Here is a 104,443-nt window from a genome sequence, read left to right as displayed (position 1 = left end):
AGTTGGCACGTTGACAGACTGGAGGCCAGATATGTTTGCAAAATTGTGTGTAGGTCCCACACTTGTATTCAGAATTGAGGAACTGGAAGAAGAATAGCTGTTTCAGTGTAGTGCTGCACCCAACCTTATTAGCTCTGCTAAGTGTCAGTGCCTTCAACTTGTAAGGAGGACATTTTACTTTCGTCAGGGACATTCTTTGAGGATTTTTCATGGCCTGAGGTTGCAGGAGCTCAGTCGGTAGTGGGACAGATGTTTCTGTGCTATGTTCATCGTGCAGAGCAGACATACCGTAAGACACAGTACATTTTCCATGCTGACCAGAGAAGAAGTCTGAACATAATGTTCATTCTACTGACCTCAGCAGCTGCATCACTGCTCAGGGACCACTTGCTGTTTCTGTTGTTGCTCTGGATTTACTATTCTACAAATACATCCATAGACACTGCCTCCAAGATGCTGCTGATTTAGAGCTGCTTGTATGGTGGCTACTTATGGCTGAATTAATTTCACAGCCTTTCAAGTGTTATGTGATCCTTCTAAAATGTTATGGTAATCTGTTAAATAGAGCCGTACAGTTTGGACTCTGAACTTATTTTGTTAGATGCAATGGTTGTAAGTTTCCAATTAACTAAAAATTAAGCATTAACTGGAATACCTTAATTGAAAAAAATATTAAAACATTTTAATTAATTTTTACAATTAGAAATTAGCAAGTAAGTACTAGTAATTAGCTCCCATAAAGTTGTACCTTGTCTTTCTTTCTAAACATTTGTAATGCCTAGAGCCTTTCTTAAATCACTCAAGCGTGACAATTTCTTTCAGCCACATTAACTTTCTGTAGCAAGTGTTACTGAACTTGTTCAAGTATAATTTGCTTATGTTATGCCTTTTTGCTTACTCACATGACTAAAGTACTTTTCTCTCCACGCAGTAGCATTACTAAGTCCCCGGGTTACAGAGAAACATGCTAGGAATACAGATTATAGCTTTCATAATTTGTTTCTGTGGGCTAGGAGCTGCTATTGCTGCTACTGCATCAAATGAGTGGAAAGTCACTAGTCGAGCATCATCTGTTATCACTGCAACCTGGGTTTTCCAGGGTCTTTGGATGAACTGTGCCGGCAATGCACTGGGTGCTTTTCACTGCAGACCTCACCTTACTATCTTCAAAGTAGAAGGTAAGTAAGTGTAATTTAACTGGAACATATGGAGAGCTATGTGTATTGCAAAATGTGAGCCTGAGGAGAAAAAGATTATTTTGCCTTGTGCAAGAGATTATGATTAAAGCATTGTGATGAATATAAGTAAAGGATATTGTAGGCAGAATATCAGAAACAACTTTGTGGGAATGATATGTATTCCAAGAAAGACAGTAAGCTCTACTCTGTGGTTGGTAATATACGATAAGTATACTGGACAAAATTCCAGTAAATACACTATCAGTAACAAACCACTGTTAGCAGAGAGATGGACTAAACTGTCTTCCAGCTCTAATTTCCATGCAAAAATAAGCATCCTGCTTGCTGGATGGGGAGAGGAGGAAAGATAGCAAGGTCTGTGACAGCTATTGGTACTCTCTTTAGTATCTAAGGATAGCAAAGAACCGTGTCCACAAATACTATGCCAGTATTCACATGCTGGAAATTAAGTGCGCGTGTATATACTTGCTGTATCACAGGCTAATATTTTAACTTTAAAGATCAAAGGTGTGCTGTTTCAGAATGTCCATTTTAATGGAAAATGTTGGATTTGGAAGCCATCTATCAGAGCTTAAAAACAAATGGGGGCTTGTTGCCTTATATCAGGAACGGGTTTTCTCAGAGACAGGGACCAACTACAAGTCTACTATGCAATGTGTTTTTGCTCTGTGTGTAAAGCAATAAACAAAGGGGTTTGTTTTCCGTTTGTTTTTAAGCCTTGAGACAGTAGGCAAGATAGTGTTTTCTTACATAGAGTGAAACTCTATATAAGCACTCACGAGGGCAAGGACAGAGGGAGCGGGGCTGCTTTCTCCTGGATATGGGCAGCACACAAGCAAGATGGAGTCAGAAAAGTAGCATAGGAAAAAATGGCCTAAGACACCGGTATTTTAGGGAAGCAGAAAAGAAATCCAAGCTAGACAGAACCAATCTTCCAAAGCTTTTATGAGACCAGAAAGAAGCACAATTATAAGACAAAAACAGCCAGTGGCTGAGCGAGATATAAAACGTGCTGTTGTGTGATTGTTACCGTACTGCATAAACAGGGTCATACACACACCTCGCACACGCATGGAAATGCGAGGATGTTACAGATCCGTACCTTTTCTTGCCTCTCATGCCCCTGCCACATCAGACTGCATGCTGGGACATACAGATCAAGTCTTACACATAGAGAGCACTTTGAGATAAAACTCAGCTTTATTTTTGTACACATTTTACCACGTCTCGCTCCAAACCCTCACAAATCGCACGTGAGGGATGTGAATGGATAAGAATAGTTTTACTTCTTTTAAAGGTGTTCATCAAAAATTATTTAAAAGGCATAGAAACTCACACATACACTTTAAAAGTGAGTATTATATCTTTGCAAATCACCATTTATGCATTATTTCTGCCCAGATTTAAAGAAAAAAAACCTCTCTTCTTCTCAGGCACGTATGATCAGATTTGTTTAAAGCAATGTAAAGTACTTCAGTAACTAGAAACTACCATTATTGCTATTATTAGTTGTACAAAAGCTGCTTTCAGAATAATCAGCTGTAACCTATTTGCCATTTTGTATTTCTATTATTTTGATCACTGGCAGATTGAAACTTGAATAAACAAAATACACATTGTTACATATGCATCCTTTAAATATATATTAAGCATCTGAGTAAGATTTTGCTTATCTGCTGTTTAGCGTAACATAGAAAAGAAATTCCCAACAAATTTAAGTAGCACACTCGTGTTCAAGTGAGAGAGTAGCAAGCTGCTGTACTGACATTTAGGAAGTCTAATTTTAACCTGCCAGTGCACGCACCAGAAAGGGTAATGTTACATGTAGCATAAACACTATTGGGAAAGAGTGAGGTATTTTGTTTGGAAAACCTGCTAAACATAAACTCCTGGTAATCCAAGGAAAACAAGAGTTCAACAGGGAGAGAGCTTTGCACTCTCCCTCCGTCCTACATTGTAAAACAAAAAAATGCCTAGACTAAAGAAGTAATGAACTCTTATCTCTATCCTCAGAGCTTCAATGTATCATCATTATTGGCATACTGACGTCAGGGTGGGTTGGTAATATAACTTTTTCTTCTGCACATTAATGATTTTATGGAATCTATTTGCAATTTGTCCTATAGCCAAAGATAACTCTGTTACACAAGTTCCTCACTCCATTCCTACCTACCCATCTTTAGGTTCCTCCAAAAAAAGTATTAGCAGTAAATAACATGTCACTTCTACTCCAAAGCAGATACGTTTGATCATTAAAGTTTTGATTGCACTTTTGGGGGGATTTTGCAGGAGGGGCTTCTGGAGAGGCTTCTACATTAGCTCTATAAAGTTTTAAGATTTTTTTTTTTCCCCTATTTAAATCACAGTAAACAAAAACCAGACTCCAGAGGTCTTTCTCTGAGCAGGATTACCCTGCGGTCATTGGCACTATGTGGGTATATACCAGAACTGACTTTCAGCTAAAGGTCTAGCTGTGCTGATAGGAGCACAGCCAAAGCAGCGAGAGCTCAGCTTCTGCGACCCAGCCCACCTCCAGATCTTCAGGGTTTCATGTTTCTGGGAGTCTGGGTCAGCGTGACCACGCTGCTAACAGTACCCAGGCTAGCTGGACTGTTGCCAAATGTATATACGTACATTCACATGTACAGCCACAGCGTACTCTGCCGCCGTGACTGAGACATTCAGATGAAAGATCCTGGAGGAGTACAACGTATTTACTGTAGCACAAATAGTAATAGTGTTGTAGCTACAGACATTTAAGGCAGTGTTTGTGGAAGAACTAATATCTTCTATTAAATCAACTGCCTGGGGAGAAGTATGCAACAAAGTGATTCATGAGATCTGACACAAATACAGTGAGCTTTAAGCTAAATATTGTCTGGGAACATTGTCTCTTCAGTTAACTTGATTATGATTATCAGTGCACCAGATATACTCATGGAAATTTTATGATCAAAACCAAAGGACCATTACACACAGGCATAAATTCACACAGAAATGCCAGAAATTAAAACTAGCAGAGACACAATATTGTTTAACAAAACCACTAACCTATGATTAACCTCTCGGTCCATATCAGTAAGAAAGACCCACGAAGTACCTTCATAGGGTGAGCCTGGGAAATAAAGCTCCTGACTCCACTGGAGTCAGAGCTGTCATGGACTCCAGAAAGACACTGACTCTTTATAGCAGAGTTTCCACCCACCTTGTCTCCTGCTAACTCCTCAGTACTCCACAGGCAGTAGTTACCTCTCTGCTCATTCATCTCCTGTTTATCATTGTATTGGGTTTGCATGCCAAGGTTTTTGTAGCGGGGGGCTACAGAGGTGGCTTCTGTGAGAAGCTGCCAGAAGCTTCTCCCATGTCCAAAAGAGCCAATGCCAGCCGGCTCCAAGATGGACCCACCACTGGCCAAGGCTGAGCCCATCAGCCATGGTGGTAGTGTCTCTGGGGTAACGTATCTAAGAAAGGGGGGGAAAAAAGTCACCAGGAGCAATTGCAGCTGGAGAGAGGAATAAGACAATGTGAGAGGAACAACTTTGCAGACACCCAGGTCAGTGCAGAAGGAGGGGGAGGAGGTGCTCCAGGCACCAGAGCAGGGATTCCCCTGCAGCCCATGGAGGACCTCACACAAGAGAAGGTGGATGCCCCCGATGGAGGCTGTGACCCCGTGGGAAGCCCACACTGGAGCAAGCTCCTGGCAGGACCTGTGGCCCCATGGAGAGGGGAGCCCACGCCAGAGCAGGTTTGCTGGCAGGACTTGTGACCCCGTGGGGGACCCACACTGGAGCAGTCTGTTCCTAAAGGATTGCACCCCATGGAAGGGACCCTTCTTGGTGAAGAACTGCAGCCCGTGGGAAGGACTGACACGGAGGACTGTCTCATGGAGCGGCAGAGTCAACATATGATGAACTGCCCACCCTGCTGCGCTGCTTGAAGGGGAGGAGGTAGAGAAAATCAGGAGTCCAGTTAAGCCCAGGAAGAGGGGAGGGGGAAAGATTTGGCTTTTTTTTTCTCATTAACCTACTCTGATTTGATTGGCAAAAAAGTAAATTAATTTTTCCCCAAGTCGAGTCTATTTTGCCCGTGATGGTAATTGGTGAATGATCTCTCCCTGTCCTTATCTCGACCCAGGAGCCTTTTGTTATATTTTCTCTCCCCTGTCCAGCTGCGGAGGGGAGTGATAGAGTGGCTTTGGGGGGCACCTGGCCTCCAGCCAGGGTAAACCTGCCACAATCTTCCTGAATTCTTAGAATCCCAAAATTCTCCAGATTTGTCAAGAACTAGCTTTTAGTTTTCTAGCACTGCTTAGACACTTTATTTAAGTATTTTGCTTTTGGCAATGCTACAGAGAGCTGTTTTGTTCACATATGACGTGGTTTAGGCCCAGCCGGCAGCTGAGTGCCCCGCGGCCGCTCACTCACCCCTTCCCCGGCGGGACAAGGGAGGAGAACGGAAAAACAACGGCAAAGCCTCGAGGGTTGGGATAAGGGCAGGTTACTGGGACAGCAAGGGAGAGGGGAAAACAATCAACGACAGTGCTGGTAACAGACAGTAACAATGGGTGATAACAGAGAACGATTTTACCGAACCAACGACTGACCGACCGACCAGACACTCAGTCCGTCCCGGAGCCGCGCGGAAACCGCGCCGCCCCTCCCCTGCCCGCCTAGCCCCCTTTTACGGTGAGCATGACGTCACATGGTATGGAATAGCCCCTGGCCAGCTTGGCTCACCTGTCCTGGCTCCTTGGGAAATTAACTCTATCCTTGCCAGAACCAGGACAACATAAAATACAGAAGTGTAACTAACAAACTGAATTGTGCCTCTATCCATTTCCTATGACACTTCCCTAGTCTGTCAGGGCGGCTGCTAGGCTTCTTCAAACAATTAGTTCAGCATCTGACATGCTTAGCCTATGATACTGTCTCATGGCTCCCCTGCACTCTCTGGTTTTCCTTGCTGTGCATTCAGGGAGGTGAACCAGAACATAGAATTGTGCTTCCTTGAACCTTTGCTTGTTTGAGCCTCAGATCTTCTGCTGGCATCTCTTAGTCATGCCAGTGCCTGTTTTGATGGAGCCAGGTGGGGCGAATAGTGCTATCCTGATGGTAGCCAATATGGAAAGGATACTGCCCAGGCGCTCTAGGTCACGTTGGCAGACCGTTTCATGAAGCTGCCACTGTGATGCAGCTACAGGGTGGAAGGAAGCTGAAACAAGGCAACAACTATTGCAGCACCTGTACCCAGAACAGCCTCGCATAGTTGAACACCGTTCGAGTTCATCTGGGCGTGGAGAGGAATTCCAGCCGTGCGTTGGGGTGAACTTTCCCAGAAGGCTCAACCTAGAGCAGGAAAGGACTGACAGGAGAGTTTCCCTTGCTAGACAGAGACTTACTGCCAGGGAAAACACGCTAGCCATTTGCTTGCTGCCAGTTGACAGCGAGCCAGCCAGATAGCTGCGTGTCAGCCAAGTCCTGGCTTCTCCTGAGCCTGTAAGGAGGGAACTCAGTGCTAAAGCGGCGCACACCACTGCTCCGTACACAAGTGGGGTTACACGGGGGCAGGCTGAGTCAGGGCTGGAGCCTGAAAATGAGTTCCTGCTCCCCATTGCCTACCTGCTCCTCGTTGCCTGCCAGATCCCCACGCCCTGCCCACACCCTACCCGTTGCCCGCAGCCCGCCCCCTGCCCCCTCCCCATCCACTGCTTGCCCCCTGCCCGCTCCCCTCCCGCTCGCTGCCCGCTGCCCGCTGGGCTGCCTGCTCCTGCCCGCGGGAGGCAGGGGAGGCAGCGCGCTCCTCTCTCCATGGTGCTGCAGGCGCGGCCCCGGGGAAGCGCCGGCCGTGCCCGGGGGCGGGGGCCGCGCCGCCCGGGTGGCGGGAACAAGCCCCCCCTCGTCCTGGAAAGGCAGCGTACCTCGGGCCCGGCTTCCCCTGGGTGAGCGGGCACAGGAGAGGAGCGGTTTAACTGGACCCGGAACCACGGCAAAGCAGCAGCAGAGCGCGTTGTTGGGAGGTCAGAAGGGGAGAGGGCCAGGCCGTCAGCCGGGGGGCGGAATGGCCGCAGCCATCAGCAGGAAGGGAGAAATTCATCGATGAGGTTTTCTTCAGACTAATGGCCAGCCACAGAGGACTCTGCTGAGGGATACTCCAGGTAGTCAAAGGGACAGAGTCACAGGGGTCCGATATTGAGGCTACAGGATAACCGTCCCTAAGAGCTTTTCTGCAGCAAGCAAATCCTTCTGGGAAACATGCTAACTGAAGGGAGGTGGGGTTGATTAGTGTTTGATAGGCTAACCCCTCAGTTATGTTCTTCTGCCCAATGAGTAAAGTAGCCATTTGCTGATTCAGAAAAACAAAGTCAAAACAACATTGGCAAAGTTGCATCAATATAAAAAAGAAATATACACTAGGAGCAATAGTGCAAATTTGGGAATGGTAGCCGTGAGTCATGGCCAGAATTCCTCTCAGAGTTTTATGGCTTAATTCCAAAGTACTCTCCATTTCTCAGGAGGCAGAAGGGTCACTGTTTGGACTGATTGAAATGCTGATTCCAGCACTTTTGTGTATGCAGAGAAACAGGGTGTTAAATCTTGGCAATGAAAAGTTTTCTGCTCTCACAGTTTGTCTCTCCATTGTAGCAAGAGTCTTTCCAAGCTCACGTCCTCTGTTCTTACATTAGATGACTAGTTCTGCTCTGCACTCAAACAGGATAGCCTGAAATACATGTGTGGTCCCTAGAGGAAGCTGGTAATGCACTAGAGGTCATATGATGTCATGACAATATACAGCAAATGGTTTTGGAATCTGTTACATATTGTATTTTATTGCCCACCCTCTCCCATCCCTCCCTTCCCGCCCCCCCCCCCCAAAAAAAAAAAAAAAGTGAAAGAAGAAAGTAAATTAAACAGTTCAGCCTAGGTAGGGGTTAATCTGAGACATAACAGGTCTTATCAGGGTGGTTTCAAGTAAGAGAGGGAATTGATTCATATGCAGCAGAGCCATTCACAAAGCAGAGCACCATGTTTGACCTAGCAGCCCCTGGCAGAACAGATATGAACTGAAGGAGGGGGCTAGATCCCAAGCACCCAAAAGATTTTCCAGCAGCAGCTTTGCAGTAGAGCAAACCTCAGGGCTTTCATGGGTATGGTAGGTTCCAGAGGAAGCATCCAGAGCCCAGGAGTCCCTCAAGAGGCAGGACAACTCTATGGAACCTGGACTTTTGGATCTCAGAGCTGAAACATAGGTTAGAGATTTTGAAGTGGTTCACAAGGAATGCCAAATTTTGTTTTCTTTTCAAGCTCTTTGTTTCCAAGATTTTAATCTACAAGCTCTGAAAATTCATGAATCTAAACCACAATGAATCACTATTTACAGCTATTTACTATGAAGACTGTCTGGCTCTGGCCAATTACTTGAACCAGAATAGTCCAGAGCTATGGGGCAGAGTGGAAAGAGGTGTGCCTACTGGGGGATCTGCAGCCACAAAGATACACAAAAGGAGTCCAAGAACTGCAGGACTAGACTGCACAGGGCCAGCTGGAAAACACCGAGGGTAGAGACTTTCACAGCCAGCTGCCAGTTTTGTAGGAGAAGCTGATGGCAGGTTACAAAGGACAGACTCTGACACTGTTTTACAATCTGCAGGATTCCAGGAAAACATAAGACGTTGCAGACCAGCCCTCCTTTTTATCTCTTGTTTACACCTGACAATTTGACATCATCTCTCCAACCCTCTTGTGCTATAATCCTTCTGTCTTCCCACCTCTGTACAAGGGCAGACGTTATGGTGCTGAGATTTTTTTCAAGACCTGGACAAGAGTAATGCTGCTTGTGCTTCTCTTTAGTCATCCTTAGAGATATTTGCCTGGTGGACAGTCCCCTAGAGGCGGTCTTGATTTGCAGAAAATCAGTGACGAAATCTGGAAGGTGCAAAGTGCTGCCATTTGCTAGCACGGTTCCCATGCAGGTGGTGCAAGGATGGGAATGTGAAACTTGTTATTGGGGCATTTATAACAAAGCTCTTTCATCTTCTAATACTCACACCAGGATAGATTGTTATCTCTGCTTTGCTTTTGGCTTTCTTTGATTACTCCTACGTAGCAGCAGAGAGTGTACTGCAAAATGAATAGGACTCAGCAGTAATTGGTATGCAGCCAATGTCTTAAAATACCGCTGTTCAAACAGGTTTTGTACCCTGGTCTGCCTTGTGAGCACTGAGGTGGGTGAGGGGAGCTTCCCTGTAGTGTGCGCTGAGGAGCCTAAGGCCAATGTACCTCTTCTAATCGTTTTAGCAGTCATGCTACAACCAGAGGTTCGTTCAAAGCTACAGAGATACAATCCATTTCATTTTTTACAAGTCCCTGCAGCACGAGAGGAGAGGAGACCTGGCAAAAACAGCCACGGTAGGCAGATAGGTGAGAGAAGGAGACTGAAGTACAAATCATTAAAGCTGATGATTTTGGAATTCACGCTGCTGAGATTTAAGATTTTAAATCTTTAGCCTTCTAGCACATATGGCATTTTCAGGGAGTGGTGCAAGGGGGAGGAGAAAGGCTGAGCAGCAAATAGCTTGGGAATGGGTATGGGGGAATGAGTGTAGCCAATGATCGCGAGATGAGAAATTGTAGAAAAAAAATAATGTACATAAAAATCTCTGCTGTGGATGCCGTATGGAGTTGGCTGGGCAAGTGCGAGTTAAGTGCCAATTCGGTAGAGAAAACAAATTGCTACACAGACAATAGGTGTATTAAATCCCTCAATGCAGGTGTTATTCTGTGTCTCATGGTACTTACACACAGTTTTGCAATGTCAAGCAAGATGCCAGAGGAGTGCAGCCATTTTTAATAGACCTGTGCACACGGGATTCCTCTCCATATCCCACATGCATCAAGTCCAACAGTGTCTGGTTATCCCTATAAGCCTTCCCTGGAGCGGGTGCCATGGGACTCTCTGGTGGTTTAGAGGCTGATCAGCGTATCCTCTTAGGTGTTTCACTGACTCAAATGAAATCAAATGCTTGGAGCAGAGGTGTTACCAGGAGTGTTACTGAGGGCTTCAGATTCCCACTTTTTCAGGGTACTTACTTATTCCTTGACTCAGTCCTGGTGCCAGTATTGTGAGGGACGTCTGGCTGTGCCCAGCAGATGCCTGCAACCCACTCAATCTTCTCTCTACAGACCGGACATTGAAGCCCAGGGCTCCTGCACAGCTCTCCTCTCCGGGGATGCATTTCCTAACGCAGGAGAGAGCACATCAGCTCAGATGGCTGCGCCTTAAAGCAGGGCTCTGTTATGTGCAAGGGCACTTTCTTTTCCCACTCCATGCTTCTCAGTCCATGGCATCATTTGCCCAGCACAGCCATGCAGCCGTCCATGGACCTGCTGACCAAATGATCTTAGCATGGGGGCGAGCAGCCAGGGGTGCAGGAGGTGAGGCAGAGGCCTGGAAGATGGGCAGCTGAGAAGGGTCCCAAGCTGAACGTATGAGATGGACAGGCCTGGCAGCTTTTTCTGTTGAAGTGAAGAAGCAGCACCTTTCTTTTGATGGTATGCAGGATTTAATAATGGGTTTGTGTCATTAAAATCTTCCTGGATTTCATTGCTTTTCTTTTTTTAAAACACACATGTATTCAAAACAAAATTCAAGTCACAAAGCCAAGCATTCAAACGGTCATTAGTTTCACTGTTAATAATAAACCAGCAAAGTCTTTCTGTTCCAAGGGATGCTTTCTGTCGGAGAGAAATGAACAGACCGACATGAAACCAGGGTCAAAGGAAACAGAACAAGAGATGTTAGAGTCACTTGATGAAGTGGCATCGATAACCAACACCACTGAGGAGACATCTACCAGAATCTGTTAGTGTAGACCTGATGAACTGGCATTTAGCTAGCTGAGGTCACTCCAGAACAAGGATGGTGGCTAAATAAGATGGACCCATAGAACAAGATGACCTCATATCTACTTCATGCCAGGCACAGGACTGACAGGGGATGAGCAAATGTGCTGGCCTGGAGACAAAGCTGGAAAGCCAGATTCTTGTTCTGTCCCTACAGTGACCTTTTATGGGATGCTGGGAGACACTTTTGCCTGCCCAAATATTAAAAAATCTAGAACTTAAACTTTTATGGTCTCAATTTGGCAAAGCACTTATTGAAATTCAGGCATATGCAAAGTCTTCTGAGAACATTTCGTTCATCTCTCACCTTAAATACCTTGTACTGGTCACTCAGCCATTTGCCCTTTATATTTCTCAAAAAGGATCTGAAACATTTAAAAAAAAAACCAGAAGCATTAAAGACTTCTAAAGACCATGCCCAACTGTCTACCGATGTGATCATTTTACCACTATGTTTCTTTTTTACTGCGTTAACTTTTCTAAAGAAAACATATATTAGTCTGGAGGTCATTTACCAAGCTGTAGTAAAACACATCCTCAGGATTAACCTGCTTAAAGATAGAATTTTTAAATTCCACATCCTAAGCTAAGATTTATGTTGTACTATTGAACAGTTTTCCATAAATCAAGACTTCCATGTGGTAGATTTTAATACTGTACACCATCAACTGGATATGTCATTAATCTTATTTCATAAGATTATTTTAGGTTAGATTCCAGAATTCCCCTTCTAGCCCGCCCCCCCCCCCCCCCCCCCCCGTTTTCCCAAAAGTTAATTAGATATAGACTCTGTGGGTATGTGAAAGAGTACAATTACATAATGTGACAGTCAAAACGAGAAGCAAAACTGAATTCTTGAAGATTCTCACAAATTTGCTTTCACAATAACATACACTGGTTTTCTACCAGGTCCACTCTACCAATTTTTATACTTGCTATTATTTTTGTATTCAGCTATTATTTTTGTATACCAGTCAGAGACAAAGATGTGTCTTGGGCTCGTATTCAGGGCAATGCACACTGATTCATATTTCCAAAGGAAATGAGAGCTCAGAAGTTCTAAAATTCCACTGCAGATGGAAATCCGCCAGAATCTTCTGTTATTTGGAGACTGCCTCTTCCTTCTTCACAAATGAATTTCTAAACAATAACACAGAATGGCACATAAAAGCCTTTCTATTGATATTTCATCCTGTAAGCAGCAAAAGCAGAAACCAAATCCCAGCCACTAAGAAACAGTGAAAGTGACTCACTAACCATATCTCAGTACAGCATTTAATTGGGTGACCAGGAGAACAGGACTCTCCTGAGGTATAAACAGCTTCTCCTGTGCAAGCCCACCACAAACCCAAGCTGCTGCCCTAGGCTGGCGTCCCATCCCGAGCAAGGATCACACCACATACTGGGCCATGAGTCAGCCACCTTTTGTTAATAACACAAGCAGTTATCTCATGAAGTGGGGAAAAGAGGTAATTTAATTAACTAAATAATCATTAATGACATCTGGCTTTTCCATAGCATATTTTTAATGGAAACATTCCACCTTACAAAACAGATGAAACAATTATATTCCAGCAAACTCAATGCAATAGACAATTTTACTTTAATTTACACCACCTTTCAACACCTTCATGCCACAAGTAGTTTTACTTTACTCAGGGGCTATCACAAAACCTCCAATGTCATGTGTACTTAATAGTGTCCCTAGAAACTCAGCTTTTCACAGAAATTCATCATTTTCAAGTGTCAGTGACTCTTGTGCCTCTGTGTGCAGCACGGCTCAGGTCCCCTTCGAGCAGACCTATTTGCCTGGCTTAACGCAGGGCTGGCACCCAACGGGGTTTTTGACCCGCTTGAGTGCGTTCCCTTTCCGATTGAAGCTCCCTGCAGAGACGACCTTTCAGTGCAAAAGCCAAAGCTTCTTCAGCTTTCCTGACAAACTGGATGTCATCTTGCTAGGCTACAAAATCTCTGCATTGAGTGTCCCCAGAGGTAGGATTTGTTGAAATGGTGATGTGACCTGACCAAAAAGCCCCACCAGCTGAGAAGCCACCCAGTGTTCTAGTCAGAGCCCTGGACCTCGACTTTTAAAACAAGGGCACCCACTGCAGCCAGGGACTGGATGTGAGTGGAAGGCAGAAAATTTGTTTTCCTCCCTGCCAGGGATTCAGGTCAATTCCTGCTGAGTCAGAAAGACTCGCTGCCGTCCCAGCCAGCTGATAGCAGTCAGGGCTTCTTGCCCCACAGTCCCAGAGGCTGAGCAAGCACCACAGGCTGGCACTGCCCACCAAGCTCTGCTAGGAGGTCACTGCCTGTGGCACCGTGAACACGGCATGGACATCCTGCACATCCCCTGCCAACCCCACGGCCTTCATCTTCTTTGCTTTTCTCCCTCAGCCCTTTTCTCCCAAGGGCATCTCCAGCTCAGACCACCACAGGGCTCCTCTTGCGTTTCTGGCTGACACTGGAGTCCAACAGCATAGGCTGCAGAGGGTACATCACATTACTGCTGCCTCTGTGTAGGTTTGAGATGGATACGTCCTCTCAGGAGGCGCAGGGAGCTCAGCTGAGGTAGAAGGTGGGATAGTCAAAGGCAAAGAAATAATCTGCTGCTGGAAATGCATGTCCCTGAGGGAGCAGGAGGCCACATACAGTAGAGCCACCTTCCCCTAAAGCAAATGAGATGCAGTGTGGTTGGACATGCTGAGGTTCAGTGCAGGGGTATAGCAGGGAGACAAGGGGTTGTGCTTCTCCAGCTCTGTGCATCTCATCCGTTTTCCAGACTGTGGTACAGGACTCACTCTGGCAGTCAATGGCTTCTTGGGTCTCTGTGGCTAGGACATCCTGCACTGCCACAGCCATACTTTGGTGCAGACACCCCCAACCCATGGCTCAGCTAACGTCTTTCCAAGCTGTGAAATCCCTCTGCCCTGGCTGCTGGTGGTGGTCCCTCTCAAGGGGCTGTGCTTTGCACAGCTAGGGATAGAGGCAGGAGGAGAGACAGGCAGCTGAAGCCAGCATCCCTCCCCGCAGGCAGCAGTTACTGTCTGCGGGCAAACTCCTGCCCAGGCATGCGGTGTAGGGGTGCGGTGGGCTGCGAGGGGCATTTGCTGCACGCGGCGGTGAGTCCTTCCCCTTCCCCTTCCTCTCGGCACACACGGAGCAGAGCGCTGTGTGTGTTAACAGAAACAAGCATAAACATTTCCAGCCAAGGTACTTAACACAAGTCTGTTTGCCAAATGGCTTTACTGCCTTCTTTGGTTAAAGTTAAGAGAAATGTTGTTGCTCAAAGGAGAAAACAAGTGGAGGTGTTTTTCCCCCTCACCCTTCCTGTCTGCAAATCCAGGCATCTCTGGTCTGCAGTTCCTTATAAACAAAAGAAGGAGCTTTTGTGGAGCCTGTTGATAAGACATACTCCACGCCACCCCACATCCCACAGGTTTTTGTTAATATTTTAATGTATGCAATAATATGCAAATGTTTGAGTGCCTCCTAAGGTCACTCGCTAGTTGTGCTGCAGTGTGGGGATTGCTCGCTCTGGTTACTGCGGAGACCTAAGGACAAGCCCAGGGCAGAGTAAGGCACGACTGGTTGTCTGGGCCATCTGACAGGATTTTGCCCTTTATCAGCAAGATCTAAGTGTGCAAGACTCAGGCACGCCCCAGTGAAAGGAGACTAGGGGAGATAGGAATGGCTTTCTCTTGCACTCCTCTTTCCTGGGAACAGTTTGCAAGGAGACAAAATATTTGCAGTGAAGGAGGGCGAGTCTGGTGTACGACAGCTGGGGCATGGGGCAAGAAGGCAGCTCTTGACAAAACACATAGGCCACAGCCACCCAAAATTATCAGATAGCTTGACGGAAGCGGGTCTTTAGGAAAGCAGAAAGCGAGCTTGAGAGCTGCAAGGCTCTGCCTTGACCTGGTGGTGACAATTCAGCCACCACTTTCAGTACAAGATGGAATGGGCCCAAGTTCTCCGCAACCTCAGCGAAGGCTGACCGCTCAACTGGGAGAAAATAGATAATTTCAAAAAACTTCTAGCATTTTAACCAAAAGACAGAGTGGGAGCTCTTATTTAAGGAATCTGAGTGCTCTCAACCACCTGTTCTTTACTATTTTACCATCTTGGATCATTTCAAATGAAAATGTGTCCAGCAACAGAGTTCCATGTTGTGCCTGCTTGCTCACACAGCCTTGCAGCAAGATGGTTATAGTCCATAACACTGAAGGGAAAGCATTGCTGAGCAAGGGAGAGGAAGCAAAAAAAAAAAAATTTAAAAAAAAATCTATTTTAGGTGTGCAAGGCTCCTGAGTAGCTCTTCCAAAGAAGAAGGAATGATGAGGAAAAGTTTGTTTCCAAACAAGACTCATTTCTATTATGCATGAGTCATACAAAGTGATTTTTAGAGCCAGAGATTTTTTCGCTGGCATTGCTCACTTTTCTCAGTAAGCGAAAGAAAAAACATTACTTCAAGGTCTGAAGTTCACTGGGTTACATCTGCTTTCACTCAATTCTACCAACAGCAATATTTTCAAAATGGATTTATTTCTTTTTTTTCCCTTTTCTCTCAACATCTTTGCAGCCTTACTGTCTCCTTCATGCCACTAGCAGAGACAGGATCATAAATTAGTTCAGAGCTATGTCTGACCCGGTACTGTTGCTCAAATAATGTTAAGTTTTTACAATCTATCCCCTCCTTTGCCTCAAAATATCTACCTTCTCCTTTCTAAATAACTTACTGGAAACTCAACAGAAAAAAATTCCCACAAGCTTCTGGTCAGCTATTGGGTCTATGTAGATGGACCAGTTGGGAACAATCTAACATCCAGGATCGTCTCAGTTGGGATCAGACAATGCTTGACATATAGATTGTACTGTGCTGTAAAAAAAAAATAAATAAATATATATATATATATGTATAAAATCAAGTCTTTATAAAATATAGCTTGTCTGTAAGATGTGAGATGGCTTCTGCTTGGCCCAAGCAAAGCCTCTGGTGTGTCTGTCCAGTTTGGGTATTACACTTGAAGCAAGATGCAGAGCACTTGGAAAGAGCACAGAGATGAGAGCAACTAGAATCCCTCAAGTTTACAAAACATGACCTATGAGGAAAGACTGGAAGAGTTAAGACTGTTTAGTCTAAAGAAGAGTAGACCCACTGTAGGCACGAAAATAGCCTTCAAATATAGAAAAAGTGCCTGCAAACAGGAAGAGCATAATCAGTTCCCCATGCCCAGTGACGACACCACAGGAAATGGTAAGCCTGGATTACCACAAAGATTATTAGCAGTTTTAGCATTCTACCCTAAAAGCAACTGTCCTTTTTTGTCTGTCTATGGACAGCATACCTCTAACCCTTAGCTTAATTTTGTTACTCTGTGGTTGTTTTACTCTGTGATTGCCTGAATCAGCTCAGCCTTATACCCTGTGGTCAGTTCTAGCTGCCAGAAGCGAAATGTGCCCCTTGAAGTCCTTGTCTCTTCTCTCTCTGACTCCCCCTTGCAGCCTGCTTAGGTGGAAAGCTGTAATTCAGAAAATATTATTTTTAAAGTATCTAAGGCCCACTGGTTAGTAGCCTTTGGTCTATGAAGGTCTTTTAGTGGACTTTTGGTCTGCAAAGGTTGGTTGGTATTAAATCCTCTTGTGCTTTTTTATATACTTTTCCAACTTTTAATCTGAATTTGGAGTAGACATTTTGCTCTGTGCTTGCTGAGCACGTAGCTCTGCTCATTTGATGCCCACAATTTGGCTTGCATACTGCTGAGAGATCTACAGCCCTGAGCAAAGGCAGCACACTCACATTCATCCCATTTCACTTCTCTGCGATATTTTCACTGCCAAACAATATTCTCCTAAAATATCTGAAAAAATCTGAAAATAGAGGAGGCAGGCAGACAATATAGGCCAAAATGCTTGAAGTAGTCAAGCTGTATGTTATCTTCCTTGTATAAAATACAAACAGCATTTAGACGGGAATCTGAACAAAAGCCATCCAGTTAATGGCCAGCTCAGGGAAGAGTCAAGTGAGGCTGGCAGGGAGAGGCAATGCTTTGAATGAGTTTCATGTCCTCAGTAACAACTGAGATTTGCCATGAGATTGCAATCTAGGGTACAGAACAGAGAGTCACACATTAGTAATCTGGAATGGTGTGGGTCCCATATTTCTTCTTTCTTCCTACCTAGGAGGTGTTGTTCTGTTTCATCAGGCACCTGAAGTTGGGCACAGATGAGGTGCTAAAATTGCTGCACTGGATCTTAAGCATAGAATTAGGATTTATCCCAGACTACTTTAGACATCTGTGGTGTCAAATGCTGTGTGGGAGCTAGTCACTCCGTGATCCCCTGATAGTCAACAGGGACAGGAAGACAACTAGGAGACACCTACATCAAGTCAGAGGAGCAGTCTAGACTGTGCCAGCTGACAGTAAAGCAGATGGATGATTAGTGAAGGTATAGACATACCGGGTAGGATTCAAGTGAATCCCACCCTGACTCAGCAGATACCTACAGGTGAATCCTACCCTACCTCAGATCAATTGGATGTAATTTATACCCACAACTTTCAGTCCAAACCCATGTGCACATGGAGAGCAATTTCCTCCTTTCTTCCTGCAGCTAGTTTTCCCATATTTCACATCTTTCCCTTCTCCCAGTCTGTGCCTGAAGGGAACAACACTTTCACCCAAAGCTGCTGCAGGGGTAGAGCCCTGCGGCCCTTAAAATATCACCTCAGATTGAGGACCCTCTCTCCATCCCACATTATTCAGTCTTCATTGAATACACCTTTAGCTGACCAGGACTCAAACTGTCCTTGATGTGCAAAGCCCAGTCACTCCTTTTCAGACAGCCTGGATGCCCCAGTGAAATTCATGTTCTTCTTTAGCCATAGTGTGGTGATGGGCATGAGTACGGAAAACAAGTCTCTGATAGGCATTCACTGACAGTCTGAATCTCACTCACGCAAGAGATAACACTAGCTATTTCAAAAACTAAGCCTGCCATTTATTCTTTGGATCGAGCCTTTACAGAAAACATGCTCTGTGCGCGCACACGGGCACACAAAGTCAAGCTGTCCCTCATTTTCCTTGTGCAGAAATAACGCTATCCTTCTTGGAAGATGCTTCACTAATACCAGGCTGGTGGAGAAGTAGTTACAGTGGGCAAAAAGGCTAATCAAGAGGAAGGGCTGGTTAAGTTCAGTTGTTTAAGGTTATCTCATTGCCAGGCAGCTTTTGGGAATCAACAGACATTTTCATAAAGTATTTAATAGTGAGAATGCACTGAGACAACAGAAACCCTTTCCAAAGGAGCCCTTTGTTGAAATTTTGGCAGTGTATCTCTGGCTGGAGTCAAATAAATTAGTCATCAGATAAATCAGTCATGCCAGCTATGACAGTGATACCAAAATAAACAGAATGCTTTAGTCAAATCCATGATACAAAAGGATCAGCAAATCTTATTTAAAATTCCCCCATGTAATTGATGCATAATTAAGTTTCTAAACTTGAATGCAAGTGTGCTGTTCCAGAGTATGTGACGATGAAGATTGTATCTTTGAAAGTAAATGGGGATCTCCGGATGCGATTAAAAGTAATTTTTGAATTGCTGGTTCCAAGTTCCTACTGGCAAAATCTAAGAAATTCAAAGCCTGATTCATTCCTAAATTACTGCAGTTTTGATGCCAGGGAAACTCCAGAGATTTTGATGGAATTACACCAGACGCAGACTGAATCAGGCCCTCAGAACTTAGTCCTGTTAAAAATGTATTGTGAAATATTTTTGAAAGGAAATGTCAGGAGGAGTTTATAAAAATCGCATTCTACAACAAAACCAGCATAATACCAGCAACTTGACTGCCTTATCTCAAATATGTTGCCTTACGTAATCTACCTTACTAGGTCTAAAACACACAAACATCCTGAACTCTCTTAAATTTTTCTTGTCCTAAAATATAAACACAATAACAACAGTGATACCTTTACAATTATTCCAGTTATCCTTATGTTTAGCTCATATATTAATCATCATTTTCATATTAAATATTTTTTAAAAGTTACTTCTTTTACCAGTGTCCTTACCCCATAGCTTGGGATGCCTGTCAGTCTGGCAAAGGACCCCAGGAGGGGAGAAGTGGGGCATGAGAAAGAGACCACCGTTGTAGCGGTGTGACCAGGCGGCAGGCTGTGGGAGGGAAGAAGCACTGCTTTTAAATGGGCTGAGGAAGTTAAAAATGTTGTGAGGAAGCTTTTCTTATCTAGCCAGTGTTTGTTTCCTAATAGCTGCTATCTCAGACCAAAATATTACCCTTTGGGTGTCTAATGTCAGATAAGTAAGCAGGCTAACTGGCCTTGTGCGGTTTTCCAAGCCTCTGGAATCAAGTCTGGAAGGGATGCAGGGGCAGATTCTCCTTTAGCTGAAAGTGCATTTAGACAGATCAAGTCTCGCAACTTTGCTGTGAACTTCCTGCTGTCCTCCCATCACCTGCTTTCCTACATCAGTGCCAGCGCTCCCCTCCTGTGCAGCCACAGCCACCTCTGTCCTGCTCCGATCCTCCCTACGCCAAGTGCAGCTGATGATCGTGTCTTTTAGGCAAGGGGATGGCTCGTGTATGGATGACCTATACCCAAGTATTAAAGCAATTAATGCACTTCAGCTCAGGCTGATGATGGGATTCTTAACAGAAGCAGGACAGAGGGCTCTCTGAGAGGTAGGATTTCCCCTCCTTTCCATTACTGAGCATTTGTTTCCATGAGCTACCTCTCCCAAAACCTAAAAATGCTCCTCACTTACCAAGTCCCTTAGTAGGATATATCCTAAAGGTAACAGCCTTTGTCACATTTATTCACTAATGTCGTATTCCACATGCCTACACAGAAAGGACAGGCCATCATCTCTGTGCACAGCCACCAAATTCCACTGAAAAGAGAGTAGAAACAAGCTTCAGATGCTTCTTTGGTGGAATATCCTCAAAGCAGAGAAATTTCACATTTCCTCATGGAAACGTGGGAGCTTTGTCACGATTTGGCAATGTGGCCAATGGTAGTGCTAAAGTTTGACTGACATTACTTCCCTTTTACAGTAAATGTATACTATTGAATTCAATATCTAAGTTTTAATTCCAGCAATAATGTTGCGTTCTTTCTCTTGAAGGATCAGACTGAAGCCAATGCTGTATTCGCATTGGAAAGACTGTGCCACTTTCATTATTACCATAAACCACACAGCTTTTAGAAATGACAAGAACTAGAAGGAAAATATTGCTCCACAGGGTAAGCTTAGGGCATTTGTGAACCTGATTCTGCTTCACGAGATATTTTCACTGGTCTGTTGATGGTCAGCTATATTCACATATTTTGGGGATTACATCTCTCTCATGCAGTGCTCCACAAAGGAACCAGACACAGGCATTGTGCTCTGTTTGCACTTATCAGGAACTACTGAAACCAGAACAAAAGTTTATTATTTATTATTTTTATTGGCTTCTGGGAGTACTTCTTGTAATCAGCACTGTGCAAACACAGAACACAAAGGACAGCTCTGTCCCAAAGCATTTATAATATAGGGAGCAAACTTCAAAAGAAGCAGGTAGGTTTATGCCATAGAGAAGGAGGAAGAAGGAGGTGGAAGAAGATCATGCTTGTTTGATCACACTGCTTCACTAAAAGCGAAAGGAAAAAAATCCATTGGATTGGTGAGGTTCGTAGGCTTTTTGTCAGCCTGTTGCTCCGGGGCGCTGGGAGTTACTCCAGCAGTCACTGCTGCGTTTCCCAGCTTGGAATTGTTTCTGTCAGAATTGAGAAGGTACAGCACCCCAGCTCTCCTTTCGAAATGTTTTATAGTTTATAGTTCTTCGGCGTCTTGAAGAAAAGGATCAAAATGTCCAGTCAGACCGCACCCAGAAATGAGATGGGAGCCAGAACCATTTGCTGTAGCGTGACCGTCAGATAGGAAACCGCATCTGTGATGGCGGCAGCCGGGGGCTCGGCAGCAGCTGGTGGCTGGGGGGGCCCACCTGCTCTGCAGCGTCCACGGGACTTCGGAGGGCACCTTCCTCTGCTGGGCCGTGCAGGTGGCCAGCCCACCGACAGCAGAGTGTTAGAGATGGGAAACCCAGTTCAGTCCTCTCCAGCTCTTGAGTTTCACACAAAGCCTTAGTGCATCATAGGGCAAAACACAGTCGCTATGATGAGAGAGTGCTCTTGGATGGTTGATCGGCATTGGAGCTAGAGAACAAGCTTGTAAAAGAGGGACTAATTATGAAAGAGAGGAAAACTCAGCTCTGAAATCCCATGGCCACTTTCTCAAATTGTTTCATGATTTCTGAGTTGGTGATAGCACCGGAATACCTTTCTAGTATCAGTACAAGAAAGATTCAAATGGTGCCTCCACTCCTCACCTTAGACAAGTCATATTTTAAATTGATTTATCTGTTTTTCAAGGAAGAAATAATTTAAACACGTAAAGGGTTTGATTGTTTAGCTCCAGTCTATTTTACACAGATAATGCTTTTAAAGAGGGGGTTTGGACTAAAATAAATAGAGTTTCTTGAGAAGAGGACATCAGACAAAAGAGATTTCCTGGGAGAAAGATGTCTCTAACTTTTACTCTATTCAAACAACAAATATGAGGCTGAGAAGAATGTGTGTAGGGAACATTTATATAAATGGATACAGACTCACGTCTTGCTCATACAGATTTTCGGTAAGCACTACAGAGGCAAAAAGTTTCAGTGATGGAGATTCCCCATGCTGTCTCTGGAAAACGATTGAGGAGGTTGTCAGTTGATACAATCTAGGAAGAGATAAAGATAGTAGTCCTCATCAACAATGTGCTCTTAATTGCATAACTTGAAACCTTTATCCCATAAAACAATTTGGATTTTCCCCTTCAGTACAGTTCATGTATCTCACACTGTGCTCTTCATGTTTTATGTGTTGGGAGAAATTAATCTGCAAACATGGGAAGCAGGTTTCGATATAGACACCAGTCTGGTCCTAACCATCTGAGCAGGAATGAGTTGGCCACTTACCTGAGGTTCTGTGTTATACCTAAGAAACAGATGATTTCTTTAAGTTTATGTCTTGCTTTTGTGCCAATAATTCATTTATCATTGTCCATTAACATGTATACGACATAAGCTCTTATATAGCCAGTTACAGCTGAAACTAGGGTCCAAGAAACAACCATTAGAGGAAGAACTTTATGTCAAAGCATCAAGAATTGGCTTGGTGGCAGGATTAAAATTTTTCACGTGATCTTCTGGGATAAACATGTCTAAAAATTTGATTCTGTGATCCCCAAATTACTGTGCACACAGAAAAACAAATCTTTCTCACCTACAGACAACAAGGAGACAACAGGGTCACATTACCCAGGCACAGGTGTTTCTTCTTTCTCCAGTTCCTTGTGAACATGCTGGCATGTTCAGCTGGACTTTACTTGTAAGGAGGAGAGGTTTTACAGTGGATAATCCTTTTTGTTCTTGAAATGCCCAAGAATGTGAACCTTGTTGTTTGCCTTTTTTTTTCCCCGCCTAGGAATTTAACTCCTATTTCTAGAGATTCAAAAGTTCATCGGTAAAAACCTAAAATTGGTCTGTTAGGATGTTCAGTCCAATTGTGACTAAGACATGTAAGAGTATACAAACCCAGTAAGGTTTCCACAACATGTAAAACATTATTAAATGTTGTTTACACGTTTCATTTGAAATGCTGTCTTGCACAACCCTTGGATGTTAACATATGTGATTAAAGTTTAAACTTACACCCGGCACTCGTTAATCTGCTTATAGTTTCCCCCAGCCGTATCAGTGAAAAGGTATACACCAAAACTGATGCAATTAACCTGGGTTTATGTAAGTCTAGGACATGACATCTCATTTTAAAAGGGGCTAGGACCTCCTTTCGTAAGCCTAGGAACTCCAGAGGAGCCTTAGCTGGGAGCACCGTGGTGTGTAGGCTAAGGGCAGCACCTGCACTCAGAAAGGGCAGGGGCTGCTGGGGACCTAGGCGCATGTCTAAAAATAATCTTGTAAATAACGTGACAGAATTGGGAATACTTTAATTTACATACGCATAGCTTCAATAGCTCGCACTGTAGCTTGGCCAGAAATAGTAGAGTTCCTATTAGCTAAGCTAACAAAGGACAAAAAGTAGCAGGTTCAGCACAAATCCCTGCAGACCCCTTCTGAGGGCATCGCGGACAGAAAGCCACTGATGATCCAGCGGGTGTTTGGGGTCCTGCTTTAGGGTGATTTCAGCAAACTTCAGATTGTTTTCACTGAGTGGAAAAAACTCAAGGTATACAACATTTAAGTACACCTTCCTGCCCAGAAGGCCTTCTACTCTATCAGGAAAGAAATTAGATTGATTTGACATGGCTAATCTGTACTTTAGTTTCCCGAGATCTTGCAGTCTGTTCTTCCAAAATGCTGCCTCTCGCTCTCTCTGTGGATTCTTTGGATCTGCTTCCCTCTAAAGGCCATTCAGTGAATTACAGTAATGCCCTGAACGTCAATCAAGTCTTAACGTGAAATCAATTCTCAGATGTATTCCTTATCTGGAGAGGTGTTTGAGCTCTATGAAGGAGAGGAATAAATACTTTAAGGGTTACTTCTTGTTGTAAGACATCTTAAAAGAAATAATGTTTAAGTAAAAGAGATTTTATCAGCAAGCAGAAGTTTTCATGATAAAATTTATCTAAAACTGCGTCTCAAGCATACCTGCTTTTGAAGAAGTACCTTATTGTACAGAAAGATCAATGACAAAAGTGAACAGGCTTGTCCCAGGTGGAACCCGGGATCTGGCCATCCTTGGTCCCAGCCCTGTGCTTAGAGGAGTCAGTACTTCCCTCCAAACACGCTGGGGCATTTGACCTCTCAGGTGTAGCTGCAGTATTGTTGCAGTTTCATGTAAAGAACTTTCTGATGTAGTAGAGTTTGGGCAGACTGTGTCTTATCTCAAAAGGTGAGTTGCTCCTTCAGCTGAGAGGCTCAGATGTGCCATGAAATGGAGACCTCTGACTGAGGTGTTGGACTCCCACTGCACTCAGCGGATAAAGAGAAGCCCAAGCTGGAGCGGCATGCTGAGAAGTTGGTCATTTGGTCTGCTTGGTTAGGGAGAGAAAAAAAAAAGGAGGCGTTTAAAGTTTGCCTGTTTGTTATTTGGGCAGACCGTGAGAAATAGGATAATGTCTAAGCCTACTTGTAATCTGAGTAATAAACATTGTCAACCAGCATTTATGCTCAGCTTCTGCACTGTATAGACATCTCCAGAGGGGAAGGGATCAAATTTTAGGTAAATTGAGTACCACCCTCCAGTCCTCTCTGCAGGGGGGGCACAGGGCAGTTGTTACACTCATGAATTATATCGGATAAATTGGGGTCTGAGAGGAGGGCTCATCTAACTTAGAGAGAAGGGAACAACTGAAGTGTTCAAACATAGACCATCTTAAAAGCCCTTAAAATATCTGAGACTTTTCCACAGGCCTGACAAATATGATAGGGGAGACCCACATCCTGCAGTCAGGGCACTGGAGGATACATCAGGGCAATTAAAACAGCACTAGCCACATATGCCTATGAACTTGCATTGTTCCTTAGTTGTTTTGTCTACTGTAATTGCCCTCACCAGAGAAGGAATGGTCCTTTGGGATTGCCTCTTTCTCTCTCTGCAAACTATAAAAATCTGCATGAGAAATTTGGGGTAAATCTTTTAGCCAAAGCCAGCTGAGCTGCACCCTGGCCCCCTTGAAGGAAGCAGCAGTGGGGTTCCTTATTAGTGTTTTAGCCCCCTCCGGATGCAATGTAGTGACTCCAGGTGGCTCCCGGCTGTTTGGGGTTCTGTTCTCAGAGCCTGAAGTCTCCAGGTGCAGACTTGCCCAGGTTGCCACTGGGTCTTCACCAGACCCTTCATCATCCTCACCATCATTGTCCACACTATGTCATTTAGTTCATTTCCAGGATCTCTTTTGGAGATAACTAATTAATCTGACGAAAACATTAACTAGGATGTAATTCTAAGGACGGCAGGCTCCACAGAGTGGCTTTACCAATAGGCAACACTTTCTCCAACACATGCCAACATGCTATACTGGGATGTGAAAACCTTAAATTCAGTTTCATGATATAAAAACACTGAAAAAAACCTACCTTAAAATTCATAATTATGTCTTAGAGCCATCACTTAGGATCTGGAAGAGATCCAAACCAAACTATACATAATGAGATCCTGGATAATTTGCTTTAGCGGTAGCTAACAGGTGGATATAAGCCACCCTGCAAATTTGGCCTGAGAGCACCATCCAATCCCCAGAGTGCCTTTAGCTATGCAGAGGCGGCCCATAATTCTCACGCCTTTATGAAGGTAGCAAAGCTGTGCACGAAGGCAGTGTTCACAGCGGCCAGCCCAGCCGACCCCACAGCTCACAACAACGCTCTCTCAGTTGATGGCAAAGCTGTTGCTACTAGGGACCTGATGAAGGTGTTAGTCACAAAAGTGTTGCAAAGGAAATCCTCTGCAGATCATTACCCCCTTCAAGGCAGACAGAACAAATTCAAAATTAAGCCACCTTGATGATTTAGGTACTTTGAACTAGATCTGAATCCTGAGCTACTGTATCGTTTTATGCACCTCCTTTGTTCTTCAAGCTGATCCTGAATCCAGTTTCAGTGTTTCTTAAGATTGCTCATCTTTGCTTTATGCATCCATGCAGACTGCAATCTTCTGTGCTCTACTCCTGCTGTTAATGAGTACTGCCACATGCCTCGCACTTTCCAAGGTCAGCCCAAAAATATAAAGCCCATGCAAGCAGCAGAACGTTCAAACTTAGTAAATGAGAAATTGTTAAAATAGATGAGAGAGCAGATATTGCCGAAGGTGTTTTGGAATGACTACAAAACATTAAACATAACCAGTTTTGCAAGAACTGTGTCCAGAGTATCTGCAGAGTCCAAACCTCTGTGAGACACTTCTGTGAGAACAGAGAACAATATACAGTAAAATGAGATATCCTGAATACAGGTAAGTATTATTTACAGAAAACATGTTCTTCAGCAGGTGATGGGGGCACAAAGAGGTGTTAAAATGGGAAATGTTGTAAGATAAATCTTCTACCAAGAAGTTGTTTATAGAAAGAAGTTATATAAAACTACTAGGATTTTATCACTTATAGACCCAAAGCTGCCTACAACAGTAGCTCAGAGCAGTGGAATAATGAGATAAACAGGTTAGTAATTAGATTCATTAGCAAGCACTGTTCAGAGTATGGCTGGCTTGGGGGAAAACTGTTCTCAAAGATGTATGACAGACCTCAAGGTCACTGAAGATTAGCCGATCACGTATTTCTTGTCCACTTAAGTGTGCAGAAAGTGCAAATAACTAATCCTATCTCTCCCCAGTCAGGTAGATCACTATCCTGCAAACATAAAATAAAAGATACTACCTTCTTTCAAATACTGTATGGTTAGAGGTATCAGGCTGTCACAGCTGAAGAGGAAAATCCTCTAATGTCCAAAAAATGGATGTAAAGAGGACAATAAGAATTAAATAAGTAGTTTCCGCTCTCCCTGCTGTCAAGAGAAAGAAAGAGGCAACTCACCCCACCTATATCAGACAACTATTTTTGGATATGATGTCCCTCCCCTCTGTTGTCTCTGTGCTCCCTAGAGAAAGAGCCTAGAGAACTGGCATAAACTACCCCTTGAAATTTTAGTCTGCTCAAGCTTGGCTAGATGAGACACATCTTAACAGAGCAAGTTTCTTCAGCAGTGCTTCATCCTGGAGCAAGGATGACCACCTCTTGAAAGGGAGGTTTAGTTACCCATCTGTGACACTGGCAGATGGTCAGTGTCTGCTATTTGTAATGGTCATTTGGTACCTCTGCACCTTCCATAGCTGCCTGTGCAGATAATTTTATCTCCATAATCTGAAAGCACCAGCTGTAGAGTTTGTATGTTGTGTTGCCAGACAGTTTGCATCTCAGGAGGTGGACTACAAAAGAGCTGCAAAGCCTAATTTTAGCCAAGGTTTCCAGGGAGTAAATTGCCCTGTACTCAAGCCAGAAAAAAAAAAAAAAAAAAGGTCTGGTAAATTTGAGAAGAAAGTTCGTAGAGGCACAGTTTGGTTATTGTAGGAGCAGTTGGTACTAGATCAGTTACCCAAAGTATCACAAGTGCCTCATCTGAGAACTGCTGAAGCACTGCCAAGTCAGGGCCACCAAGACCCTTGGCCTTGGCTTTAGATAGCACAGGGCCACAAACATTATCCCACTAGTGGGGCTCCCCTCTATCACTTGTGTGTAAATAAAGGTTTAAATTTTCCTTACAGAAGTGCCTCCATGAAGTGCTCAAGGTTAGAGAAATGAATCTGTGACACTGCCCCAGATTTGAACTCCAGGCATTTAGTACATGCACCGGTCTGCAGCTTTGCCTTGTTCCCCCTGGTGCCTACAGAGACCACCCATTGAAGGGCTGAGCAGAAGGCAGGAGCGGCTCCACACACTAGTCCTGAGGTGCCCAAAAGGGGCCCAAGACAGCTAGTTAGTATTCAAGGATCACTTCAGCTCAGGAGTGATGCATCCCAACAAAGAAAAAGTCAGGCAAAACCACCAAGAGGCCCGCATGGATGAACAAGGAGCTCCTGGGCAAACTCAAACACAAAAAGGAAGCCCACAGAGGGTGGAAGCAAGGGCAGGTAGCCTGGGAGGAATACAGAGAAACTGTCTGAGCAGCCAGGGATCAGGTTAGGAAAGCCAAGCCCTGATAGAATTAAATCTGGCCAGGGATGTCAAGGACAACAAGAAAAGCTTCTATAGGTATGTCAGTGATAAAAGGAAGATGAGGGGAAATGTGGGCCCCCTCCAGAAGGAAATGGGAGACCTGGTTACCCAGGATATGCAGAAGGCTGAGGTACTCAACAAATTTCTTGCCTCAGTCCTCACCAGCAAGGGCTCTAGCCACACCATCCAAGTCACAGAAAGCACAGGCAGGCACTGGGAGAAGGAAGAACCGCCCACTGTAGGAGAAGATCACCTAAGGAACCTGAAGGTGCACAAGTCCATGGGACCTGATGAGACACATCCGCACGTCCTCAGGGAACTGGCGGGTGAAGTGGCTAAGCCACTGTCCATTATATTTGAGAAGTCATGGCAGTCTGGTGAAGTTCCCACTGACTGGAAAAGGGGAAACATAACTCCCATTTTTAAGAAGGGAAAAAAGGAAGGCTTGAGAGGTGGGCCCATGTGAACCGCATGAAGTTCAACAAGGCCAAGTGCAAGGTCCTGCACATGGGTGGAGACAATCCCAAGCACAATTACAGACTGGGTGGGGAATGGATTGAAAGCAGCCCTGAGGAGAAGGACTTGGGGGTGTTGATTGATAAAAAGCTGAACATAAGCCGGCAGTGTGCGCTTGCAGCCCAGAAAGCCAACTGTATCCTGGGCTGCATCAGAAGAAGCGTGGCCAGCAGGTCGAGGGAGGTGATCCTGCCCCTCTACTCCGTTCTCGTGAAACCCCACCTGGAGTACTGCATCCAGCTCTGGGGGCCCCAGTACAGGAGAGACATGGAGCTGTTGGAGGGAGTCCAGAGGAGGGCCACAAAGCTGATCAGAGGGCTGGAGCACCTCTCCTGTGAGGACAGGCTGAGAGAGTTGGGATTGTTCAGCCTGGAGAAGAGAAGGCTCTGGGGAGAACTTACAGCAGCCTTCCAGTACCTGAAGGAAAGCTGGTGAGGGACTGTTTATCGGGGAGTGTAGTGATAGGACAAGGGGTAATGGGTTTAAGCTGAAGGAGGGTCAACGTAGATTAGATGTTAGGAAGAGATTCTTCCCTGTGAGGGTGGTGAGGCACGGGAACAGGTTGCCCAGAGAAGCTGTGGATGTCCCCCCTCCCTGGAAGTGTTCAAGGCCAGGTTGTATGGGGCTTTGGGCAACGTGGTCTAGTGGAGGGTGTCCCTGCCTGCAGCAGGGGGGTTGGAACTAGATATCTTTGAGGTCCTTTCCAACCCAAACCATTCTATGATTCTATACAGATCACTTGGCACAGAATATGTTTGTCTCAAAATCTCCCATCAACTCCTCCCATTCCACACCAAAAAATGTAGCAGTCTCTTAACAAGTGGCAAGAACAGGTCCAGAGCTACTGCCAGTGGGCACCATAGAGGTATGTGGTAATCAGATCCCAATTCTGCAAGTGCCGAGTGGTAAAGCCCTCCCTCGCCTGCCATGGAGCTCCAGCAGGAGCTCCTCCCAGTACTAGGGACCAGATGGCAGCAGCCTGCCACGTCTTCCTTCCAGAGGTAGTGAATGACTTGATGAACGAGATCTACATGAATAGATACCTGGGGAGATGGCCATAATTCAACTGAGGGCAGTAAGAGGACATGCCAAGGCAAACACATTCCAGATGACTTGCAACACAGTGTGAAATTTCACCCTATCATAAATAACACAGTAAATGCAAATGTTGTATTTCCCAAGATATTGGTCAGACATCTCCTTTTCCCTAAGGAGCAGATAAAGAGGAAACATAGCATCCCTGCTTCTTACCCCTGAAAGGCAGATCAGAGGGATCCCTGCTGCAAGGATGACTTTGTTGCCCACTGATCCCACCTGCTGTCTGCCTGAGCGAAGGAAGATGCTTTAAAAGCTGTGTACTCTGGCAGCAGGGGTGCATGCAGACAGCAAATTACATAAATACCAGCAGCTCCTGGGAAGACAATGAACAAAGGTGTGTTCCTTCCCCTTTCCTCATGTGACCTTTTTGCTGTGTTCAATCCATCCGCAGTACGATACCTCGATTCCACTGTAATCTGAGGCCATACCCTTCCACACGCATAAAGGCCAACCCACTTGTTATGCTGAAAGCAGATTTTTTTGGTTGTGCCTATACTTTATTAGTCAATGACCAGGCTCATCCAACCACAGCTGGAGCAGGCATCATCTAAGAGGAGAGAAATCCTTCCCAAGTGTAACCACAGCGTCTGTCCACAGACAGGAGATGATGCAGACAGGCGCCAAAATGTGGGCAGTATGTGCAGTTTATCACCGGTCCAGAAAGTTGCTCTTCCGGAGGCGCACAGAAACAGTCACTCATTTCAACAGTGCTACCTCTTGAGTTGAGCAGTGCTTAGGCAGTGGGACTCACCTCACCAATTTTAGCAATCTGAAGGGGATGTCTAATGTAATTGTCTTACACTCCTTCTGCAATAAGTGAAAACAGACAGGCATCCCCAGAGGGCAGTATGTATGAGGTCAATGGGATAGATCACCCTCTGGAAGTGTCCATCCACTAGACATGGAACTTAGAGTCAGCAGCTTAGGCTAAATCCTAAACTTTAGACAGCTAAGCTGAGAGATAAATCCCATCCAAAGTGAGCAGGTCTCTCAGGCTCATGGCTCATAGGTGAGACCCGTGGTTTGTGTATTACAGATTCATCATAGCCCTATTATGTGGAGAGTAAGTCTTTCTTACAAAATGACCATATATCTCATTTTGCTGTGCCTTCCTAGCTCCATGCCAAAACACTCTTAAGTGCTGAGAGGAAAGCTGTCCAAACTCTTCTCATGCCCCTTTTCACACATTTCAAGTTTCAGACAATGAACCTACCACATAAGTGGGCAAACTGGTAGCTCTCTTTTCTGATAGCCAAAATTACCATTCTTCCCAGGGCGGACTTGGTAGGTCCAACGATTTCTTTTGCCTGCATTATCCGCCTGCCACGTTTCAGCTTGTTCAGGCAGATAAGGCATGTGATGTAGCCCTGAAAAGTGCCATTTCTACTTACAAGTGAAATAATAATTGCTGTTTGCTTTCCTGTGACTGGATATAGGATCTGATTATGAACTCAGAGCTGCATAAATCTTAACAGTGTAGAGGCTAATCGAGCGGTGTCGCTGTAAAACTGCCATAGTTGAGAGCATATTCAGACTTGTTGGGTCGTTTTCTGCTCTGGATTTTCCAGGTGAACAGGTACCAATAGACTTTAAAAAAAATAAATCTTTGTTTTCATTGAGCTTTGGTGTATTCACTTGGAAGTCATATTTCACAAGAGACCACAGTCTGGTTATTAACTTCATCAGCAGATAAATTCATAGTTCGGGAGCCAGATGTACTGGTACTTGTAAGCGATCAGAACTGAAGGAACAGTCAGCATCTAACAAATTGTTCATTGTGCCAAGTCTGCTCTAGGAAAAATGGAGAACTTCACTGTATAGACGTCTTATTTTTATATATTTTATTTCATCAATGTGCCAAACATTTTTTCCAGAAGAGGGCGCAAAATTTATCTCCAGCAATACGAAAGAACTACATTGCTTCCAGCCTGTATTTGTGCATGCTGAACTTCAGAATTTTCTATCTCCAGTTGTAAATATGAGATTTGACATTAAACAGTAAAACATCCCTCCTATGACATTTATAATATAGATGACTATATATGAATCTGCCAGTCTTGGTGCCTTTCATAGTCAGTAAAATGAAACAAACACTTCAAGGACACAGTTCATCTCATATCACCCTGTGTTTGATCAGCCAAGTAGCCTTCCAGACTCCTTTGACTATATTGCCTGGAGCTGCGATGACCACTGTGGAGCCCGGACATCTATCTAGTGTGTGGACACCTACAACGAGATGCCTAAATCTAGGTGTCTATAATCTGGAACTGAATCCTACACCTGGGGTAGGATTCACTTGACGTAGTTTAGATAGAGACAAGGGTGACATCCGGACTTTGAACATCTAAGAGAGAATCCCACCTCTTGCATTTGCCAGGTAATGCTCTGCAGTGATGGTCTGGCACAGGGCTGCCCATACTGTGCTTGTTGTCATATTATATCATATTCACTGTAAATTCAAGTGAACTTATGGAAAGTTCCAATTACTTTGTTTGTGGGGCTGTTATGAACGTTGCAATAGAGACCAGGATGAAGGGCCCCTTGCAGAGATGCTAAAGAAGTCATGATGAAAATGGCTGGCAAGAGAAGGGAGAGGAAGAGGAACATTGCTGTGGTTAGACCACACTGTTTCTGATGCCAGCTGCTGCACAGATCAATAGGTCCGTTTATTTATGTGTCATCAATCCCTGTTACCATTTCACACGGCCTTTGAAGTCAGTGCTTTTTAAACTTCACAGACTGGCAGATCTTGAGGAAGGGTTGAAAGCTTGAAGTAAGCCCTTCCTGCTAAGCCTTCCTCATAAGTGTTCACATGAAGATGAACAAGTGTGGATCATTATTCAAAATAATGAGTCATTTCAGAGATGTACATGCTGCGTAGATTGTATCACCTCCACTGGATATGATACAATCTTCAAACACAGTCCTTTTGTGATTTATGTATTCACAAAGACTTGCTTTCAGCTCGAAGATGTAACCCTGCCCCTTAAGCATATATACAGCAGTCATCACACAAAACCACTTCTGTTAGGGTGTCTCTGCATACTCAGGTGCAAAGCGAGTGTCACATTTCTAGCCATGGTCTAGCCAAACGGGGAGGTTATGCAGTGTGCCCTCCTGTTGTCTCAGCCTACAAAGGTGGGGAAGATTCTGCATTTCCCATCTCAAGATTGCTTCCCAGGCAAAAACGCATTTTAACCTTACCGCTGCTCCCAGCAAACAGGGATAGCTAATAATTATGTAGTAGTATTGTCTTAGTTTAAGAAGCAACAAAAATAAGTCTAAGAGAAATTCATGAGCATGCTAATATATAAGGCAAGGTCAACCCCTACTATCACAATTTAGAGATCCTTCCTGAAATGGATGTCAGAAAAGGTTTGGGAGCTGGAGAAACAGCATTCACAGCTGCTTCACACCTACATTAAAATACTCTGATATTAACATAATAACAAAGTAAATCCCTCACTGACTTGCCTCTTACAGTGTTGACCCTTCACTGTTTATAAAATAATAATAATAGAACCCACCAGGATCAGGCTCATAATGAAGAGAGAACCATTGGCAATTGGTTTTGTATATGAACTACTTAGTGAGGTGGTTGTGAGCAGAAATCATTCAAATGAGACTGAAAGTTGCTGGATGCACAGAGCAGAAATAATTGTGCAAATCAACAAGTGGCTGTTCTGAAGGAAGATGCTAGGCAGAGTAGGACTCCAGCAAATTTACATGAGCTGGCAACTTCATCCTTTTAATACAAAACCTGGCAAGCTCTACCGATGAGTAGAAATTACTCCAAAATTACACACACGAGGGAATGATTATATAGGGCCACCGTCAAGGCTCTGGATACTCCCAAGCTTACAAATACATTGGGACAGTAAAGCTAAAGTCACTGAAGGTGATGGGACCCTAAAGTGAAAAATACTGTGTTGCAACAGTCCGTAGCATGGCCACAGAAATGCTGAACGCTATCCTTATTGCCCACCTGAGTATCAGGAAGGGCTTGAGCTAACTTATCTAGCCAGGTGTGACTGCTGCCATAAAAGAAAAAAGTGAAATCGGCATCAAATGCTGGAAACCAGCAGGGAAAGAACCTCAGAAACACCTCTCCATTCAAGGCTACTGCAGCCCTACTGAAAACAAACGGAGATTACTCAAGTACCTTACTTCCCCATTACAAAAATCCCAGGTGCTGCACAAACAAACCGAGCCAGAATGTCACACCTCGTCGTAACCCGCTGTCTGAGCGGAGCTCATGAAAGGCAATGCCCTGCGATTCACAACTGGCTCGTGTGGGAAAACTTCTCCAATGGATTAAAAGCACTAAAGCAAATTCTTACTAGCAAGAACACAAATAGAGTAGAAGGGGGGACTAAAGAAGTATGAAAAGCAAAATCCTAATGAAATTAATGCCCTGATAGGCATTTTTAGGCCAGTGGGTTTTAAGGCAAAGCTACAAAGGAAGTATCTCTCCATTTTGCAAGTAAATCTAGATAATTCCTGATAAGACTAATGAATTGCTGTAATTATTACATGCTCATCCCACTTCTAGTAATGAAAAATCCTAGGGATATACAGGTGGTGGGTAGTAGTTTGTAGAAATATCTAATGCAGAAAAAAACCCTGTAAATAAAGAGAAGCTCTGTGATCAGACATGATTTGTGGTCCCTAGTTGTAGATTTCTGTAAGGAAAGGGAAAAGAACATTTTTATCTGCAAAGGAGGGTGTTGGGTTACTCTAGTTTCCTCTGTTTATCCTAAATCTTCCTTTCTCTTGCTATTTTATGAATTGGCTTCATCAGTTTGTAGTGGTAATGCTTACTCATTGAGCCATATAAGTGTTTAATTTTGCTAAGAAAAGATGAAAAAGTGATTGGTAGGGTTGTTGGCTAATAATGTAGCTCCTATATCAAGGAAATAGCAGTTTTGATAAGAGCTTGATCTCTCTTTCCTATTCTTAGACATAATATAAGGCAGGGATATAAAAAAGTCTTTGTATCACATTCTTTCAACATATACATATTCTTTCAACATTGTCATGGTTTTACCCCAGCTGGCAGCTGAGCACCACGCAGCCTCTCGTTCACTCCCTCTCCATCGGGATGGGAGAGAGAATTAGAAAAGTTAAAGTGAGAAAACTCGTGGGTTGAGATAAAGACAGTTTAATAGGTAAAGCAAAAGCCGCACGCACAAGTAAAGCAAAGCAAGGAATTCATTCCTCACTTCCCATGGGCAGGCAGGCGTTCAGCCATCTCCAGGAAAGCAGGGCTCTGTCACGCGTAACGGTTACTTGGGAAGACAAACACCATCGCTCCGAACGCCGCCGCCCCCCCTCTCTCTTCCCCCAAGCTCCTTATAAACTGAGCATGACGTCATATAGTGTGGAATACCCCTTTGGTCAGTTTGGGTCACCTGTCCTGTCTGTGTCCCCTCCCAACTTCTTCTGCACCCCCAGCCATCCCGCTGGCAGGGCAGTGCAAGAAGCAGAAAAGGCCTTGGCCCCATGTAAACACTGCTCAACAATAAGTCCCTAGAACAAAAACATCTCTATATTATCAATGCTGTCTCCAGCACAAATCCAAAACATATCCCCACACTAGCTACTATGAAGAAAATCAATCCTCTCAGCTGAAACCAGGACAAACAAATACATATATGAGTGTGCTTGTTTGCTTTGTTCTAAGATAGGAGAGATTTTGTGAAAGATCAGCGATTCGTATTTCAGTCCATTTGACAATCTGCAGAGCACATTCTGCTCTCAGGGATGCGCATCCTAGTCTAAAGGCTTTATTTTATTTACTCATGTATATTAATATATTCAATGATGCATGTGCCACATAAAGGGCTAGGGATAATTTCTCGGCATGATGAGCATGAGGCATGAATTGTTCCCCTAAGCACAGCTATAGGTTTTGATGTACTCAAGGGAGGGCTTCCTCCGCTGAGTTTAAAGTTCAGAAGTTCAAAGGCACTTCTCATTAGAAATTAACCATGACACTTTAAAAATGAGAAGTGAACGACCTATTCCACGCCTGAAGAACTTGGCAGGGGCCTTTCTCACAAGCCAATAGACACCAGTGTGCTGAGAAGTGTCTCGCAGAAGAGGGGTCGAGTTCAGGGGCAGCACAAACAGGAGAGTGACTTCTTACAGTCCTGTCTTGGAAAACACGACCCCTTGGCTTCTCCAAGCCTTGTTTGGAGAGCAAGGTCTGCAACATGAGCTGTAACAGGCTTTATTTACAGCTGCCTGTATTGCAGGGACTACGTGGTAGATATCTAGCTGAATATCCAGACGGACGCCCACCTGTGGGGCATCATTCCAGCTCTAGAGAGTTTGAGCAAATCTTTAACTTTCCTGTCCTTCTAGTGTGGCGTAGAAACCTCTAAGCTGACAGACGGAGGTAGCACGTTAATCACTGAAACGCAGCTGGGCAAAGAGCCTGTCAGCCACTAGGCGTGCGTCCAAGGATGCCGCTGCTCCTTGCCAAAAGCCAAGAAACACACCGGCACCCAGGAAGTTTGCTGGGCAACCGGGCAGTTTCTGCTTGTATGAGACGCTCACCTGTGGGGGTCACGTGTGGAGACGTGAGAGGGGCAGAGGGATGAGGGCTTAAAACTCAAGGATGCCCGTTTGCTGAGCCACTCATGCCGCTCATGGGATGAGAGCAGGCACACCATGCGTACGGCTAGGTGGGAGGCCTGGAAGAGCCCAGGACAATATTGGACTGGTGGAGTGGGTGAGCGGAGGCTGCTCAGTCAGCACTCCAGCAGTGAAGCATGCTAGAAAAATATGAGAAATAACTTTGTTGAACACAGGGGAGGATTGCACTTTCCCTTTGTTTTAACTGAATTTTAGACTTTTTTACTTTTCCTTTCTATACTTTAAACTCAATCCTCAAAACCCATCATTTCTTTCATTTCTCTGGTCACCCGGTGTAGAGCTGGAGCGTAACGCCTGCCCGAGGCCGGTGACCTTCGGCCAGCGTCCCCCCAGCAGCAGTGCCTTGAAACGGAGCCGCTGTGGGGCTCTGCAGGGAGAGCCGGAAGGCAGGCGAGAGGGACTTGTGCCTTGGGTCACGCTTAAGCAAACCTCAGCCTGTGGAGGTGTCCGGTGCTGGGGCTTCTGCTGCCAGAGCTGGAAAACATTTGTGGCAGAGGGGGATAAAACCTCCTGTAAAGCATGAGCAGCAAAAGGGCTTGGAGCAACCTCCAGGGCATGGCACCGGCTTGAACGAGGATCCCAGCTTGAGGTTAGCTCCTGTTTGGGATGGGAGGAAAACTGAAACTGGTTCAGGCATATGATCCCAAAATCAATATTTTCACAGCTCAGGGCACGTGACATGTCACTGGAAAGTGCCCGGCGAGGACAATGGCTGGCACAAGACTGCAGCTCCGTAAGGCTCTACTGCGCTCCGCCAATGACCAGCCTGCGCACGGGCGTCTATAAGCTGATGCCTACGCCTGAGGCAGTCCCTCTAGGTTTCCTTTACAGGCAAGAAAATTCCTCTCATAAATCGGCACATCTTCCAGGGATGCCCTGTATTTAATGGGACTGGAGGGGGGAGGGCAGGATTTAAGACTGGGAATTGAATTTCATGCATGATTATGTTTTGCATTTCATACTAAAGTGCAATATTTTGCATTAACAATATATCCAGCAGTAACACAAACACTTCCTCCAGCTGAATTTTAACATTTGTGTCAGGTTCTTTAATGGATGCAGCAAACCTGTAGCTTTTGCATGCCGAGTTATGTCCTAACTCTCTCTTACCAAATCAGGTTTTTCCCGTATGTACATAGAAAAGTTAACACTTCCCAGAATACCACATGAAAAAACCGCTCTGGGCCATCTTTCCAAATAAACCCTTAATCCTCAGACATCACCAAAAGTCATTTTTGTCAACAGTGCACCATCCCGTAGAAACACAAAGAGTAGTCACTACAATAAGCACTGGTGTCTCCAACCTCACTGTTTGGTATCCACTGGCATTTTTATTTTGTTGGTATTTGTCAAGCAATTTACAATCAAAACCCACCACTCTGTCACATGGAGACTTCTGCAATTTATGAATTTGCTGTTGGAAGGTTTTCTGATTCCTATCTACACGTAACACAGAAGATAAACACACCAGAAAGAAAGGGGAAAATAAAGAAACTAAATTTTCCCAGAGCTGGCACAAAGTAAACAGATTGCTTCATTATCCCATTTTCTCCCACTTTACAACTTTGCTTACTGGAAAAAAGTGCAGTGTGATATTTAAATCCACATAAAAGCCTTACTACCAAAATCAGACACATTGACCATGTGCACGAGGCATCATTCAGTGCCGCAAACTTTCCTTACAAACTGGGCTTAAGTCAAAACTGTTTAAGAATTTCTCCTTTTCTAAAAGTTGAAATGCATTTCTGACATGAAAAAAGACTTTACATAGTTTTAATGCTAAATTCTCAAAAGTGATTCTGCCCTTCTTCACCTGGCTTGCAGCTAAATGAATTAACTAGCTAAAATGAAGATCTGAATGAGCCACGGAAATAAATAGTCAGCTGAGAAAATACACTTGAACAAAGAGGAAAACAGAAAAACACAGTGCATACCTGAATCTCTATTATCAGTGGTAAACGCTTTATTTCTTTACAAGGGCAATGGCAAGGTAGAACTACTGCAATGTAATGAAAGAAAAATACTTTCAGTATGGGAACATAAAAGCATTAACATAACAGACAGAGCACATTGTGTCCTGCCCTTGGCGAAAGTCTAGTTGGCTACTCTGGACTGTGACCCAGCAAAAATCAGCAGTCCAAATGAATTTTCTCCCAGGTAATATACTGCTTCATTTACTACACGCAGTCGGCACTGGCAGACTGTTTTCTTGAGAGTCAGTGTGGGGGCAGGACATTTTGCTGAGGAATAGGAAGACCTCGTGCTGCACACAAAACTGCACACACAATGAGCCAAGCCACCGCTTGGTAGACTAAAAAGCTTCCCACTATGACCCACTCAATTTTTGACAAGGGTCTGGGAGGATGGGAAGATGGGGGAACCTGACCATGTCCCCCAGGACATGCATGCTCCCACTGGCATCTATGTTTTTAAGGGTTTTTTTTTTTCTCCTCAGATCTCATTACTGTCAGTTTTATTTGTGTTTCCTCAAGCTCAGCAAGTTTAAATTTTATTTTAAATCTGTCCTCTTCATCCAAGAGCTTCTGCCTCCTGCAGGGAGCCTCCCTTTTTGCTGGAGGGTTTTACCCACTTCGGTCAAATCAGTCTGGCTACCACTTCTGTTTCAAAGGCATACACCACTTCAGACACCAAATCAAACCAGTAAGATGAAAAGAAGCAGTATGGCTGATGGATTGAATGCACATTAATTTCAACCTCAGTTTATCAATTTTTTGAATCGGTATTGATCAAAAAAAAAGTCACGTATTATTTCCTTATTCCCTTTGTTTCTGAGTTGCTTGAGCATGTTGATCTAAGTCAGCTTCTAACTCCGCTTTGTCACCGTGACCTTTTTTGATCCCAGCCCATTTGCTCTCAGATTAAGTCACGCTACAGAAGCTGCTTTGCTCCAGGTTGTGGTTTTCATGTTCTCGGTTAAATGAAATCTTTCTATGCCACTGGTGTCTGATAAACAGTGGGGCTGAAGATGGTAAACCACAACACCCTCTTCCTCACACAACCCTTCTCTGAGTAAATACGGGGCTGCTGTGGGAATCGGGAAGAGGAGCCGGAGGAGGGCATGGGGAAGAGCTTCCTTGCAGATAGAGATACTGCTGGGAAGGTAAAAAGCAGACCCTCGCCTTCACCTCTCTCCCCTTACTGCCCAGCTGGAAACATGGACGAATTTATGCTGAGGGCTAGGCTGCACCGAAGCAGGGCTAGGTACAAAAATCACCACCCTTCGCCTATGCTCTCCCGCAGTTTATTTCTGCCTCCTCCTCTGCCTTTGCCCGCCAGTCACCTCACACCAGGTCACCTCCTCCACCGCTGCCTCCAGTTGCTGCTACCCCCCTTTAGCTGATGCACACGCTTGTCAGCTGTGCTTCTTGTACCCACTCAGGATGCAGAAGCAGCTTTTCAGAGGTTCCTCTCCTCATTCCCGCTCTGCTATCTTGGGAAGGGTATTACACTGGCAGAGCCAAAGGCCTCCATGCCATGCTCCCCACTTTGGGTTTTGTTTAGCCTATCCAGAGGCATCCTCAAAAAAAAAAAAAAAAAAAAAAAAGAAAAAGAAAAAAGATGACCATTGGAAAAATTTCCCTACATGTAAACAGCTGGAAAAGTAGTTAAATGTAGTGCTGATATGAACTGAAATACACAGATCTGTGAATGGAAAATTTCAGCACGTGGGCTAAATAATAGGGTGGCAGGGATCACATTCAATTGTGTTCTGTGCATAACATTTAATATGTAATCATTAGCGTACCGGTGCACCACTTAGACCTATAGAAAGCCAAATGCATCCCAGTGCTACTCTATTTGCTTCAGTGAACTAACAAAATTGTAGGGTAACAGAATAATTCAGGTTAGAAGGGACCTCCAGAGACCATCTAGTCCAAAACACATCTAACTAGATCGGCTTGTTCGGGGCTGTGTCCAGTTAAGTCCTGAGCACCTCCACGGAGGGAGGTCCCACAGCCTCTCTAGGCAGTGTGCTCCAGTGCTTGACCATCCTCACGGTAAACTATTTTTTCCTATTACCTAACAGGAATTTCCCATGCTCCAACTTGTGCCTCTTGTCCTGTTGCTGCGTTCCTCTCGGAGGGGCAGCTCCAGCTTCTCCGGTCCTCTGACTGGGAGCTACCCTGGTGCCCGTAAAAGATGACAGACTCCTCGTGCCCAGATCTCCCAAGTGCTCAGGAAAAGGCAGAGACCAGCTGTGGCACACAGGGGCAGAGGACGTGCTCGGTGGGAAAGCGTTCCCACTCCGGGAACACCAAGGTCCCAACCCTGACCTGTAGCTCGGCCACCGGTCAGGACTTAACGTCTTCATGGCTCACTGCAAGGATCGCTTCTGAACTCTGGCTGCTCTGCAAAGACATTTGCTCCTCTGCCTCCCACCTCGATTAAATAATTTTAAATTCCATTAGATACAGTATTCTTTTATTTGGCAAATTTTAAATCGCATTACATAGGGCTGTACATTCTAAAAATCAGTCCAAAAGTCTCCCTCCTTTCCACTGTGACCTACCTGGGTTTAGCAAAACTTAATGGGATGTGGAGGCAACTTCTGAACGCCAAAAGCTGCACCTGTGCTCTTGGCCAGGTGGAATGCACCTCCAGTAAAGCAGGAGATGCACTTCTTCACATTTCCTGCTCAGTTTGTTAAACAGGTTATATCTATTTTTAAAAGCATTGTATTACAAACTTTCAGGGAACAACACAGGCTTTTTTCAACAAAATTAAGCTGAGCTGAAAAAAAAAAAAAAAAAAAGAAATAATGCATTAATCTTGGTGTCAAGAAACAAAGTCTGTAATGTCCAAAAGTGCTGCACAGAATGGGAGAGAGAGGGGAAAGTTTATTGGCTCATGGAATGCAATTTTTCACTCCTTTAAAATGATCTGGGTTGTCACTTACTATTAATTTTTTACTTTTTGTTATGTAATGTATGAACCACATAGCTTAAAATCATTCTTGTCCTGGCAGTTTAGAAAAGACATGCAGTAATTTAATTTAATTCCATTTATGATAGCTTAAGAAAAACAATGGTGGTGATCCCAGTAAGCACTGGTGATTATTAACTGATGTTCCCACTCTGATGGGTGTTTTTTTAGGCAACACAGGAACATTCCTTTGTCTACTCTCCTTTGGAGAAGAAGATCTGGTTGCTCACTTTTTAGGTGGCACTTTTTGTGCTGCACAATGCAGAACACTGTGCGAGCCTCCTCATTTTACAGTTGTGGTAAGCTCCTCTAATGCATACGCCAATTTGAGGTGTATCCCCCAGATCTGTCACTGACAGCAGACCTGACCTTGCCCAGGTGATGACACTCTTACAAACCTGTCTATGTTCCCCGCATGTCTGCCTTATCTTTTCAACATTCAAATTTTCAGGGAAACCCAGCAAACAAGGAAGTTGTCCTTCAGCCTTAGAAAAATAAAGTTGGGTTGTTTTTTTCTTCTTTTGCACAAGTGCTGTAGGCACCCTGGAAATCATAACATGGTAGAGCCAGGAAAGAGTCTCAAGTTGCCCAACCTATGCATGGTAAAATTACAAGAAAAATTACTGCGGGACAAAGGCATGACGACCCTAGCCTGCTTATCCTGGCTGCAGAACAAATGCTGTTGTCATCTGGTGTTTAACTTATGAGGCAATAATGATTGCTTGTGATTTTGATCCTGCAAAAGCTAAAATAATATCCTGTATTTCAGACTTGACAGCAAACCCATTTCTGAAGGACTCTTCTGTACATAGTAATACAATAAACTTTTGTACATTAAAAAATCCAACTATTGAATAATATTCCATTCTGATTTGTAAAATATATGTAGCTTAAAAATTGTGGGAGTCAGGGGAGGTCCCTGCTGACTGGAAGCTAGCCAATGTTATTCCAATTTACCAGAGAGGAGTGAGGGAAGACCCAGGGAACTGCAGACCTGTGAGTCTAACCTCAGTTCCTGGAAAAAATATGCAGAAGAGTATATATATATATATATGTATGTATATATATAAAATACTGAGTACTGTTGAAAGGCATTTAAAGAACAATGCAATCATCAGGCACAGTCAACATGGGTTCACAAAAGGAAAGTCCTGTTTAACTAATTTGATATCCTTCTATGATAAGGTCACCTGCCTAGTGGATGAAGGGAAGGTGATGGATGTGTTTTTTCTGGATTTTAGTAAGGCTTTTGATACTGTCACTCACAGCATCCTTCTGGACAAGTTGCCCAACTGTGGGATGAGTGAGGTCATGGTGCTCTGTGTGAAGAACTGGCTGAAGGGCAGAGCTCCAAGGGTTGTTGTGAATGGGGCTACATCTGGCCAGCGACTGGTCACCAGCAGTGTTCCTCAGGGCTCAGTCCTAGGGCTAGTCCTGTTCAATATATTTCTCAACAATCTGGATGCAGGAGTTGAATACACCATCAGCAAGTTTGCTGATGATTCCAAACCGGGAGGTGCTGTTGACCCTCTTGAAGGACAGGATGCCTTGCAGAGGGATCTAGATAGATTGGAGCACTGGGCAGCGATTAATGGGCTTTTAACAAGTTGAAATGCCAGATTCTACACCTAGGATGGAGTAACACTGGGCACGGGTATAAACTGGGAGAGGAGTGGCTGGAGAGCAGCCCTGCAGAAAGGGATCTGGGGGTGCTGGTTGGCAGCAGCTCAACATGAGCCAGCAGCGTGTCCTGGCAGCCAAGAGGGCAAACCACATCCTGGGGGGCATCAAACATGGCGTAACCAGCTGGTCGAGTTGATTGTCCCGCTGTACTCAGCATTGGTGCGGCTTCATCTGGAGTGCTGCGTGCAGTTCTGGGACCCACAGTTTAAGAAGGATGTGAAGGTCCTTGAATGTGTCCAGAGGAGGGCAACAAAGCTGGTGGAAGGGCTGGAAGGCATGTCCTGTGAGGAGCAGCTGAGGACTTTGGGCTTGTCTAGTTTGCACAAAAGGAGGCTGAGGGGCGACCTCATTGCTCTCTACAGCTTCCTGAGGAGGGGACGTGGAGAGGGAGGTGCTGAGCTCTTCTCCCTGGTGTCCAGTGCCAGGACGTGTAGCAATGGAAAAAAAAGCTGCACCGGGGGAGGTTCAGACTGGACATTAGGAAGCATTTCTTTACGTCAAACCCTGGAAGAGGCTTCCTAAGAGAGCTGGTCGATGCCCCAAGCCTGTCTGTGTTTAAGAGGCATTTGGACAATGCCCTTAATGACATGCTTTACCTTTTGGTCAGCCCTGAAGTGGTCAGGCAGTTGGACTAGATGATTGTTGGAGGTCCCTTCCAACTGAAACAGTCTATTCTAAACGCTTCTTACTAATAATTCCCCCCTAAATGCTATTTTTATCCCCAAAAGCCAATGAGACTTGCCACAAAAAATGAATCACAAGGGTTGGTTTTCTTACAAAAAGGTGTGACCACCTTTCTTTCCCAGTCCAAGCAAATAATCCACACTCTTTCAAATGATCCAGCACAAAACTATGTAATGAACTGATCAATTTATGTACAGAAAAGAACAGGAATCAGTCCCACAGTGGTCTGAGGAACGTAAAAAAAATCCCAAGTCATAGCATGTCCCAAAACACAGGAACAAGAAACAAAGCAAAGGCCAAGTCTTTCACTCTACTACACAAATTAAAAATAGCTAAGAAAGCCAAGTAAGCAAAGCCTATGGTGGCAGGAAGACAGGTTGAAGGGAGTTACAGGCATGTCTTCATATGGATATCAAGTTCCTAGCACAGCAACGGGGAGAAAAAGGACATTGTTTTCTGGAAAACTGGAAGCTGGAAGAAGCATGACTTAAGCTCATGACAGAGGAACTTGCAGTTGCACAAGAGAGAGAAGCTGAACACTTATTAAGGAGGCAGATGCAACCTCAGAAGTGAATGTTTTCCAATGTCTAATCCCTGCAGATCCCAGCCAACTCAAAGAAAATGCCACAGGGGAAGAGTATCTCTTGCAGCTTCCCTTGCCCTTCAACCTGGGTTTACACTACCACAGATGAGATCAGAAGCTCAATGTCTCGCTTTGATTTTAGACGAGAAAGACGGTAACAACTGGACTAGTAACATGAAAGTCCCCAGAAGCAGCAGTGTCAGTAGCAGAAAAGAGGAGCCTTTCCCTGAAGCTGAAGTGAGCCTGGTCCTCACGTACTCTGAGGCCACTTTACATCATTCTGGCTAAAAAGGGGTTTACAAGGGAATGAACGTATAAATTAGCCCTGCTTGAAGGGCCCTTGCTGACAGGCAGAGAGTGGGTTTGAGGTGGAATTAACTTCACCTGTCCTAAGCCACCTACATGGGGTCCCTCTGAAGTCTCTGGCAGTAGACAGGTGCCTGTCAGAGAGACATAGATCCACACTGCGCATCACAGCCAAAGCCCAGCTCTGCTGAAAGCAGAGTGCTCTGGGACAGCAGAATTGGTTGTTGGAGACCACAGGCAGAGCCCACAGCAGCTTCAGCAGGGTTACCCACCTTCAGCAGGGTTACCCACCTTCCTTCAGCAGGGTTACCCACCCAGCCTGCCCTTCACAGTCCCTCTGGAAAGGGGTGCCTGTGCTTGTCAGGAAGCTCCTCTTCTTGCTCCTCTTCTTCCCAGGGCTCAGACTCAGACCCAGAAGTCCCCAGGCTGTGCTCTCATCCTTCAACACTTGCTCCATCCGCCTGGTTATAGTGTGGCAGCACACTGAAAACTGGCCAAGATTTGCCTAGACACCAATCTCTGGATTCAACAAGTTTTACACCAACCAAAGTGGCGTTATCAACAAAAGAATAGGTCAGCTCCTCGCATCAAAGAAACACTATGACCCAGACTTGGACTCATGTCTCTTTCCTCAGACTGGATTAGATCCCAGCTGGTAGCTGTTTGGATTGACCTAGCTTTCCACCACCAAAAGAAATCCAATCTGCAAGACCTCAAAGTGCTATGATGGAGGAAAATATTCAAAAAAACTTTTTTTTTTTTCCTCCTCTCTGCTCTTCTGCCCTACAATAAATAGATCATAACGTCATGTAGATGAGACTTGGATCTACAGTCATACCCCTGTTCCTTGACTCAGAAACACTTCTCTGTGTCCCAAAGTGAGCTCTGGCTACCGCCTAACACCATGGCAGAGTGTGGCTCACCCATATCCAGACTCCTTCCTCTTTCTTTTCCCTCCTGAGGAGAGGAGCTGAGTGGAGAGGTACGGAGAGGACACCTTGGCACAGAGGTTGAACGGGAGCTGTAGTATACCCCATGCCCAATGCTTCTGTGCAAACAAGCCTACTGCCTGCTTTCCCCTCTCCCTCTTCCCTGCCACTGCCTCTGTGTGTCACCTTCAAGCCGGAGGGTACGGGGGAGGCAGAGACCAGGCAGAGACTCATCACATCAGTAAAAGCGACTGTGGACCCCATTTTATCCTGCTGGGGTATTAACAGCTCAACAAACAGCCTGTTCCCATTGAACTCTGACACACATCCAAGGGTACACCTAACTCTAGCTGGGTTTTTTTTCCTTTCTTTTTTTTTTTTTTTAATGTCTACAAGGTTATTATATCCGGGTCTGTGTCCACACAGCAAAAACAGAGCATTCATCATAAGAATAATGATGTAAATGTGGCTTCTTATCCTCCAGTGATTGCCCATCTGGCAAAAAGGTTTAGAAAATCTAACAACAGTTTTGAAATAAATAGGAGGAAAGTAAAGACCGGCAGTGTACTTTCCACATCAATGGCAAATACACTATTGATGTGAAAAGTAAACAGCTCTGAACAAGAGGAGAAGCCGCAGTGGATAACTCTACCCCGTAAGTTGCAGGCTCGAATGCCAGTACACTAAGACTGCGATAGAAAAACCCAAGTTTATCACCTCACATTGCAAAACCAGCTATTAAAAGCTGTATTGTCTGTGGCCGGATAATAACAGGAGGCCAGCCGAAATTCAGAGGATTAAAAAACCTTGCTACGTATTTCAAAAGCTTATGTCCTCACATGGAGCGCTTGATATGGTCGGCACACCTGTCTTCTACAAGCACTGCTCAAAACTACCCCCCTGGCAAGGCTATTTTTGGGGAGCAGAGGGGTATCTACATGCAGAAAGAGAGGCAAACCTGAAACTACTGAGAAAACGCTACTGAGGAGCCACCTGCCAAGCTGCTGCCACCCTCTCCCGTGCCCCGCAACGCTCACCTGCAGGGCAAGGACAAACTAAAGCCTGATTACAGGGCGCGTCGCTGTGTTTGTTTTCGGGTCTGGTTTTTATTGCTACCCCGGGAGCACCGCGCACCCCCGCCGTGCCGTGCCGTGCCGCCGCGGGGCCGGGGTCCGCACCGGGGGCTGCGCTCCCCTCCCCGCCCCGCCGTGCCGCCGCCGGCGGGGGGACCCCGGGGAGGCGCTGCGGGGCCGGGCGGGGCGGGGGCGGCCCCGGGGGCACCGGGAGCTCCCTCTGCTGATTGGGCTGCGCGGCCCGGGGCGGCCGCCGCCGCCGCCCCCGCCCCGCTCCGCCCGCTGCCGCCGCCGGGACTCCGCCGCTCCCGGGCTGCCGCCGCCGCGGCTCCGCGCCGCCTGCCTGCCTGCCTGCCTGCTGCCCGCCCGCCCGCTGCCTGCTGCCCGCTGCCTGCTGCCGGGCCCATGGCGAGCACGTCGGCGGAGATCATCGCCTTCCTGCTGACCATCTCGGGCTGGGTGCTGGTCTCCTCCACGCTGCCCACCGACTACTGGAAGGTGTCCACCATCGACGGCACGGTCATCACCACCGCCACCTTCTGGGCCAACCTCTGGAAGACCTGCGTGACCGACTCCACCGGCGTCTCCAACTGCAAGGACTTCCCATCCATGCTGGCGCTGGACGGTCAGGCTCCCGCCGACCCTCATCCCAACTCTCCCTCCCCCCGTCCCTCCCGTCCCCCCGTACCTACCGGTGTGCGGGAGCCGGGGGCTCCTCCCGGGCCGGCCGCGGAGCCGGCGGGGCGGGCGCTGCACCTCGGCGGGGCTGGCGGGCAGCGGGGGGGTCGGGGCGCGCCGAGCGGGGCCGGGGGGGGCGGCGGGGACCCCGGCGGAGGAGGCTCCCACGCGAGGTCGTGGGCGAGTGCCCTGGTGTCCCCTAGCTTGTGCACGCCCATGGCAGTGGCTTTTTTTTGCCCCCTAAACCCCAGCGACTGAGGTTATATTTAGTGCCTAAGCGGCCTTTTGGCCTTTCTCGCTGTCGCTACCTGCTTTTTCCCCCCCCCCCATCGGAAGACTCCGTGCGTGTGGATTTGACACAAGAAGAATGCAGGCAAATTTTTCTTGCCGATTTATTTTCTGACTGTCATGACATTCCTCTTTTTTATGGTTTTGCCAGCCGTGCAACGGTCGGTGGAGAAGAACAAGCCTTTGCGTCATTTTGTTTTAATTAACGTTCCTTTGCTTTTTGTTTTTTTTGCTAAGTGGTTATTAACTCGGATGTAATTGCTTCATTGATAAATGACAGTGTAAAAGCTTGGGGCAGTAAGGGATGCAAAGGTATGCAAAAGTGATGCATAGCTCCTCTTAGTTTTAGGGCAGTGTTACTTCGAAGCAAACCTTTTTTCTATAGTGCCTGACACCAAAGACTGAGTTGGTGCTGCGTTTCTTCCCTGGTTAAGGGGAAACATTTTTGCCCTTTAAGGAAGCCCTACTGGGAAACTGGGTTGCTGCAGGAAATCTTTATGACTAAACGTTTAGTGGATAAATCCGCACTGATTGTGGCTGGTGGAAACAGTGGAGATGGAGATGGCATTGGTTTGTAGCCTCAGCAGTGACTGTAAGGAAAGGGAGGAAAGGTTTTTAAAATGATGGCACCTTTTCCAAGTTTTTATAGTCATCAACAAATACAATATACGATGTCCTAGTGGCTTTGATACTCACAAAAAATCAGGCCTACTGTTCACGGTCTGGCCAGACGCTCCCTTTGCACTGGAATCTGAGGGTGGATTTTGGTGTGATTTTGCTTAAAAGGAAAAGAAAGTCTGTTAATCAAATTGCTAACAGAGATTAATATTATCATAATAGGGATTAATATTATCATGAAGCTAATTAATACCAATATCAGAAAACCTTTAACCTCTGTATGTACAAAGGGCTAAAAGAGGTTAAGGTACTTAAAAGAGGTAACGCAGGCAACATTTAAGCATCACTGTTGCAGGATGCTTCCCTCGGATGGAGAAGTTCCGTTCCCCAGACCTTCTTTTGACCCAGTCCCGTGGCGGCAGAGGGGTTTGCCGGTTCCTCCGGAGGGGTGGGAGAGCTGGCTGGTCTCCAGGCTTCGGCAAGGAGCTGTGGTCTGTGTGCAGGCGGGCATGGAGCAATCGCCAGTACATAACCTTTCTTAACTGAATCTATTGTTAGGTGTTCTTTCAGTTCTGGGCTAGTCTGTTTTCAGAGTAAGAAAAACGTAGTTACAAACAAAATGTGCAGAATTGGGAACATTTACAATTCCAAAAAGAAGAAACTTGACAGCAAAGTCCTTACCACTCTTTCCTCTAAATTCTTGTGCGTCGAAACCTTGTGCATTGGGTAACACGTTCCACTTGCCCAAGGAATGAGTTTCTGAGGCACCTGCTGCACAGTGAAATAGGCATGAGAGCACTAATTCATTTTGGACAGAAGTGAAACCAAAATGCACATCTGGAAGAGCCTTATCCCATCCTCTTGGCCAGACGGTTTATCAGTAGTGGAAGATTCTTGGCTTCAGGGTTTCTCAATAACATCTCCAAATGCTCTGGGGCCAGATCCTGGTACCCAGGCACAATGGGAATGAAAGGCAGGCTGGAGGGAGTAACGTGAGCCCCCCCCAGCACAGGCCAGGCAGGCTGGGACGGGGCAGAGGGGCAGCCACACAACCAGCGGTGCTTTCAGTAACGAGCCTAGCCCAGACCCCTCCTTGCGGTTATGGGCTCTGCTGGGAGCCCGTTGGCGCCTGACAGTGAGTGTGCACGTCCCCTTTTCAGCCTGATCCTTCCCCGGTGCAGGAGCATACTTCGGGGTTGCAGTGCATCACACGTAGCTTGGAAGGATTTGTATGTCAGCGTGAAGCCGAACCTCCCTCGGCCATCAAGTAGCCTTTGCCTTCCCTCCTCTTCCTCTTTGCGCAGATTTATGTGGCTAAGCTGGATCCCGTTCCCTGTGACCAGGAACATGGGAATGGCCTCGCTCCATCCTCAGGTGGGGGACTCCGAAGATGCAAAAAAAGGGCAGATCTGGCTTCTTGTTTTCCCTGAAGTGTTTGTGAGCAGAAACAATAACCCTATAGAGATACATATAGTGATAACATGCTACCCTCCTCGAAATCATAAGGCAGGACTGGGAAATTACTAGAAATATTTTTGTTGTCCCAGGGAAAGGTGACTGCTCCACTCCTTCCTCATGTAGCTGGAGAGGATTTGCCTCACAGAGCAGTTCCTCTCCTATGGAAATATTTCTTTGTCAAATTGGAAACCTCTTAAATTTTGATGAACTTCTTGTCTGGAGTTCCACTCAGCTCTGCCAGAGGATTAGAGGCAAAATGAGGGGGTAAGAAATCAGGGTATCACCATGCCAGTTGTGGTGGGGTGCAGGAGAAGTCCTTCCTTCCTCAGAAGCAGTGTGGTAGTTTGGGTCAGGAGTGATCCGGAGATGGTTCCCCATTACCCTTGTTTTGGTTTGCGGCACGGAGTGGTCTTGGACTGTGCTCCCCAGATGGCTGTAGGGTGGCACGGCAACAGGGCTGCCCCCATGGCTTTCAGGCCATCATTCCACACAAGTGGCTACTAGAGAAAATTGCATGTGATGCATTCCTGTACAAGAAATCAATTTGGCCAGCCCTCGTTAGGGGCTCAGCCCCACATTCTGTATGCAAGCAAAAATATTCTTGCTGTCTGTAGGACTTAGAATCTTTTTGTGTTTACTTTTGTGCGCTACTGGTCATAGGTGGAAACGTAGTGATGAAACCACCTCCTCAAAAGAGGACGTATCAGTTTTCGTGTTTCCAGTGGTGGATCTGATGACCTTTTGCAAGAACAGAGCCAAACAAAAATTTACTTGTGAGCTTAAAGAGGATATTAGAGCTTATAAATAATACAAAAGCAGTGGGTGTGTACTTTTAGAAGGAATCTGTGCTGTATCTGTAAGGCAACCTCTTATACTTCATGTGATGCAGACTGCAAGATACCACCAGAGGCATTTATTGTGAAAGTGACAGCCCCCAGAACTTTGCATATATTTTTTTTTTCCTGAGTGTCATATGATATGAATTCCTCCTAACTCTTTGTGAGCACAAGAGGCAAGCATGAGAGCAGTGAGGCAAGATAGATGAAGATCTAACAAGATTAATTTGAATGCAAGACAAAACACATTTGTTTAAAAAAAAAAAAAAAAACCAACCACCTTGAAATAGGTTTCTCTTGGAATGCTGTTAAACATGACTTTATGAGTAATGCGTGTTTGTCTGCTTGTCTGTTTAAAACATACGGCTTTTTGTTGCTTGGGAGCTTCATTTGGGTGATTAATATGTGCATGACAAACTTCTAACAGGAGCTGGTGCAAATACAGACAAAAAACATTTGGAAAGGGGATGGTCTTTGGTCTTGAGTGGAAGAGTGTGAAGAAATAGGCAGTTCCCCTTTACACTTCTCTGCAGTATAAGCTTTGGTAAGAAATATAATGTTCTTGCTTTCTAGGAAGCAAAGGAAATCATAGAATGGTTTGGGTTGGAAGGGACCTTAAAGATCATCTAGTTCCAACCCCCCTGCCATGGGGGAAGAAATGTAATTACTCTCACAGCCACATGCTATGTACATAGTTTTAACTGAGGGTCCAAGCAATAGGAGGCTGGATTTGGTGAAAAGGTTGATTTCACCCTTCCATGCTTCCTAATGCTCCAGTCAACCTAGTGGGACTAACAGCTCTTCCACGTTACTGATGTAGACTGTGATTTTTTTTTTCATATATTTTGTTTTAAAAACGTGTGCCAGTTGGATGATTGCTGTGGTGAACAAGTCCCGCTGTGGCTGGCCTGCCCAATTCGGTGAAATATTTAGTGAGGAAGGTTATTCATTCAGCAGAACTGAGCAGTCTTCCAGCTCATGCTGTTTATAATTGAAAATGATTTCTGGGTGAGTGAGTTAATTATTTCTTGCTGTCTCACCACCCTCTACCTATTCTAAAACTGTGTATTGACCTTCAGGAACAGCTGAATTTCAGCTCTGTGGTTCCAACCATATGCCGGTTATTTTGGTTGGGGTGAATATTTACTGTTTCTCCTAGGAGGTTCAGACATAAATAAAAGTTTAGAGGACCCTTGGGTAAATATGTTCATGGTTCAGCACTTTAATGTGTCAATTAGCTACTAACAGTGTCAATAAATTGGACCTGTCAAAAATAATAGCTTCCTTGCCAGTCTTCATCTCCTGCTTTACCTGTGTGCTACAAGAAATACATTACACACCATCAAAAGTAGTAAAAGCCAATTTTTCCATGCCTATGGCAAAAATTAACAAAGCAAGACTGGTTTCTTCAGACTCAGTTTTTACAAACTAAGAACCACCTTTTGAAATCTTCTTAAAGCCCTTTTCCTACTGACATCCCTTGGGCTTTGCCTGAGTGAAGAAAAAAGAGTAAGAACACAGGATTTGACTCAAAAGCAGAGGTGTACCTATCGCCCGGGTTTGAACTGAACTGTTTGGCAGTACGGTTTTATGTCACTGTTGAGGAAATTTTACGCTGCCCGATTGGATGAGAAAGGTGATCATCTCACCTGGTTTTGGGTAACTGCAATCTGGCTGTTCACTGTGAGTCCACTGAGGCTCTCTGCTTCCTTTATCATGGATGGAGAAAAGGAGGTTTCTCCAGAGGGCGGCTCATCCTTCTACCATTGGAGTCTACCTTACAGTTCACACTTAACATACGTAATGATAACGAGAGGCACTTCAACAGGCACAAATGACTCTCTCATATTCCAACATGAGAGTCGCACGACAGTTGCAGTTATTCCATTGACTATTGTATTTCTTTAGCAGTTGGGCTACAGGAGAACGTTGCAAATGAGAGAAACCTGTGTGTACACCAACAGATGTAGATAAATGGCAGTACGTTGCATTCGCAGACGTGCAGCACAGCACCTAAATTCAGTAGGACTGATAAAACGGGGTGTTATGTGCTTCTCGTGTGCTGCTTGTTGCACAAAGCTGTGAAACATGATTGAAACACAGAGAGGTCATCCTGGAGCTGATACGTCTCCAGCAGTGGCCAAGTAAGGCAGTAAGGAGTGCAGAAGGCAGCCATGCCTGAGTCATAGCCATCTGCAGCTCAAGGACCTGCCAGCCAGACACAGATTTCTCGCTAGCAGCTGTATCCAGTCTCTTTTTGAATTTCTGTGAACCTTTAGCATCCACATATCCTGTGGAAAGGAGTTCCACAACTTCGTTGTATGAACAGGTGCACTTTCTGTTTTGAATCTTCTGCCTTCTGTTTTCATTAGATGTCCCTCTAGTTCCTGTTTTAATATGTTAATTTCCTATATATTAAATACTTTTATGCAGGATTTTTGGGGGATTTTTTTGTTTATTTGTTATTAGATAAACTTTGGTGTAGGCAATGAAAACGTGGTTTAGCTCTCGACATTTCCACCCACTGGAGATCAAAGCAAAAAGAATGACTACTCTAATAGTGGAAGTACGTTTTCGTTTCAAATGGGAAGTAACAACAGGTTATGAAGAAAAACATCTTGTGATGGTTATTCAGCTGTGTAAGATTGCAGTGTTCCACCCTGTAAACAGTGATATGAGATTATCACAGTCTTTCAATTACAAGATATTCTGGGAAGGGAGAAGAGGCCAAGCAACCCGTTGTCCTGCTGAAAGTCCCTGCCCCTGGGGGGTCCAGCTCAGAGCAGCCTCAGCCAGCATGGCAAAGTGGTTCGTGGCTAAAGCCAGCCGCGTTTGTCCAGGCAGTATGGCAGTAGTTTATCTCAGAAGGTTACTGCTGTCCATGAAGCTGAGCATGTGTTTGACTTCCTTGCAGAATGAGGGCCTTTGTGGATCCAGGTCAAATCGGTGGCGTGTTCAGGCAGGCCTGGGACCCCAGGCAGGGTCAGTGTTGCCCATCAGCTGCCACTGATACTGCATCTGCGACACATTCCCAACAAGGCTGACACGTAAGGCTCACTTTGTATACGCGTAGTGGCTCTGCAACCCGTGACAGCCACTGCACGGACCACGTGGAGTTGCTCTTCAAAACCTCATGGGTACAACCTCTTGCAGATACTGTACCGAATGACACGGGATTATTTTTTGTAACCCTGAATGCCATAGCATGTTTCTTATGAGCTGGGCTCCGGTGATGATGCCCTGTGAAGGGCATACGTCACCTAGGAGAACACGGTCAATGGTAAGGTGGCATTGCTCCAGCCGATACCTGATTCGGTTTGCAACAGTGAATGCCTAACACTGCGCGGAGGGAGAGGAGCTACAGCTGTGGTCCCGTTGTGGTCCCATTTCTCACGTTAGCCTTACTCTTTCTCACTGCAGGTTACATCCAAGCCTGCAGAGGACTGATGATCTCCGCCGTCTGCCTGGGCTTCTTCGGTGCCATTTTTGGACTGGTTGGGATGAAATGTACAAAAGTCGGAGGCTCCGATCAGACTAAAGCAAAAATAGCTTGTTTAGCTGGACTGATTTTCATACTCTCTGGTAAATATACCTTATTTCTCTAAGTTTAGGTATTTGAAGTCATACCAGAGCTGCTGCTTTTCCGCAGAAATCCGTGCACAATTCTCCATGACTTCATTAGCTTCAGGGTCAGGCCCAAAGCTCTTCTGCTGGCTCCACTGAATGGTTTGTCTTATGCTTTTCAGGGTTGTGCTCTATGACTAGTTGTTCCCTGTATGCAAACAGGATTACGTCTGAGTTCTTTGATCCTTCTTTTGTTGCACAAAAGTAAGTACTTTCCTATACCCATAAATCTTACAAAGAAGTAGACCTTAAGTTTCATACTGCGCACCAGAGCCCATTTGGACAGAGAGCAGGTGCTTCTCCTCTTGGGCAGAGGAGGAGAGTGGGCTGCAGTTTTATTTAATCATATTTTCCAACTGTCGTAACCGTGTGCTGCAAGTTAATGACCGAACGCCTTCCCGTGCAGTGATTCCTGTGTAATCTTTGTGCCCAGGCTCGTCGTGGCTCGGCAGGGTTCTGCCCCGCTTGCCACAGAGCAAATGGGGTTCATCAGGAGTGAAGCTTGTGTTTATGTCAGAGATGCAGAAAAAGGATTTCACAAGACAGAGGTACTCATTGGGCGCATCTTTTGATAGGAAAGGAAGAAAATTATTTCCTTAAGCTTTTGGTAGAAAGTGGTTTCCATAAATGTGTCGAGCACTGTGCAATTTTGACTCCTCTTGAAGAGAGGTTTCTGCAGGCTCTGTGGACTTTTTGCTGACAGATTTTCAAATCCAGATGACTGAAATTTGGATCATAAATCTTATCATAACCCATGACTATATAAGCACTAACATAAATGCTTTGGCTATACATGTAATTAAATTTAAGGGAGTGAGTGTTTACAGAATTGCAGGATCCATACCAGCAATACTGAGCATCCGTAAAGACTCCCTTTAAAGCTGTAGAAGTTCTCAGGACCTACACAGGCAGCAATTCATGAACCAGTGCTTGGATTTTGGATTCACACCTTATCCACCAAGTCTGAAAACATTAGCTGCAAATTACAGCATCTTAAACTTCCTAGGTTTGGCTTCTTACATAATGTAAAGTTATCTTTAAAGACAAGGATTTCAAAGTTTTATTGGTGGTGATTCCAGGATATGTCAAGCATTGGGTGTAAATTTCCCTGAGACCCAAGTAAGGGCTCAGTAAGGAACCCTGACCCTTTCTGTTTCATCTTGATAGAAAGAAAATAATCTGAATAAATAACGTTAACTGGATCTACGTTTGCGGTAGGGCTGACACTGCTTCTTGGAAACAAGTTCATATTAGTTTCCTCCATAATTCTGCAATAGTTTCTGCTTGTTTGATGTGGTGAGAACAGGATCCAAAGGCCTCCAAAAGAAACAAAGATGTGAGGTACTCTGAAGAAAATGGAGCCTGGCTATATAGCCAGAAGTTAATTATTCATCAGGCTTACTGTTCCTAGTGAAAAATACCATGGTTGTTGCCAGAAGTCCCCTTCCTACACTGTATTCCTACGCTGTTCTGCTCCAAAAGAGCAGGCAGACCTCACAGCGGAGTTTTACTGAGAGCAAATGAGTAGTTCAGTTTAAGTATTCAAATAAAGGTAGTAAAATGTCCTCTGCAGAAATTATTTTTTCCCGAACAACCAGCATAGCTCAACTGCATGCACACATAATCACGACTACAAAGATAAAGGCAGAGAGGAGAGCCAGAAGTTGTAATTTGAGTTGGGCGCGGTGTAGCTCCTGCAGTGACCTTGTGTCAGATTAAGCTAGTAGTGGCATTCGTCTCCTTTCAACCAATGTAAAATATGTTGGAGTAATGTATTTCATTGCCTTCTCTGAACTCTTACTTTGATACGCATTGCAGAAGCATTTAATGTGCTTTGCGGATATATTGTGGAAATTTGGCATTGGCTCTTCACTGAGAGAGAGTGCTGCTTTGGGTGCCAACCTTTCACCTTTTGCCGCACATTTTTCTCCTGAAGTTATTCTGGTGGTGTCAAAGACAGGCTTGAGATACTGTTAACGGAAAGTGGACGACAAGAGATGTTTAGCGTCGTCTCAGCCATCACAGTTTCCCTCCAGTCTTCTGCATTTGGAAGAGGCACCCTGAATATGGATGGGTGCAGGAGGAATCAGAGACCTGCCTAAAGCTATTGCTCAAGAAACTTCTGGTTTGAATTTATGTATCTAACTGAGGAATGGCAGCTACCATGGGGACACCCTGAAACCTGCCTTAGGTAGAAAGAAATCTTGGGCTGGATGCCTAAGATGCCACAGTTTGTATTGCCAGTTTAAAACAGCTCCAAAGGAATTGTTTGACCCTATGTGATAACACGCGCAGAGTCTTTGGGACAGCATGGGACGCCTTGGCGCTTGCAGCCGGGTGGATTTAACTTCTCTTCAGACACCTGTTAGGAGAAAACTTGTGCTTTTGCTTTGCTCCCTTGCTAATGTTGCTCCTGCATCTTCTCTTAGGAAACTACTTTGTCACTTTACTACTCTTAATTAAAAACCCCACCCTCTTATAGGCTATCCTTTTTGTCCCTTGCCACACTTGGAACTCCCTAATCATGATCATTCTTAGTGATGAGTGGGATTAGTTTATCCAGATTATCTGACTAACAACCCATTCTTTTGTATAGAGAATTGTTTCTCTTCATATTTCTCGTCTCTGAATGGATTGTGCACAGTTCACACAGGCCCTCTTTCCACTGCCCCGCTGCTACATTTTAATCTATTTTTCATTTTCCAAGAATCGGAAGACTTAGACATTCAAAATGTGCATTTCCCTGGGGTAGTTATGTTGATTTGTTGAGTAGGTAGCTATGCCCTTTATGTGTGCCAACATCCAGTCAGCTAACGAAGCTTCCAGTGGTTTGCTTGGAAATTTACTTCATGGTCCTAATGTATGTAACAACTAGAATATTTTTCTTCTGTACTGATATCATATGTTCTTCATTTCACTGAATTCTGCCTCCCTGGATTAGAGTAAAAATTCTGCTCTTAGCCTGCTTGGTCAGTGTAGTTGAAGGTGACTTTCAGTTCTCTGCAGTTGAACTCTCTTAGTCTTCAGTGGTCACCACCTGTAGCCTCTTCATCAGTGTCCCACTCCCCCCAGCAATCTCCAAGATTGGTTTCACTGATTGGAGACAGTAGATGTGCAGCCACGGACTTTGGAGAGTGGCTGCTTTGGTTCTTGCAACCAAGAATTGTTAAGAATGGAAGAGTGTGTTTCCTGCAAAGACTTTAATGATAAAGAGGGAAGGGTAAAACAGCAAGTGTGGAAATGTCTTCTAAAAAAGCCTTTCTCCTTTTTTTTTTCTTTTTTTCTGGAGGTACCAATGTATGTAAGGGTTTTTTTCATATGATAAGGGTTTTTTACATACTGGATTTTGATGAGAGGTTAGGGTTGGCTTCTTAAATTCTGAAAAGATGGATAAAATCCAGGGAGCCATACACACATTGATACGCAGTTGAAAATTAGAAGTTTTCCTCTTAAGCACCAGTATAAATCAAAAAGTCTTTTATCTGTTGAAAGATGTGGAGGGAAGACCAATTAGGCCATCTCTGCAACTCATTAACCTAGTGGTGTGGCAGTCACCCGAGAAAGGTCCATACATGCAATGTGTTTATACGTGTTATAGTAACAAATGTTGCTTAAAGACTACAAACAATCCCAAGAACAAAGGCCAGACCCCATGTCTTCCTTCCCAGCTAGTAGGCAACAGTCAGGTAACCCTTATCTACCCAATTAAATCCAACGGAATCCTCATTTCTTTTCCGTACAACTGAAGAGCTTCAGGAGGGGAGATGGCAGTTGGTCTCCGTCTCTTTCTCACATTAGCCTCAAGCCAACTATGTAATGGTGTTAAATGGAAATGTGGAAACAAACTTGTGTTCCCCACTTTCTAGGCAAAAGTCTTGGCAAATAAGTTGTTAGAGCAGCAGTCTGCGTGGGCCTTCGCCCAGCTGTGTTCTCCAGCACCGCAGCGGTCCACGTTGGTAGGGAGCCTAACCCTGGTCCATATACCTTAGGTGTGCTCTGGCAGTACCTGCAGGGATGGAGGGATCCCCAGGATGGGGCTCACGTCAGAGTTAGTCGCTTTGATCTGCCATTACAGCTCGTTAAAAGAGGTGCCTTGATGGTGTGAGTCATATTTCAGAAGTGTACTTTGTGCGTATTTCTTGCGTGTTGGCTGTAACGGGATCCTAGATGATGAGCTCTCATGTAGAGATCTGCTTCTAATCGGAGAACACCCAGTCCTTGAACAGACAGAAATCTGCTCCAGTCTTCTGAAAACTGTAGCACACAGTTGGAAACGTGAGCATTGTTAGAGTTAAAGCTTCACAGGTTTGGCAGATTTGTGAAGCCAGGTGCGTCTGGGTGCAGAGTTTTCCAGGGTGAAAGGCAGCTGAGCTATGGTTTCCAGCAGTTTAATTTGGGGGGTTGGGTGCCTAAGTCCCACACTGGATATAGAGAACGTTTTGGGGAATCTGATGCTTTTTTAGCAAGTGATGATAAGTAAAACCTACTTGGATGATGTGAATGGAAGATGAAAAAGAAGCCTAGAAGTTAGAGCACTAGCAGAGCCATGAAGAGTCAGGTGCAAGCCCTCACCAAGCGTGCTGCCTCTGAGCTCTAATGGCTCCATCTCTTTTTGGCAGTAAGTCCCCAAGTCAGAAATGACTTGAACCTGGGTGTCCGTCTTGACCCTGGGTGTGTCTCCATAGCATCTAGGCAAATGCCAAAGCACGGATATTCTGTGTGGCTTTTTCTTCCTGTGTGACTTTTTTTTTTTTTTTTTTTTTTTAAAGTCTGTGCTTTACCTCTGGGTACAATCTCAAGAAAACATGGAAAAGCCTTGTTGTTGTTGTTGTTGTTGTTTTCCAGCCATCATTTACCCCCTTGTGACCTATTATAGAAGTCATTGTCACTAACAAAGGCCTGAACAGCTCAGCCACCTGAGCGATAACAGGGGGACAGGGACCTGTGTTTTCAACTCAGGGTCCTAAGAGTCAGAAGGAGATAAAAGGTTTCCTCAAGGAGGAACTGGAGCAGGAGACACACAGTCTGTCCTAATAGTGAGGAATGTGAGATTCTGGAGACTGCTGGGCCTGCGGTCTAATACAGGTCGTCTTGAAAGTGTTTTAAAGAGCGGCACCTCGGGCAAAGAGCTGAAGAAGGGAGAAGACAAGTGGCAGCCGTGGCTTGCTGCTCATCTTGAAGCTCCAGAGCTCAGGTTAAGGGCACTGAGCTCAAGCAGGGTGAGGAAAAGAATGTCTTCCCCACGCCCTTCTTTTCTTTCATTTACTACTCTTGCTTTAGAAACTTAGCCTTACCCTTGGGTGATAATGCTCCTAAAGCACCACCATCTCCTCTCGAAGTCAAAGCGAGCAGTTTCTGGCTGCAAACAACTGGTGGCTGCCCCGGGCAGCAGACACAACCATTGCTGGTGACCTGGAGCTGGTGACCCAAGGGCTCGGAGGGGAGCGGTGTCCTCCAGCCTAAATCCAGCCACAGGGACGAGAGAAGCAGAAAGTTGCTGGCACACGCACGTGTATACATGTGTACATCTGCATATGCATGCATGCATTTGCATGTCTTTATATGCATATGCATATATTACATGTTCGTGTGTACATATTGCATATGCATATTATATATACGTACAAAACCCTCATGATTTAAGCAGGCTGGAGTGTTAAGAGGGAGTTGTAGGCAGCAGCTGTGGTCACCGGCTCAGTGAAAGCCCCAGTCCAGCTTGGGAGGCAGCGGGAACAACCCTGAAATGGTCCAAGGGGACAGGAGCCGTGCGCTGTAACCAGGACAAAGAATCGTGTCACCCCGCAGCCCAGCGATTTGGGAGGAGATGTGGAAAGGCAAGGTACCCCGGCTGGCTGCGCACAGAGATAAGCATTGCCCAAGTGTAGTGCAGGAACAGTTTGCCTCCTGAAAAAGAGGGAAATAATGAAAAGAACATGGGTGAAAGGCAGAGCTGCTGATTTTGCGATAACATGTATGTCAATGGAAAGTTATTCAGGAAAAAAAGCCCCAACCCTGGTTCTTTTATTCTGAAAAACTGTTAAATTCATGCTCTCTGTTGTTAAACCCATTTATTAACTTCCTGTAGGTATGAATTAGGAGCAGCTTTGTTCATTGGATGGGCTGGAGCTTCACTCTGCATAATTGGTGGCAGTATATTCTGCTTCTCAATAGCCGAAAACAGTAATTCTCCAAGGTAAAACACGAGTTGTACTTCTTGAAAGAAACCAATAGTAGCGCATTTGTATGTGGCTCAATTACTTTTCCAAAACACTTTTTAGTGAGGTTCAGAAAAACATTGCGTGGATGAAAGAAAATAATGGGATTTAAGGATGACGCTCTCTCCATCATTAATGTAATTAAGAAAAGCTATTGACTAGAACAAATACTTCTGTTACATATACTGCATAAATTTACTACAGCTGGAAAAAAATGCATACACTCATGTAGGAAAAGCGATCAGGTGACTTTACAGGTGTGAATAAACAAGTTTCTTTAATCCCAGATCATCAGACCAAGAGTGAGAGAGGTGAAGGACAGTGGTGGGGGGGAGTGGGACCTCCAGCAGCAGAAGAGGGGTGGTAACGAAGAGGCACGGCTGGGGGCAGTAACTGTTCACCTAGGATCTGCCACAGCCAAAATATTTCATGATTGGGCCCTAATTTACTTAGCTGTGAACGAGGGATACGTGTTGATAGAAAAGTGAATTGCAAAGAGAGATGCTGGAGAAGGGATGTCAAACCAGAATGAGACCATACAGGGAAGAAAGGTGTCCCCCCTGCCTCCTCCCCTGAAATGTATAGGTAAGTTCCTATACATTTCTTCTAGTTTTATATTGCTGTAGAGCTTGGATAGAGAGATGTTACCAGTCTGTGGGATGAGCTCTAAGTGGTTGATTCTTTTTTTCTTTTCAGGAGGGGGTATGCCTATAATGGAGCCACATCTGTGATGTCTTCTCGTACAAAGGTCCACAACAGTGTCCCAGACAAAACCCCACCAAAGCACTTTGACAAAAACGCTTATGTTTAATTGTACTGTTGGAAGGTTCAAAGCGTTTTAAAGATGAGTTTATATGTTTCATTCAGAGTGATTTCTTCCCCTCACCCCCAATGTAATTACCACTAAGACAATGACTTTTTAAAACATTAACTTGCAGCTTTTTACGTATTGATGTAAATTTTATTATATAATATTTTAAGATTGATGTTGGTAAAGTTTATACCTGGAAATCATGAGCTGATGTTGCTTTCTTGAAAAAAAAAAAATAAATGGGGTATTTACCAATTAGTATGTCAGTTGCTTATGGGAATGGCGTCACACACGTCATACTGACGGCAACGGACCATACTCTTTGCAGGTTAGCACGTAAAACACCTCACCACTGATCAGCAGCAACACTGGCACTGCAGAGCACATGGTAACCGCAGGGCCGGACCACGACAGTCGGGGGAATCAGCAGGCTCCAACCTCCGCGTCCCATTGCCGGGGTGGAAGAACGTGCAGCTTGGTCAATTTGGTGCCACAGGACTAAGAAGAGGAAGAGCTTGGGTGAAGTGAAAATAAGCACGGGGTCTGGGGAGGCAGGAGCAGGTACTGGGGAGAGTCAGGGCCAGTTGTTAGGAAAACCCGTCTTGGCACAGTCCAGGAAGAACGCGCCTGATCGTGCGTGTTCGCACGCATGGCCGGGAAAGGGAAGGTTGAGGCTCCAGCCTCTGGGGAGTCATGTGGTGGGCAAAAGAAGGCTTGGAGACCGGTCCCACATTCTGCATTGGCCTCACGCCGCTGGGCTCCCGCCCTGCCTCAGCGCTTCCAGTAGGTCATTCTCGTTCCTTCCCACTGGGCACCTTCAGCTCCAGAATGGCTCCAAGGCGCTGGGCTAGGGAAGGGAAGGAAAAACCCCTGGCAATACCAGCTCTGCCAATGTCGTTCCTGAAGGGCTGACCAAATAAACGCAGGCAATACTTAGCAGCACTTTTTAGCTAATCCTGAATTAGTTACAACAGTTCAAAAATTCAGCTAGTACTTTCTTTTTCTTACCTGCTCGCAGAAATGTGATGGCTTTTGAGGGAATATTTGTACAATGAGTCAATAAATGAGATCAGAGATTGTGACTAACCACAAAATGCTTTCTAGACTGAGACTCAAAAATCAGACGCACACTCAGATCTGTCCTGAGGTTTGAACTGCTGGACCCTTGGAGTTTCAATACACGGGTTATTTTGGGACAAAGATGGAAATATTTCAGGCATTGGAACAGGCTGCCCAGAGAGGTGGTGGAGTCACCATCCCTGGAGGTGTTCAAAAAACATGTAGACGTGGCACTTCAGGACATGGTTTAGTAGACATGGTGGTGTTGGGTCGACGGTTGGACTTGATGATCTTAGAGATCTTTTCCAACCTTAACGATTCTAGGATTCTATATAAAAAATGAACAGTCTTATTTATTAACAGGCACAGGATGACAGAAAAGGTTTTGCATCTGATACCATCTAAAATACAAAGCCATTACAAAAACAAAGTAAAAAGAGCCTTGATTTCATTTAAGTCAAAACAACATTATGGGTTTTTAAGAAGGCAGCCAATACGGACAAAACAGAAATATGAAAGGACTTGCGCAATGGCAGGTCGGTACTTTCCTCACCTCAGCCTGACATTGGAGGGTTTTTTCCAATTTTTGTGCTTTTATGTCAACTAAGACTCAACTCTAATTAAAAAAAAAAACCAAAAACTTCCTAAAATATTCTCAAAAGAGTAGCTTGCAAAAAAAGACTAATTTCCCAAAAAAGGAAGCATTTAATAATAACTAGTTTTATAGCGGAGGCCTTTTTTTCTTTTCATTTGGTGTTTATTGTAAACCATGTTAGAAACTTAACATTTTAATACATGGACATATTTTATTTAAAATGTTTACAACTTTATATAAAGTTTATGATAAAATACATGAAAATATGCATTTAAAAATTTATGAAGTAATATTCTGGAGTAAATTCTGTTCATTGGTTAACAGGCTTTCTTGCAAGACCAGTTTCAACTTTAATGTAAACATTAGAGGCAAAATCTTCACCTCGGTGAAATCAAAGAGATTTTCACTTCTGAGTTCACGAGAAAGAAGAACGAACTCTCAATTTCCACGGCCAGTACTGTGTATATGAATAGTCCTGTTTCAAATTTGGGACTGAAAGATGCAAGAGCTCTGTAAACAAGGTTGCTTGTTATCACATGACCAATATGAGAAATGACTAGGAAACACTTGATGTTTTCAACTACATTTTCAACCCCAAAAGAACCCGACAGCAGTGCCTCCCATCAGGCATGCAGGAATTATATATCTGAAGAATCACTCCAATCTGTTACAGTGACTAAGCTGCTTTTTAAGGTGCTTGTATTATCAGCTTCATGGAGGCCTGTTAAAATAACAAAAAAATATTAACAATGACTAATAATATTTCGGAGGTATTTTTACTTTGTATTTATCTATGCGATAAGATGACATGCTATGTGAGCAAACACCTGGGGACTTCAGGAAGTCCAGAATTTCAACCAGTGAGGAAATTACAAGTGTTGATAATACGAAGGCTGTTTCTGTCACAGAATACAATGCGCAGGACAAGCAGTCAGTGTCAACATTACTTTCCCTTTAAAAATAACCTCAAGTATCTTTACATAACTGACACAGCTTTAACCTTTAAGTGTATTGAAATGTTACGAGCTAGAAACTACTACGTAAGTTCTATGTAAGATTGAGGCTGTAACTTTACCAGTACCTCAAATATTTATCTCAGCCTGGTAGGTCACTTAGATATCTTGAAGCAACCTGAAATTTTATTATTATTCTCAAGACAAAGTAAGAAAGTTTCCCTCCTCCCTTAAATTTGGGAAGAGATTTAAAAAAAACATCCTGGATGACTGATTTTTAAGATGAGGATGAAGCCTGATGGTATGTTTTAAAATCTCAAATTTAAGTTTCTTGGCATCTCTGTGTTATTTACATGTGTGTGTTGTTTACATATAAGTATGCATCATAAATATCATATATGATATTTACATGACAAATCCAAGCACACGGGTTTTTTTTAACTTGTTCTTCTCTTACAAAGTACCATATATTGAATTACAATGTGTAATACACTATACTTAAGTTCTCCTCTAGGTGTGTCAGTCACTTAAGGCTTACAGTGTGGAAGCACAAGTATGTTACCTTTCTCCTTTGGTACACCTCTCTTGGGAAGGCCCCATGCATGTACCACAGATGCAGTATTTGACTCATTTTTCTGAACCGCTAATGCCTTCTGACCTCTATCATCTTTCATCAATAAAAAGTCATCTTCTAATGATGATATATCCCAATCATCTTCATCAGCTTCTGTGAACTAATAGGGAGAAGAAAAAACATTGTTTTCCTCTGTCCGTTCACGTTGTGCTGAGATCTTCCCTAAACTCAATAATGTGAAACTGCTAAGGCAGAATGCACTCACACATGGCTTGTATGACATCTGTCACTGCAGGTTTAAAATCCACATAATTCAATTACCTAAATTATATTAATTCACTACTATAGTTCCAAAGCTAAAACTATGTTGAGTTTTGTTTGTTTTTTTTTAAGTCAGGAACTGCAAAAGTTAAAAGTTCTGCCAGTTTTTCTGCCAGAAACCTGTATTTTCAGGTAATACACATCTAACTTAAAAAAAGGATCGTCTTTTCTGGGATATTAGCTATTCCAATGAGATGGCAAGTCCTTTACGCATTAGAATGTATATTACTTAAATGAAAATAAAGACATCACATGTTATCATGCAAGCTGGTAGTTTGCTACATAAGTATTCTGTATTCATACTAGAAAAAAATAATATTGCAATAACGACCTTTTCATTTTAAACTATTTAAAGAGAAAATCAAATAATGAAAGTTAAAAAAATCACATGGTGCTTAAAGTTAAAATATGGATTCCTCTTAAGACTATCAGCACATACAAGTGTATTTTTAATTGTGGTGGATCTGCATAATGAGTTTCCAAAATGAAAGTCAAGTCAAATAGACGAACAACCTGAAGGCAGCAAGTCCGTGGTCTTTCTTATCTCATCTGCCTGAAAGCTAAATATCTTCACTCAGCTTTTGAAAGAAGAGCTACAGCATTTCCCTATTTGTCCGTCAGTCAGATGTGGTTCAGTGGAATCAAGCCATTATTAGAGAGCTTAACTGTGGAAAGCAAAAGGTTGTTTCTCACAAAGCTAACACCTTATTTCACAGGAGTCTCTCTGTATTGCAGTAAGATACAGAATGCGCTTCTCTTGCACAGAACAAAGATTCAGATGCTATTAGAAAACAACGTAAGGTATGTACATACTAGAGAAAAATCAACAAATATGAACGTGTCATGTCTCAAAAGAAGGGAAGAGACTGCAGTAATGCTCCATCTTGCAACATAATTCAATTTTACCATTGCAAACTGTTTTTCAAAAACTGACAGATCTGCTCAGTGTGCTGTATTATTAACATACCAGTATTCAACATTTTGCTGTTTTAAATTATCTGCATTTGGAGGGCGTGGTAATGGGAAAGTCAGTCACATATATTGAGAAATGCTGGAGGAAGAGTTTCCTTAAACAGTCACTAAGTCCCAATTGATTTTTAAAATACAAAATAGAGAGAAAAATGTCAACTTCAAACCGAATTTGTTTTTTTGATCAAGTGTAAGTACACAGCACCCATCAAACCTGCTACACAGTTTTATGCATCCTCAAAGACTTACTCCAAAGAAGTACCATAATCCATGCAATGTCTGCTACAGGTAAACTCAGGTAATACAGCTTCAGGTAAGCACAAAATTAATTTTCTCTAAAATGTTTCTGAAGTAACTTCTGTAACACATGACCTTTATAAAACATACAACAATGGGATGCCTTATAAAGATTTTATGGTATTGTCAGTTTTGAGAATGACCATTAGCAGCTATAAGTATTTAAGCTATTAGTATTATTAGCTAATAAAAATTTTTGGATTTTCAGAGAAACTATCATTCCAATGGCATTTTGTGTTTACGTCTTTGGGCACCTTTGAAAATCCCACCTAAAATTTAAAGAGTTGACTTGAACTATACGCCTAGATTTAAACATACAAATATGGACATGAATATATGCACATTCATATATAATTAGCACGGAATACAAGATGCTGTGGTGTTCTGTAAAGATTCCGGAAACAGAGTAGCAATGTCTGCCCTGGCTTCATAAACTCTGACAAACTCATCACGTCCACACAGCAACATGCCACTGTATTAATACATCAGGGACATGATGTGTTCTAAATGACTTATAGCAAAAATATTTTTCACAGAATCGTTTGGGTTGGAAGGGACCTTTAGACATCACCTAGTCCAACCCCCCTGCGATGGGCAGGGACACCCTCCACTAGACCAGGTTGCCCAAAGCCCCATCCAACCTGGCCTCGAACACTGCCAGGGAGGGGGCATCCACAGCCTCTCTGGGCAACCTGTTCCAGTGCCTCACCACTCTCATCATAAAAAAATTCCTCCTTATATCCAATCAAAGCCTAGTCTCAATTTAAAACCATTGCCCCTTGTCCTGTCACTACAGGCCTTGCTAAAAAGTCTTTCTCCATTTTTCTTATAAGCACCCTTTGTATTTTTGAAAGGCCACAATCGGGTCTCCCCGGAGCCTTCTCTCCTCCAGGCTGAACAACCCCAACTCTCTCAGCCTGCCCTCATAGGAGAGGTGCTCCAGCCCACTGATCAGCTTTGTGGCCCTCCTCTGGACTTGCTCCAACAGCTCCATGTCTTTCTTGTACTGGGGACCCCAGAGCTGGATGCTGGATGTACTCCAGGTGGGGTCTCACCACAGCAGAGTAGAAGGGGAGAATCACCTCCCTCGACCTGCTGGTCATGCTTCTTTTGATGCAGCCCAGGATACGGTTGGCTTTCTGAGCTGTAAGCGCACATTGCCGGGTCATGTCCGGTTTTTCATCCACCAGTATCCCGAAGTCCTTCTCCACAGAGCTGCTCTCAAGGCATTCACTTCCCAGTCTGTATTGATACTGGGGATTACCCTGACCCATGTGCAGGACCTTTCACTTGGCCTTGTTGAACTTCATGAGGTTCACCTGAGCCGTCTCCTCAAGCCTGTCACAGTTCCTCTGGATGGCATCCCTTCCCTCAAGCCGATCAAGTGCACCACTCAGCTTGGTGTCCTCTGCAAACTTGCTAAGGGTGCACTCAATCCCACTATGTCATTAATAAAGATACTGAACAGGACTGGTCCCACTACAGACCCTTGAGGGACATCACTCATTCCTGGTTTCCACTTGGACACGGAGCCACTGAGTCTAACTCCTTGGACGTTGCCACCCAGCAAGTTCCTTATCCATCTTAACAGTCGATCCATCAATCCTGTATGTCTCCAATTTAGAGGCAAGAATGTTGTGGGAGACCATATCGAAGGCCTTACAGAGTCCAGGTAGCTGACAACCGTAGCTCTTCCCTTGTCACTGATGCAGTCACTCCATTGTAGGAAGCCGCCAGATTAGACAGATTGCACTTAGTGAAGCCATGTTGGCTGTCTCTGATCACCTCCCTGTCTTCCGTATGTTTCGACATATCTTCCAGGAGGATCTGGTTCACAATCTTACTGGGCACAGAGGTGAGGCTGACTGGGGGGGTAGGTCCCAGGGTCCTTTTTTTCCCCTTTTTTCAGTCAGGGACTTTGCCTGACTGCCACTACTTTTCAAATATGATGGAGAGTGGCTTGGCAACTACATTGGCCAAATTCCTTAGGACCCTGGGCAGCATCTCATCAGGTCCCACGGACTTACGTATGTTCAGGTTCCTCTGGTGGTCTCAAACCTGATCTTCTCCCACGATGGGAGGCACTTCATTCCCCCAGTCCCTGCCTTGAGGTTCAGGGGCTTGAGAGATGTGGGAAGAAAGGTTACCAGTGAAAACAAAGACATTTTTAAAGCACAGATTTTAAGGCTAATTCTGCTACAGGTTTTTGCTCTTGAAGCTGAAATTCCTTAATGCAGTGGCCAACCATCTATAGATATTTACAAAATGTAACATCCTCTAAATTTAACTGTCAACATTTTACAATCTTGTATCATCTGACACTGCAGAGAATTTGAAAGCAACATTTGGACAGAAAATTACACTGTAATATTCATGTCTGAGTTGGTAATTTTGAGTCTGCTGTGATTTGCAGCTCCCATACAGTCAACGGCCAAGTTAGGTGTCACCGGTGGCAATTAAAAGCACACAGGCTAAAAGTGATTACCCTACCATTACAGCTAAAGTGGATAAAGACAATCACCCCTTTCTGGAAACTGAAATAGAAGTATCACTGTTTCTGGGAGGAGTGATAAATTTCAGAATTGTTAGGATGCCCTAAGGTATCAGTTTTATTATGGATAACAGGATTTTCAGTAATTATTATTTGTTTATTTAGTGGAAAAAATATTTTCTTGAATGCTAGAACTAGTATCTAGCTGTCTGCTTCAATCCAGTAACAACTACTAAAACAGAAACAAATAGCACTATCTGCTGTTGACTTCTGATGTGGAGTAACGTTTGTTGTTTTTAAAAATTTGCTCAGGCAAAGATCAATTTGTATCAAAGTGGCTTAGCAATTATAAAAATCTAAACTGAGGGGAAGACTGGGACCTTAGGAGCCTGAGGGGGAAAGAATAAGTTGTGTTAGTATTCCGATTGTGAACACATGACATACTCGATGGACAGACATCAGTGATAAATCTGATGTAGTTTGAAAACAGTACATGATTGCACATAGATGCAGCAGAACAAAGACCATACTTAGAAATGGAATTTGTCCCTTCATTAAAATGTATTTAAAAGTTCCACATCAGATAAAGCTCTAGAAATAAAAATATTTTAAAATATCAGATAAGCAAATTCATTTTTTCCTCCATCTAAACAACATACTAGGAAAGCAAGTAAAGAAGGGGTCTCTCTATGCTGCTCGAATAGGAGATGAAAATTATACCAATTGTACCCAAGCTTTGGGCTACTTGTAGTGATCCAAAACAGTCGTGGTGTAAGCTAATAAGTGATGTGGATGGAAGGGTCACTTGCCATAGCTCACTCACTAGCATTTTTCTATATACCACTGCAGATGTACCTAAAAAGACTACTTAGCTGTACTTCCAAAACTGTCTTTGAAAACTAAGCTCTTAACTGCATCAAGATGGTTTCGACATGAAAAAAAAAAAAAAAGTAAGAGATATATATCTAGTTCAATTACTTAATGAAATAATAACGGCTATTAAAAGTGATACCTTCAGTTCTTGCACTTCTTCTTTCTTAATAAATGCCTGCGCAACATTAATCCCTCCAGCTGGTTTGTTCTTATTTCCATGGTTAGAAAGACTCTTCCCAACTTGTTCGGTCAGTTTTTGAATAACTGTTCCTGAAGTTCATAAAAAATTATATTGACAGTTTTCATTCACAAGTAAGAGGCTTTACTGTAAACCCTCTAGAAATCTTCCACAAAGTAAAAATAAGTAAAAGGCTTGGAAAAAAAATCTTTTAGACAAAAGTCTCTCTGAGGCACAGACTGCCTCTTTTTCTGCATTTATAGAAAACCGCGTGATACACATCTAATTTGATCTGACATCTCTAAGTATGATATTAATATAAATGCATTAGCAAAAACATAAAGTGCACATTAATATACATACACTCAAGACTAGCTAGTCTGCCTTCATTCTGTTTTCTAACACAGAAATATTATCAGGAAATGCAAAATCATGCACAGCTGTTACAACATGCATATACAAAAGTAGTGAAAATACCTTTTGAAGTTTTCCCAGGTGTTCCAGTTCCTTCAATTTCACTTTCCTCTGTCCCATCCATATTGCTTTTGCCAGAGGCCTTCTGAAAAGCACTGACTTTGCTGCTTGATGTTTTTGACTGCTTTTGTAATAATTCTGGTGCCATGTAAGACTGCTTAATATCATCCTCATCTACTTCTTCTTCTGAACTGAATGGCAGAGTTCTAAGCAAAAACACATACAACCTGAGAACTTACTGGGTTTCAATGATATATACTGCATTGATATATACATATTTAAGCTTCCTTGTATTTTCCTTTCCCCTAAGATGTGCATTTCTCTTATGTGAAAAAAACCAGCAGCTCCCATAAATTCTATCTATACAACTATTTAAAAGAAATCATTCTGCTAAGTAAACTCAGAAAGTTATCACAAAAATTATCTTTTACATAGACATGATTATTTCCATCTATGCACCTATCTTTACAAAACAACAGACCAATATACAACAAGTCTTGCCAGGCAAACAAAGATAGGCTTTCAAGGATCAGCAGGGAGACAAGAATTCAGGGTCAAGGAATCTGCACCACAGAAAGTCTGTTCTGATACTCTGTTACACAAAAATAATTCAGGATTTTTTTGGTGCAGGAAATCACAAAATAACGTGCCTGGTGCGAGAGGAATCTGGAATACTGTGTTTAATTTTAGTCAGAAAATATGGATAAACTGAAAAAGTAAGGTCACCCAAGTCTTTAAATGCTTTTAACTGGTTCAGAAAAAGTATCTGAGAACATAACTAAAGGATGTGATACTACTTGATTTTATTGAATGTCCCTCTCTGGTTCACAATAAAGAATACATCTGCTGAAAGGAGAACATGCTATCTTTCAGGGTTTATAACAACAGCCTCAAAAGGAATAATACTTTAAACCAAAATATGAAATATGCAGTCCAGAAAGTGTTATAATTTCAGCTTAATAATAGCTTTTGCATGGCAAGCATGTGACTATGCAGTCACAAAAATGTTTTCTTCAAACACATACGTGATACTAGATGACTTTCTGGAAACTTCATTTCCAAAAAGCTTCCTGGACCTAAAAATAACAAGACAAGTTATTTCAAAACTGACAGTCAACTAAGTAAGCATAAAGTTTATATAGAAGTAATGTGAATTCTTTGCTCAATTCTTACAATATTAGCAGGTAATGTTCACATCAGTCACAAAAACCCAAACCCATAGGATTGTTACCTGAGGTATGAGTACTATGAGAATAGCATCTCTTACTTTGGTGTAGATGTATTCTCCGCGATGGCTATTCTTTGTTCAGCTGCGCGGACAGCTGTTGAAGACCGCTTTACTGGTTTTCGTGTTGTGGCAGATGAAGAAATTCCCAGTTGATTGAACTTCTGTTTATCTACAAGAGAAGTTATCTATCTCATTATTAGAACTAATGTTTGGTATCTTTTACATTTAATTTCTAAAATTAAAGATGTCTCTGCTGCAAATTATAGTTTTATGAAACAGAAGAAAAAAAGTAATTTTTTTTCTTCAAAGCAGTTCAGAGTTACCATGTATCTTGCCGATATAGGAGTTAAGATTTCTGCAGATTAACACAATGTCAAGAACCCTTTAAAGGAAACTGTTTAGTTGGCCATAACTATATAGAATATTTAGATGAAAAATTAAGAAATCAGCTATACAGAACTGTTGCTAAATGAAACCTCAAATAGCAGTTATAAAATGTAAGAGAATGGAAAAAAAAACCAAAAACATTTCAACCTTCTGAAGGAAGCTGAGGACAGGAAACAGGTATATTACAAGATGATGATTTCTCTTCAACCCTAAAGCTAACTTGGCGTTCAAGATCCTCTCGAATTCGCTGAATGTCAGGCTCTTGCTTCTGTTTGCATTCTCTAGCAGATTCAATAGCACGCAAAATTTTATTTAAGCGATCATTTGGGATACCACGAACACCCTAAGGAAACAAATTGTATTGTAAATACAGGGGCTATTATTTCTGGGCTTTCTATCCTACAATCATATACACTCTTTTAAACTTCATATATCACAAAACTTGTAGAAAAATCACAAAAGTTGGTAACACTGCTCACAGGTGCAGTCATATACTCCGCAGCTGTAATTTGATGGACATCCTTTCAGGTTGATGAATTACACTTATAAATAACACGCGGAAATTTAGCTTTGGATTTTATAGGTTAAGGGCTGTGGTACAGGAGTGAAAGAGAATTGCAAAAAAAGCGGGACAAAGATTACCCCTCTTTTAAATAACTCAAAACAATCTTACTGCTTTAATTCCCAAGGATTCCAGCTTTTCCTCCAGGGCTTGCTCCAAAACAACTCGTAATTCTTTAGTTAAAGAAGGATCAGTCTTCAAAGCATTTATTAAATAGTGGTTACTTCTACCTGTTTTATGATCACTTTTCTCAATTTCTGAAATAAGAATGGAAAAATGCATTTAAGAGACATGTGAAAAATCTATGGTACATGAGACAATTAAAAACTGCACTGAAGCATGCATTTTTTTAGAAACACCATAGACATACATGTGCACGTTATGTCTACATGGAGCTGTATTCTTTTTAAAATCTTGAGCTAGCTTACAAAAGTCAGCTTACTCGGAATCTATACCTTAGCAACTTGCACTCACCATCACGAGTGTCTTTTATTTTTCTTGTTACAGAATCACTGCAAAGATATATGCCTGAATGTTTAGTAACAAAGATCTTTACTTTTAGAACTGTACCTGGAAACTTCTGATAAAGACAGACTATCATCTGATAATTAAGTTCTCTAAAAGTGGCATTTCAAATCAAAGCTGAACTCTAGCAGGAATTAGAACAGGAATACGACAAAATTTTTCTCAAGAAAACCTTCAAACAACATAATGTTCTCTGATAAAAAACACCTACTGAAATCAAATCTTCGGAAAGTCATAACACTTTCAAAAGTCCTAGTAAAGACAAAACCTTAGTCAGAGACAGACCGTCTCACAGAAAATACATGATGGATAATACTTCAACTCTTCAAAACTCTTTCAAGGACAAAGTTCAGTGCCGTGGTTTTTCTATGCAGGTCTATGACATAACACATACTTAAAAGCAGACAAAGAAGTTTTTCTCTCCCTTGCTTTAAGTGTCAGTAATGACATGAATTCTTATGCAAGAAATGAAGAATCATCTAGAGAGATTCTTCCATCTAAATTAAAAATTGACATTTAAGTTATGCCAAAGTATTATAGGGTCATACAGGGGAGTAAAGAAGCAAAACATGCCCATTTGGAACCTGCCTACAAAATGTCTCCAGCAAGACAAAGTTTTACTGAGTGCCACTTATACCAAGTGAACCAATAATCAGTGGGTCCACGGTAGCTGCTTCTGTCCGGCAGCAGGCAGCAAAGCCAGCAAAGCATCCATAGAAGGGTATACAACATCCCAGGAAAGCATCTTTAAACCACACTCCCAACCTCCCCCCCGAAATAAAAGGTAAATCTTGCGCAGGAGTTTGTCTCTTTCCAGTGTGCCTTTCAGGGCAGCAGAGTCATTTGCCAGCCCACAGACAAGGACATAAATGAAGGAATAATTCCATATTGTGACTTTCAAATGTTTTCTTTCAAAGCAAATGTGCCACTTTTCCTATTTTTAAACAACGATTGCCTAAAAAGCAGTTCTGTTTAGTTTTCATTTTCCTTTAAGGGAAAGACAAGCACCCTGAAGAGGACGCAAAAAAGCCTCAAGATACACAAATGATATTTAGGTTGTTTTGAGACAGTGGCTTCCAATGGATCTGGGAAAGAACCATAGGTAATGAAAACTGAAAAAGAGTCCAGCTGCTATACTAAGAGATCTGTGTCAAAGAGGGCAGAGTCTGGACAAAATCTTAACTGGCTTTGGGAACTGTGTGGACAACTCAGTCCCTGACAGAGGCGGGATTAAAAGTGATTTGGCTGGAAAGATGAGTCCTAGCTCCAGGCTTTGGGCAACCTGGTCTAGTGGAGGGTGTCCCTGCTCATGGCAGGGGGGTTGGAACTAGATGATCTTTAAGGTCCCTTCCAACCCAAACCATTCTATGCTTCTATGAAGAGGCAAACTACTGGTCAGTGCGGAAAGATATGGGTATCAGACTATGCCCAATCAGGAAAAGGTGCATCAACACAGTATGAAATCTTCCCACAAACCCAGACATAAGACATTTTAAAGTGGAAGGCTCCAAGGAGCCTTCTGAAAATCCTGTCCCTTTCAGATGTTAATCCTTACAATACAATAGATCCATCTAAAATAATTTTAAAATTCATAATTACTACATACTAATATGGGTAACAAGACTATCCAGCATTATCCTAATTAATGACAATATTAATTCTTGCTAATTAACTCAAGCCAAATCCTCTTTGCTGGCACCAACTATTTAAGGAATAGTTTTCTTATTCATTTTTGTTTTTTAAGAAAACCCTAAATACTAGATTTGACAACTCTGGAGACAAGGGACCTGAAGTCTGGTCCACTTCTCAGCTCCTACATAATCCTATGAAATAATCTGCCAAGTCAAGAATTTTCACACTCTCCCTTACAAACAGCTGTCACTGAAAACAAAAAAATCTTGGTCTATCTTTTCAGACTGCATTCTTTCTTTCTCTCTTTTGTACTGCAGGCCATGCCTTTAGGCACAGCAAAAGAATCAAAGACAATCCATCAAGAGAGAAGATGGCAAGCAAGAAAAATAGGAGAAAGAACGGCAAAAATGTGAGCAGTCTTTATTTTAGATTGTTCAGAGTCACTGGATTTTCCCTGGGGAAACCACTCACTTATGCGCAGATGTATTCAGATGACAATTTTGTTTTTGAAACAGCACCATTCCTTCAAAATTTAAACTCATTGGCTATAAGGTTCAAGACTGATTTTGATTTCTGCACACAGTACAGATTACTATGCTATTCAGCTATTTGGTGTTTCATCTAAAGTGCTGTTAGCCTTCTTCAGGAGAATACCATGCAGGATGAACCAATGCTTTCTCTTCTGACACTGTAAATGTGGCCTTCTCCAAGTTTTCCTCAGATGAAGCAGAAGAACAGCCGCCAACACTGGGCTATGTAATTTCATTCAGAATTGCGCAACTCTGGCTGGAGCTGTGGCTGCTTAGAGGTAGGCGTAACTTAGATTACTTGCAAAAGTATCTTTGGTGCATCCACAAAAGTAGGCAGCTTCAACCTCCACCTACCTCCTCCTTCTATCTGAACTCTACCCTCTTACATAGAGTTTAAAAAAGTAGTAAGCATATATTGCAAGAGCATCAGCACCAAAAATTTCCTAGTAAGGGGGTATTCCCCATCACACATTTTCACTCTGCTTAGCTCAAGTGCTTTAGACGTACGGAATATGCCTTCTTTATGGAGTTGGCCAGCTTTCCACAAAACCACTGAACTTGGATAAGGAAATCAGAATATTTACAAGCACTGATAGCAAACAGGAGACTGACACAAACAAGGAATGTCTGCACCCAAATCACATAAGCATACTCAAATACAATGAAAAAATACTGCAAGTATCAAATAATATTTACATTTTTATTTTCAAAAAAACCACATGCCACTACATTTTTGAGCTGAATCAACCATTACCTTTTTCCTCTTCTGAAAGCTCCTCTATGGGCTCCAGCATATGCACCAAGGGTGCCTGCTCTAATAACGAGGAAGAACGGGAACACCAGACAAACAGGACAGAAGAAGGTCAAGGTCCAGAGTGGGAAAGTTAGGCAAAAAAACCACACCGATGTCAATTTTCCTGATTGCTGACAACCTGCTTAACAATCACAAACCCAATGCAACATGACGCTTTGCTGCCTCAGTGGCACATTTTTGTAGAGGAGAGACCCTAATACAATAGACGCTTCAGGAGCGATTCAGTTGCCCAAACATGGGTGTCAAGTGTCATCTCGGATATATCAGAGTTTTAAGCCATCGGCACAGGGTTGGCTGATACATCACACAACTATAAAAAATGCCACCCAGAGGCCAAGTGGGATGTTTTTAGGCATCGACAATGACAAGGCCACCTACGATTAAGTAAATGGATACTTCTCATAAGAAGCATTTCAATTTAGTATTTATTTTAAAATATTGTTTATGTGCAATTTGATACTAAAAGTTTCCAAAAGGCAAGTAAAATGGACAGACATAGAAATCCTCAAAAATATATGGAAAAAATATGTTAACTCATTATTTCAGAGAATTATTTAAGCACTGAGGCCATGCGTGCAAGACACAGAGAAATTTTATATATATAATTTCTAATAAAACCAATTTAAAAAATCTTCAATCACTCCAATATAGTGGATTCAGTATTATCGCATGCTTTAAAGAAATCTTGAAATGTCCTTTGCTGAAAACAGGTTCCTAAACACATTGAAATTATCATTCTGTAGGCTGTCAGGTACAATTTGCTTTATATAAATGAAGCCAGAGTACAGTTTATTTACAACTTTATAGATTTCAGATATAAGAGGTGCATGAAAATGCTTATATGTAGACTAATAAAAATTATGGGGTTTACAATGTTAATGTTCACCTTCCATAAATAAATTTATTTCAATGAAAACTAGAATTTCATCTTATTCTAGGGTTTATGATAAAACCAGAGAAACGTGCAAACTGTACTTTCAGAATTCAACTACTGGCAGGAGAAAAAGTATTATTGGCCAATATTCTGGGCCAACATACATTTGCCACAGCCTTCACAAAAACCTCTGGCACTATAAATGGTTGTTACACTGTATGAGTAGAAGAGTGATGTTGCAGTAGATGCCTGCTCTTCAGCACTTCTTATACAATTAGGGACAAACATGGATGCACTGTGATGGATAATCACAATAAAATGAGCTCTTGGAGCAAAGTGACCCTTACTGTTGCCTCTCCGATATTCCGCATGTGAAGGGGACTAAAACTGGTGTTGTAAATGCGTGGGTATGGCTGCTGCTCCCTCCATGCTTTCCATACTTGCAGTTCAGTTCAGCCTCTCACCTGCTTTTCCAAGCAGGTTACAAGACTTAAGATTTGCTCCCATATAATTTGGGCTAAATAAGAAGTTCTAAAAAAATGCTTCTTACACCATCACAAGATGCTAACAAGATGCAAATGTCAATATATTTTATGGAAACACCTAAAAGCAAAACTGAGAGACTGATTGACAAATAGGCTTCTGGTCTTTTAGTCTCTAAGGCTGTAAAATTTAACAGTGGCCAGAGCATTCCTGGGCACTGGAACGTGATCCTCCACACTACTGCTCCTGGCCCATTGTTGACCCACCCCAACTAACATTGTCCAAAACAATGTTCAGGCACAGTTTGGGATCATTCCCAAAAGCTTGCAGTGACACTGTTTTGGAGGACAGAACCCGAAGCACAGGTGACGTGTTCTGGGGGCATTTAATTTAGTTGCACAGGCACTGTGGCCTCTGAGTTTCTTGGCTGGACCTACTAGACAGTAAGCCAGTTGCTGCACAATTGGATTTAATCTATACTTGTTTTACCTGTACTTTATTCAAATGCAATCTGCTTAAAGGAGCTGACTCACCTCTGCACAAGTCCTTGTCAACTAACTTAATTTAACAAGAAAAGCCCAGTCCCCAGAACTCAGACCTGAAAATAGTCTGCTGATCTGGCATAAAGGTACATGCTTCTCTCCCTCAGTATACTAGGAACAGAGCAAGTTACAATCAGCAAAAGAATAGCTGCAAGAGCAAAACCAAAATGTATTACTGTTACATGTAATGTTGTTGTTCACTACATGACGACACAGAAAATCAAACGCTAAGACACAAGGGACTGCAACATCTGGAAATACTAACTTGTCCAACGTGTGCGGGCCTTTTCTTTCTCTTTACATTACACATATTCTAAGAGATATTTATTAAACATCACATTGGAATCAAATGTAAGAAAAAACAGCTTGGTTCATCACTCCTCTGGTTTATAGACAGGTGTGGACATCTCCCCCCTTAAGGAGCTCTTTCCTTATGTTTACCAGAGATGTGCTGCTTCTAGCCATCTGATCAGACCTCTCAGCTCTTGCCTTGAAATCAGCAGCATCTAAATATTACCAAGCTTATTTAAATCTTACTACCCCCAACTAGACCTCAAATCTGTACAAAGTCGTCTTCGCTAACTTCAAATCTAAAACAATGCTGCTAATGCAGACTGAAATCCTAACTATTCTGAATTATTGTAACCTTCTCTAGTTCATCTGACCTTATTGCACAAAATCTCACCAAGCCACAATGTTAGCCTTAAACAACTAATGACTACAACTTCTGACTTACTTAGAGCCGGTTACCTTCCTCTCAATTATCAGCCCTAAATCCAGTTCAGTTAACCTGAGCGGGCGCTGGTCTACATCAACATCTTCAACATCAGAACTTGCTGGCCAGGATCTTACTCCTAGTTTTCATTGTAGCCTGAGCATTGAACCTAGACAGACTGCTATCTTCCCTTTTGCACTCACACCTAGACAAAAATTACTTGTCTCTAGTCACTTCTCTGTTCCCCATTCCAAACTGTGTCCTTGCCTTACTAGAAGTGGATCCTGGGTGGGTGAAGCAAGGCAGGAGGCATGTTGGGCTCCAGCAGATCACCTGCTTTGGACTACCAGAGTACTGGTAGAACTGGAGATTACGTCAGTCTTGCAGTTCTGAAGCAACCTCAATTATACTTTGTTCACTGACACAACCTGAACCCTGGTTCTCATCTCCACCCCCTTCTTGGCTACAAAATAGAGATAAATTTCAACTTCATACTTAAATCTATTCAGACAGGCTCTGCTGCTGCTACCTTGCTTAACTGATCCTTCTTAACTTAACCATAGCTCATTTTCCAATCCATGTCTGTCTAAACCTAACCCTAACCCAAGCTCAGTGATCCCTGTAAAACCAGCAATAACCAGATGTGTCTGGGTGATACCAGCCCTTTGCAGACTCTGCCATAAATCAGCTTCTGCTTCTGGCATGAACCACCTTAACTCCAAACCTAATTCATTCAGTCCTCCCCAACAGTCTTACACCTGACCCTAACCAAACAGTATTATTGCTAAATCCAGTGGCAAATTCTAGACACGTCCTCACCGTATGTCATCAGCCAGCCTCAGTTCCAAACCTAACCCTACCTTTACCCTCAGAATGATTCCTGTCAGCCTCAAGCTTGAACCTACTTAAATGGCAGCTACCGACACCAGTCTTCAAGAAGGCTGGTTGTATTCATGTTTCACTGGCCTGAATCCAGCCATATTAATCCTAGACATCATTAAGGCCAGCAACCTAAAGACAACCTCCACCATGATGTGCCTATCATCCCACATCCTCCAGAATATCTTTTCTTCTGGCTAATACATGTGGAGAGATAGATCAGATGTATCAAAACTACAGGTTGCTTTCATCTCTTCAGTGGATAATTATACTAACGAGAAATTATGTGCCTGGCATACTTTGACAAATCATTAAATACCTGTTTTAAGTAAGATTTGAAGACAATTTCTATGCAGGTGGAATAGGAAAATATATTTAACAATAATGAAGAGTCCAGGCTGTGTATATTTCAAACATATATATTATTTGTCTGTTCTTATCTAATAGTTTAAAAAAACCTTAATATTCTGACAGTACTATTGGAAAAGCAGTCTTCTGGCCGAAATCCTGTCTATTTACTCTGAAATAAAAAAATTTAAAGTACTTTTAGCCTGAACAGAAGCATTACAATTATCCATAGTGGAGTATCACCTACAGTAAGCACTTTGCACTTGCACTATGAAAACCAAGGATAAACTGTAAAACTTGCTTGCTGTAAATTGCTGCACTTCTTAAAGATGTAAGGAATGTAAGCCAGGGCTATAGTCATTATCTACTCCTTTAATTTATGCTGAAATTTCACATCCAAAGAGCTGCCAGACTTAATCTGTGATACCTGTAATTTTGAGCATCATCTTTGAATCAATGCACTTAATATGTTTTTCTCCTAACTAATCAATGGGAAGCCATATACTTCACATAAGCAGCATAAAATCTTAATTGTAAACCAAATTCTTAACTATGATAATTTTTGGACACTTACCTGAGACCTCTAATTTAGAGCCTAGTCATCTCAGAGTCCTTCTACAATCAACAGAGAGACTACAGGCAACTTCAAAGAGCAATTCAGATCTTAGTTCAGCTGAATCAAACTCTGAAAGTGCCCCTTTTCTCTGTTAACTGCCTAGAAAGACTACTTTGACTAAATTTTCCTCAGTTATGTCCCTAATGATAGCTGGGCCTTAGTCCACACCATGTTTGAAGACCGAGTCATAGGTTTTAATAGGCAATCTAATTAATATCTTTGTTTTTTAACTACTGTTGTCAATTCCACCTAGTATTATTGACATAAAAAAGATTAAATACTGAACAAGTATCAACATTTCAAGAGCAATATAGGAACTAAAGTCTGATTTTAAAATATGATTTTTTAAAAAAAAAGTAATTAAACAGTTGCCTTTCTGTGAGACTTACATAATCTTTGAAGATAAGACTTAAGTTATATCTGCACAAAACCCTACAGCTAGCTCAGAAACAGAGAGAAGAATGGTCAAGCAGGATAGCATTCAAGGCAGATGATCAGGTCTCCCAAGAAATCAGGAACATTAACACAAAAGCACCAGGTTAACACAGTTATTCAACTACTTTATACCTAAGATATCTCATTTGTAATTTAGGTATCTTTTCATAGCACAAATTTAAGATGTGCAGAACTAATCTTAGGATGTGAAAGCTTCTCAGCAACTTTGAAAAGTGTACTTAAGTTCACATAAGAGAGTCTTTTCCAGAATTAATTTTCTTTCAAACAGAAAAAAGGAAAGAAAAGGAAGACATTCCATATGCAGGGAATTGTTTGGTAGGAAAACTATAGTTCAGAGATGCTCTGTGCTAATTTGTGTACCGAAGTTACCAGTAAGCACTTTCATCTTCATAATGGCAGGAGATGCAGCCATGATGTCTTAATTCAGTATATAAGTCAATCCCTTGAGGGGCCACAAAAAATTTTGGGAAAGACTATAATTTCTGCTAACCTTTATATCCAGAAATTAGGTAGGGTAAGTTTATTAAAAATCCAGAAGGGAAGAAAGGGGACAGACAGAGAGACCTGCAGAGATAAATAAAATAATCAGCAGCAAAGCAATCTGAAAGAAACACCTTCCCTAAGGTTTCATAATAAACTGATATTGAATGCTATGACTCTTACAGCCATGATTTGACAAGCAACACATATGAGAGAACAGAGTGTTAGATTTGAAAGTATTGGATCTGGACCTACCAAAAAAACTTACCATGCATCACTGGTAGACTTGGTTTAGATTCTTCAAGATGCTCTACAGTAGTGTTCACTAAAACAGCATAAAAGTAAAAAATGATGTAAGTATATTACTGTAAACAGCAACAAAGATGTATAGATTCATAAATGTTGCAATATTTAATCATCTTTATAAATTACACAATTTTTGGTGTATTCCTGTAAACAAATAGTTTACAAAGTAAAAATTGGTCCTTCACAACATAAAAGTACATCTCCAGATATGCTTAACGTTTTTAATACTTCTAGAACCAGGAAAAGAAACTAGTAATTAAATTGACACCGAACTGGGATATGAATCTGCACTAGTAAGATGATCTCTTTGGTCATGTCTATATGTTGTCTTTGTGTGCCAGGGAAGAAGTCCTGGCCCAAAGCTACTAAGTCAAGTCTAGCCTGATTTACACTTGTATTCTCCAAAGAGGATCTGCTGCACCCACACTTCATATCAATCAGTGCAAACCCTATCTATATCATGTATAGAGCTGTGTTGGTTTTGCGTGGCAAGGTTTTGGTAGCAGGGCGGAGCTACAGGGGTGGCTTCTGTGAGAAGCTGCTAGAAGCTTCCCCTGTGTCTGACAGAGCCAATGCCAGCCGGCTCCAAGACGGACCTGCCGCTGGCCAAGGCCGAGCCAATCAGCACCTCTGTGACAACATAGTTAAGAAAGGGAGAAAAACAACTTAGAGGGAGCTTTTGTAGCCAGAGAGAGGAGTGAGAAGATGTAAGAAACTCTGCAGACACCAAAGTCAGTGCAGAAGGAGGGGCAGGAGGTGCTCCAGGTGCCAGAGCAGAGATCCCCCTGCAGCCCGTGGAGAAGACCGTGGTGAAGCAGGCTGTCCCCCTGCAGCCCATGGAGGGAGGATGAGGGGGTGTAGAGATTCCACCTGCAGCCCGTGGAGGACCCCACACTGGAGCAGGTGGAGGCACCTGAAGGAGGCTGTGGCCCTGTGGGAGGGTCACGCTGGAGCAAGCTCATGGCAGGACCTGTGGACCCGTGGAGAGAGGAGCCCACGCCAGAGCAGGTTTGCTGGCAGGACTTGTGACCCTGTGGGGGACCCACGCTGGAGCAGTTTGCTCCTGAAGGTCTGCACCCCATGGAAGAGACCACACTGGAGCAGTTTGTGAAGGACTGTGTCCCGTGAGAGTGACCCCATGCTGGAGTGGGGGAACGATGAGAGGAGTCCTCCCCCTGAGGATGAAGAAGCAGCAGAAACACCGTGTGATGAACTGACCGTAACCCCCATTCCCCGTCCCCCTGTGCCGCTGGGGGGGGCGGAGGTTGAAGCTGGGAGTGAAGTTGAGCCCGGGAAGATGGGAGGGGTGGGGGGAGGTGTTTTAAGAGTTGATTTTATTTCTCATTCCTCTACTCTGTTTTGCTTAGTAATAAATTAGATGAATTCCCTCTCTAAGTTCAGTCTGTTTTGCTCATGACGATAATTAGTGAGTGATCTCTCCCTGTCCTTATATCGACCCGTAAGCTTTTAGTTATAGTTTTTCTCCCCCGTCTAGTGAATGAGGGGAGTGATAGAGCGGCTCTGGTGGGCACCTGGCCCTCAGCCAGGGTCAACCCACCACAAGAGTGCAGCCTTGGAGTGAATTACAAAATTGATTTGACATTCCTCAGATCAGCTTGGGGCTTAGGAGCAAATTCACTTGTGTGCCATGGTCTGATACTTGCCTGCGCTTCAGTGTGGTTGAATATGACCAGCTCCAGTTGAAAAGCCACACAGCCATACTAATACTATGCTCTTCTCAAACTAACCTACTCCCTGCTGTTAGACTCAGTTCAACCCAAAGTCCTGCTAATAAAGCAAGATGGTTTCCAAACTGGGATTAGAATTAATCCAGCTGTTATCATCTATTGCAATAAACCTATTTCAAGTCGCTCTCATTGCAGCATCAACTATATGGGTGTTTCTGGCGCAGGACTACATCCTAAAATACTATTATCAGGTTTAGCTATTTGTAATGAACTTCAGATGTTAAAGCATTGCACAGACAAAAATATCAGAGCTCTCAAAATTCTTTGAACATCTGTATCTTAACTGACAAATTAATCAATTTTGTCTGCTCTTTCAGTATTTTCTCTTTTATGAGTTCTGCAGCCTAAGGACAGTCAAGCATGAAAAAACAATTAAAATTACAGTTCATAAAGCAAAGCCAAAAGTTGTTTACATAATACAAAATATAGTTGCTATGTTTCACATCTCTTCACTACTCAAGTGATCAACTTTGTGCATTACAAGTCCTTATAGCTGCAAAACACAAACTTTGCAAATCATGGCATGGAAATGTGTAGCTACCCTGTGAAACTCTAATAAATTGCCAGTATTGATTTGATTTCAATATTTAGTTAGTAAAGTTGATGTCTATATTTTTTAATGAATTGTAACATTTGTTTCAGCCAAGCTGCTGAAATCAGAAACAAAGCCTGCTTTTTCTTACAGTTTCTACTTACCGTCATATGGTTTAATGCCTGAAACTGATCTTGTGGACAGTTCTTTTATCTAAACAAAAAAAGACAGATATGTGAGTTCACAAATACGAATTATCAATATCTAGAAACGAGTATTTAGTACAAAATACATAGTTTCAGTACTATTCCATAACAGAAATTATCGTTCATGATTCGGGGAGAAACATACTACTTTTGTGGAACTCTATTCTACTGCCTAATGTATATTTCATTCCTGCTTAATGAATGCTGAAGACTTATTTCTGTTTGTTGTCTTACGTGAACTCATGCCTTGCACACTTCTATTACAAGCTATGAAGCGAAATGAGAGTGGGCTCATGTGCCACTTCAGCACTTACAGTTTCAATACTTTCTGCTTCAGCAATTCACGTTCGATTTTGCAAGTCTAGCTCCACTCCAGGGAAACGCTTAATTACACATTGATTTTAAATGTATGAACAGTTCTCCTGTCTGCTTTACAGTTTTGTCTATTTGACACCCAAGACATGCACTAAACAAGAGGGTTAGAGGAAACAAGCTGGCTGTAATTCGATCTAAAGAAAACAGGAAGCTTGTGAATCCTACATCATTAAAACAATGTTCTGTACTCCAATTCCTGAAACAGAAGCTAAACCCAAACCATATAAACACAGAGCAATGTCAGCTGGAGCTGGTACAAGATATTGGACCCTGGTCCTCTTTTATTTATCAGTTTGGTTATAGCCAGTAGTGCCTCAATTCATTGTCCATTCAGTTTGGATACTACAAAAGCCTCAGCTATTTCTCAAGCCCTTCCAGTTTTCAGGGCTTGAGAATGTAGATCTTCACAATTGTATTTCACACACACCAAACTCAGATCCCTCCAAACCTATTTTACATCTGTGGTCATATTGTTTTGTTTTAAAAGGTCACTTCACCGCAAGTAATTTGTCTAGGATTAAGTCCTCTATTGCTCCAGCTATCAAATTCGTTAAGGCGGAAATGTAAAAGCTATTGTTTGTATTTCCAATTCTTTAAGCACTTAAGTATAGGTTTAACATTAATCTCAAGGAAAAGGTGTAAAATCAGACGATGATTTGTAAAGAATGCACCATCTAATAGAGGAATAGGTTGTAAGGACTGCATAATCATGCTACAGTCTAAACTCCAGACCACCCAGATCTTCACCCACCAATCACCTCCAAAAAAATCTATAGTTATGTTTGAACAAGAGTGTTTTTCATAGACTATCTCAAGTTGGAAGGGACCAATAGGGATCATCGAGTCCAACTCCCTGCTCCACATGACTAAGAGCGTCAGCCAGTCTGTTGAACTCTGACAGGCTTGGTGCTGTGACCGCTTCCCTGGGGAGCCTGTTCCAGTGACCGACCATGCTCTCAGCAAAGAACCTTTTCCTAATGTCCAGTCTGAACTTCCCCTGATGCAGCTTCATCCCATTTTCTTGTGTCCTGTCGCTGGTCACCAGAGAGAGGAGATCAGCACCCCACCTCTGCTGCCTACCTTGAGGAAGTTGTAGACTGTGATGAGGTCACCCCTCAGCCTTCTCTTCTCCAAGGTGAACAAACCAAGTGACCTCAATTGCTCCTGGTTAAGTCTTGCCCTCGAGGCCTTTCACTATCTTGGTCGCCCTCTTCCAGACACATTCTAATAGTTTCATGTCCTTCATGTACTGATGTGCCCAAAACTAGATACAGTACTCAAGGTGGGGCCACACCAGTACGCTGCAGAGTGGGACAATCACCTTGCTCAACCAGCTAGCTATGCTGTGCTGGATGCACCCGAGGACACTGTTGGCCCTTCTGGCTGCCAGGGCACACTGGTGACTCACACTCAACTTGCCATCCACCCAAACCCCCAGATCTCTTTCTGTGGGGCCACTCTCCAGCCTCTCGTCCCCCAGTTGGTATGTATAACCAGGATTACCCCATCCCAGGTGGAGAATCTGGGACTTGGTCTTGTTAAATTTCATACAGTAATAATTTAATTAATTAGTCTCACAGTGATAAATATGATACTTTATTTTTAGTGTGAGAAGTCATGTATTTTCAGATTTCAACCACTAGATTTCATTATGATCATTTTGTGACAGATTAAATCCTGTTCACTGTCAGAACTTTTTCATCTGTAGAGGTCTTTAGTGACTGCGACCTAGTAATCTTTTAACTTTGCATTTGAACTTATCAAAAACTTTTGTTTATTAATCCTTTCCTTCTAAATTGTGTTTTAATTCCTCGTTTACATTCCTGTGTCTCTTTTCCAGATCTATTCTTATTTATCAACCTACTTTCCAAAGTGTAACCAAAATACTACAGCAGTACTATGACAAATTGGGAACATAAACTATGCAACCGGAGATATATCAAAGACTAAATGCTAGTAAAATGTTTCTCTATGTCCTATGCTCACTGAAACATAGACTGCTTCACAAAACAGACCTGCTTCTTCTGAGTAATAATCAGATCATTCTGCTCCTGAAGCCTCTGCCCCAATTCTTCTATCCTTCTCTTGTAAAAGGTATTATTTTTATTCAGGTCTTCTCTCACTGATGATCTAAGCTTCTCAATCTGTGACAGTAGCTAGAAAGCAATCAGAAGCAAAGTAACTTCATATTAATATTATATAAAATATTTGAATGCTATAAAGTTTAAAAAAGCAAGTGTCATGCTTAAATATTTTTAACACTTTTTTTTTTTTTCAGCAAAAACGTAACGTCTCCTGTGATTTCATTGGGACTTGCATATATTATTAAACAGTTGTCTGGATCACTTTTTACTTACACAAGGAAGACTCTCTAAATCTCAATACAAAGAAAGAGACATACAAACACATTGCTGAATTGCCTAATAATGAGATTGCAGGAAAAAGCATACAACAATATCAGAATGGTTTGGTTATAAATAATGTCAAATAATGATATTTTAAGGAGATGAGATGTGAATTAGCATGATAAACCTAATATATTGGCTCTGAACGTAGAAGAAAGGGAACAATATTTTAGGTGCACCATCCCAAAAGTAATACTTACATTACTCCTCCCTTATTCTATTCTTGCATTGTATGTGGGTGTATCATTAACTACATCCTTTTTGGGTAATGTTCCATGGTTCCTCCCCACTGCTTTCTTGCCAGAGGAGGAGAAGCATTGGTCAGACCACTATGATCTGCTCAGTTCTTACATGGTCACGCAGATGAAAGAAAAATGAAAGGAAAAGAAGCAAGAGAAACAAAGCAGGAAAGAGATTAAAAAGAAATGCAGACATAAAAAAAATCTGAGGAATAAAGCTTTGTATAGTAAAATATATAAATTGATGCAACATAAAATGCCATGGTGTTTTTTTCCTGGAAAAGCTGAACGGATTCTGCATTAGAAAGCTACAACAGAAAAAAGCAGCAGAGAAGTGATAGAAAAGAGAAAAAAAGATTGAGACATATGCCATAGGTCCATGGTAGCAGAAGGTACAAGGCAGATGAAAGCTACACGGCAAGTTATATCTCAAGTCTCCAGCATATCTGCACAACACAGAAAACACTGTATAACAAATACAGTGCTCACAGAGTTAGTTGTAAGCTCTTCGAAAGAGAGACACAGTTTCAGGTGTCTGCCAGATTTTGAAATTATAAATTCTGTTTCAACCCTGGACTTAACTGAAACATCAAGAGCCTGGCATAAAGAAATTAAAAAAGAGATAATAAATACATCTAAGAGGACACACTCTTATAAACTCTTGAGATCTAGGCTTTCTAGTCCAACAGATGTATTTTACCATACCAAGAACTACTGAAAGGGTAAGAAAGTAAGAAAAAAATCTCCTTTTAGTTTAAGTGGTTTGCTGTGCCACTTACCAGGGACTTTTCTGTCTCATGGTCATGATGAAGGGTTTGTATTCTAGAAGTCCACTTACTTTCCTGCATAAAGGAAATCAATATTAATTCCTGTTAAGAATACATTAACATTTAGTTCGATATATGCAGCTTTATTTCTTGTTAATAACACATTATCATTTAGTTTGATACTTGTAGCTTTATTTTTCTAAATAAAGCATAAATACTGAAAAGATTATTGATAATATGACCCTAGAGTAACCCTGTATTTAAGACCTAAAACAGTAATCAGCATGTTTTATACATCTGAATGTGGTTTTCTTACCACTCTAGAAACTATGCATTTGTTCCTTGATTTGCCTGTGAGAGAGAATACACAAGTATTTTGATACACCTCTGGGTACTAACAATAAGAGTAGTAAGAGCAGGGTTTTTTCCCCCAAAATAAAGTCATTTCAAGCACTCATTAACAATGTGTTTTGTATAATGATGATAAAAACCAGTATTAATATATGATTTAGAGTGAACAATTTTTTTTACTATTAAATAAAAAACATAAAGTAAAACTCACTAAGTTTTCCACATCTTTTCAGCATAAATGACCAAAGTTCTGGATGATGCCAGCAGTATACAAAGACCTTCACATCCCAAGAACCATGAAATATATAATGTTTGTCTCAAAAAAATAAAAAAAAAAGAGTAAAAAAAAGTTTGTGGGTATTTCTGAAGGCCTCACAACTCCTTTTTTTTTTTAATAGGAACAACCTGGACATGCAGGTCAGCCTTAGAGGAATGCAATGACCTTGGCCTCAGTGGCCCTTCCTAGCTCCACCTTTCTATAGGTGGGGCTTTGGGTTGTCCAACAGATTTGCAGCGGCACCAGCATCTGTGCCGGTCAGATGATACAGTCCTGGTACAGAAGTTGTACCTGACAAGCTCAAAAGCCACAGGTTGACAAATCCTGTCAGAAAGTTTCTTAACTTTTTTTTTTTTTTTCATTTTGGAAAATGGAAAATTCCAATTTTTCTGTAAGTGGCCTCACAGATCAGCAGACATAAATGGTTTATTAGAGCCTTCTGGAACTGAACTGCAACCATACTTGGTAAAGCTAGATATATTTATTAATAAAGAATAAGAATATAAATAAATAATTAACAATTTATTTATAAAGGATAAGGGAAATAATTCCTTGATTTCCATTATAGAGATTATACTAAATAGTAGGGAATCTTTAAAACCAGCTATTTTAGACATTGAGAAGGATGAGAATTCTACTTTTGTATTTAAAATCTACTTGGAGATATACAAAAATTAAAAGAAGACAAGTAGTCTGTCAAAGGCAATACATTAAGTTAAAGCGTTACCTGTTTTTCAAGAAGTTTAACCACATTGTGATAATCCTGAGGACTCTGAGGTTTCTCTTCTGTAAAGTCTTGGCTGTCTTTCAGTGTTCCTAAATTGGATTTTTGTTGCATATTGGACTTTTGTAATTCTAACAGTTGCTAAAAGGCAGGGGGAAAAATGAAGACCCAAATATGTATACAGATTTTGTTTTATAAAACTGTCATTTAATACAAAATTTGCTTTAAACATAACTACACCGAGATTGCATCAGACACTTCTCACGAGTTCAGCATTTATCAAATTTCATGTTATTACTAATATATACATCTAAAATAAATATACCTTGCAAATACACACAGGAACTAGCAGCTACAAAGTATAAGCTGCTGTGGTAATACCATGCGTATTTGTTTTCTGACCCACCTATACTTTCACAATTCTCTTTCTAGTCAAAACTCTGGAAAGCATTTCCAGAGCGTGTATTGAAAACACATGCAGTTCTGCTGTCAGGACTATAATGCAGAGGTTAGTCCCCTCCATGCCAGTTATAAGAATGTTAATATAAGGATACCTAACAGACAGCATGAATAACAATATCTACTAGTCTGTAAACAGACACTCAAAAGTTGAGGAGTAAGAAAAAATTGACATAGTTGCTGAAGGCATAATTCATTCATCCAAAACAATGCTATTTAAAAAAATGAACTGAAATTATGTTAATAAAGTACCAGTATACAAAGACACAATTATGGCTATCATTTAACCATTTTTAAAGTTTTGTAAGAAGACCTTTCAAATATGTGAAGTTCACTACCATCTACTGCAAGGGACTCATGCCTTAAAATGCTGGAAAATTTGAATCACCTACATTTTCTAACGTTGAATTTCTTGAAGATAACTCCTTAAGCTCTTTCATAAACATCTCCTTCACTTTTTCTATTTCATCAGCCAATTTCTCTTTTTCCTCCTCTTTCCATTTATGAAATGATTGTAGAATTTCTTCTTCTTTAGATTTTTGCTGTTCGCATTCCTGAAATTATTTTTAAAGCATTATTTGTTATTTCCCCCCCCCCCCCCCACAATACTAATTCAAGCACCCAAATTATGTATGGGAAGCAGTCACTTTCAATGGGCAACATTGTGACATCAAAAAACATGAAAAAACACCAGTTTCTGAAGAATTCTGGGGTAGCAAACTATACATTTTGCTAGCAAAACAAGTATGCTTCAAGAGGTTTTGGTAGTTCATTATTTTTCATTGAATAACACATGAATGACCTTACCTGGTCATATCAAAGATCCACCTAGTTCAGCATCCTGTTTCTCAGAGGCCATAAGCACACAGGTGGAAAAGGATAATACCAGCTCAAGCAAACATGCACGTTCTCCTTAACAGTCTCCAAGCTGTTAACTGTTTTCAGCTCACAGGACTTCCTCAGCTTGACAATTTTGTAAACTTAGTAACCTTTGATGCGTTCCTCCTCATACACTTTTGCAGTTGTCCCTTGCGGCTGTGTCGGCTTTTAGCAACTGCAACATCTTTTGCCAATGAGCTGTACAGGTCTACTACAAGTTGCATGGAGAGCCAAGTACTTTTTTTAATGTTTGAATCTGGCTCCTGCTATGTTTATTTGATGGATGCTAGGTCCTGAACTGGAAAAGAGAGTGAATGATTGATACCTATTCACTCTATGTAACTCATGACTTCACAGACATCAGTATCTCACCCTCCATCCCCACCAAGCTGTTGTCTCTTTTTCAGACTGACAACTCTTAGCATGCTCAGTCATCGTAAATACAGACTGATCATCCTTGTAGCCCATCTCTGTAACTTTTATAATTCTACAATACCCTTTTTGAGATGAAGGGACTAGACCTACACACAGTATTTATGCTTGCACAGTGACTTTTCAGAATAATTTGTGATATTTGATTTTCTTTGCTGGCTGCTACTAACCACTGGGCTGACATTTCCCTGGAACTTTGTATCATAACCTTAAGATCTTGCCCTTCAGTAATAACACTCAGCTCAGAACCCATCATTTTGTAGATGAAGCTAGAATTATTTTTCACCATATACATTTACCCTGCTTTATCTGTTAAATTACTTCTACCATTCCATTACCTAGTCACTCGGTTTTGTATAGTCCTCAACTTGTTCAAAGTCCTGCATTGTACTGTCCAGAATATACACACTTTTTAGGCAAGCTCTGCATCTTCCCATCACAGCATTCTCTCTGAATTTGTTCTCTAACTATAACAGCAATCATTGTACAGTTATGAAGAATGGGATCTTCTGTATCCTTTCACCTCAAGGAGTAGAGGGGACCAAGAATTGGAATCTTTCAATCAAAAGACAACAACATGATAACTGAATTGACAGTGGATGTGTCAAGGCAGACAAACTGCAACCAGTCACACTTCACATTTCTATCTTCCCTGACATCCCAGAAAAACACAGAAACTTTGAAAGCTTCTTGTTGTGTAACACTGCAGGCTGTAGCTTCAGGACATTTCAGGCAGTCCACTTGTAGTCAGGAGTCTCAGCTAAGACAAGTGACTTCAAAACAGGCCCCTAAGGCACAAAAAAAGTCTATGCTGCACTGTTATGAATACTCCAAGTTCCATCTCATAAGAAAAACAATGCTTCAGGGGCAGGAGAAATATGTTATAGATGTACCTCTCAAAAGTGAGGCACAGAATGAATGAGTAGAATACCTAGCAGATGTCCACACAGGGCCAAGGCCCATTATTCTGACAGTCTTGCACTCATAAGTGAAACTCTATCCACACTCTTCATTTGGTCATTCACTAATTTTGAAAATGGAAAAAACCCAGGAAGCTGAATGGTCCTGAGAAAAGGGGAACAAGAGAACTGAAGAAAGGAGAGTCTGAAGCTGTGTTCTGGGAAAGAAACACTGCATGTTTTACAAAAGATCAGGTTTTCCTCTGAAAACCAGAAAGAAAATAATTAATGATAACCATGTTTTGTTTATTCCCTTTAAATTAAAACTGCAGTGTTTTTTCCAAAGGTAATGGTTGGTTTTATGCTTGAAGGTCCTCAAACTCCACTAGGAAAGCCATTTAGAAGTTCTGAATATTGGGAGAAGGCTCTTACAGGTTATGTTAACAACCACAAAACACTGCTTTTGAATGTGGTACATGGCAAACTGCAACACAAAGATCAGCGTTTAACTCAATCATTAGAAGTATCTTGTCTCTTATGCCAAGAATTTGCTCCTCAAATTGAAGTGCAAAGCCCCCCCTCTGTTAATAAAATTTCCATCCCTACTTTGGGATGGAAATTATCTGATTTTATGCAAATTTTTTTTTCAGCAAATTATCTGATTTTATGTAAATAAACAGAAATGCAAACTGTCAGATGATCTGAAATTATCAAGCTTAAAAAATAAATTTAAACAGGTAACTTAGAGATTTTTTTTTTCTCTTCATGAGCCAGTAAGCATACTTACAAGATTGAATATCATTCTAAATGATGCCTTGCATGTGATTACAAATAGATAATTACTGCTTTTAAACCATTCTGGTTTAAGGTGTTTTTATTCACACAGCAGTAGCTAAGACTACTTTCTGCTTTGGCTCTCTGGTCAGCCAAATCCTAAGGATTTAAAGACCAACATACAAGTTCTAGATTGCTTTGTTTCTTCTCAGTCTCTCTTCCTTGAACTGCTTTACACCTCTGTTAGTAAAGTTCTCCACAGCAAAGAATAAATCCCACTCAGTTTATAAAGTTACATGTAAAATCACAGTCATATCTAAGAAACGCTTAATCATCACAAAATATAATAATGCCAAAAATAGTTTATATTTCACCACAGCAAGGTAATTTTATCTGCTTCAATAACAAGCCACACATCTTACAAACTGGCAAGTGCTAACAGAAGTGCTGTCTCAAGTATTAATTAAAAATATGTCTAAAATGAAAGGAGAAAGTGGATGTTCAAAATTATGGGAGGTGAGGGAGGGCTATGCTCTAATGCCCAAGCACCATTGCTGCCAGACAGGCAAGCTGTTGATACATTTTTGTTCTGTTCCAGTTACAAAATGAATGAGCCCAAAGTACTAATTCTTTTGAAGGTTCACATTACTTAACTACATTTTACCTTAGAAAACCTGACCATATTAGCCTGTTGTTCAGCCTCTAACTGGGACTTGGTGAGCTGCAACTGCTCCTTCAGTTTATCAATCTCATCCTGCAATTTGTCTGTCTTTGCTTTCCTCTTCTGTTCTGTTGGAAAGAAACACAGATTTTAAAAACATTTGTTGTAATTTCTGGAAATGTGATACTTACTGCAAATGCATTTCTATGGTGTTTCAATAATATCTTCATGAAGTGTGACTCACACAGACCATTTCCCTTCCTACTACCATGAGTCTCCAAATATGATTTTAAATACGTATGTTCTCTGGACTGCTAATACCCTCATAGATTGAAAAATATTAATATTACTGACATGTGAAATAGTTTATAAAATATTTCCAAGAAAAAGTACTATATAATGTCATTTCAAAGGAATCTAAGCAATACAGGCTCAAAAAAGGATCTATGAGGGACAAAGTGAACCTCAATGATTCAATTCTGTTATGTTTAATTTACTCTAAATAACTTTAGTAAGGAGTCCATTTGGAATACAACTTATTACTTATATGGAATGAGTGAGGGGGAATGTCACCGTAAAAAACATTTTACAAATACACAAAAATTATAACAATCTTTAATATTGAAACATTTTATCAATTTACCCAGGACTTACTAGGCTGCCCATCATCTGGGAATCTGAGTACAATACAGGATTTTGTTTCAGAAATAACTGCATGGAGTATTTCCCTCATACAGCCATTTCAGATTAATTCTTTATACAATAATTAGTTCAATTGGTTCTGCAGCTCCTTCCACTATTGTTTTTATCAAGCACAAAGTGCACAAGCGCTTCTTTCTTCCTCCAATATATTAACAATGCCTACTCAGACCCCTCTCACTTTTCCTGTTGTTTTATTTGCCTGACAAGCTACAGTTCAGACTTCACTAGATTCTTCCCACTTTTTCTCCTAAAAAGGAGCTCTCTTTTCCTAACTTATTCCTAATCACTGTCATTTGCCAATACTTGTTAGTCCTTAGCAATAAATCATAAGCATGCAGCCTAACAGAGAGGAGAGAATTTAGAGATGAATGAAGCAAACTTTGAGAGCTACGTCTTTCAAACTAAACGTTTTTCAATTGAGACAAAAGTATGTAAGTTAGTGGTATAGCAACCAAGATTATCATAGATACATGAAGTTAGATTATTCTTGACAGTTTCTTTTTCTCCCTACATTTTATAGTCAGTTTAGTTCAGGAGAACCTGATCCTATTCAGACTGATTTCAGGTGAGTGGGATTACTTCTGTACTGATAATTCATGTGCATTCACAAAATGTATTTGTCTTAGCGCAACTTGTTCATTTTACCCACACCTTCACAACAACATGCCTAAAGAGAAACCGTGCTCTGAACTCTGCTACTGAATGAAGTATATTTGGTGGGAATGCTGGGTTGAAAAGGTACTGTCAATATGGTATGCAATCTTTTGTTAATTATTTTCCAAAGACTGAAACATATGTTGCCCAATAGATTTTGTCAGTCAGTGTTGGTGGTATTCACACAAACTGGTGTCTGCCACCTAAAACTGGAACATGAAAATCCTTCTTCCCAGTTACACAAAATCATGGACTGCACATCCTCGTTATATTTACACCGTTCTCAACTATTTGTCTCAATTTTTTTGATAACATTAAAGTACATACCAATCTGAGATTCTTCCGGATGACGCCTTTGCATGTGACTTTGTAAAAAGGAATAGTTCATAAAAGCCTTTTCACAAAACTGACACTACAGAAATCAAATAAAAACATTTTAGTTATTATTAGTAACATCTGTTTGGTAAGTATAGCAGTTAAGGTTTTTAGCGGGTTATTACATTTTACCTAGACATCAAAAGTAGTTAACTTTAATAAATTCAATTTCACAAGAATAATGACTAAAATTCTCACAGTGCCCAATTTCTGTAAAGTTATTTGTGTTATTTAATGTCTCACAGTGATGGTCATGGGCAAGAATCCTATTGTGCTAGGCACTATACAAACTGAATAAAACAGACTCTGACCAAGCAAGTTCAAATTCAGATATAAACCGCAGATAAGAGATGAATATAGGCAAGTAGAGAAGTAGAAAGACCACACGATTCAGCAAAATACACACTGACTCCAGGCAACTAGGAGCTCACGTATTCTTAAGACTCCTGTATCACAGCAGTTGGAAAAAGCAGTAAGGATGGGGCTGAGTAGACATAAGCGAAGTGTAAGACGACAATAATAGAAGGACCACAGATACGTAAAAAAGTCAGACACTTCAGGCAAAATAAGGTAACAGTACATAATTGTGCAAGAACAGGTACATACATCAGTACACTACCTAGCAACCTTCTGAAGCGTAAAGCTCTTTTAATTGCTGTTCCTATAATTCACTTACTATTTTTTGATTTAAATTTTAAGCTGTATTTTAAGTCAAATTTGGATCCTATCCATTTTAAAAGATTTTTTTTGTTCACCTTCGAAGTACATTGCACTAATGTTCAGAATATTAAAAACAGATGAGTATCACAAAGACAGAAACTACAGATTTTGCAACATAGTGGTAACACTGTGAATCAAAGCCCCCAATTGCTTTAGGTAGGGTGGCTTGTTACCTCTTCCTTGTACTTTTTTTTCAAATAAATATATTTTAACAAACCACAAATACTCAGCTGAGTCCTTTTTCCTCATCAGTGTGATATGACTGCAAGAGACTGACTTAACAGATTCAAGATCTTGTCACCATAATCAAATTCCCAGATTTCATTTAATATTTAAAATACTGCCACTAATAGTCAGGTATCCTATTAAATATAAATATCTTTCAGCAAACACTAAAGCAATGAATTATTAAGACAAATTGTGTTGGACAAATGCAAAAAAGTGCTAATAAAAAAACAAAGTAAAGAGATATAGTACGGTAGCAAAGCATTGTCGCCAACCAAGAGGGAGCTTACAGTGCAACAGATTGCACACGATTTATGGAATGAAATTGGCTGTGAAATAACGTTATCCATTCAAGCACAAACTTCATGTCAGTTTGACTTGCTGGTAGTGAAAGAAAGCTCTTACTGCAGGAGACAGGATTAACACAGGGAATATTTAGGTTTTGAATTATGTAACATTATTCTTGTAATTACTTTTCATAATGTTAGACACAATGTGTACTTTATGCCTCCTCCATTGTGCATAAGAATATAACATTTCTGAACAAAGTATCAAAAAACTGGAAAATTATTACTTAAAATTAAATTTGTATTACTCAGATGAAGGTATTGACCAATGAGTCTTGAATTTATGACCTGTAGGTACCAGTACCATTTTACAGTAGTATTTCATGTTTGAACTCACATTGGTGGTGGATTAAAGGCATCAAACCTGAATTCTAAAGCATGGTTACATCAGATATTAAGTGTACCTCCATTAAAAAAGGCAAGTAATGATTTATAGGGTTGTTTGCAAAACAGCCAAGACTTTGAGGGGATGAAATCTGAACTACCCTCTCGGGAACACCAGCAAAACCCCTATTATCTGGCATTGCAGATCAGCCAAGATCATGGCACAGATAAACAACACACAACTATTGTTTATTGATCACACTGCTGCCCTGTATTTATAAACATTAGGAAGAATTTAATTTATCTCTGGCATTCACACTCAGAATCCTGAAAACACTGTAGGAACTGCAGGAACTGTTCAATGTCACTCCTTGAATTCACTTTTCCCATGTGAACCTAAATAACTTCTAGAGACGAGAATTTACTAACAGAGAACAAAAAAGAGGGAGGGCAGACATTTACTTTATATGAAATTAAATTAAAAATGGAAAGTAGCTTTCTATCTCTGCTTTACTGTAAATGCCACTGAACAGTGATGAGCGAAGTTCACTACCGTGTTCTTCAGCTTCCACTGAGACAGTTGTATTCTACAAGTATTTCAGGAAAACTTGGTAATATTTAGCTGGCAATCACAGTATGAGAATCATTTACGTTTACACATAAAATGATGAATGCAATCAGTTTTCTTTTGCAACACTGGACAAACTGCTCTGTAAGTTGCATAAAGGCTTTCTAAAATGATACCACATCAGAAGCTTATCCTTAAGACTAACACATGAATGCATTGAGACAAGGTTTCATTGAAGTCTACCATACATACAGCTCTACATATAGCATAAGGTATCTTTTTCCTTACAAAAACACTTGAGTCAACTTAGCTAATATCTTAAAAAATTAAACTTTACCAGCCTGCTGAAATTGGTATTATACTGTGGGATAAGATTGTACATACTGTCAAAAAAACTTGTATTAGCTCTGTACTGCAACTACTCCATGATTAAGGAAAATTTCAACAATCAGGACTGCTAGTATCCCAAGAATTAAAAAAAAAAAAGAATAAAACTATAACTTTAAACATATAGACAAAAAGAGCTAGCCTGAAATTGTGTCAAGTCTGCATGTCCTCTCTAGACTTCAGACTACGTTTGAAGCTGCAGTCTGCATTCCTGAAACATGTTGAAAAATGCTGAAGCTGAAAAATCTTTAAATCGAACTTTTACACCCAGAACATTAAAAAACTCTCCCAAAAAAACAGAGTGCCATGACAGAGAGAGTCAGAACAGCAGTGTACTAAGGCTCTTAGGAAGGAACAGATTGCTGTGGAGTTACGGATGAGCTACTTCACTAGGACTCTTTACCATCGTGCCTGAGTCACTTCTGAGTCATACATACAAGTAGAAACTTTGTGCCTGGAGAATGTTACTGCGGGAAAGTGGCAACTCACAGACAGGTAGCTTACTGCTTAGCACCAGTTCTGATGTACTTGCCCTGTGTGTTTTCTGGCCATGTAGCTGATAGGCAAGGAGAGATAGCAACAGAAAGTAGTAACATGTTTATCACAGGTTTTGTATGTATGTGTATCTGACACTTTAGATGCATTAAAAGCGAATCCAAGAATAAGGAGCGCTTGTTAGTAAAGAGTAGATTCGTTAAAGATGATGTAACATTCCTCCAAACGTCTGTGATACCAGCCAAACATCTGTGAAACACAGATGGGAAGTGAAGCACCTGCAAGTGCTCCCTTTTTGCAGGGTCACTAGTCCCTGCAGCTCCAGCCTCTCGCCCAGCAAGTGACTGTGCCCCAGCAGAGCAGGCTTGGAGCTGGCAAGGTGTGGGTGACCGGGCCGCCAGGACCTCTCCTCTCACCTGGTGGTAGCTGGCTCGGGCCTCCAGCATCATCTGCTGGGTGCTGATCATCTTCTTCCTCCGGCGGCACTCTTCCTTGAGCCCCTTGATCTCCTGCAAGTGGTGGGCCACCTCCTTGCCCAGCTGGTCACGCTGGGCCTGGGCCACCCGCAGGGCCTCCTCCAGGCTGCCGAGCTGGGCGCTGAGGTACTCCTGGGAGTGCAGCAGGTACTCGGTGCAGAGCTGGGCCAGGTGCAGCAGCTTGAGCAGCAGCGGGTCGGCGGGGCCCTGGCAGTGGGGGCAGCGCTCCCGCTCCGCGCTGCAGAAGGTGACGTGCTCCAGGTGCTCCTGCAGCACCGCCACGTCCCCCTCCCGCGACACCCGGCCCACGTCCACGGCGCTCAGCCGCCGCCAGTCCGGGCTCTCATGGCGGCCGCGGAACTGGAAGGCGGGAAACGGCGCCGACCCAGCGCCGACCCCGGCTCCTCCCGCTGTCGGCGGGTAGTAGGTGCGCTCCGTGAAGGGCTGCGGGAGAAAGACACGGCTCAGCCCAGGCCGGCACCCACCCCACCCCACCACCCGCCCTGCCCGGCGCTCACCATGTCCGGGCTCCGTCCCTCGGGCTCCGCTTCGGCACCGGCGTCCTCCGCGTCGCTATGGCAGCTGCGGCCTGCGCTGGGAGGAGGCGGGAGTGAGGCTCCGCCGCTCCGCGACAGACCGCCCTCCCAGCTCCCTGCCCTGGGAGCGCCCCGCTCGGCCCGGCCCGGCCCGCGCAAGGGTGGCGGCGGCACCCCGGGACGGGCGGCGGTATGGCTGTCGCCACGCCACCCAGGCACTTGGCACCCGTGTCCCACTGTGAGGACTCGGCTCCGTGGACACCGTACGCTTGTACCAATGCATCCTTTATCATCCTCACACGTTACTCACATCTACAAATATATATCCTCAGCTATGCTATCAGGTATATGGGTCTTCACCACAGCTGCACAGGGTATGTTTTCTCTCTCCACATTCCCCTCACTTCACCACAGAAGTCTATGCATGTTCCCTCAGCCACTCTTCATAAGACTTGTGCTCCAGACCCTTCACCAGCTTCATTGCCCTTCTCTGGACGCACTCCAGCACCTCAATGTCCTTCTTGTAGTGAGGGGCCCAAAACTGAACACAGCACTCGAGGTGAGGCCTCACCAGAGCTGAGTACAGGGGGATGATCCCTTTCCTAGTCCTGCTGGCCACACTATTCCTGATACAAGCCAGGATGCTGTTGGCCTTCTTGGCCACCTGGGCACACTGCTGGCTCATATTCAGCCAGCTGTAGACCAACACCCCCAGGTCCTTTTCCGCTGGGCAGCTCTCCAGCCACTCTGCCCCAAGCTTGTGGCGTGGCGTAGGGTTGTTGTGACCCAAGTGCAGGACCCAGCACTGAGCCTTGTTGAACCTCATACAGTTCGCCTCGGCTCATCAATGCGGCCTGTCCAGATCCCTCTGCAGAGCCTTCCTACCCTCCAGCAGGTCAACACTCCTGCACAACTTGGTGTCATCTGCGAACTGTCTGAGGGTGCAGTCCATCACCTCGTCCAGATCATTGATAAAGACAAACAGAACTGTCCCCAGTACTGAGCCCTGGGGAACACCACTTGTGACTGGCCGCCAACTGGATTTAACTCCATTCACCACAACTCTTTGGGCCCGGCCATCCAGCCAGTTTTTTACCCAGCGAACAGTACACCCATCCAAGCCGTGAGCAGCCAGTTTCTCCAGCAGAATGCTGTGGGAAACACTGTCAAGGGCTTTGCTCTCCATACGCACGCTGGCTTACGTTCTGACTTGGCGTGAGCAGGCTGCACATCCCTGTTCCTCCTATAGCAAACCTGGGCACACAGCAGACTTACTCTCAAAAAACACGGACCTCTGATGGGAAGAAATGGGGGTCTGATACTGAACATCTGCAGCAGAGGTGTCTCCTTGCAGACAGCACCAGTGTGCACCCAGTGTGCACCCCAAAACAACGACCATGGGACACACCTCTGCTTCATAGCCCAGATCCAAGCATTTCCTCCAGCCCTCAGCTACCAACCCCCTACCCCAGCCAGTATGAGAGAGACCCAGATCAGTCTCAAATCACTCACTTCAGCAACCCAGGGTCCAACTCTTACCAGTCTCTCCTATCCTTCACACCCACATACAAAAAGAAAGCTGGAGGAAATGTCTGTCTTTTCATATCCACAGAGCACCACAAGGACTTCTCTCGTTTTATCCACATACAGAAAAGTTACACACTTCTGTCTTCCCCACTTCTGTAAAAAGGTTGAAAATCAACTTTCCAAGAACATATCTAGGCCCTGTGCAAGCTTTCATTAATCTACAAAGTTAATTTCAATGTATTGGAAGTTTGAACAGAGAAAGTAATAACACGAACACAGGACAGTGAGCCCTCCTACCTGTTGGCTTGAGCCACCGTGGAAGGTAATATTCCAAAATACTTGGCACTACAACTTGCTTTTTGGACCTGTAACCTTAAGCCTACTGGCCACACTTTACTGCACTTCCCAAGGTTCAGCACATCTTCTATTCAGATTCTTCCATCACTTACCACAACACTTTTTTACTTTAGAATGACATTGTGTGGTGTTTGTAACATTGCAGTCTTCTCCTGCAAGGGTGACATTTTTGCCACCTCATTTTCCATGAACAGGGCCTACAGCAATTGCTACCTTCAAAGAAATGTATTTAGCATTTTTTATATATATATCAAATATAGATCTGCCTGGTTTACCACTGAACTTTGCACTGCTCTGACTCCTGAAGTATTAATATACCAGTAATCTCTTTTAAAGCTATTTCTAATATACTGCAGACTCACTTCTATTTACAGTGTATAAATACGCTTTTATTTGTAAGCAGCTAGGTTTTTAAAAAATGCTCAAATACTGACTACTGTCCAAAATGTTCATGCCTCAAATTCCTTAAAACACCTTGAAAACTTGTATTTGGATATTTTTCCTAGTCAAATGAACTGTTAAGTTGTACATAATGAAATCTATCTGCCAAAGATCTGCTCTATTTGACATAGGAGAAATTTCTTTACATAGAAAACATGTGAATTTTGTAAACTATGAATTTGTGTGTCAAGCAGGAGTCTAACAAAACACACATGCAGTAAGAGTCTTCAGCTCACTGATGCATGGGGTTAATAAAAAAACCCTGTTATTTAAAGCCAGTAAAGTTAAACTAAACCCATGGATATGCTTATTTTCCTCGACTGATGTATTTAGTTAGGAATATCCACATGGAGTTTCATGCAGCTCCAAGTAAACCTGCTTTAACTGAACGTGAGCTGGCAGTAGTGCATCACTCAGCTGAGGAGAAGCACAAGGTGCCCGGGTATCTCAATGGAGGCAGAAAGACAGAAAAAAAGACATCAAAAAGGGCAATCTCGGCCTGTATGAGTTTCCATCACTTTTTTCTTTCCCTCTGTCAGATTTACTCCATCCTTAGAGCTGTGCCCACGCAGAAATTTGGGCTGTCACCCACCCACGGTTAGGGGTGGCACCGCTGTAACTCAAGGGTCGTGGATTGCGGAGAAGGCCCGCTCTCCCGGACACCCCTTCCCACTGGGGTGTGTGGCACAGGGGAAAAGTAGCGTTTCACCCCGGCTGGGCCCGCAGGCCAGGCCTGGGCCCGGCAGGGAGGCAGCGGGGCCCTCGGCGGGGTGCCGCGGACGGCGGCCGAGCGGGGCTGGGCCTGAGGGAGGCCCTAAGCCGGGCTCCATCTCCCAGCAAAAACCTCCGGCTCCGCTTCGGAAAACGGCCTCCCTCCCCGCTCCCTCCCGCCTTACTCTGAGGAGAGGCCTCGCCGAGCGCTTCCCTCCCCTCACCCTCCTGCGCCCCAACGGCTGCTCGGCCCCGTAACCCGGTGCAACAGGAGCCGCGCCCGCCCGCGGCGCTCACCTCAGGCGTTCAGCGGGGCGCGGAGGGGCGGCGGGGCTGCGGCCGCTCCCGACCCGGGCTGTTACTGGTGCGTGCCGCAGAGGGAGGCAGCTCCCCTCCTCCTTCTCCTCCTCCTCACCCTCCTCGCCTCCCCCGTCCCCATCCGCCTGCGCCTCCCGCTGTCCCGAAGCCGCGGGGATGAGTCGGGGCAGGGAGCAGGGGGGAGCGGCGCGGGGGGCTGGGAGTCGAGGCTGGCGCTGCGGGGCGCAGGCGAGGGCTCCTCCGCTGCTCGCCTACTCTCGGCTGTTGAAACCTGCCCGGCAGATGTTTATGCCCTGGCGGGATGTCCTTTGTCTTGGTCCTAGCCCAGAAGCCGCGTCCCGAGCCTCTCCGACCAGAAGCTGCCTTTTTTCCTTTTTTCTTTTAAATATAAAGGAAGTTAAAAGAAGCTTTTGAAAGGTTCCCTTTTGACATTAAAGGCATTCTCGTGTGTGTGTCACGCACTCACCGAAAACACTACATTTAAACTTTGTCAAGGAGCGCACCCCGGAACGGGGAGCCCCAGCCGCCGCGGGGCGGGCAGCAGCGGCGCAGGCGGAGGCAGCCGGCCGGCCCGCGGAGCTGGGGGAGGCTCCTCAGGGCACCGCAGTCAGTGTAACCTTAACTCCCGCCGCGGAGGCTCTTTCATAAGTGTTGTCCTGAAGTGTGCGAGAGGACACCATGATCCTGTGCGAGGGTAAGGCGGGAGTATATGCTTTCCTAAAGGTATCTTAACCTAAGGAATGTCGGGTGAAGAGGCTGGGTTCAATGTAAATATGTATCGTATTGTGCAGGTAGGATCATTCCAATGGCTACAGATTACAGCCGATCCTCGTTTTCTTCCTCTTCCCTTGAAGAAGGTTTTGAATTGTATTTTTTCCAAAATAAATGCCATGCAGCCTTTGTGGCAAGGAGGAAAATTTCAAACAGTTTGTATTTAATATAAAATATGCCAGCAAATTCAGCAGAGGAGATGACTGTTGCACATTTACAACACCTAATCTTCGTTGAGGAGTTCCATTTGACCAGGGACAGACCGGCCTTTTTTTCCAAAGTACATAGGCAATAAGCTCTGGAAAATTTTTGGCTCTCAACATGCAGGCTCAGAGACTTACCAAGACATCAACTTTTCTTCCTGAACCATGAAATTCTGTTGCGACAGTGTTGATGTGGGTACATAGGCTGCATACACCAGCTTTAAGAAAATGAGTAGTCATTTGGATGCTTCAGTTTTTAATGTCCTAAGGGTACCTCAGCATGCTCCAGTAACTAATGGGCGTTCAATCCAGAGGCTCAGGCTAGAGCTAGTCTGAAGGAAAACCAGAACGTGTAAAAGTGGACGTCAGGTCCTCAGTACTGACTTGCTTCTGCAGATCTGCTCCTCTTGGGCTACTAAAGCAGGCATCGCCAGAGGAAGATGGGGATATCAAGGCTTTAGTGTGGTAAATGTTAATTAACATTAATAATGAAGAGAAGACTTAGAAAACTAGCAATGCCACAGTCACAGCTTCTGTGGGTCAGGCCTAGAGACAAATATGCAATACGAGTCGATGAGCACATTATGTGAATCATTGGAGCACTCGCTCAGAAAGCGAGATGTGCGAGTGCAGTCCCTTCTGTGCCCAAGAAGTTTTATATCCCATATGCTTGTTAAAATGCCCTAACGGCAACACCATAGTCTGTTCAGCACACCTTCTAAGGATCTCTTACTGAAGCTGGGTTTTATATCAAAGTAAATGCTAACTGGGTGAGAAAATGTTGGAGATTCTCATCAGTTGATGAGGGGAGGTGTGTATGAAATGTGCAGAAACACTTGGATCTTGGTCGCTTATTCTAGTGTGTGTTTAATATAAAATACACAAGCAGCCCTTGGAATGAGAGCTAGAACCAAGTTTTCTATTCTGTGAGGGTAGGGCCATCACCCCGTCTGCTAGACAGAGTCTCATTCTTTCTCTCTTACTTTCTTCCAGAGCTTGATTAATCTTTAATTACTTGCTGTAAGTGGTACAGCCTCGCTTGGCAAGAGCGGGTATTCTTTAACCCATATTAGTGCCCAGTTCCTTCCTCCTCATATCATCTAGCTTGGTGACAAAAGTACTCTCCTAAAACACACATGGATTTACTGGAGAGGACCAAGAGCATTTTAGCTTTTCCCCATCAGCATGACTTGATGCAGGAGGTTTAGGACAGCCAGCAGCCAGGCTGGCGCAGACAGGTGGTTACTGTTCATGCAGAAACAGGCAGTGGTGTGCAATCACCATGAATCCAACGTGTACCTGCATCTGCTAAGAAGGTTTCAGCTGATACCCAGCGGCACAGGTGAATTGCTGCCCTGAAAGATGGTGAACTTTCTCCATCTTGGCCTTCTTCTGAAGTTCAGTAATTGTCACGTCGTCACATCACGAAGCACTGAAAAAGACTCTCAGCAGCTTGTTTCTTCAAGACATGGTGATTTGGGCATTTTCAGACAAGGTGTTATATTTTTTTTCTTTAGGTGCCTAGAAGACACTGAAATA

The 104,443-nt window shown here is 43.1% G+C and overlaps 2 protein-coding genes across 6 annotated transcripts; one reads left to right on the top strand and one right to left on the bottom strand.

Moving 5' to 3' along the window:
* Positions 1-899: 899 nt before the first annotated feature.
* Positions 900-64,646, top strand: CLDN10 (claudin 10). 2 transcript variants are annotated; one of them, XM_075741414.1, is made up of 5 exons: positions 900-1,178; positions 53,649-53,810; positions 53,975-54,056; positions 59,938-60,045; positions 60,764-64,646. In XM_075741414.1, the coding sequence occupies exons 1-5, from the start codon at positions 965-967 to the stop codon at positions 60,876-60,878; spliced, it is 681 nt and encodes a 226-aa protein (XP_075597529.1). In that variant the 5' UTR covers positions 900-964; the 3' UTR covers positions 60,879-64,646. The 2 variants fall into 2 exon arrangements, with proteins under 2 accessions (XP_075597529.1, XP_075597522.1); XM_075741407.1 differs by lacking the exon at positions 900-1,178 and adding an exon at positions 46,598-46,975 and having other exon boundaries at positions 60,764-61,415.
* DZIP1 (DAZ interacting zinc finger protein 1) lies at positions 62,806-98,650 on the bottom strand. Of its 4 annotated transcripts, none has more exons than XM_075741337.1 (19): positions 98,559-98,650; positions 97,981-98,484; positions 94,451-94,535; positions 92,771-92,895; positions 89,515-89,676; positions 88,667-88,804; positions 87,324-87,386; positions 85,916-86,056; positions 83,484-83,532; positions 81,002-81,058; positions 75,281-75,340; positions 71,951-72,096; positions 71,425-71,620; positions 70,930-71,059; positions 70,688-70,738; positions 69,666-69,868; positions 69,150-69,280; positions 64,048-64,219; positions 62,893-63,253 (listed from the first exon to the last, which is right to left on the bottom strand). In XM_075741337.1, exons 1-19 carry the CDS (start codon positions 98,559-98,561, stop codon positions 63,171-63,173), a joined length of 2,499 nt encoding a protein of 832 aa, XP_075597452.1. In that variant the 5' UTR covers positions 98,562-98,650; the 3' UTR covers positions 62,893-63,170. The 4 variants fall into 4 exon arrangements, with proteins under 4 accessions (XP_075597459.1, XP_075597452.1, XP_075597477.1 ...); XM_075741353.1 differs by lacking the exon at positions 62,893-63,253 and adding an exon at positions 67,674-67,766 and having other exon boundaries at positions 64,079-64,219; XM_075741344.1 differs by lacking the exon at positions 75,281-75,340 and having other exon boundaries at positions 62,806-63,253.
* Positions 98,651-104,443: the final 5,793 nt, after the last annotated feature.

This window comes from Balearica regulorum, chromosome 1, assembly GCF_011004875.1.
Source record: "Balearica regulorum gibbericeps isolate bBalReg1 chromosome 1, bBalReg1.pri, whole genome shotgun sequence".
NCBI lineage: Eukaryota > Metazoa > Chordata > Aves > Gruiformes > Gruidae > Balearica > Balearica regulorum.
This window is presented reverse-complemented; position numbering and strand designations above follow the sequence as displayed.

What these genes read in the sequence shown, in the direction of transcription:
- CLDN10 (XM_075741407.1), top strand. Translation starts at nt 46,756, where the DNA reads ATGGCGAGCACGTCGGCGGAGATCATCGCCTTCCTGCTGACCATCTCG. An exon ending in ATCCATGCTGGCGCTGGACG is followed by an intron (nt 46,976 to 53,648) that starts GTCAGGCTCCCG and finishes TTCTCACTGCAG; the next exon opens with GTTACATCCAAGCCTGCAGA. An exon ending in ACTGATTTTCATACTCTCTG is followed by an intron (nt 53,811 to 53,974) that starts GTAAATATACCT and finishes TATGCTTTTCAG; the next exon opens with GGTTGTGCTCTATGACTAGT.
- DZIP1 (XM_075741337.1), bottom strand. An exon ending in GCTTTCAGAAGAGGAAAAAG is followed by an intron (nt 72,097 to 75,280) that starts GTAATGGTTGAT and finishes TTCTTATTTCAG; the next exon opens with AAATTGAGAAAAGTGATCAT. An exon ending in ACCTGGGAAAACTTCAAAAG is followed by an intron (nt 69,281 to 69,665) that starts GTATTTTCACTA and finishes TATGAACTTCAG; the next exon opens with GAACAGTTATTCAAAAACTG.